General features: G+C 42.0%; 3 protein-coding genes and 1 pseudogene across 6 annotated transcripts; all 4 read right to left on the bottom strand.

Annotated features, from left to right (window-relative positions):
• Positions 1 to 1,550: 1,550 nt before the first annotated feature.
• Gtf2b (general transcription factor IIB) lies at positions 1,551 to 20,846 on the bottom strand. The gene is made up of 7 exons (XM_051194689.1): positions 20,686 to 20,846; positions 15,269 to 15,375; positions 8,363 to 8,496; positions 5,742 to 5,888; positions 5,476 to 5,605; positions 2,639 to 2,920; positions 1,551 to 1,923 (listed from the first exon to the last, which is right to left on the bottom strand). The coding sequence occupies exons 1-7, from the start codon at positions 20,700 to 20,702 to the stop codon at positions 1,790 to 1,792; spliced, it is 951 nt and encodes a 316-aa protein (XP_051050646.1). The 5' UTR covers positions 20,703 to 20,846; the 3' UTR covers positions 1,551 to 1,789.
• An 18,772-nt stretch (positions 20,847 to 39,618) lies between these two features.
• Positions 39,619 to 81,558, bottom strand: Kyat3 (kynurenine aminotransferase 3). Of its 4 annotated transcripts, none has more exons than XM_051194670.1 (13): positions 81,503 to 81,558; positions 65,591 to 65,649; positions 64,684 to 64,828; positions 60,847 to 60,996; positions 58,209 to 58,295; positions 57,661 to 57,786; positions 57,455 to 57,575; positions 53,753 to 53,829; positions 52,258 to 52,347; positions 48,933 to 49,119; positions 45,074 to 45,147; positions 44,586 to 44,672; positions 39,619 to 39,758 (listed from the first exon to the last, which is right to left on the bottom strand). In XM_051194670.1, exons 2-13 carry the CDS (start codon positions 65,644 to 65,646, stop codon positions 39,696 to 39,698), a joined length of 1,263 nt encoding a protein of 420 aa, XP_051050627.1. In that variant the 5' UTR covers positions 65,647 to 65,649; positions 81,503 to 81,558; the 3' UTR covers positions 39,619 to 39,695. The 4 variants fall into 4 exon arrangements, with proteins under 4 accessions (XP_051050627.1, XP_051050621.1, XP_051050614.1 ...); XM_051194664.1 differs by lacking the exon at positions 81,503 to 81,558 and adding an exon at positions 78,176 to 78,281; XM_051194657.1 differs by lacking the exon at positions 81,503 to 81,558 and adding an exon at positions 78,180 to 78,278.
• A 5,386-nt stretch (positions 81,559 to 86,944) lies between these two features.
• Positions 86,945 to 90,572, bottom strand: LOC127229622 (guanylate-binding protein 1-like; annotated as a pseudogene).
• Positions 90,573 to 97,733: 7,161 nt separating this feature from the next.
• LOC127229562 (guanylate-binding protein 1-like) lies at positions 97,734 to 107,834 on the bottom strand. Its single transcript, XM_051194646.1, has 10 exons — positions 107,645 to 107,834; positions 104,862 to 104,989; positions 104,025 to 104,134; positions 103,556 to 103,752; positions 102,990 to 103,238; positions 101,636 to 101,916; positions 100,818 to 101,030; positions 100,046 to 100,148; positions 99,627 to 99,820; positions 97,734 to 97,844 (listed from the first exon to the last, which is right to left on the bottom strand). Exons 1-10 carry the CDS (start codon positions 107,832 to 107,834, stop codon positions 97,734 to 97,736), a joined length of 1,776 nt encoding a protein of 591 aa, XP_051050603.1.
• Between the last annotated feature and the right edge of the window lie 9,712 nt (positions 107,835 to 117,546).

Here is a 117,546-nt window from a genome sequence, read left to right as displayed (position 1 = left end):
CTTAGCTACTAAGTGAATGTGGGTAGATCTTTTCATTTTGAGAGCTCTGTCAGAAGTTGGGGAGGACCAGTGTGACAAGACAGTGCAGAGGTTCTTCTATCTTGTATTTTTGCTGAGACTGATTCAGATTTAACTAGAATTTGATTTCCTTAATGGAGACTCCCATGACAAATTATTGAACTATTTTAGGCACTATTCTAGGTCCTTGCTAACTTGTGTAAACAGCCTGTTTGTGCAGAACCCTTAGCTTCTGTCAAACTTGCTTACTCTAATCCACCACCGCCCGACTACTGGTGCTGATCGAGATGCCAGGACATGGTTTCTGCCTTCAAAACCTCACTTGAGGGTATACCTGGGTATAGTCTCAGCCTGGTGGAATAAAGACTTTCAGTTGGTTATAAACTGTGTCGGAGTGGAGGATTCCCTGGAACACCAGTACTGAAAGAATCTATGAAACTGAAAACCAAGCATTTGAATTCAGTAATAACAGTCATGAACCAAGGTAGCTTCCAGTGAGTTGTAAGGTATTCTGTGCTACCATGCACAGAATGGATTTGCTTTACCTGCATAGAAAGTGGCCTGTGCTAAACTCACTAATTACTAACTTGCAAAACCACTTAAGGAAACAAAGTGACCTAAATCTACACAATTTACAGGGGTTCTATTTTCCAGCTTTCCTGAGGATTGACCTATATTAATTGCCAACACCACACCTAGTTGTGGTGGCAGATGCCCAGGGAACACATACAGGTATTGTTGCTCTCATTCTGGGCATCAAGAATGGCACTCATGAGGGAAACATGGGAGACTCCTTGAGTCTTACGCTGGGGCAGGTGAAGGCCTTGACCTACTCACCAGATGTTCAGTACTGTACTTGGTCTGCAGACTCAAGCATCTGTCTCTCCCTAACATTTTACCTGAGGAAGAAATAATGGTCATGTTCCCATTCCCATCCTCATTCTATGGGCAGCAGAATGACAGGTAAAAGTGCTCTATGGACCAAGATCTGAATCCACCTCTCCGAGCTAGTGACCAGCAGTCTAGTTTAGTGACATCTAACAGAGGTAAGTTACCTGTTCAAACTAAATAAATGGCAAAATTTTGTTTTCCAGTGCCTAAGTAGGAAACCTTCAACACTGACATGCAAAATACTATTAATATTATGAGTGGTATTTGTCAACACTACCAGGGTCCAGTAATGGCCATACAAAATACACTACCCTTGGCATATCCCAATAAACACAACACAGAACCTGGTTCTGTGAAATTTCAGTTTAAATCTGTTGGTCTGCTGTTAATGCCATCATCCTATCTTCATACTAGGTCAGTCACTGCCTCACTTCTCACATACATGTGCCTGTGGTTTGCATAGTCATGCTACAAAACAGTGTTAACGATGGTTCTCAAGCCTTTGCTATTTCTGTGACTTTAGTAAAGTCTATTAAATTGAAGAACCCAAATATAAAAATGATGGGAAACAGGCTCAGCTCTACCACCTGAAATAATGTACATGATTTATAAATTACTATAAGAAAAGCTTTAGTTTTGAAAAATGTTTTATTTGAGAATTACATATTTCAATATCTTCCAAAATACTGTTTCCTAATCACTAAAAAAGAAAGCAGATTCAGTACGAAATTTAAATCATTAAATATGTTGCACTAATATATACATACAGAATGCTAAGTAATAATATTTAGCTCTGGAATGCGTACCATCTCATTAAAGGCTCAACCAGCTATGTATAAAGTTCCATGTACATGAGAGTGTGACACTTAGTTGCCTCAGCTTAGAGCTGGGGTAATTTGTCCACTGGGGTGTCAAACTTGAAGTCTGAAGGGAAGAGATCTGGAGCCCGAGGGTAGATCAATCTGTAGGACTGTCTGATTGTAACATCAGCAACACCAGCAATATCTCCAATTTCTAAAGGACAAAAAAAGACATTCCGTTGAAATCAAATTCTTACTACCAATGGGGAAAACAAAACAAAAAATAACCCCTCAATTTCACTTTTTAAAACTGATAACAAAAATATATTCTACCGGAGTCAAAGTAAATACAAATAGTGGTATTAGCAGGCCCTTAAGGTGTCTTAGTAATACTAAGAGACGTAAAGCATACAAAACAACCTAGGGTGTGGTACCGAATGACAGGTTCCTTTTGTTCCTTTTGCCAGGTAATATTGCAGGGCTGAGACAATACACCTATCATGTGCAAAACTGGGTTTATCCCCAGCATGGCATAAAGATCATCCTCAGCTACAAGAGACCTTGTCTCAAAAGCATTAAAAAAAAGGTGAAGGAAGGGCCATAAAGTACCACTCCTCCCTGAGGTGTCAGCATCAATAATGGCTGGGGGAAGAGGCCTATTACTTCAATAACCACTAGTGAGCTGCCCATGTTCCAGTAAATAAACCTTCCCTAAAAGATATAGCTTTAAATAATTCTAAATAATCACTTAAAAGCAATCTACTGTATTTTCTTCAGGTTTTTTTGTTTTGTTTTTGAGGTGCTGGGCCAGGCCCTCCGGCACACTCAGCAGATGCTCTTGGTGAATACGGCTATATCTTCCCCCACTTCCTCTTCATCAACTCCCAGCCTTGCCATGTCTCGGGCACACTTCCTAATAAAGATCCTACCTTTTTGTGTCCGCTTCTCAGCTGATGCCTGGGATGCCATGTAAATAGCTGCCGCTGCCACAGAGATAGGGCTCCTGCCAGGAACCAAGTCCAGCTCCACAGCCTTGCGGGCTATGTGTGTAGCTGCCATCTGCACTTGCTTGGGGAGGCAAAGGTTGGAGCAGAACCTGGACATGAAGTCCCCAGTTGTGATCAGATCCACACTGGTTTCCAAAGCTTTCAAAATCAATTTAAAGCAGCGGCCAATTTCTTTCTTAGAAATTCGAGATACAGCACATATTTCTAAAAGAAACAAAAAAAAAAAAAAAAAAATTGAAGAAAATCAGAAGCCAGAGTTCATTTTCTAATTTGTCATTTTTTTTAATTACCAAAAAAAAAAAAAAAAAGTCTAGCTGTAGATAATCAATCATAGCTTAAAGATGAGACCCTAATCCTTTCAACAGTTTTCCTATGGAGTTTATTATTTTAAATTTCTTGGTTTATATTTTCACCATACTTTAAATGCCAAGTGCACATGCACTCTTTACATGCTATCTCTAAATAGCTAAAATATTAGTCACTGCTTGAGTTGTTACAGTAGAAAAGATGTGTGATAAGTCTTCACTCTTCACTTTGACACAGGAAAATGTGAAAGATACTCATTGGATATATGGTGAATGTAGTGTCTAGCCTACACTTAGGCAGTGACAGTCAGTGTGCATATCATAACATTGGGAGTAGGCTGTCATGTGTTCCTGAATAAACACAAGCTTGACACAAAACCCAGCAATGATCTCAAAACTACTATTAGACCTCAAAAAAGGGAGGGGAAGGAAGGAAGGAAGGAGAAAGAGAAAAGAAATTACACTGAGACCTTCCTTCCAAGACTTGACTCCACATACTAGACTAGCCAGTTGCAGGTAGTCATGGTGCTGGCTATAACTTGATCAGAAGGCAACAGGAAATGGACACTGGGTGTGACTTGAGCACATATGAGACCTCAAAGCCTGCCTCCACAGTGACACACACACTTCCTCCAACAAACCCACACCTTAATAGTGCCATTCCCTCTGGGATCATTTTCTTTCAAAATACCACATTCTACTCCCTGACCCCCAAAAGCTTCTAGTCATATCATAATACAAAAATGTATTCAGTCCAATTTCAAAAGTCCCCATAGTCTCAACAATGTTCAAAGTGTCTTCTGAGAGTCATGGGATATCTTAACTGTAATCCCCTGTAAAATTTAAATAAAAAAGCAGACCACATACTTCCAGCATGGATGGTACAGGATATACATTACCATTCCAAAATATAGGGACAGGAGAATAGTGAGGAAAGATTGGACCAAGGCAAGACAGAAAACTAGCTGGGTAAACTCGAAATTCTGCATCTTCACATCTGCTGCCAAAGCTCTCCAAATACCCAACTCTGTTCAGTTTTGTTGACTGAAACACACTTCTCTTTGTTCTCTTGAGCTGGTCCTACTCCCTGTTAGCAGCCTCCTTGGCAGGTAGCGCACAGCTCTGGCATGTCCAACATCGTGGGTTCTCCAAGGCAATCAGGTTGCAGTTTCACAGGCTTCCATTTAGGGACACGCCTGACACATGCTTGGCCTCAGTGGCTTTCTTTAGCTCTAGAGGCAAATTCACTCCTTTTTTCTATCCTTGACTCTAAAGCAATAACCATGTGGCCGAGTGGGCAAGGCTGCCAAGTTCTGCTAGACCATGGCTCCCTCTCATTTATGCCTTCACCAGCATTCTGGTTTTGATGGCTGCCCTGGAACTAGCACAGTAGACCAGGTTGGCTTCAGACTCAAGAGATCCACCAGCCTCTGCCTTCTGGAATTAAAGGTGTGCACCACCACACCTGGCTGTAAGCTTTTATTCCCTTTCCACAGGTTGGAAACTTGACCTCAGGGCAGACCCCACCCAGTTATCACTCCCATTTTCCCATTTCTTAATCTGTCATTTCCTGGAACACAGGACTTGGCTCCATTCCACTTCCTGGTGCTCCTGTCTCCTCAGATGGTTTTCCTTGCTCAGCTCGCTCCTTTCACTTATATATCCTCGTAAGAGTTAACACTTAGTAACCACATATTAGGCTATATTAGGCTGTTTTGAGATTTCCTCTGCCAAAGAAATTAATCTAAAACTCTTTAGTGTCAGGCAGACTCTTCTGACTACAGCAAAAATCAGCCACATTCTTCAACAAAATATCACAAGAACAATCTCTAGGCCACAGACTAACCTTCTTCCTCTCTGAAACCTCTTGAGCCAGACCCCAAAAGCTGAAATCAACTCAGTGCCAGTCTTCCATGCTCCTACTAGGATAGCCCATTAAACAACACCTAAAGCATTCAAATGCTTTTCTAATCTATAATCCCAAAGTCTATGTTTCTGAAACAGGCCTTTCACAGCAATATCCCACTCTCTGGTACCAACTTCTCTTAGGATTTCTATTGTTGTAAAGAGACACCATGACCATGCAACTCTTACAAAGAAAAGCATTTAATTGGGATGGCAGATTACAGTTTCAGAAGTTTAATCCATTATCATCATGGTACATTATGGTGGCACTGTGATGGCTACATCTCGATTAGAAGGCAACAGGAAGTGAACTGAGATACTGGGTGTATCTTGAGCATATGAGACCTCAAAGCCTGCCTCCAGAACGACACACTTCCTCCAACAAGGCTGCAAACACTCCAACAAACACACACTTCCTAACACTGCCACTTCCTTTGGTGACAATTTCCTTTCAAAACACCACAGTTGTGAACATGGATTACTACAAGCTATGCTAAAGACAAGCACTATCTGTTAAATGCACTCTAGATGGTTCATTTGAAGACTTACCTTTAAATGTCCTCGGAACGCCTTCTTGTCTACAGGCAATATACAGACAAGCAGAAGCTATTGCATCATTAGCTCTTCCCTTCAGGCTCTTCTGCTCATACACTTGCTTGAATAAATTATTTGTTCGATCCTTCAAAGCAGAGAAACTATGTTTAATTAAATATAGGCCGTTTAATTACTTACAATATCAAAATTCAATTCATGTGTTCATTAAATTATGCAAAGTAAATGTCAGAATGGTTTAAAGCAGATGGACAAGAACTTACAACTATATTTCGAGGAAGGTTGATTCTGTCTGCCATGGTTGTGATTTCCTTGAAGGCATTCATCATTGCTCTATCGGAACTACTCATTGTTCTCCGATTCTGATACTTGGAATTGCCAAACTCATCAAAACTTGCAGCTCCTGTACCCTGTAAGATTTAACCTTGCTAAACATTCTTGGAAACGCTAAGCAGACAATTTCTATGAAATTACAACTTACACAATCTGATTATGTATGTCCAGTGGAGCCTGTACCTCAAACAGAAACTTCCAGGTGAAGAAACTTTAAAGAAGTCTGTTTCACAGACACAAGTAAATCTAAAGAACTGTTGCAGAACACAAAAAATGGAAATCGAAAGCCCAGTTCAATTTATAGATGAGACAAAATATAAATGTCAGAAAACAGAATGCAAAAGCATATTTACTATAGATACAAGATCCAGTGAAAACCAATCAAATACATGACAGACACCTATTAGAGAATGCAATAGTTAATATGAAATGTCATAGTTACGAGTCTAATAAAAATCACATGATCTCTAAATGTAGCATAAGTGAACAAAGGACTCAACTCATATTAGACATGGGCACTTCTGTGAGTATAAAAACCATTCTTGCAGGCCTAAAGCAAGCATTCTGGTTAGTGGGAAAGGCTTCAACTGCACTCAGTAAAATGCTTGTTAATTGATGGTAAAGGTCAAACTCATGACAGGGATACATACTAAAGGCACCATGCTGTAACATGGCATTTCAAAAGCCAGAAAAGAAGTTTAACTGAAGCACTGTGAAGGAGACCACCAGCTATTTGGGGGCACTATGTCTGAGTCCAAAGTTCCCAACAAAAACATTTTAAAAAATGTTACTGCTATTAACACCAAGAGAATATGTTACAGCAAAAGCACTGATGAGATCTGAAGCCTCATACATACAATTCCTCTACCCCAGTGACTATAGGAATAGAACTATATGTATGTAAATTCCTGCATTTAGTTTCTCAAAAGAAGCTTGAGGTAGAGAATATGCTGGTGCATGTTTTTAATCCCAGTACTCAGGAGGTAGACACAAGCCAGATCTCTGAGTTCAAGACTGACCTGGTGAGTTCCAGGACAGCCAGGGATACCCAGGAAAACCATGTCTTGAAAAACAACTAAAATAGACTTAAGACTGATATCTTCCTGTCTACTCAGCCTGTGTATTTCCCATGTAGTCAACTTGTATAGCCTAAACTAATGCATAGCTGTGATCTTAAATTATGACTCTTCCGCCAGACAGTGGTGGCACAACACCTTTAATCCCAGCAGTCAGGAGGCAGAGGCAGGTGGATCTCTTTGAGTTCCAGGACAGCATGCTCTACAAATCCAGTTCTAGGACAGCCAGGGCTACATAGAGAAACCCTGAATCAAAACAAATAAAACGAAACAAACAAAAAATTATGACCCTTCATGCCCCTTACTCAGATTACAATGTATGTCTGTTTGTATGTGTGTTATGACAATAATTTGCTGAAAACAGCAGATCCAGGTTGAAAGCAGTGGTACAAAAGTAGAATCTGTAAGTGATAAGCAACAGCAGACAGATATACTTGATTAGAGGGCATCAGATTCCCCTGGAATTGGTTACGATGGTTGTAAACCACCACTTGGGAACTAGGAACCGAAACCAAGTCCTCCACAAGAGCACCAATTGCCCCTAATTTCTGATCTATCTCTCCAGCCCCAATAATTTTTTAATAATTTTTTATTAGAATGACCTTTTTAAAGTCATTATGCAGAGCATGTAGGCACATGCCTCTAAATACTAGCATTTGGGAGGCAGCAGTAGGTGAATATGTTAATTCAAAGCTAGCCTAGTCTACATAACCAGTTATAGGCTAACCAGAGCCTCAATAACCCTGCCTCAATAAACAGATTGTGCAGTAGTAAAGTTTTAAAGTAGCTAACACTTCCTTGATTAGCCTTTTGGGGACAGTCATGAGCAGTGACCAGCAGTGTAGCCTAGGGGAGACTTTCCATGCTGGCCTGCTGCCTGCAGGTGGTGTGAAAAGTGCAAGGATGCAGTTGTGTGAGCTGGTGCCTATGGTGGGATGTGACCTTTGGTAGACTCATTACTTAGGTCTATCACTGGTTGCAAATCTGGGGGAAACAGATGGTATTGCATCTCCCCAGGAAAAAAAAAAAAGGTTTACAAAACAACTATAAAGAATATAATTTTGTTTTTGTAACTGTATGTATATGGATGTGTGCCTATTAACCAGTGCATGACTGTTGCCAGTAGAAGCCAGAAGGATCCCTGGAACTGGAGTTACAGTTTGTGAGCCACATTGGATGGTGGGAATTAAACCTAAGTAAGTCTTCCAGAAGAGAAGCCAATGCTCTTAATCCCAGCCCAAGATTATTATATTGATTCCATGTTCTTCCCTCCATGATGGAAAACAAAAAACAAAAAACAAAACAAAAAAAAAAAAAAAAAAAAACCCAAATTGGTAGACTTCCACAATGGTAACACTGGTAAATCTTATTCCCAAGAGTCTTCTTTGGGTTAGTGACTGACAATTGAAAAAATCCTAACTTTCTAGGTCTTTATCTCATCTCCCTTGGCATTTCCTGCTAAGTGGATTAATTACCTTGCCAATCATGGTGGACAAATCTCCATCACTCAGAAGAGGATTCTGAGAATCTCCAACTCGAGATGGGTCTTTTGTCGCTTTATCATTGCTGAAAGTTCTCCACTCAGATCCCACATCGATAACCCGGTCCCCTAAGAAGGTAAACACAGTTATCACTTAACCAGGAACAGGACTGACCTCCCCATGCTGGCTAATATTTAGTATCTGGGCTTCAGCTTAGATAGCGTGCCTTACATGTCTGCTCTGAAGCATTTTCCAGTAATGAACTGTAAATAGTATGCTATCATTATTAATATCCCAACTCTTACAAGAAAATATTGGTTAAAAATAACAAAAAGACACACGGAGGCAGGCAGGCGAATCTCTGTGAGGTCGAGGCCGGCCTGATCTACAGAGTGAGTTCCAGGATAGGCTCCAAAGCAATAAAGAGAAACCCTGTCTAGGAAGCAAACATACAAACCCAAAAGAAAAGGTTGGTGTGGTAGTATGTCACTCTAATCCTAGCATTTGGGATGCAAAGGCATAAAAGAGAAATCAAGGCTATACTGACTACATATACATAGCAAGACCTTGCCTCAAAGATCAAAGCAAAATAATAAAACTATGCTTATGTGATACAAAGAAAAACAATGAAGCCAGATGTGGTGAAGCAAGCCTCTTAGCACACACATGCAAACACACACACAAACAGAGAGAGAGAAAGAGGGGAATGAGAGAGAGAGAGATTCATATTAAAATTTTCAAAGGCAGACTGGCATACTCTTCAAGTACAGAGGCTGTAGCTAGGAATGTGATATCAGAACACCTGATCTGAATAGACTGGCCATTGCTTTAGTGGGTCAAGCTCAATGTCTGGAAATATCTTCGAAGCAGACAGAGATAGCATTCAATACTGAAACACACAGTGAACAGTGAGCCCACTGTATATGTTATCATTTAATCCCCAGAACTATATAAACACAGGTACCACTTTCACTCACAAATGATATTAATTGGCCAAAGATCACACAGCTACAAGGGAAATGTGTATCAGCTTCCAACCTACTCCACTAAACTCTTTCAACAAATTGAGTCACAGGGCAGTAAAGGCCACCATGTTTATCTTTGCTAGGCAACTACAATGAGTTTCAGTCTGGAGAATTAAAGAATACAATGGTTACAATATGAGATCAACCTGCTGCTTAGCTTTGGAAAAATTTTTTAATTAAGAACATTTACATGGAGGGCTGAGGAGATAGTTCAATAATTAAGAGCACATGCCATTTCCCCAGAGGATCCGAATTTGGTTATCAACCAACCCACATCAGATGGTTCACAACCACCTGAAGCCTGTCTCCATGGGAACTCTACTCCCATGGACACATCCACACATAGACACAGACATCTACAAATAATTTATAATTCAAAATAAAAATCTTCATTTTTAATCACATTTACTTATTCTGTGTGTTGGGGGTGCATGCACAATACATGTGTAGAGATCAGAGGACAATTCTCTTCTTGGGCCATGAAGGGTCAGTATGTCAGGCCTGGTGGGAAGCACTCTTATTCTGAGCCATCTTGATGGCCCCAATCATTTCACTGTAAATGTCCATGTATAATGCATGTAAAGTTCTTTAAAAGCACCTATAAGTCCTCAATGTCTATTTACTGCTATGAAAACTAAAACACTGGCAGATGTTCTCTGTCTCTCCATTTCCAGTGGGTGTGATAAGAGAGGCGTTCATCTGACCATTAGACTTTAAAGGACCTCAGGGTTCTGCTATTTAGTGACAAATCATGCTTTCAATGCAGATCATAGCAAATCTTTTATAGAACACATTAGTTAGAATGCATATATACAAAAGAACAATTATAATCTAAACCTAGTGATGTACTTTGAGAAAGTAGCTAAATGTATAGCAGAATGACTTGTTAATGAAGGCTTCTGATGAATTCAGTTTTCTTTTGAACTTCCAGAGAACCTGAGAGTAGCCAGGGTATTGCCTAGACAACCATACCTGGGTGAAAGAAGACCACCATGAGAGGGTGTGTCCTCACCTGCCATTTCCCTCACTGAGAACAAGCAAAGACCCCAGTAAGAAGGCATTTTCACATGCCAGCCTGACTGGCTTCCAGGGAGGATAAGGTTAAGTGAAAGTGATACCTGTGCTTTCAGAAACAATAAGGCCAACTTTCCTAGTCAGCAAGATAAAAACAAAAATAGGCACAAACATGAATCAATGTGGCCTTCAAACCAGAGTTACCAAATTTGAAAGGTTAAAAAGGTCAAATGCCATTAACTTACATAGAGTTGTATATACACAAAGCACACATAATTGTTTTCAAGTGTTCTCTGAATTACACTATCAGCCCTATCTCAGCTTTTACTTTGAGGTAGGGTCTCAGGAAATTGTGCAGGCCAGTCTGGGACTTATTCTAGCCCAGACAGGTGTTTAACTTTAATCCCGTCTCAACTTCCCTAGTAGCTGGAATTATAGTTCCGTGCCTTTAGGCCCAGCTGTTATATTTTCAAGGGACAAAAAGAATATATCAGGAGGATAGTACAGGTGAAAAGGCATGCAGGTGTGCCCACGTGCTGTAACTCTACCTGCACATTGGGAGCTAAAGCACCAGCGAGCTGAAACACTTCATTTCATAACATTTTCCCTTTGGCATCCAAGTACCTTTTACAGATTGCTTTATACTGCTTTTAAAAACACAAAATGCACTTTAAAAAAATAACAATTATAAGGTGGCATAGTATAAACAGAAAACCCAGCAATGGGCAATGAAGTAAGTTTTTCCAAGTATGTGGCATGATCTAAACATCTCACTCACTCTTATGCTAAGCCATTCCCTTTTAGACATGACTGCTCAAAATAGCATTTATAAGAATCAAATATCCAAGGCAACTCAAAGAGCATGATATGGAAGTATAACCAGTTCAAAAGTCACAAGCATGAGTAATAACAAAAGGACTATTCAGAAAAATTCTGAATAAATAAAGGATTCTCACTTAAACTCAATTGAGGCAGTATTCTAAGTTTCCCGGGAAGAAAACTGCAATTCAGAATCATTTCAAGGGGAGGATGATATAAGGTAGCCCTAATGTTCAAATACTACAATCCCTGACAAATAGGAAGCCTGTGTGTAATCAACCTAAGACAGCAAGAAGCCTACCAGTTAGCAAGAGCATGCGCACGCACGCACGCACACACACACACACACACACACACACACACTCTCACTCACTCACTCACTCACTCAAGGATTCCAGAAACAAAAACATGCCAATTTTTCTCCTCTTAAACTACACATTGATCTTGTGAAGTTAAACCAATGGGAGTTCTTTGTGAAGGCTGTGTCAGCAGCACTGACACAGACATAAACATCACTGCAACCAGCTCCATCTCTGGGGCAAGACCTTTATTCAAGATCCACATAAAAAGGAAGTCCCACCCAGCACCTGTCACTGCACTGAAGTGTATAAGCCTTAACAAAGCAAAGCATCTAAAGAGCATTTCACCATACCCTAAAGAGATACAAATTTCATCTCTCTATTTTTTGAGATACAAATGAGAATTGCCAAAATCATTCTCACTAGTTCAAAGGAGTCATCACTTTAGCACCTACCTTTTGACTTATCAATGACTGAATTTTAGAAGGTCAAAATGACTTATTTCTTTTTCAAATGTATTTTCCTTATCTTGCTTTTAATTTAAATATAAATGGCAAACATAACATGATGTTAACTGGAAGTGGAACTAATCGTTTTAAGCAATGCTAATATGAAATCTTAATTCGTAAGGCATGACATTAATTCCCTTCTCTCAGCAGTGTTGATAGTTAATGTTTAGTTAAACAGGACAGGCATTCAGGTAGGCCCTCTAGCCCCAATTTTATTGTATAATAGCTACTGTGTCACAACTGTGACTACAAGCCTAATATTTTGCTGAATAAAAAAACACACAAGCAATGCAGTAAGTCAAATTTATAAACACAGCGATGCCCTAAATGTTGTTGTACTGCAGTCTATTGTTGAAATTCTACGGTGACACTATCACATTAGAATCTAGTTGGAGGCAGGACTTACTACACAATCGTTTGACTGAACTGTTTCATGGAAGGAAGTTCTGCTTCGTTGACTTGCTTAGTCACAAAACATCTTCAGAGACACCAAAGGCTCAGATGTGCCGAAGTACTCCTCTAATCCCAATAAGGGGACTGAGCAGGCAGATCTCCAAATGGCAGGCCAGAGAGGGCTACAAGAGGATGGCTCAGGGGATCAAAGGGCTTGAAGCATAAATATGAGAACCCAAGTTCAGATTATGAGCACCCATTTAAAAACTTCAGCACAGGCATACATTTGTAAAGCAGGAACAAGGGGTGTGGGTAGAGACAAAGCAATCTGGGGCTTGTCAGCAAGTCTCGATGAATAGCAGCAAGTTCTGGACTGTCTTAATCGAGTAAGGCAGAAAATGATAAGGACATCCTCCGACCTCTGCCAGTTGACAAACACATGTATACATGTGCACACCACAACACACACAAATCAGCAATAAGACAGCAAATGCAAATCATAGCACTTCAATGTATTCTATAGTTCAAAAGAACTATATGCACTATTATGCACTGAACAGTTATGTGACTGGTTCTCATGCCAAAGTGAAATGGATTTCCGCAATCTATCTGAGTGGGTCGAAGACTTTACTCACCAATCCCAGAGCACTCTGGTCTAGACATAGCCTTTGGCCTCCTTCAAAAAATACCTGCATTCCTGATAGTCTCTTTTTAAATCAAGTATCATGTAGAAAACATGACTACTTTACAGTAGACTGCATATCTAGTTTATTGTTTTTATTAAGAAATTCTGGTGTGATTAAATAGCCCGTGTTAATTTTTTCTGACCGCTGTCTTCCTGAGTGTATTCTGAAGAGTGCTTACTATGGGCATTCAACAGTTGCAGCATCTCTACATAACAAACAATGGATGGCACTGCGACCTAATCAACAAGCTAATTACTGCACTCCACCTTAAGAGGGTGACAGGTTTGTTTTGATATGAGTACACAATAGTGATAAAATAAACACTATAAAGTGTTGCAATGTGGCAACTTGCATGCTGCTTACAGTTCTACTGAGTTCCAACTCCACAACTAAAGTTAACAGTACAACTGAGTGACAGAGCCAAGTGGTAAAAGCAAGCCTGTGGTTTCTATTGCAATTACTAAGTGGTTAAGGAGATATGAAACAAGTGAATATGGGCGTGTTCCAATAAAACTTTAAGCATTACAAAACTTACATGTGGTGGTATTCTCTTGTGTCTAAAATAGTATTATTTCAATTGTTCTCAACCACTTAAAAGTATACAAGCCACTTTTAGCATGGAAGCCATGTTAAGAGCATGTGTTAGCAGGTGCTGACATGAGAAGCAATGCATCTCAATCTCTATTATTAACTCTACATGCTTTAAAACTCTCACTGTACGCTAATCACCGGAAAAAGTCTGAGCTTCTCAAAGTGGGAACAACAAACAAAACGTCCCCAGGGTAGGTCTGAAGTAAGCAGCCTTCTTGGTTGAATGATGTTAAATAAGACAATTCTACAGCACATGCTACCACCATTTGTCACAGTTCTCCAAGCTAATAGCAATTCCATTCCTAAGTGACTCAAACTGCTCAAGGGCTGGGAATGCAGGTCAGTGACAGAGTGCTTCCTAACATGTAAGGCCCTGTGCTACACTGGCAGTACTTTAAGACAAAACAAAGTAACCAAGTAACCAATCCCTCAGTATTCCTTCCTTCTCTGCTACTGCTGAGACTCCAAGTCCCTTCTATGTATCCAGATTAATGAGCACACAGGCATAAAACTAAAATCCTATTTATTATTCTTTTTGTAGTAGTAGGAATTGAACAAAGGGGCTCTCCCAGCACTAGGCAAGCATGTTACCTCTAGCTATATTCTAAGGCCTAAAATTAAAATTTTAAGACATGGCATATTCAAATAATAACAATTTAAACTAGGATATCCTATATCTTGACATCATATGTAAGTATTAACAAATCTTTTTATTTTCCTACAAGGCATTGTATAGAGCTCAATATTATTACTTTGAAATTTAGCTTATTTATTTTAGAAAGCATACAAGTGGCACAAAAGTTGGATATTTATTAGTTATTTGAGTATCAATCCATCTCCTCTCACACATATCTTCTATTAACTATTTAAAACTAAGGATGCAAGTATTGTTGGCCTTTTCATTTTTTGTTGTTGTTATTGTTTTGTATTTCAAAGCAGGGTTTCTCTGTGTATTTCAAAGCAGGCTGTCCTGGAACTCACTCTGTAGCTCAGGTTGGCGTCGAATGCAGAGATCTGCCTGCCTCTGACTCCTGATATTTTTTTAATTATTATTTAATTTAGAAAACAATGTTTGTTATTTTATATTTCAATTCCAGTTCCCTCTCCCTCCCATCCTCCCATTCCCCCACCACCACCTCCTACCCACTCCCCAGGGATGGTGAGGCCTTCCATGGGAGATCATCAAAGTTTGTCACATCATTTGGGGGAGGGCCTAGGTGTATCTAGGCTGAAAGAGTATCCCTCCATAGGGAATGGGCTCCCAAGGACCATTTGTGCACTAGGGATAAATCTGAGTGCTGGTATTAAAGGCATGAGCCACCACAGCCCAGGGAGCCTTTTTCTTCCTTTTTGGTAAATTTCCTCCACATCCCAGCATGCAGTGGTTGCATGCACCCAATGGCGCATGGCTGGGGGCTCTTTCTATCTCTCTTCTTTTTACGTTACTGTAACTTGCTTCTGTGGGATGGGAGCTGTCAAAAGGAATTCATTAAAACTCTGGAAACTGTACAAAAGCAAAGCACTGTGGGTTATGATTTAAATTAAAACCTTAGTAGCTACTTACCTACAACTAGGCCACATTCAGGACAGATCATATCACCGGCTCTGTAGTCCTCAACTAAAATTGCATCTGGATGATTTGGACATGTGACTCTTGGGAGAGCATCCAAACTACAAGAAAAAAAAATTAATATTTTCTAACTAATATGAAACAAGTCTGAGTGTTATTGTTTTCTAGTAATAGGCAAGCTACTAAGATTTTTGAAATCCTTGATTAGTATAACAGCTTATAATCATAATAGCCAGCAGCATTTACATATAATGATCTGCTTTGTGCTCCTATTTCTCTTGTTAGAAAATAATGTTGTTTTCTACTTGTTAGCTACCTTAATGACAGATTTAGCATAGCACTCTAAAGCCAACACACATCTGAATGAAAAACAGTCAGATGTAGTCATGCAGACCTTAAGATCCGACTATTTCAGTCAGTCCAGAACTGAGGATTTTAGCTTTTACAAATTAAAATTAGTTTTGCTGGGCATGCTAGGCAGCTATAGTCCCAGCACTTGAGGCTGAAGTAGGACCCTTGAATCTGGAATTCCAAGATCAGCTCAAACAAAAGACACAAGTATCTTCACAAGTTAAAAAAACAAAATGAAAAACCTGGATAACCATACAGAAGGAAACTAGATTCCTATCTCTAATCCTACACAAACATCAAAATGGATCAGGCCTTTATGTAAGATCTGAGCTTTGGGGCTCAGTTTCCAGGTTGAGCGCTGCTTACTGCTTTTTCAATAGACCTGAGTTCAGTTCCCAGCACCCACATGGTGGTTCACAACCACCCATAAATCCAGCTCTAGGGAGTCTGATACCTTCTCCTGGCCTCTGAGGTCACTAGGCACACACTCATACACAAAAACAAACAAACAAACAAACAAAAAATCTGACACTTTGAAAGTGCTAGGAGAAACAGGTAAAAACACTTCAAGATGTGAGTATAGCAAGGACTCCCTTAAAATGTAATCCCAAGAACTGAAAAGAGTGACTGCATGAAAAAATTAAGACAGCACCTACAATGCAAAAAAAATCAGCAGAGTCAACACAGTGTACAGAATAGGAAAAAAACTCTGACCGTGACACAGGAAACAGAATTAACATCAAGAATTATATGAATGCCAAAATGCAATCAACAAATGGACTAATGAAAGACCACTCTCTAAAAATGGAAACACAAATGGCCAATAAATATTTGGCAATGTATTCAGTATCTTTAACCATTGGGGAAATGAAATCAAAACTGCCGTTTCAAAAAATCTCATTCCAGCCAGAATGGCAATTACCTGAAAAACAAATGACAGAAAACAGTATGGCAAATGTGGAAAAGAAGACTTATCACACACTGCTGATGGGAAGATAAACTGTTATAGCTGCCATGGAAATTAGAATGGGTTTTTTCTCAAAAGATAACACCATAGAGCTGGTAAGGTAGCCCAGTGTGTAAAAATGCCTGTTGCCAGGCCTGATGACTTGAGCTCAGCCAGTGAGATTCACATGGTAGAGGGAGAAAACCAACTTCCGTAGGCTGTCCTCTGACATGCTTAGGAGAAAACACAATCCCACAGGTTGTCCTGACTCACACCTTGATACTTACTCTTCCCTCCCCAAAATAAATAAATATACTAATATAATTTTTAAAGATAGAAGTATATAATAGACTATACAACTCCTGGGCAGATACCTGAAAGTTCTAAGTAAACACACCACACAGACACTTGAACACCCATATCCATCTGTAATAATGTTATGAAGTACAATCAGCTACAGTGTAAAGAAAATGTAGTATTAATAACAGCCTTAAAGAATGAAGTCATAGGAAATGAATGCAACTGGAAAGCACTAAACTGAGCAAATAAACCCAAATCAGAAAAACAAGGACAGCATGGTTCTCTCGTGTGTGGAATTTGTATTCAAGTTTACATGTGTATATACACATATGCACACATGTTACTTATGTAGGTAGTGCCTGAAAGAAAAAAAAGGAACTATAAGCAGGGAGGAAGTGACCTTAGGAAGGGAGGAAGGAGGAAGAGAGAGGGGCAGAAGGGGACACGGTCTGGGAGAAGTGAAGGAGCAAGATGGTGGAGGTTAGGGCTGACTAATAATAATGTGTTATGACACTAACAGAAGACATGAATAATGCAATCCATTACATTGCATGATAATCTAAGAAACTAATTTGACATGAAAACAATATGGCTACAAAGCTAACATATTTACTTAAGAGTTTTCCTTTGATATTTTTAAAAGACGGGTGTTGCTCTATAGTCTCGTTGGACTCAAACTCACTATACAGCCCTGGCTGGCAATCAAACTAGGAGCAATCCTCTTGCCTCAGCCCCCTGAACAGAGATCATAGGGATGTACCTCAAAGCCCAGCTCATGACCTTAACGATTTTATAATTTATTTTATCCTGAACAATAAAACAGTTTGGGGAAATCCATTAACCTTCAATGACTTGATAAAACAAGCTTTCAAAGCAACAAAGATTCTTAGTAAAAACATAAGTATTATTTCTGGAAGGTGTGAGCCCTTTTCCAAAACTCACTTGACATGTGAACAGCAAATGATTTTCTTATCATAATCATGTCATCATAAGCAACACAACAAAATTAACTGTTCTTACAATATGTAAATAGGCATTTGTGCCTTAGGATCAAGTTTCTCATGGTAGCTGGTATAATGCAGAATGTTTTAACTACTAACATTGTTTTTTGTTCATTTATTTTTAAAGATACATACATACATACGTGTGTGTGTGTGTGTGTGTGTGTGTGTGTTGTTTTATGCATGGATGTATGTGCACTGCATACATGTCTAGTGCCCAGAGATCAGAAAAGTCATCAGATCCCCTGGAAGAGTGCAGTTACCATTTGGATGCCAGGTTCTCTCCAACAGCAACAAGTGCTCTTAACACTGAGCCAGCTCTCTAGCTCCCTATTTACCAACTTTGAAATCACATGAAAAATTGATTTAAAAAAAAAATCACATAATAATCACCAACTTTACTTAATTAAAACAGATCTTGCTTGGACTTTTCTAATTGGGAAAATGGGAGAGGGCAGAAATTGCTTTATACTTGTACTTATTCTGGAAATTTTTAGAAAAAATAAGTTATAAAAAATAAAAGTAGTATGTAAAAACTGAAAGGCTGCTGAAATAAAGGAAAATTTTAGTAAAACAAAGGTAGTTATCAGTAAACAAGCAGGAAGTTAATGTAGCAGTATGTTAGGGATTAACACTGTTTAATACTATTAACAAGTAGACCAAGCCAGCTGTGATGGAGCATGCCTATAACCCCAGTATTCAGGAAGCAGAGCTAGATTTGCCACTAATTCAAGGCCATCCTAATAATAAAGAGTGTTCCAGGGTAGCTCAGACTATAGTCTCAAAAAGCAAAAATAAAAAATAAAAAACACCAACAACCAGTAAATGTTGGTAAAGAGCTGGGATTGTAGCTTAGTGGGAGAGTACTTGCCTAGTATAAACAAGGTCCTAGGGTCAATCCCTAGCACTTAAAAAAGGGAAACAGAAAGGTTTGCAGTGTATTTAAATGATAATGGAGTTATTTAAGCGTTCTGCTTTCATGTTTGTCTGTGAAGCATGTGTATGGCCTGGGATGGGCAGAGATAGGAAGAGGGCAACACAGTCCCTGGAACCCGAGTAAGAAGAGTTTGTGAGCTGCCATGTGGGTGCTGGAAACTGAACCCAGGTCCTCTGGAGCAGCAACCAGTGCTCTCAACCCTGGAGCCATCTCTCCAGTCCCTTCTATATCTTCAATGATCAATTTGCACAACATTCTGCAAAATAGGCACTCTGCATCTCACAGACCATGATCAGGAAATTATCTACCTGAATGAGAATAAGTTACCGGCTTCAATCTAAACACGTATTATCTCTGAAAACACCAACTAGTTTCAAGGCTAAGTGACTATACACGATCCCCAAGGACAAACACTGAGACAGAAATCTGACACTGACTTTCCTTTATTCCCACTGATAGAAAAATCTGAGAGCAGTAACAGGAATGACACAAATTTAAAAGCTGGATGATGGGCTGGGCATAGCTGTAATTCCACCATTTTCCAGCTGGTGATGGAATTCTAGGCCAGGAACTCAAAATGAAAACTGACTACAGTCCAGGAAAAAATAAATTCCAAGGAATTTTTCGAATGACAAAAACAGTTGAAAAATTGTAACTAGCAACTTTACTATGTGTAGTATTTAACAACTAGTGTTTCGAGAATACAGAAGTTCCTATTCCATTTGATGATAAGCTGTACCTACATATGACCATAGACAGCTTCCACATCGACAGCCCTGGGAAAATTTCAGTATTGGATAAATTGGGGAAGCTGTTTCCATGTCCCTACAAGGAAGCCTTACCTGACAAAACCACACCCAGATGGAATTATTAAATCATAATTAAATCAAATTTAAAAATAAATTAGAATTAGTGTGCAAGAGTAACAATGGCTTTACTTCCACACAAACAGTTGAAGCTGCTCCCCATACCCACCTCTTGCTTTTTATAATAAAAGTCTTTGGGGTTACCAGGAAGGGCCTGCGCTTCTGTGAATAATGACTTCCAGTGGTGACGTTTATCAATTCCACACATAGTAACCCACCCACAGGGGGGGAAAATGTGCCAGATTGCAGAACTTAATTTGATACTTTTAATATACTCTGTACTAACCAGAGGCAAATGGAATGACCGTCAGAAACAGGTACCCTAGGCACTCGAAAGGTCAACACACTGGCATGACTCAGTTTACACATATGCTAGGATACTAATACCTACCTCACAGTGGTTACTAGAGATATAATTAGGGTCTGCAAAGCACTTTGCAGGTCACAAGATTAAAGGCTGTCTCTGAGGACACACAACATGCATTTCCTGTGGATATTAAACACGCTACGTTTAAAAGAAAAAAAAATACACTAAAAATGACTTCCAGCATATGTAATTAGTTTCCTGCAGACAACACGCCCTTCGCAGTACGCAGTGACACTTTCGGGGGTGGGGGGCTCCGGGAGAGAGTGATCCCGGCGTCCGTGTGTGCCTCCCCCTCCACCCCGGGGGCCCCAGGGCTGGAGACCCGCTTCCACCAGGCTAACCAACGCTGACGCCTCCCAACTCTCTAGCTGTCAGATCGGCAGGGGCGGAGGACGTCCCCGGCTCTCGGGCAGCAGGCGATGCCACAGACCCTCACACGGGGCGGGGGAGACACAGAAAACACAACCACGACACAAAGACGGTTGCGGGGTCGGGGCAGGGGCGGAGGCCGGGGCGGCGCAGACCCGCGGGATCGCCCCGGACGGCGGCGACTCGGGCGAGCAGGGGCCGCCAGCGGCAGGCGCCTGGAGGAGCCTCGGCCCCGCCGCCCCGGCTCCGCTGGCTCCGAGGCCGCCGCACTCACCGGCTGGTCGACGCCATCTTCGCGGCTCCGCCAACAGCTCCGTCCGAAGCAGGAAGCGACACTGGCGGCCGGACGCCCCGAGCCGGGCTTTTATGCGCGAGGCGCCCGCGCGCACTCTGCGCGGCTACGGGTCGGCAGGACGGCCAAAAAGCATGCAACTCCTCGGTGACGCCGGCGGAACGCTTCCTGGTTTCGGCTGAGTGACTGTCAGCCGCAGTTCAGAGCGACCGCCGGCTGAAGCCGGCGCGGTAGCAGCGTACAGCACGGCGTAAATCCCAGCACGCAGGGGGCAGAGGCTGCAGGATCTCTGTGAGTTTGGGGGCAGCCTGGGCTACAGAGCGAGCTCCAGGACAGCCAGGACGAGAGAGAGAGGCTGTGTCACAAACTAAACAACTGACCCAGGAAGAGTCTGGGAGAATTGAGCAACTGAGAGTCAGTTCTCAAACAGACCGAATTAAAATATGAAGGATTTGCCTTGTGGGCACTCTCCTGCAGTCCCGGTGATAAGACGATCAGAGTTAGACCCAGTCTCAAATATGTATGTATGTATGTATATATATATATATGTATGTATATATAAATATATATATTCAATCCACAAAGGAAACCAAGCTGATTGAAAGCCCTCACCTCAAACCACTCCTTTACTTTCAAGTCAATTCTCCCCCCCCACCCCCCCACCCCGTCTGAATGAATTCTCATTTGCCCCGAGTAAAGAATTTGGAATAAAAAGAAATTACCTTTGGTCTTAAGGACTAATTCAAGTTCTGTCATCTATCTATAAGCTTCGAATTCCTACAGGCCCTTTACCTCAACAGTGTAGGGATAGAGTGTATTTGCCTCGAAAACACGTCTGTAATTGACAAGAGATGAGATGGAGCCCGGTGACAGCAGTATTTGTTGTGAAGGAAGCAGAGTCTGGCCCTGTCATGATCCATGTAGCCTGTCTTTCCCCCATCATCCTCAGACATGGGACTGAAAGCTAAAAATAGAAAACGTAGTAGAACAGCTAAAGACTGTACAAGGGCCTAGATTTATTAACCAGTTAAACTAGAAAATAATAAGGCAGGTCTTGTGGTTCATCCTTGTAATCCTAGCACTTAGGAGGCAGAGGCTGGAGGCACAGAGGTCGAGACCATCATGGGCTGCTGAGAGAGAGCCTGCCGCAGTTTCTGCCCCCTTGTCTTAACAAAGGAAATAATGCTGCTTTCTTGTGAATGAACCATCCTCACAAAAGTCGGAATTAAAGTAACGTAAGAGAAGCATCTTCCACTGGGATGAAAACTGAGATACTGGTATTAGTAAACACTTCATTTGTTGATGGGAATCAAATGTCACTGAGCAGTCACTGTTTCCTTGAACAGGACAGAAGCTACTTGCTGGGAATGTAGATCAGTTGGCAGCCTGCTCGGCAGAGTGCATGAAGGCATGGGTTCAATTCCCAGCACTGAAGAAAAGAACAGGTGTGAGGGTACAAATCTGAAATGTCACCACTTGGAAGATGGAGACAAGGAGTTCAAGGTCATCCTTGGATACATAATGGGTTTGAGGCTAGCCTGGGTCACAGGAAAGCCTGTCTGTTGAAAGCACTCTGTACCGGGAGTACTTTGTTCCAGGAGACTCTGTTTTAAGCACAGCCTTTGACTCCATTTTGAGGGCGGATTATGACTACAGCACCTGATTTATTTCCACACTGTGAGAATGGATTGAATAACAATACATTAGCAAGGCTCAGTGAGTTCAATGGTGGCGGTCTGTCATATAAGCCACCTGGTTTAGAAATCTGGCTGAGCCAAGGCAGGTTCTCCGATTCCAACCCTAATTGCTGATGTTAGCTCTCCCGTGACACAGCACGTGCTACTTGCGCCTTTGTATCTAGATGCACTTATGAGGAGGCTTCCAGAATAACACAAGTTAAAGTTGCCGCAACAGAGCTCCAAGGGCATTGGAAGCCGTTTGAGAGAGGATGTGTTGTTGATGACAAAACAGACCAGTCACCTCAAGAGGCAGAAGCTGGTGATGCTGGAGTCAGAGTTTAGGTGTGAAGCCAGAGAGTTCCAGATGTAAGGTGAAGGCTGAACTGGGGTTTGAGACTGGGAGATGGAGGGTCTGGGTCCAGAGAGGTGAAAGATTAAGAAGCTGGCAGCCCAGCAGAGGCCAGACAGCGAGCTGAGCTGAGACAGGGTGTCAGGAAGTCCTCTGCTTGTTGGTCCTCGAGCAAGTATTAGGCTGTAGGCGTCTGTCTCTTTATAGGGTCCAGGTGAGGGAGTTCCACCCTTTCCTGGGGCTAGTGTGTCTGTAAGTTCTTGGGCCTCGTTTCCATATATGATTTTAATACACCCATGTGCCCCTACAGTCTCAATTATGCCCATACTTTATACAGTAGCTCCTTTTATATTCCCAGGGGTAAGTCATTTACCATTTTGTGCTGCATGGGTAGTTTGCAGATCCACCCAAGGGCTGTAGTCATTATCCTCTGTCAAAGTGAAGTCTAAAGCTGTTTGTAAAATGGATCTCCTAGGGCAAGGCACAGCCTTGGAAAACACTGTTTTACACTATGTGGGGAAATTCTGGACAGGCCATATACACTATGGCAAAACCCTAAATGAATTAATTAATTTAAGAAAGAAGTATGAACCACACCTAAGGGCGGCTCCCCACCCACACCCATACCAGTAGACGTTAACAAAAACAAAAACAACCCAAAGGCAGTTTTAGAAGAAAGAAATATAGTGTCTCATATTGGTTGCTTTGGGCTTCTTTGTTTTTAACCTTACTGGTCTTTTGCTTGTATATTATGGTCTCCAGTTTGAGTTTTCATGTGTGTGTCGGGGGTGAGGGGAGGGGTTTCTTATAATCTTTCTTTAGTTTCTCCCCCCCCTCTTTTTTTGTTTGTTTTGTTTTATCCTTGTTTGTCATTTTTTTATTTGCCTATTTCTTCCTTGTCTTTTTGAGACATGGTCTCTCTATTATGTCCCTCCGGCTGTCCTGGAACTTACTATGTAGACTAAGCTGGCCTCAAACTCACAGAGATTCACCAGTCTCTTATATCCCAAATGCTGGGATCACAGGTGTGACCACCACACCACCAGGCTGTTTCTTTTCTTTTCTTTCTTTCTTTTTTTATTTTTTCTTTGTTGTTGTTTTGTTTTTTGAGACAGGGTTTCTCTGTGGCTTTGGAGGCTGTCCTGGAAGTAGCTCTTGTAGACCAGGCTGGTCTTGAACTCACAGAGATGCCTGCCTCTGCCTCACGAGTGCTGGGATTAAAGGTGTGCGCCACCAATGCCCAGCGATGCCATTTCTTTTCTTAAGAGAGAGAGAAGGCTTGGGATTGGAAGGCTGTCGAGGCTCTGGTAGATGAATGAGGAGAGACTGTGATCAGAGTACAGTGTAAGAATATAACTTTTGTGTAAGAGACAGGAGCATAGAAACTAAAATCTTAGTGGGGGTGGGAGGGAGCATGACTACCCCCACCTCAGTCTGTCATTGTTTAGTTCCAGATGGAAAACTTGAATATGCTCCTGTGGGATGTTTTTTTCCCCTTAAGAACTGAGAGAGCTGGCCAGGCAGTCATTCCAAGCGACTTTAATCCCAGCACTCCGGGGCAGATGTTGGCAGGTCTCTGTGAGTTTGAGGCCAGCCTGGACTATAGGATGAGTTCTAGCATAGCCAGAGCTGTTACACAGAGAAACCCTGTCTTGGAGGGGGAGGGGGGTTATGTCACAGTTTAGTGTGACGAGTGCCCCAGGGAACGGGCACCACCAGTCTGGAGACCCACAATCAGTAGTCTTTTCACGGAGAGCACCTCAGGTGGTGAATGCAAATGAAAGGCACCTGGGAGGACTTTGAGGGTTACAAGGACCCAGTGGATGCACAGTAGATAGTTACCAATGTTTGTCGAGGGAAGAAACCATTAAGGAAACTGAAACCCTAAACGGGGAAGGCAGAGCAACCTGCGATGCTTCTCTGTCCACCTTCTAGGTCTTTTATTTTATCACAACCTTGCAGGGGTTTCTTTGTTAGTGTGGCTCAAGCAATTTGTAAGGTCTTCTCATCAACATCTTCATGTTCAGATTTTATTTCTGATCTTGAGTTTAAGACCACACACACACACACACACACACATACACATACACTTGCGTTTTATCACCTAAGGATCAGTGACTTAGACCAGCTTTGACTACAGTTTCTCGTGAGAAGTAATATTTTTGTAAATTAATATGTAAGAAATCGTATTAACTTTAAAACTTTCTTGATGTTTATTCTTAATTTATTTATTTATTTATTTATTTTATTTATTTATTTTTGAGACAGGGCTTCTCTGTGTAGCTCTGTCTGTCCTGGACCTTGCTATGAAGACCAGGCTGGCCTCAAACTCACAGAGATCCTCCTGCCTCTGTGTCTCAAGTGCTAGAATTAAAGATATGCACCATTGCACCCTGTCTTATTATTTTATTGTTGAGTGAAGGTCTTATTATGTAACCCAAGATGAACCCAGTCCACAGCCCAGACTTCCCTGAGAACGATGGAGATGCTCTCGCCTCTGCCTCTTTAGTGTGGGGTTACAGTCATAAACCCACCCAGCTCTGGCATACTGTTCTCAAGGTTCATGATATGTTTCTCATACCCTCACTTTCAAAAAATGCTGATACAGAAATGTCTGTTTTGCAAGTGCTGGGATGATGGTACTGGCTAAGATGGCAACCTCACTTTAATAAGGATTGGCCAGCATTCATTACCGAATTCTGAGGCATCCTCTTTTGGATGAGGAAGAACAGACAGACAGCCACACTTCTGCCTCACGACTTCTTCTATTTGGCTTCAAGTTACTGTACCTTGGGAAATGCAGGTGGTATATTTATAGAAACTGTCTATTGGCGTTTTTCTTAATTATGAAGTGTTATTTTAGTTTAGGGAGGCAGAGGAGGAACAAAAAAAACAAAAACAAAAACAAAAAACAGAAATCACAGTAGTAACAGTAGTAGCACAAAATCATGACAGAACTTACTGCGTGCCAGGAACTATAAGCATGGAAACATTACCTCCTTAAACCTTGTCAACAGCTCTATGAACTGTTCCCTTTTATAGATGCAGCATTTGAAGTATAAAATTGTTAAGTAACTAGCCTGAAGCTGTGCCGCTTGTGATGGCAGAGCTTGGATTAGAATCCCCACAAATTGGCTTCAGAATCCATGCAGTGTGCCTCCTAATACAGATTTCAGACCAAAATTTAGATCCATAGAGTTGGAAATCATTGGGTGGGCTTAATAAAAGGATGTCCACTGCAATCTTGTGGCCTCATTCCAAAGTACATTTACCAGTTGTCCACACAAGGGCACTTGAGTTGGTCAGATCAAGTGCTCGCTTATCTGAAATGTTCCTGACTCACATCTCACTGCTAAGTGTTCTTGTATATGTAATATTGATTTGTTTGAGACCTTACTTATGGCTCCTTCTCCATTTGGGGATAAACCCAGGTTTTTATTAGAGACTGCCACAAGGGAGACCCTTACTGAGATTAGGTTCCCAGGTCCCCTGAAGACAGACTTCCCTTTTTGTTTTTTATTTCTTTTTTAATCACAGAGTCTCACTCATGCACGATGACCTCCTCCCAGACTTGAAATTCTCCTGCCTCTGGCTTCTGTGTGCTGGCATTGCAGGCATCAATCACCACTGTTGGCCTGTTTATTTAAGACTGAATTTAAAAAAAAAAAAGCAGGCAACAAAAACATTTGTTTTATTTAGATTATGAGTACCTGTGTATGGTGAGTTCAAGTACCCTTGGAGGCCAGAAGAGGTTGTTGGGTCCTTTGGACTGGAAGTTAGAGGTGATAGCGAGCTGCTTTAACATGGGTGCTGGGACCCAAACTCTGGTCCTCTGCAAGAGCAGCAAGTGAGCCTTACTGCTGAGCCATCTCTCCACCTGGAGGCTGCATTTTAATATTAGAGTTTATTGTTGCCATAAAACCACACACTAAGAGCTTTATTCTGCGTGACTACATTGTTTCATATACACTCGTTTATTAGGAACTTAAAATGCCAAAAGTGTGGAAGTATGACCATGGGGTGTGACTATAATACCTTTCCTTTCAATCCTGCCATGCACTGCTCACAGTATTCTAAACTGACCTGGAAAGACTCCAAAAAAAAAGCTTTATCTGCTAAAGCCCCTCGAGCCAGTAATCCTTCGTCTGAGACCCGGCGTGAGGGAATGGGAACAGGAGATACTGTACTCAAGAAGAGGCCCCATGCAATGTTCTCTTCAGATTCACACAAAACTACCAACAAGACAAATGCTCCGAGTAGGAAGCCTGCAGCTTTAGCCATCATGTTCTAAATCAGGAAGCAGCCTTTATGATTGGATTAGGGAACAGTATGCATCCTCTTGCAGTTTAGTGATTAAAGCCAAACCATGTCCCAGGCCGTTTTCTAAGCAAGGCTAATTCTGTTCCTTCAGCTGTTTGAAAGTAAATGCAGTAATCCCGGGAATGTTGGTGAATCTTTGTACCTTTGTGACGAATCCATCTGCATATAGTGGACACCCAATACATATTGGTTCATTTGTTACTTACAAAGTGAAAATGCCACTACCTGTAGAGCTTAGAAGAGCCAGCTGTGTAAGCATGAGGACCAGAGTTTGGATCCCAAGGCTCTGAAGAGCCCAGCTTAGGCAAGTGTCTCTACCCTACAGGCAGGGGAAGAAAGACAAGGGATCCAGGAAGCTGGCTGACCGGCCAGTCTAGCCAAGTGGTGAGTGCTGCATTCAGTGACAGACCCTGTCTCAAAAGGTAAGGTGAGCAACAAAGACCTATGCATGAGCACATATGTGCACACGCATTCTTCTTCTGCATGTGTACACATGCATTTTAAAACTACCACCTATGTTGTTCTGTGTAGCAATGAAGAAAAGTCAATGTGGATTTACTAGTGTTCTCCATTCCAGCTAGCTGGCTGTGCCTAGTGTTTTCTTAGTCCACCCCCTGCACGCAATTATGCCTAAACACCTTTGGATTCGTCTGGTCTACTTCAGTCTCCTCGCAACACAATTTAATTTTGAAGTGCTCCGATAAACAATCCCAACATGCCTATTCCTCCCTCAGGTTATGCTAACCCCAGCTACAGTCTTTCAATTTCTCAGGACACTTTGCCAGAGTCATGCGATCCAAGCTACACTTCGGCTCAATGAGAATTTAGCTTGGGCTTGCTTTAAAACAACTCAACTGCAATGTGACAGATAACACCTTCAAGCACTTTTTATTGGGAACTGGAAAAAACAAACAAGCAGAAAAAGCTGGATTTAGAGCTGGATCCAAACCCTCAGTCTCAACACTCGAGGGAACTGCTGCAGGGGAATCAGATTCAAGGTTGAGGCCAGCCTAGGCTATACAGCAAAACCCTTTCTTAATTTCTTTGAGTTGATTAACGTGGAGATGCAGATTAAGCTTACATACTCTGAATATCTGAGTACTGACGTGTTACAAAACCCAAATGATTGTAAGTCCTTTTAATATAGTGATTCCCTACCTGTGGATTGCCAACTCTTTAGGGTCACGGAACACATAGCCTGCAAATAAGATTATTTACATTAAAATTCACAACAGTAGCAAAATTACTTATGAAGTAACAATGAAAATAATTTTAATGTTGGAGGTCACCACAACATCAGGAACTGTATTAAAGGGTTGCAGCATTAGGAAGGTTGAGAACTACTGTATTAATATATCACCATTATAAATTTCCATATGTTAGACTTTGTTATATCATGAATATAATTACATAAAACATTATATAAAATCACCTTCAGGCTATGTGTATAAAGTGTATATGAAACTAAAGAATGTATTTAAAATTTGGATCCCATCCTAAGGTTCCTCATTATATATATATTCCAAAATCTTTTTAAAAATCCAAAGCAGGTAAATTCCCAAACATTTTAGATGAGGGGCAGTCAACTATGCTTCTCTGTTTAATGATCAGATAAAGGACAGTTACGTAACTTCTTAAGATGATTCATAAAGCATTGTAGACAGCTGCTCTCATTTCCTGAAAATTTAAAACTCTAATCGAAAGGAAGACTGTATTAATATTTATACATGACCTCATGTCTAGTTTTCACAATTTGAAGTCATGTAAAATGCACCCATGTTATACTATAACCTACTTTATTGTGCTGCATTTCATCTGCTCATGTTTTATTCACACACAGATCTCATTCGCTTACTCAGTTTTGTTTTTCAAGCAACAAAGTTGAGCCTAATTCTCCCGTCAATAATGGACAAAAAGCAATTCCTTCTAGTTCTTATTGATCAAAACCAATGCCATCAGGAACATCTTTGACAATATTTAAGTCAAACATGGATATACACCATCCTCATACATTTCATTCACTGTTGTAAAAATGATCCCTAGAAACGGATCCTTTTCCTCTGATAGTATTCCAGAAGGTGCACTTCCCCAGGTTTAGGCACAGCAGTTGAGACATCCTGTTAGTACCATTTTAAATAAAAAAGCAGACTCTGACTAGAAATATCAGATTACCAGGCAAAAGAAAAAGATGGCTGTATCACTCTGGCTTTCAGGCACTAGCTTTTCTGTTTTGTACTCTATTTATTCCTACTAGCAAGAATGCAAAATGAACCCGGCACTGGTGACACGCCTTTAGTCCCAGCACTTGGGAGGCAGAGGCAGGCTGATCTTGTGAGTTCCAGGACAGCCAGGGCTGTTACACAGAGAAACCCTGTCTTGAAAACAAAACAAAACAAACAAACAAAAAAAGAATGCAAAACCATTGTTAAAATGCCTTTTGGAGTCTGGCCCGTCAGTTTCTACCTTCCCTATTCTGTTTTTCTCCTTAGCACTTATCAACTATTATATCTTTAACCTGCCTGTTGCCCTCTTCCCATCTTTGGAGTGTGAGTCGTAGATGGTATTAATTTTGTCTTGTTTGCTTGCTACAGTATTCCCGGCAACTATGGCTCATACATAGCAAGAGTTGTTTTATTGGTCAATTGATCAAGATATTGATTGATTTTCAAATGGGGTCTCACCATCTTGCCTAGATCAGTCTCAGTTACGCCTTTTTTCAACTCCAACCACTGAAGTAGCTGAAAGGAAGGGCACAGGCCACCACATTCAGCTGGGAGTTCCAGCTTTAGGTAGAAGGTCAGGCCCTCTCCTGAGGGAAGAAAGCCATTCCAGGAAAGGGAATCACCAGTGAAAAACTGCAGCTTGCCTATTCTCCAGGGAAGGGCAAGGAGGCCAGAATGGCCGCCCGCATCAACGGCAGGGAAGAGGAGATGAGGCTAGAGAAATACAGGGTTGTGTCATATTTTGGTTGCATTCTGATGCTCGCAAGACTGACAGTAAAGAGTGCTTTACGTCAGAGTCAGAGCTAGCTATTGGCTGACTAAGATTAACCATAGAGGTTTTGGAGGACTGAGGACAGACAGACACAGATAGACAAAGGGTGGGACTGAGAGAGGGTCTTGATCCTTTTGGATGGAGGAGCAGAACAGATAGGAGGTTACGGGTCTCTTTTCTGCTGTTTCTCTGATGATTCAGGTTCTTGCCCTAATACCTGACTCCCGAGTTTTTATTGATAAAGAATAATTAGATAAATGAATTATCTGGCATCCAATTTGGGGCATGAAATCACAGTAACCGCTGGCCTCTGCCTTGCAGCTGTTGGAGCCCCTACCGCGGCTGGGTTTTCCTCCCTCGCCCCAAGTCCTCTGGGATTTTCCTGTTCCAGTCTCCCTACAACGGCCCCCAGCTACCACCCATCCCTGGCCCTAAACTCTACAGGCAGCTGGGCTTATAGGAGTTAGCCACCCACAGCTAGTCGACTGTGCCATCAGTCAGCCCTGTCCCTCACTTCCTATATGCATGCTTCTGAACATTCCCCTGTCTACTTTTCAGGCAGCAGGCTCCCTCTCTGTGGGGTGCAGGCTTCCCCTGGTGCTGCCACACCAAATCAGCTGCCTTGCCACACACACTTGGACTTCAGCTGTATAGGGCCAGATGGACAGAGAAAAATTAAATGCAAATGGGGACATGATTTGATACAGCAATGGAAAACAGATTAATATCCCTTCAGTCCCACAAACAAACCACAAATGAATGTTCCTGAGAAAAATATTAAAAAGTATTATCAAGAACAATCACCAACCATTCAGAGAACAATGGCTGCTGATCTTTCAAAGGTGCCAACCTCCCTACCTTTAAAATAGATAACTAACAAACCTGTCTGGGTAGAACAATGGCCTTTGACATCAGAAATGTTACAGACATTAGAACAGCTGGTACAGGAGCAGCCAAATGCTCAACATATTGAACAATCAACCAGTCTTCGGAATTCTATATTTGTCATTCAAAAGAAATCTCGAAAATGTAGGGTGGTAACATATCTAAGCTATAATACGGTGATTCAGCCAATGAGCTCTTTACAGCCTGGAGTTCCCTTACCTTTCTATTACCTAAAGGATGGTCTATTATAGTGACTAACTCAAAAGACTGCTTTTTCTGTACATTTACAAGAACAGGATAGAGAAAAATTTGCCTCGACATGCCTACTTAAAATAATTGCCATCCTGTTAAAAGATAAAAAGTGGAAGATTCTTCCACAAAGGATGTTAAACAGCCCTACCTTGTGTCAATATTGTCTGTAAAACCATTGGAAATAATTCATAATCCGTTTCCTCAGTCTATAATTTACCATTATAGAATGATGTCTTACCAGCTGATTCAGGTGCAGATTCCTTAGAGAAAATGTTTGAAGAAATAAAGGAAATTTTACCTTGTTGGGAATTACAAATTGTTCCTTAAAAAATATAAAGAGGATATTCTATTAATTATCTAGGATATAAGATATGTTTACAAAAAAAAAAATCAACCACGGAAAGTACAAATCAAAAAACATCAATTGTGAACTCTTAATGATTTTCAAAAATTGCTGGGAGAGATTTACTGGCCATATAGCCCACAATTGAATTGACAACTCAAGAACTAAATATTATTTCAAATCTCCTAAGGTGACAAGGATTTAAATGGTCCAAGGGAATTATCACCTGAAGCTGAGGAAGAATTGGCTTGGTAGAAAAGAAATTACAGGAAGCAAATGTGGAGTGTTTGTGTCCAGAGCTTGATTGCTTTTTTTGTTTGTTTGTTTGTTTGGTTGGTTGGTTGGTTTTGTTTTTTCCTTCTATGTATTTTCTTACAGAAATTCTTATTCAGAGAGAAGATAATGTCCCTAATAAACATGGATATTTTTACCACATAAACAGCGTAAAAACTTAAAGACATGTAAACAAAAAGGTTTCTGTAAAATTAAGAGTTTTTTAATTAACAGAAATTGGATCCGGCAGCAATTGTGATACCTTTCACTAATGCTGAAATTTTCTCATTATGGACAGAAGATAAATATTGATAAATGCTGGGGTCCAGCCTTGGCTGGGGTTCAGGTCCTCAGATGGGGAAGGGACATGGGCACAAGGAAGAAAACCTGACCACTAGTGGGTTACACGCGAGTGTTCTTGAATAACCGGAGCCATTTTTATTTATACTTTAGCAGAGTTTTTCTTGCCAGAGCTATATGAACAGCTTTATTATTGGCTCCTCGTTTTTAATCTTAAGAAATATGCCATATTGTAAGAAGTACATCACAGTCATGAAGGTTCCCCCCATTGTTTCCCTTTATGCTTTCTCACCCCCTGTATAATGTTACTCTAGACATAGAGCTCAGCATTTTTCAGGCTTTAATGTGGAGCCAGACACATCCTGCTCTTGAAGCACTTACATCAGCTGGCAGCCACTTGCAATTACAAAGTTACAAAGTAATAGGTGTGGATGAAATGCTTTAAGGACAACAGTATTCAAACCCAGACAATTCTTTCATGTCTGCGAGGTATGTTTTTTTATGCAGTTCCCCTATCTACAAGAGGGTCCCCCCCCCCATGTCTCAATCTCTCTGTGAAAGGCAGACTTTGATAAGGCACTCTTTTCCCATCTCTCTTCACCATATACCTTCCAGCAGTGTATACTCCTGTGTATGGGAAAAGGTGGATCTTTCCATCCCATATTTTCCATCCTCATTGGATCATACTAGATTCTATCGTTGATTGCATGTGCTTGGTGTCTAGGGAACTTACTCCCAACAGTTGTCACTATGTGTATTCCTGAGGTGTCTCCCCTATTCTGTGTATGCATGCCTTACTGTCCTTTCCAGAACTGTGAGACACGGTTAATGTTCCCAGTGTTGTTTTCTCAGATGTACCTAACTGTCCCTATTGAGAACTAGAGACAATTAGAAAAATTCCCAGGATTTGGAGTTGTAGTTCAGAATTCCAGAAAAGAGATTTGAGAAGCCTTATCCTTCTGTTGAAACCTAGGGGAAAATATTTGAGAAAGAGAATTTCCAGGGAAAATTACAGCTAATGCATGTTACTGGCAAAGTAAATCTAAAAAATCACCTAAAGAATAATCACTAATATAATGAGAAAGAAAAGAGCCTGCAAGCTGCATGAATTTTGCAAATTCCTATGCTGTCTCATAGACTGTTGGCCCTTGCCAAGTGAGGGCAACCCATTGGACAAGACTTGGCTGCATGGCTCTCCACACCTAATAAACAACCATAGTAATGAACACTTAAATGTATACAGCACAGAGAGTATCCCAACAGTCAGGTTTTGTTTTGTTTTTTAATGCTATTGAGAAAGGAAGGACAGCTGCATAAACATTGGATAATAGAAAAAAAAATCCCTGAATTAAATCAGCCTGTATACTTTAAAGATATGTTGACCTCCAAATGGAAACCACGATTTGTGTGTGTTATGTTAGGGAAGTGGTTTTGTTTTTGTTTCCACAGAAGAAAAGCTATGGATACCATCAAAACGGATAAAGATTAGAACAGGAGAGACTTCTTATTTAGAAGATGCAATAGTTCATCAAACAGTGTGGCCATTCAATCCAAATTAACTTATAAGACTTTAATTTGATCAGATAAAACCTGTCAAAAAGGAAACTTCCCAAAGCTAGGGCTGGGGAAGGGTTTTGTTTTTGTTTTCCTAGGAGAATGAAAGAATCCAACTAAGGAATGTGATTGTGATGACCACTGGACAAATGACACATCTGAAGGAAAATGATGACTCATCCAGAGAAAATGTCCCAAGAAAAAAAAAACAAATTGGCCTAATGATATAGCACATTTCCAACAGGATAAGATTTCATAAATCTTCCCAAATGTTTGTTTCTGCTGTTCTCTAAAGACATATAAGGCAAATGGTCTTTTTGTAGTCCCAGCCCAATGAAAAATCAAAACTGGCTTTGGCATTAAAGCATGGCTCTCCTCCTGGCAGCACCAACCTATTTCAGAGAAGATGATGGGCATTTGGAGTTTTGTGGCAAAAGTTAGCCACTGGGAAAGAAATTGCCCTTTCCTGGACTGCTCGCAGTATTGGACAAGCAGGACTCAAAAGAGGGTCACTGCTGAACTTTGCTGAAACAAGGTAGGACAGTCCTTCAGAATTCCTGTCTGTCAGATGTTCTAGGCCTGTATGAAGAAGATGAATGCCCCAACATTGCAAAGGAACCTTGGATGAACATCCAGGGAGCCAGATGTTTCTGACATTTCTATCGTTTTAGAAGTTGTTCTACATTTCCTATGTACTCAGGCAATATTATATCTTTCAGGGATTTCTGATGGAGCTGAAGACCACTTAATTATATTTAGTTTTCTTTGTTACCAAATCCAGAAAAGAAACAGCGGTATAAAGTATATAAGGTTGGGAGACATGAGGATAGTTTCAGGTTGATAGTACTAGTTAGGATAGAAAGTGAATTAGGTACAAAGCTGGACTCACCAAGACAGACTAGATAATGGAGCATTTTCTCTGCCTTTGACACATGCAAATGGACTGGACATTATGAACGTAATTATGACCTGATTATTGTTCTTATAGTAATTAGTTTTTCTGTATCAGAATTAAAACTTTCCCCTTTTATTTAGACAGAATTGGGGAAATGTGTGATATTTTGATTGCATTCTGATTGTCCCAAAACTGACAATAAAGTTTGTTTTGAATCAGAAGAGAGTTAGCTACTACCTGACCAAAATTAACTGATGGGAGATGTCATTCTGTAAATATGTTTCTCATACTGGTTAATGAATAAAGCACTGTTGGCCAATAGGAAAGCAAGATAGGTGGGACTAGGAGTCAAGGAGGATTCGAGGAAGTAGTAAGGAGGAGTCAAGATGGAGAGTCTGGAGAAAGCAGGACGCCAGCCGGCTCTCCAGTAAGATGAGACCACATGGAAATACATAGATTAACAGAAATGGGTGAATACTTAAGACAGAGCTAGCTGATAAGAAACAAGTAACTGGCCAACAGCATTATATCAAATACAGAGTCTCAGTGTGTTAATTGGGGTTGGCGGGTCGGCAGGACAAGACTGGCAGCAGGCAGAAAAACTACACCTTACTCCTTACAATTAACCATTGAGGTTTTGGAGGACTGAGGACAGACAGACACACATAAACATAGGGTGGGACTGAGAGAGGGTCTTGGCTCTTTTAGATGGAGGGATGAAAGAGATACTTCACTGGTAACTTCTTTGTAGCTTCTCTGATCATTCAGGTTCTTACCCCAATATCTGATTCCTGAGTTTTTACTGTTAATAACTAGATGAATGCATCAGCCACAGGAACAAAATTGGCTTCTATAATGACTGAGACAATAAATGTAAATGTTTTTTAAGATTTATTTTTATGTGTGCCTCCGTGTGTGTGTGTGTGTGTGTGTGTGTGTGTGTGTGTGTGTGTGAGAGAGAGAGAGAGAGAGAGAGAGAGTGCCCACAGAGGCCAGTGACAGCATTAGATTTCCTGGAGGGAGTTACAGGATTGTGAGCTGCCCAATGTGTGTCCTGGGAACTGAGCACAGGTCCTGTGGAAAAGCAGCAGGTGATCTTAATTAACTGTGGAGCTGTCTCTCCAACTTCTCAAAGTAAGGTCCTTAGCCCTTCAAAATAATTACATCCAAGGGTGGGGTGTGATGCCAGTGTTTTGCCAAAGGAACAACATTTCTGAGGGAAGAAGATTAGAAAATGGGAGCTTTTGTGAGACTTTTACCTCTTTATGCACTTGTTGCTTAACAGAATGTATTAAAATTCATAAAAGTAGAATTATAGTGACTTAACCTGGGAATCTCTGCAGAAAGGAAACTATGTGTTAGAACCTGTGGCTCTGAGGTTTCTGCCAAAGTGGAGTATTTATTGACTTAATAGACAACTGAGACTACAAAAATAATACTTCTAATCTTAATTATGTAATATTTCTTTCACAAGTAGCTGACTGTACATATAAGGAAAGTAGCTTCTGTATAATATGGTGGTTAATATTGATTAGAAAATCCAGTTATCACTACAATTTACTTTTGATAGATCCCAAGATGGCTGTTTGTCAGCAGGGAAATGTGATTAATTGTCAAGGTGGAGTAATTTGCTGTTAATTCAATACAGGTTGAAGCCTCAAGTTTCAAAAATGTGGTTGAGGTTTCTGTTTTGTTTTGTCTACCTTGGGGTTTATCCCCTTGGGGATTCCCATTTTACTTGGGAATACTTTTTTTTTTTTTATTTAAAATGTTTGGAAATTGTGTGGTTGCATAGTTGCTTTCATTGTTATGATGGGGAAAATTCCTGAGTTTAACAAGATTTGCTGTAACTTGTTCCCCTTTCCTGCCTCCTCCTCAGACCCCTCTTTTCCCTGGGGTCTGATGAGTGAGGGGCTACTTTCCCTTTGCTCTTGATCAATGGATCTTCTGGGAGGTTGACCTGCAAGCTCTGTCATTTATATCAGATAGCAATGCATCCATCCGCAGAAAACAGAAAGCACTACAACTGGTTAAACAAATAAAGGTTTATTTATTTTGTGCATGATACAATCTATTGGTAGGTAGAGTGGCTTCCTTTGCCTCCAAGGGTTGGCCCCAACTTCCTTCCATCTTTCAGCCCTTTGTACTCCTTTAGTATGCAGATGCACTAAATTCCAGGGAAAAGAAGCTAGAGGTCCAGAGGACAAAAACATCCTACTCCCCCCGCCCCAAGTATTACCTTCTGAGACACTAGGGACCCTGGCTTTTTATCTTAGATAGTAGAAATAACCAAAGGGAAAGTTGGACACTTTTTTAACAGCCAAACTGTAGTTTCATTTTATTTCCTCTGGAGTACAAGAAGTCTTCATAAGTTCCTTATTATCGTGGACTGCCTGTGTGCTTAGTTGGTGACAGAATGACATCGAAGAATGACTTATCTAACGGGAGATCTGTAGGTGACTGACTTGTCTCTGTGGCTGACCTGTTCATATCAGTCATGGTTCTCTGGAGAAAGAAAACAGCAGTATGTGTAGACATATGTAAAAATGCTTATTTTAAAGCTTTGGTTTATGTGACTGGGGGGGGGGGCTGCAGGTACAGAATCTTGTGTGTTTGTTACAGAATCTTGTGTGTTTGTGCTGCCTTTTGTTCTATCCAGAACTTCAGTTCATCACACGACGCTTGTTCATGTTGTAGAGGTTACCTGTTTGGTTCAGAGCCCACTATTTTCAGGGCTAGATGTGCTGCTGAATGGTGGAGTGTACACTCTGATCCTTATCACAAAAACAAACAAAATCCTCACATACAAGCAATAGTAGCAACAACAACCCACAAAATTCACAAATAAACAAAAGCCACCCATTTTAATGGCAATCTCATCTAAAATTACTCTGAGAGACACATCCTAAAGAATGTTTGCTCTCGTATCATCAGAGCACAGAGGTGTGAGAGGAGCCTTGAACAAATCCAAGGCTGCAAAGGGCAGGCTCAAGGCCAGGTGAAAAGCTTCCCAAGTTCTCAGCCAGGCTGACAGGCAAAACTTTCCAGGGAAGTTAGTATGCTGTGTGACAGCTGTCTCCAGGGGCTCTAAGCCTTACTTTTTTTTTTTTTTTTTTTTTGGTCTGGGACTCAAACATAGGGGTCTCATATGTGTTAGGTGATCACTGTACCATTGAGCTACATTCCCAACTTTAAGCTTTCCTTTGGCGAGCTGGACCCAATTTGTAATCAACAACCTTCCCTACTCCATCACTGCCCCCAACTTGTGTGGCCAGAACAGGTTTAGGGATGACCTTTTTTACTATGTGGGCAGCATTTTCTGTTATGAATACAGTGTGCAGAGGAGGTGGGGGGCAGGCGGCGACAACAGACAGATACCTTGGAACAGTTCCATGTCCGGTGAGTGAGACAGAACTCACAATGGAAAGGGAGTTTTATTGGGGAAGGAAGGGGAATGAGGGAAGGGAGAGAGAGAGAGAGAGAGAGAGAGAGAGAGAGAGAGAGAGAGAGAGAGAGAGAGAGAGAGAGGAGACAGAGAGACAAACAGACCTGTCTGCTTCCTCAAAGAAATGGAAGAAAGAGAGAGGTGGAGTAGACAGAGCCCATTTCTTAAAGGGGCCTCCTGTGCTTGCAGAGAGGCAAGGCACTGCTTGGGTGTACAGATGGGTGACACACTGAGCCAGGTTCCCAGCGGGTGGGGCCAGGTTTGCATCCGCCTGGATGCTAACAGTTTCTATCTGTCTTTTGGGTTTTCCCACAAGCAGGTGACTCTGCTGTGACTCAGTTTTGCTGGTGGTGGGCTGTGATATTTTGTTTGTCACAGAGAATATTAGCTAATGTGGTGACAGGCAGAGAAAACTCACTGGGGGATCACAGAGTGATATCTATCAAAGGCTAAGGATGTGAACTTGCACCTGCTAGTGCACGCCTGCTTGTGTTAGCAGCCCTGGTGCATGCGGAGAACTTTAGCCCCAGCGTGGAATTCTTATTTTGGGCCAGCTAGGCAGGTTCAAACAGCATGGCAATAAGTCAAAAGTGTCCTGGCCGGAGTGACAGAACAATGAAAGCTAGGGTGGGTAAGGAAGTGAGTGTAGCTGTGAGGCCTAATAGGAATCACACTGAAGGACCTGTGGACTACAACAAACTGCAACCTGTGTAATAAACCACCCCAGAGCGGTCAGATCCTAAGATTATTAGTTCTCACGGCAAGGTGCTGAGTCTATCTTAAAAAGGCTCTGAGCTGATGCTGATGTAAAAGGGCTATGGACCGTTTTCTGAGCAACATTGGGTTTGTAACTGTAGTACATTTAGGGAGGGACAGAGAGAGGAAGAAGAAGGGAAAGGAAGAAGGGGAGAGCCAGAGAGACGACCCAGCCATGACACCGTGAGCTAGAGGACAGGTGGTTATAGTGAGATGATGACTTGACATCTAAAAGGTGAAATAGTTTCAAGGTGTGGCCAAGGGAGTGGGTGGCTGCATTGGAGTAGAGGTGAACATCAGCAGAGGCAACAAGGTCAAGGGATGAAAAGCCTAGCTGCCCTTGCGGACCTACCTTGAAGCTACCTCCAAGGCACAGCAGAGCTTGGAACAGAGAAGCAAAGCCAAGAGCAAAGTTCAGGGCCCTTGGGAGGGAGCTATAGGCACCTATACAGCCACTCGGCTCCTGGACTATGGAGAAGTGAAACTAGCTGACATCGTGTGAGCGTCTGTAGCTTACCATGCTCTCTACAGACCGAGCCAGTAATCCTCCCAGACAGGCGTCACATGAAGCATGTGCCGTTTCTGTTTGTTTCTTTCACTTATCGAGAGCCTCATGCAGCCCAGGATGCCGTCCAGCCTCCACCTCCCAAGTGCTGGTATTGCAAGCACATGCCAGCACACCTGGCACAGCAAATGTCAACGTGATTTCTGTTTCCATGTGTGAGAAAATGCAACACAGAGAAACGGCCCCTCACAAAATTACAGTATGGGGTGTTTTAACATAGTCCAACTGAATAGAACCAGAATGTACTGGATATTGTTGGGAATGGGGTTGGTTTTAGAAAGACAATGAAAATGTTTCAGATGCTCTCCTTTTATTGCCCATGAGGTTGCAGCACCCAGTAGTAAGCCCTTGCAAGAGGCTGGGGAAGGCACATCTCTTCACATCAAGGCTTCTGGCTGCTCCACGCCTTGATGATTTCTTCAGCAGCATCCAGTGTGCTGTCTTTCTGCAGATTCATAAAAGAACTGTTGTTACATACCAATGTAGCAATGTTTAAACACTGAAGATATAACCACGTGGCGGTGGTGGTGACGGTGGCCCAGGTCTTTAATCCTAGCACTTGGGGGAATAGAGGCAGGGAATCTCTTGAGTTTGAGGACAGCCTGAGCTGCATAAAGAAATCCGGTCCCAAAACAAAACAAAACCCATAGAAGACATAAGAAAACATCTAGTTTTACATGGAGAAACCATTGCAAAGTAAAAACAGGCAAAAACTAAAATGTGAGGGGTGGGAAGATGGCTCAGTGGTTAAGGGTATGTACTGTCTTTGCAGAGGACTTATGTGGGGTGGGTGGCTCACAAAACTGCCTAAAACTCCAACTCAGGGGCTAGGCTGACCTCTTTTGCCCTACATGAACACACACACACACACACACACACATTTTTAAAAGAAAACAAAAATTAAAAAACTGAAAGCAGCTATTCAATTACTTATTGAGACAGAAGCCAATGAGTTCAGAGGTGACTATGTTGGAAAATAACAGGCCACTTCTCCCCACTTTCCAAGACAATCTTTCATGGCAGTTGTTAGGTTTAGTTTTAATGGCTGCCATTAAAACCCAATCATATGCTCAGGTTTCTATTCCCTTATCTGTGAACATTGTATTATTCACTGTATTTTGCCTTCAATAAGGAAAATAGTTCATTCTAATCAATACTCTGGGGAAAACTGCTATGATTATTGAAAACCAATCCTCTTAGCTTTTGAATAGGCAATAAATGTTTTGTTTACATTCTATTAGCTAAGAGTGCTCTGTTTGCATGTATGCCTGAATTCCAGAAAACGGCATTAGATCTCACTATAGATAGTTGTGAGTCACCATGGGTTTGCTGGGAATTGAACTTAGGACCTTTGGAAGAGCTTTAAACTGATGACCCATCTCTCCGGCCCAGCAATGCATGTTCATGATATAAAAGTAAATGGAAGAGCTAATCGTAGAAATCTAGTCTTATGTTTTTCTCTTCTCCTTTTCCCCTCTCCCCCCCTTCTACCAAAATGGTTAGGCAGGAACGCCAGCTTCTGGGGATGAGAGAAGAGGGTACCACATTTGGAGGCTGGGAGCCCAAGCAGGGCAGCCATTGTGCATGCCAAAGGTGCTGGCACCAGCAGAGGTAGTTCTGACCTGACACAGGGGTCCAAGTTGGTGAGGCGTCTGTGTGGCAGGGCGGCCCATGCAGGGTACTGACGCTGAACAGAATAGGGAGGCCCCTACCATGAGAGCAGAGCGTGCCTAGTGTGGGGTATAGAGGCTTCGAGGACGGTGAGGGAAAATGGTAGAACAGGGTCTGGGGTCAAAGTGTGTTGGTACGGTCATCCACTGAGAGGTTGTGTGTGTGTGTGTGTGTGTGTGTGTGTGTGTGTGTGTGCGCGCGTGTGTGTGTGCATGCACACTCGAAAACATGCATGTGTGACTGGCCAGAGATCAATCACACACAGAGGCAATAAGTAATTAAATGATGGGAACCAGGCTTCACTCTTGAAGAAGGATACAAACACAGAAATGGAAAAATTACAATTAACCCTATGATAGTTTTCAATAAATTTGGATACAAATAAATACAGATGTGAGAATATATGCAATCAGCTCTGTCTGCCCAAGGGCTCTGGTTCTCAACCAACTGAAGCTGTGACAAACATGTGACAAACATGTGAGAGAAGAAACTACACCTGCACCAAGCGTACACATGTTTCTTTTTCTTGTTATGATTCACAAACAATACACTATAACACCTATTTGCATGGCGTTACATTGTATTAGATTGTAGATGACTGGAAGTATACAGAAGGATGTACATACATTATAGACAAATAATGTGCCATTTATGTAAGTCAGTTGAATATCCTGGTAAACACAGACGGGTGGGAGTATGAAACTAATCACCCTTTGTCACAGAAGTATGACTGGCATATATAAATGTGCATGCATACGGATGTATTTATATATTCTCTGCCTCTGCCTACTGGGAGGGCTGAGGAACAACAATGCAGAACAGCAGTGAACACTCTCGCTATCTAACTCTTGATCTAAAGGAAAAACTCCACGCTAGGGCTGGAGAGCCAGCCCAGAAATTAAGAGCACTTGTTGCTCTCAGTGGGGACCTGGCATCGGTCATTTTCACAATGCTCTGAAGGTTGCTTTGTGCGTGTCTTTCCTTTTTATTATGATGCCCTTTGAAGATGGGTATCTCGTGTCTTGGTGATTACTGACGGTTTTCTGACTGAATGCCCAGGGTGAGCCCCTGCTGATCTGAGGAGCGAATGTGCTGCTGTGTGACCTAAAGATGCATTTGTAGAGTTTTAAATTTTTATTTACGTAATTTCATGTGCACTGGTGTATTGCCTGCATGTATGTCTGTATGAGGGTGTCAGATCCTCTGGAACTGGAGGTACAGACAGTTGTGAGCTGCTGTATGGGTGCTGAGAGTTGAACCTGGGTCCTCTAGAAGGACAGCAGTGCTCTTAAGGGCCGAGGCATCGCTCCAGCCCCATGGATTTGCAGATGTTTAGCAAGGAGGGACTGGGCAGTGCTACAAGGCAACAGAGATTCTCTCTTGTTCATCGGTGAGTTTAATACAACTCTAATGTAGAGACGAAGAGGTCAGCCAACTGAATTACATGGCCTAACTGAAGACCTTTCCTCCATATTGCCTCAACCCAACTTTTGGCAACACTTGCCAGATACATGAGGACATCCGCAGCCCAGGGAGAGTTCCCTTCCACATAGCCTCACGGTGTTTAAACGACACGACTGCGGACTTGTGTCCTGCGTCTCTCTCTGTGGGAAAGTCCGCAGCTCCTTCTGTTCTCAGCATTTGCTGTCCACTGGCTTCATCTATTATTTGAGACACAGATCCTTTCTAGGCATTGTGTCCTTCTACCATTGCTTTTATGACACTTGGCAATCCTTCCCTACATGCTGGCTAATCTGCAAAATCATTTTATAACTCTCCTGAGTTATGTCCAAGAAGAGAAAAGGGTAGGGCCGTGTTTACTGGTTTAAAACTGAAGTTGGTTTGTGTTTTTGTTTTTCAAGTCCGGGCTTTTCTGTGTAGCCCTGGCTGCCCTGGAACTCAAACTCACTATGTAGATCAGGATAGCCTTGAACTCAGAGATTTTCCTGCTTCTGCCTCCCGAGTGCTGGGATTAAAGACGTAGACTCCCACTCCCAGCTAAAACTGAAGTCCTAAGGTGACGTTTTCTCCTTCTGTTGATTATGTTTGTATTTTCAAATAATGTGTTTATAAAGGTGGCCTCTGTCTTGTGTGGCTCTGTTGGCTAATTTTTGGTTTGATGATGACAGACAGTCACAACCATGCTCTGAACTTTGGTATTTGGGGGAGGCTGATGATATATTGTAAGATACTCTCCTAATGCTAGGCTGTATGTAGCAAGTAGCCTCAGATCTGAAAGGAAAATGGCTGTGACCCCAGCTGCGCTGCATTGCTAAGATATGCTGTTCGGCCTTGAGGTTGTGGTAAATTCATTTTCAACATGAACTATTTTTAACAAGACTTATCTGGATATGTCTCCATTGTAAGTGGAGACACACTAGGACTTACTTTAGGCCAACCATTATGATATGCTTTATTAACCTTACTTTTTCTTTTTTATTTTAGTCAATCAGGTAATCACATTGTTCTATTGTAAATACTTATATTCTATTTATGGTAAGTCTGCCATATTGTATGGACAGGTTATCCCCAAAAGTATAAAATAGTATTTACCATTGGGTGGTGGCAGCACACTCCTTTAATCCCAGCCCTCAGGAGACAGAGGCAGGTGGATCTCTTTGAGTTCCAGGACAGCCAAGGCTACATGAAGAAACTCTGTCAAATAACAAAAACAGAACAAAACAAAAAAGTTTTTATGTTATGCTAGACAGACTATAGATGAATGAGTTGAATTAGTACAGAGGCTGCCTCAGAGTGTTTTGAGTAGTCATAACATGCATGTTGTGTGTGTGTGTGTGGTACTTGCATGTGTATGGGTATAAGTGTGTATGCATACCTGTGGAGGCCTGAAACAGGACATTGATGCCATGTTTATATATTAAAGCAGGGTCTCTCACTGAATTCAGAGCTCGCCAACCCGGGGCTAGTGTAGCCAGTGTAGCTTAGCCTGGGGATTACAGGCCCCTGCCCATGTCTTGCTTTTATGTGGGTTCTGGGGATCTGAACTTCGGTGCTTTCAAGTGCTTTCTCCACTGAGCCACTCTGAAGCCCAGTAATAATATCTTAAAAACAGCACATCTTCTAGGATGGTCAAACGGTGATGAGTGCTCTCAGCTAGCCATAGGGACATCTTTCATTTTCATTTTAAAAAATTCATTCATTCATTCTTCTTTTTTTTACAGCCATGTGTCTGTGTGAGCACATGCCACATGCAAGGAAACCAATGTGTGCATATCCTTCCACATAGGCCAGAGGAGGGTGTGGGATTATATTGGTTTCCTCTCAAAATGACTTAAGGATGGCAGCTCCCAACACTTGAAGAGTGAGGCAGAGGACTGTCATGAGTCTAGGGGCAGCCTGGGCTACAGAGTGAGGATCCCCCCTCCTCCCCCCCACCTCAAGAAACCACAAATCAATAAACAACAACAACAACAGCAGCAACAAAACAGCAAACAGAGGCTGAATACTGCTTTACAGTTAACCTCGTGGCACCAAGTCAAATTCAACAAATGTCACTTCATATGCATCACTTTTAGAAACAGGAAAGAAGCGCTCTATAAATTGGAATAAAAGACACATTTGTGAGACTACAGAGACTTACTTTAATGAAGCAAAACCGCACCAACTTCTCAAACTGTGGCTTAGACTTGGAGTCACAGAATGCTGAAATGGGGATGGCTGACAGTTTCTGGAAAATGAGGGAGAAGATGGATGCACTAGGAAGCTACACACATTAAAAATGCATACCTTTGGTGGCCATAATTCTTAAAAGGAAAAACATTTTAAAATCCCTCAATGAGTCCGAAGTGGACTATCTGGATAAGAGCAGGATGCTGGCTCACATAGTTTACCTGTCACTGGGGAAGCAGAGGCAGGCAGATCTGTAAGAGTTTAAGGCTAGCCTGGTCTACACGGCAAGTTGTAGGCATGGTGAGGCTACATGGTGGGATCCTGACTCAAAAAAAGACTGAGCTAAACTAAACTAAAATTTTTAAAATAAAGAAAAGGGGAGGAAACAAAGCTAGAATTAAGGGTCATTCAAAGCACATCCAACTCTAAAACAGCACAGCAAAGGTCAGTAAACTTTACCTTATTTTTCGTCATCCACTTCACAAACTTATAGTCATAAGGCTCATCGCTCTTCATGTCAGAGAGGTCAGCATCTGCAACCACAGGGAAAGGTGGGTGGAGGAAGAATTATATTTGAGACAAGGGTTTCACTTAAGCCTGCAAGATCCAAATTTTCTCCTGACTCACACAGGTTTGACCTAGAACATTCTAGAAGTTACTGAGAGACTGCACTGGAGTCTTCACCTGACATGAGCATGACTGGTTACTGAGGCAGCAGTCACAGTCAGTGGGCCATGCCTGTCCATGTAGCTGCCAGCACAGGGAGAGAAGGGCAGGGCGCAATGGGGGCAGAGAGCTGTTGCTCCATGAGAAAGAAGACCCCATGAAGCTAATCTTTGTCAACTCTCAGTGAGTATGAGACAGCTCCAGTGTCATACGGCTGTCCTGAGAATGTGCTATTTACAGAGTTCTGAATACAAGACCTGCCATTTCATATATTTTCAATAACTGTTAAGCAGTCAGCCATTGCTCTTCATTGTAAGGTGTAATGGTAATTGTGGTTTATATTTACTCTCTCTCCCTGTCATTTTTGAGATAGCACTTCCCACTGTAGTCCAGGCTGGACTGGAGCTAAGGCCTTGAACACACAGCACATGTCCTGCCTTAGTTTCTTGAGTGCTGGGATTACTGATGCATACACCGTGCCTGGTTATTTTCTTTTTAATTTTGATTTTTAATTGTGTGCATGTGCATGTGCATGTGTGTGGTATCCAAGAAAGAAGAAGAGGGCATGTGATCCCTGGAGCTGGAGTTACAGGCTGTTGTGGGCTGCTTTACTTGGGTGTCCGGAATTGAACTCTGGTCACTTGCAAAGATCAATATGTGCTCTTATCTACAGAGCCATCTCTCCTTTCCAAGCCCCCTGGCTACCTTCAATCTTCGGCTACCATCAGAAGAAATTCTAGTGTTTTATTTTTAGAAAAAGGGGAGAACTAAATTCTGGTATAGGAAACAATTCACACACACAGTAAATTAAATTTTGTTCGTGTGAGGAGAGCTTGAGATGTTAATATTTCCCCCCTAGGCATCGTGTCATAAAGAAGGGACCGCCTCCCATCTCCATGACATCAGAAAGGGTTTTCCCCCATCCAAATGCTCCCGGCTTCTACCTAACCACACTGTATCCAGAACTACGACCCAAGCAGGACGGACCGGCTCTGGCAATGTGGAAAGGCCGCTTAGTACAATACTGGGATAATAACTCTTCCGCAGAGTCCATTGTCTGGGGGGAAACCGGACACAGCGAGAACCCTGAGTGTCATTCCCTAGGCGCCCTTGACCTATTTTCTCAATAAATACATCTGGGTGGAAAAATCTTGGAGATTTCAGATCGAAAGGATCCTGGTGTAGAGAATTGGACGCAGGTCAGATGAGAGCCACAGGGTGTCTCAGTCTAAACAAGCTTCCTGTAAGGGAGGGGGGGGGCTCTTCACCAAAGGAGGGTATGTTCTACAAAGGCTCACAGCAAAACCTGTGAAGGGCCCGCTCCCCTGCAGCCCAAGGTGGGGCCAGAGCTTGGGATCAGTCCCTGGAAAGGGACTTCGAGCCTCAGCCACAAGAAACTCTAGTATCTCGGTGCTGTGAAACCTGTGATAATGAAGAAAAAAAAAAAAAAAAACTACTAATGTCTAATGCTTGTGTATTATAAAATGTTTCCCATGTGAACAGAGACAAGGGAGACCATCCTACTTCCGAGTTTCCTCCACTTCCTCTTAAAGAATTGATGTGCATGCTGCCGCACACACAAAAAGCTAACACACAATCATTTATTCGTCACCTAAAATTGAATCTTCTGTTATTCCCTCCGGTTTCTATACTTTAGCGTAAATGAGAAACTTCTGTTTTTCAAGTTCAGTGGCATATAATGTTACTACAGTGTAATATATTGAAAACTATATTAGAGCGATCACAATCAGTAAAGGATACCCAAAAGTCTGTTATGAATAATATTTTTAAATATTACAGAAACACAAGTTTTATGTAAAAGATGTGGGAACATGACCAAAGGGCTGGTGCCTGGTGACCCTGGGTAGCTGTGAGGGGCTCCAGGAAGAGGCAGAGGGCCTTTCACCTCAAGTGCATTGTGTTCGCTCGATTGTTCCTGGATGTGACTGCACGCCTCCTGTGACAAACTTTTATATATTCAGTTCATAAGGCATGTTTATTCCCGCTGGATGTGATGACACAGCAATGGAACCCGATCTGGTGACAGGGTGAGTTGAGTGCTGTCCTCAGAGTCCCCCGAATCTGGATGTGTCCTTCTGCCTTGCTTTCCTGTCAGACATAATCTACACCACGTGCCAGGCAACTGTGCTTACACTGGCCTGTACTGAGACAGTTCTGGGAAAGGGCTGTTAATATTTAGTTCTGTTAATATTTAGTATTGCCTCTGGGTTTTTTATTTACATGTTTTTCTGAACTCAAACAACCTTCTTTAGCTTTGGACCATGGCTTTGTTATATCCATGTATAAAAGTACTCTGAAACTGAAGTAAGGATGTCTATAGCATTAGACTGTAGTCCAACCCATTCTCTAAGGTCCTCAAATGCTAGGTTTTATAGACGGATCTGCATAAATTGGCGAAGGTCAACAAAGATCCATATGAAACATTGTTATACTTCCAACTTAAAGATTTGCTGGTGGCAGAGCCAAATTCCTGGAATCCAGTTGCCTGGAGAAGTGATAAAATGGGGTCAAGACCAGGCTACAGAAACCCACAGAGACAGCTGACCTGAACAAGGAGGAGCTCATGGATCCCCAGACAGATAGCTGGGAAACCAGCATTGGACTGACTCAGATTCCCTTATGGAATCAGGATGTATCCCTGGTGCACAAAAGGACTTTGGGAGCACATTTCCCATGGAGGGATACTCCCTTAACCTAGAGGCAGGAAGGAGGGCCTAGTCCCTACTTCAAATGACTTGACAAATTTTGATAATCCCTCCTGGAAGGCATCACCTTCCCTGTGGAGTGTGTGTGGGGGGATGGGATGGGAGGGAGGATGGGGGGGCATGGGCAGGAGGGAGAGGGAACTGGAATCGATATGTAAAATAAGAAAAATTATATATATATATATATATATATATATATGATTATCAATGTCAGATAACAGAGAGCTATGCATGGGTCAGCAAAATGGCTCAGCCAGTAAAGGCAAGTCTGATGACCTGCACTCAAGGCCCAGAACCTTCATGGTGGAAGGAGAGAAGTAATCCCCAAAGCTGTCCTCTGACCTCCACACATGAGCCTTGGCTTGCGCCCCACACCCCAGCGTAAGATGAATAACTAATCCCATGCTTTCTGGAAACAGTACTGTAAAGATTCCAGATGCATGATGCTGGGAAGTTATTTACAGCTGTCTAAGTCTTCCTGCCTACAGTGACGGAGCTAGCAGTACTTTCGGGAAGAGAGTATCTGAGTGCTTCGTACGCAGTGGGCTCTCACTGAAGGTCAGCCATCCCCCTTGTTTACAGCATTCATTTCGGCACCTTTGAAAATATCAGGTATTTCCTTATGGCTTCACAACTTCTAGAAACTTTAGCTTTCCTACCAAATGGCATTTAGAAAACAAACAAAAGAAAACTTTCAAGTGAACTATTTCAAGCATACTGCTTCTCGCTCAGGATTTCCAGCTACACATTGGAGCAACGTAAACATTTCTGAAAGGAAAGTAAGTTGTTGGAAGTGTTGGTGTTGTATGCACATTCTCTTCTAGAGACAAAATGCCATTCTGGCTTTGACACCTTCCCCCATACTTCTCTGCTTTCCTTTCCAATGTAAGTGTCTGTAGATGCGAAAGAGCAAAGCCTTTACAAACCTAATGAGGACACATCGGCGATGATGAAGTAACCCCCGTCAGGGATGATGGGTTTCAGGCCAACACTGTTAAGTAAACGGACCATACGATCTCTTTTTACTTCTAATTCCTTTGGCAGAGAATTAAAGTAACATTCTGGGTCATCCATGCGCTTGATATCAATCCAAAGGGCCTGGGCCAAGGCTGCCTGTATGTTAAGATAAAAAAAAAAAAAAAACAAGGAAAGGAAGCATGGTAATGTCAATTATGGCTCCATTTTCTGGAAGAATAAGTAAAGGTCATCCAATTAAGATTTGTGGCAAGGAAGGCACTCAGGAAGTCACAGCCAGATTCCTGTGAACTGTCCAGCTCCGTAGGTTAATCTAATGTGACAAACAGAGGAAGTCATGGAAATCCCAACCAAAAAAAAAAAAAAAAAAAGAAAAGAGTCATAAAGATGGTGTACTTGGGAACAAAGACACATGAATCATTTTCTGCTGAGGAAAGCTATGGTCCAGCTTGTTAAGTCTCTGTCTAAAGACTAGCCAGCGGGGAGAAGAGGGAGTAATGTTTCCTGTTACCTGTGCAGGAGGAAATTAAGGCCAGCCTGCTGTGTAGACAAGCAAACATGAGGTCCTCGTTCTTCAGAGGAAATGCTAAAATCATTCTGATCCCAGCAAGGCGGTGTAAGTGACATGGGGACTAGAAACAGATAAACGTGTGGGCAACTCCTCTAGCAGTGGTGAGTCAGAGACATGGGTCCGGAATAACCCAGTCTTATAAAGAGCAAAGGACTTAGTGTTGTGCACCCCTCCCCCACCCCCATGTGGTGAATTGTTGGTCTCCAAGGTCTGGGCATTAGGAGACATGACCTTCAGGGATGACTTGCACAGAAGACCAGAGGCCCCAGGAATGGTACGAGGGCCATTTCCATCATGGGAGAACACTTCCATCATGGGAGAACACACTGAAATAGTGTCACCAGTGGGGCAGCAGGTCCTTATCCGCTGTGATCTCCCTGGCTTTATAAGCTACACAGTCTCTAGTTCTTTGTTCCAGCAACCTTCACAGACTAAGCCGGTAAGGACCATGCTGGTGACTCAGAAACATGTCAGGTCAGGACAATAAAAACAAGTCACACAGTACAAAGACCTGCCAAGCAGGGGGCCAGAGGGCTGACAGGCAAAGTGAGCTTTTTCTGTAAGAGCCGGGGACAGAGCGATTAACAACATAGGCCTGGCCTTGGCTTTTATAAAACCTCCAATTCCTGCATATTGAAGCGGGGAGTGCAGAGGTGAGGTGGAAAGGGCAGGGGGGAAAATCTGTTCTGCGTGACAGAACTGTAGCAAAAGACAGAGCATGATGAGGTGGGGGAGGGGGCACATCACAGAGAAGGCTGTGGCAGGAGAATTTAGCAATTAAACGGAATTCGTGATTCTTCAACACCAGGAAATCAGCATCCAGTTTCTAAACTGAGTGATTTCCCCAAAGTATAGAATAAGACACTTCAGGAAATGTTCATCGTATATACCTTTGTGAGCAATTTGTTGATCCGCTGTAGAAGTCTTTGCCCCAGAAAACTCAAAGCACAGAGACACAAACGTCTGTGCTGAGTATACCTGGATGCCGGTTCCTCCCACAACTGGTTATGCTGCCCAGTGGCAAACACCACTGACAGCTACATACATCCAGGGTCCTCACCTCAGTTCAATCTACTGATGTTTCTCTCGTGGAAGTCGTCTCTTTCCTTCTCCCTCAGCCAAGCACCAGACTCCTTTTGATAACACACAATCAAAAGTGCTATCTATGGCTTCCCAGTCCCTCAGTCCTAACAGCGATGTGCATGGCCCAGCATGATGTGAGAGGCCAGCTATCACTCAGATCTGAGACTCTCTTTCTCTTCCTCCCTGGTCTCCTCATCCCAGGAGCCCTGTGATGGGAGATTTCGTGCTGTAAATATGTTTCTCGTTGGTTAATGAATAAAGCCCTGTTGGGCAATAGGAAAGCAAGATAGGCGGGACTAGGAGACAAAGAGGATTCGGGGAGAGGTAGGAGGAGATTCAACATGTAGAGACTTGAGGGAGAAGAAGGTCCAGACCCTCTCAGTATGATAAGACAACCTGGAAACGCTTAGATTAATAGAAATGGGTTAATATTTAAGACAGAGCTAGCCAATAAGAAACTCTAGTAACAGGCCACAGCTTTATATCTAATGCAGTGTCTTTGTGTGTTATTTGGGGCTGGCGGGAAAACTGCTCATAATAGCCATGCTACCGATGGGCCTTTGCCCTTCCTATTCTCAGTCCACAGGGCTCTTCTCTAGGTTAAACAGCACTCATGCGCTGTTTTTTCCATGAGGCCTACCCAGTATGACATCATACACTCGCCAACCTGGATCCCTAAAGCCAATGGAATTATTTCTGTTGGGTGTCCAGACACCTTTGATGAGAAAGGATCAATCAAGTTCAGTGGAGCCAATACTTTTACTCTCTTGTGAGTTAACTCCTTGTAGAAGTAGAACACCTTTGTAGTATTTGGGGGTATTCATAGGAGAATGACAAATAGATGTTTCTAGAAATGTGTACAGAAATAGCAACAGTCTAATAAAGGATACACATTAAGGGTCAGCTATGATGGTACCTGCCTGCTATCCCATGCTTGGGAGGTTAAGGCATGGCAGTCACTGTTCTTGAGAAAAGACTGACCTGGTAGATAGAGTCTACCATGTGTCCCCGGGGACTCTGCACATACAGTTAGCATTTTGCCAGTTTCTCATGGACCATGTAAGAGCTCTTTTTAGGAAACACAGGAGTTTCTCCCCTTTCTTACAAAATATATTAGCATAAATACACACTGCCATGTGTCTTGCCTTTAAAAATACAAACAACAGTAACAACCAAACAAACAAATGACTTCACATTATGTTCTGGAACTCCTCCTTTATCGGTTATACCATTTGTTCTCTGCATGCTACCCACCCCCCACAGGGTCTTCCTGTATTGTCCAGCCAGACTTTGAAGTCTCTGTGTGGTCAGGACCAGCCTGGAACGCATGACTCTCCTGACTGAAGCCTCAAGTGCTAACATGACAGGCACGCGCCACCACACCCAGGACATTTTCTTTCCTTTAAATCGAGTATGAAGAATGACCAAAGTCGTCTGTCCCTTAATATGCGTTATCCTGTGTTACCAGAGGAGCTTTGTAGATGTGACATAAATTACGGATCTTGAAATTAGGCTTTATCCAATGACTATGTGTCTGCTTCCAAATTCCCAAACTGTGCTAGAGAAGGGCTTGTTCATGAAGAAGCTATCTCGTTCCTGCACGCACAAGGGCCAACACATACCTGTAAAGGAGTTGCACAAGTGTAAAAAGTGTTTTGTTGAACAGTCTGTAAGTGTTTTACCAGGTGTTTAGGACCAATGCTCCAGCCAAGCTGGGAAGGGAAAAGATAAAAGCAGATTTCAAAACAGAATCTAAGAATATACATCATATCTAACAGAGTAATTAGTGTAAATGACAAACATAAGCATTGGCGATTCAGAAATGTCTCCGGAGGAAAGAAGGGCAATGCTTGTATTTTGTGAAGTTCCCAGCTCTGTCTTCACTATTCTGCCTACCTTCTGAAGGTAAACAAAACCTGTGGGTGAGTGAGCCCTTCCCCTCTGCGATGTGCCACTTCTGGTGCTCATGAGAAATAACAGTGAGCAGTTGCACTTGCCTTAAGTACAGGCACAAGTAATTCTGCACTACAGCTCAGAGGATTCCCCTACAATCAGAACACACGGATTTCTAATTCTCCTGGTTTTCCAGCAGTCCCTTAGCCCTGTCTAGTGTCTGTAAGGCTCAAGGAGAACTGAATTTCAATTGGGGACTCTTTTGTTTTGTGAGACAGTATCTCCTATAGCCCAGGCTAGCCTTGAACTCACAAAAAAGAATGTTGGCTTCCTGATTTTCTCGCCTCCACTCCCTGTGGCTCAGGATTACAGATCCTGATGCACACACTGTCATGATCAACAGTACCATGGTTGGTGCATGGACTCTGAAGGTGGGCTGCCTTTCCTGGCTTGAGTGTATTGGCAATGTAATCTCATGCAAAACAGTAAAAGTTACTGTGACTTAGTTTTGTAATCTGTAAAACAGGGATGAAAACCTTGCCTACATAACACTGTGCTTATGAGAATGAAAAGAATTAGCATGCTTAAAAACACCGAGTCTTTGGGCCACAGTTAAAGCCAGGGTATTAGCCAGTGTTGCTTTCCTCTTTTAATAGGCGAACATTCTTTGTAAAGAAAAAAGTAACATTGGTTGATCACTCATAAAATTTTAAATTAATTGATTTTCCTTTCTTTTAAGGAAATTACTTGGCCTTAAAAAGGATGAAACATGGGCCAGGGATATGGTTCAGAGGGTAAGAACTTGCTTGCTGCTAAGCTTGAGGACGCAGGTTCAATCTCTGGGATCCACATGTTGGAAAGAACCGACTCTTATGCATTGCCCTCTGCCCTCCACACATGCACCACAGCACACATCCCCCAGTCCCCAAGTAAATACATGTAATTAAAAATAAAAGGTTGAAGCTTGACATGAAAGCCAAACAAATCAGCAGATATGGAAAAGTATAAAATCCCACATATATTTTGTATGCATATAAAATGCAAAATTGTCTACAGAAAATAAAGTATGGGTTTATTTTCTATTTCCAAGACAGGGTTTCTCTGTGTAACGGCCTCCTCTTTCTGGAGAGTAATGGGGACTGAACCCAGAGTCTTTCCCAGGCAAAGGATGTGCTCTGCCACTGAGCCACACCCCCCCAGTCCGGCAGCACCCTCCCCCCTCACCTTCCAGCCGGTCACACTGAAAGTCTTGCCAGCACTTCCTATTGTTATTGTTCTCTCCCACATACCAGGAAACGTGGCTGAAAAAGAAAAACAAATAGGTAATTAATTGACTAACATGTTTCCTTTTCAACTACGTTTCATCTAGTGTAATCTAAAAACAATGCAGACAACAGGAACCCAGTGGAAGCAGAGATACTAAATAGTATCAGTGTAGTTATTTCAGTCTTTATTTTAGGTAATGTAAATTTAAGCTAAAAATGTTATAGTGCCTGAAAGGATTGCAGTGTTGGACCAAAACAATATGAAGATAGATATGACACCTCTATTACATTTATTTATGCACTTATTTCTCCATCTGTCTGTCTGTCTGTCTTAGGGTATCTATGGCTGTGAAGAGACACCATGACCATGGATGGCATCTCAGCTAAGTGTGTGCTCTACCACTGAGCCACCGTGCAGCACCGTGACCCTATGGGCTGGTTTTGGTTCCTAGGTCTGTTTCTCCACACCCCCTGGAGCAATGGTTCTCAGGTGTGCAGCTTCATTGGGAACATTGACGGAAGGCAAAGCAGGTCTACTGATGCCTTGCACTCTGTCTGTGTCTGTTTTGCTTACAACGCCATTGAGATAAAAATGCCATACCGTATAGCCCAGCCCACTGCACAGTCATGACTTCCTTTAATTTCAGGAGATTCTTTCCAACCAAAGGCAGTGAGCCACCAGGCCATTCTTGACTGATATCTTTCAATGTCATTCATTCACATTTGTCCATCGAATCTGTCTTAGTAACTAAGATTGACAAAGGACCCAAAGAGGGATATGTACCTCCTGCCTCTAAAGAGCTTGAGGTCTAGCACAGGAGGTACACCAAGGTGGCAGCAGTGATGTGTGCTAGGGGGGTGAAGTAGGGGCAGGCAGGGCTGTTAGCCAGTGACAGAAGAGGAACGGAGGTCTCCTGGGTCAGGGGTGATTTGGCTAAAATTTGGAACACCGCGTCAGCTTAGGCAGGCAGCTGTGCAATTACAATCTTGAACTACAAATCCTTTGCGCTGCCTCTGTGTATATGCTGAACGACATTAGTTCTCTTCCATGGATCTAGCTGCCAGCAAAATTTGGGTGACTTCAAAAAACACTCCTTCATAATCTGAGCCTAATCATTCAGCCGGCAATTCCACTTACTCTAGATGGGGTCTCCCCAGAGTCCTGGGAACACACTTAGCAAAAGCGTAAACACATACTGTATCTAGGTAAGTCTTAGTGCTGCTTGGTAACCTGGGCTGGAGTCAAGACAGGAATCTGAGTGTTTCCTTCTCACTTAAGCTGGAGAGCTCGTGCTTCATAGTTCTAGTTTATCTAGCCCAGGCTGGCCTTGAACCTGAGATCCTCCTGCTTCAGCCTCAGGAGTGGTATGGTTTACAGGTGTGTGTCACCATGATTAGCTGGAGTTTTCATTTCTTCACAGCCCCTATGCATCACCCAGGCTGGTAGACACATGACCTGGAGCTTATTAATCTACTTTGTAATTCAGTCACAGAGCCAATTCCTTTTGCTGTAGTTCTCCAAGTATAATTATGGCCATACTGGGGACTCAAGTTAATGTGCAGAAATTTGAAAAGTCACCTTAGGGTTTCATCCACAAGATTTTCTTAAGCCTTTGACAGTTGCTGTTACTTACCTGATCTTAAAAGTTACAGCTCTTGAGAGTTAACAAGAGGATTTAGTAAATGAATATCAATGATCAAGTCCAAAAACTCAAATGCATTTGCTGCAAGAGCTCTGTTATAGACCTATGCACATAACTGGGACTTGAAAAGTATTATTTTATGCATATGATGCTTTGCTCACATGTATGTCTGTGTACTAAAGTAATGCCCACAGAGGCAAGGGGAGGATGTCAGATCCCCTGGAACTAGAATTACAGAGGATTGTGAACTACCACGTGGATGTTGGGAATGGAACCTGGGCCATCTGGAAGAGCAGCCAGTGCTCTTAACCTCTGGACCGTCTTTCCATCCCCCAAACTGGATTAAAACAACAACAGCAATGTATTCTTATGTTCAGTTTTCGGTCAGGCAGAATCACTTCTAGTTCCATTATGCCCCTGTTCTACAATGCAGGGCACTGAGGTTTCAAGGGCCTCAGAGCTTTTTTGCCTTCTCCAAGAGTTTTACCCCTTCTCCAAGGCTTCTGATGTGGTGGAATAACTGTGAAGATGTGTCACTCGAATTGGTTTAATAAAAAGCAGAACAGCCAATAGTTAGGCTGGATTTGGAGGCCAGAGGGAATGCTGGGAAGAATGCCGAGAGATGGAGGACAAGCAAGACATGCAGGAGAAGAGACAACAGTGACGAGCCACGTGGCAGCACACAGATTAATAGGAATGGGTTAATTAAATTGTAAGAGCTAGTTAGAAACAAGCTCTCGGCTGAGCTTTCATAACAGATAATAAGTCTGCATGCTGTGATGTGGGAGAGGCTGGTGGGACAGAGAGACTTGTTACATTCTAACCCCCTCAAGCACTTCCTTTCTCCTTCCATCTACCGGAACAATTATAGCACACGTGACTTCTGTTTATACACACATGTGCATCTTTACCTCCTCCTTTCCATGTCTCCTACTCATCTTATCCAGCAAAGACATTTGATTGCCTGATGTTCTAACTTGCTTTCTGCTCTCGCGAAAGGGTTTATTTGGCTTATACTTTCCCATCGCAGTGCAACACCAAAGAAGTCAGGGCTGGGACTCATTCCCAGCTCAGGGAGCACAGGACAAACCACGCAGGTATGCTGCTCGCATGGGGACCAGGGCCACTGGCCTAAGATGGCACTGCCCACAGTAGGCTGCATTCTTATGTCAGGCAGTCCTTCGTGGAAGTGATCAGGTGCCTATGCAATGCAGGAAATTCTTCCCTTGAGGTTACCTCTATCGACTCTGGGCTGGGTCAAGTCCTACCATGTGTGGGACCCTAACCTGGAAAATGGCAATTTAGAAGAGACCAACGCAAATAACAATCTTATAGTTCTTGTAATTTAGAAGCGAAGCGCATAGATTCTGTTAAAGATAGAGAGGGAAAAACAAAATAAAAGTGAAGGAAGTGAATGCTGGACGTGAGGGAGTGTGACATGGGGACAAAGACCTGAGGGAGTCATGTGGACATCAGGGGGATAGTGTCTCTATCAAAGGAAAGACAGGTGCAACATCCCAAGCTTACCCCACCCCCACGGCTGCGAGCGGCAGCCACGCCAGATGATACTGTAGTTATTTGGGCGAGATAGGCTAGTGGCGACTGCAAAATCCAACCGAGGACAGCCTAACAGTAGCTTGCCATTCTATGATTCCTTGCTGTTATTTAAGCAACTCGTGCAGCACTGTCATGAACCTCTTCATGGAAACTTCTATCCCAGTGTCTTACACAGCACGGAGCAGCAGGGTTCCCGGTAAGAAGTCAGAGACAGGCACAAGAACTGTTCTACTCACTTCCCATATCCACATTGTGATCTCAAGTCCCTTCCCCCATTTGAACATCTGTTCATCAAGCTGGACGGTAATCCCTCAAGCACCATCCTTCTAAATACTTGCTGTAAGTGCTCACGTAGACACCCGTCACAGACACTATTTTAAAACTGGCCTGGGACCCTTTCCAATCAGTTGTTCCGCGATATGCCCAAACCCTTGCAGCCCTGAGACTGCCGGAATCAGTACCTATTTTTATATGCTTATGTCCAGTATAGACCAGCCATTCATAAACCTCATCACTGATGCACAGGGTGTCATACTTGATGCAAAGGTCAGCAATGATTTGCAGCTCTTCTCTGGTATACACCTACACATATTAAAGGAAATTCCGGTTATTCCACACATGAGAAAACAGTGACTCCCAGCCCATGTCAGCAAAGAGGCTCACTTACCTTGCCAATGGGGTTATGTGGAGTATTTAATATAATGGCTTTAGTTTTGGAACTAAATTTACTTTCCAGTTCTTGGGGGCTGAATGTCCAGTCAGAGCTAGACCATGTCATCCCATCAGTGGGTTTCTAAGCATGAAGAAGAAGAAGAAGAAGGATGTGATTTGAACAAATTAAGATGTGAGTTGGACAAATTAATTCATGTTCACTGTCTTACAAACAACCTAGCAAAGAAAAAAGACGATTAAAGACAGACCTGGCAAAGGCAACTGAATATATGGCTAAGGAAGAACACAAACACAAATAATTGGGCTCCAATCCAACCTCAAGAACCCAGAGGATTCGAATCTTATGTACACACTGTCAGCACAACAGCTGTTGTTCCTTCCCAGAAACAGGCTCTATCCATGGGCAACATGTGACACCGTAAGTCTGTGAGTCCCCTTAGCTACTGTATTCATTGCTTTCGAAAGACTTAGCTACATCTCCAGTGACAAAGACATTGGCATTTTAAAACATTCTGCAAGCCTGTGGACGGACTGGGGACTTACAGATCTCAGGGGAATAAACACAGGCGTTGCTCCGGCCATTCTCACCATGGGCTCGTAACAGTCGTAAAAAGGCACCATTATGATCACCTACGAGAAAAGCAAAGAACAACCCAGGGTTCAGCCAGCAACTCACTGCGTGAATGCAGCAGGCACCTGGTATGTGGGAGGCGCTGTGCTAAGAGATGAGATGCAGCAATGGAAAAGACAGGCCAGGCCTTTGTGGAGAGAATGTCTGAGTGCAAAAAGAGCCTGGGTAAAGACGTCCAGGGAGTCAAGCCCGGAGTTCAGGCTCTCGGGAGATCTAAGGATAGACTTAGAGTAGGGACATCCTAAATTGTCAATTATTATAGGTGCACACCCAGACTTATCTCGGGCCTGGACTGGTCACCATATTTCAAAGGGATGTTCTAAGCAAAACCAGTAAGGATGGTTTCTGTATTTCAAGTTAGAAAACACAATATAGGAGAAACTTGATAGGAGCAGGGTGTCAGGAAATGACATTGCAATTATATCTGAATGGGGTGCTAAGTTTAGCCAGTATCTTGAGAGTAAACTTGTGAGTGAATTATGGATGTTGTTCTTGGTGATGCCCACAGCACCCCCCCCCCCCGCCCACATGTGTTATTTGGAACCTTTTTTTTTTTTTTATAACCCCCAGTTTTTGGGTCAGATTTCTCACCTCTCAGACTCTTCTCCAACCACCCTTCCTACAGTTTCAGGTTGAGCAGCTGATCTGGTCTGCTGCTATCACCCCAGCCCGTAGACCCAATTTAGGGCCTTTCTGCCATTCCATTATCTCTGGTGGTTTGAGTGAGGACGGCTCCACGGGCTCATGTTTGAATGCTTGGCTCCAAGTTTGTGGAACTGTCTGGAAAGGACTAGGAGGTGTGGCCTTGTTGGAGGAAGTGTGTCAGCGGGCTTCCAAATGGCTGCTCTCTCCCACTCTGCTCTCTCTGTGCTTCATGGTTGTTGTTCTAATGTAAAAGCTCTCACCGAGGCTCCAGCATTGTGACTGTGTGTCTGCCTGTCGTCATGCTCTGCACTGTGATGGTCATGGTCTCCTCACCCTCTGAAACTAACAGGCTCCCAGTAAGACTCTTTTGTAAGTTGCCTTCGTTATGGCATTTTGTCACAGAAACAGAAAGGTAACTAAAGCAACCTTCTTCCTTCCTTTCTTTCTTCCAGGGAAGTAAGATCTTATCTAGCCTGGCCAATCTCCAGCTCACCGTGGAGCTGAGATGGGCCCTTACCTCCTGGTTTCACCTCTCAAGTTTTGGGATTGCAGGCACACGCCACTACATTTGCCTAGCTTTTTGCTTTTACACAGTTTTTGATTACATTGATTTGTTTATTTGTTGTGTACATGCTCTTGTGTACCATGGGGCACTTGTGGTAGTCAGTAGCTGGAAGCTTTTCTGTGTCCCACCTGGTCCTGCAGCCCCAAAAAATAATCATTCAAAGGCTTAGTATTAATTATAATTGTCCGGCTGATGGCTCAGGGTTATCACTAACTAGCTCTTACATTTAAGTGCCACATGGTTTGTGGCTTATTACCTCATTTTTGGCAGGTCTTGCTTCCTCAGCAGCTGGTGTCTGCTTCAACTCCGCCTTCTTTCTCACTGTATCTCTACTTGGATTTCCTGCCTTGTTCTATTCTGCCTGGCTATTGGTCAACTCCACTTCTTCATTCATCAGTGGTAAGAATACAGAAAGACATCCCTCTTCAGGACTCAGAGGACAACTTGCCAGTGTTGGTTTTCTCATTCTGTCATGTGGGTTCTGGAGATTCAAGTCAGAAAATGGCCCTATCCAGGGAGAAGTGGCTCCCTTGCCAGCCCAGGGAGCCACTTCCCCAGCCCATGCTTACATATCCTTTAAGACCTAGCCCAATGTCATGAGAATGCCATATAATTCTAATTTCTGCTCTTACATTAACGCCTGCGTGAGAGTTCGCTGAATATAGAAATTGTTTTCTCATCTTTTGCGTGTATAAACAACAGTGTATGTATGCTCAGTTGAATAAATTCACATGACTGCTACTCTAGATGAAAGAATATAAGCATTTTTACAAGCACGCACACACACACACACACACACAGTCTAATGTTTTCATTGAATCTGCATGTATGTATGTGTGTGTGAGGGGTGCATGCCAGCCACATACATAGTTAGGTCAGCCTGGGCTAGAGGAGACCTGTCTCAAAAACAAACAAGAAAAATAACTAACCAACCAACTAATAACTAACGAAGAATGCTACAAAGTGAACAAATCTCAAAGACATAATAATGGATGAAAAGAAAAAAAAAATTCAATAGCCTGTACCATATGATTCCAACTTCTATCCAGCAAAAGAGCCACAAGAATGAACCAAGGTGCAGATTACAGTATAATGGTTAACCCTGGGAGACATACACCAGGAAATGACTCAGAGTGTCTGGACCCAGGCACTTTATGTGCACTATACTTATATGGCAATTTATCCCAGTCTATTACATTCAAGGCTTGTCCACTTCATTGTACCACCATTGGACTTCAACATGGATTGAAAGTGGAAGAGAAAGGAACAAAATGAGGAGAAGGCTCTAACTCGGGACAGAAGTATTGAAGCAGATTATATAGCAGTGCTCATGTACTTACTTCATCTCCCGGGTCAACCAGTCCTTGAATGGCATTAAAGAGAGCTCCATATCCTCCGACTGTCACAATAATTTCTTCATTTGGATCAATTCGATTTTGATAAATTTTTTCATATAAAGAGGACAGAGCTTTCACAAGTGATGGATGACCCTATTGGATTAAAGATGAAGACAAAACAAAAACCCACCTTGAAATTGGTTATGAAAGCTACTTCTTTGAGGTAATGTAACTCTAAAATGTAACAGTTTTTAAAGTCGGGTTTAATGTCTAACATTATCCCTATCTTTGTATTTTTAGAGATTGATTTTGTATGTATGGGTATTTTGTCTATGTGTGTGCATGTGCACATGAGTGTAGTGGAGGTCAGAAAAAGGTGCTGGCCCCTTTGGACCTGGAGTTACAGGCAGGTGTGACAGATTGTGCAGTTAAGCTACCATGTGAGTGCTGGGAATTGAACCCAAGCCCTCCGCAATAGCAGTAAGTGCTTTTAACTGAGTCATCATCCATCCAGCCTCCGAATCTGAATTTCCAAAATAGCAATAAACTTTAAAAGCCTTTGCACTTTGAATGTCTCTATGAATGGTTATGAAAACTTGGTGCTGATTGAAAAGTATCCACAAAAGAAAGATTTGGAATACAATATATCAAAGCATTTGTTTTGAATAGAAATGAATTCCCTCCCAGTATATTTATAATAGCACAAAATTAAATGCATGTAGAAATGAATGTAAAAACCGTGCATTTGCCATTTGCCAGAATCTGCTTTATTCAATTGCCAGGAGGTTCTATCTGCCATAGACTAAGAGAAGGAAAACCAAATTCACCAAAGACATACATGCTACTGTTGCTGATGACAAATGCTACCAGGAAGCAGAGTACTATCCATTTATGAGAAAAGAATAGTTACTAAGGACAGTGATTCCCAGAAGATGAGAAAGAGAATGACAAATGCACAGAATGTGAGATATGTAGTAATTATCATACTAAAACTTTCTCTTTAGGGGCTGGGGCATAGCTCAGTACTAAAGCACTTGTCTAGTAGGTATAGGGCTTTGGGTTCAACCCATACACAGAAGTAAGTAATTTTTATTTTAGCTAACATGCAATAATTGCACATATTTAAGGGGCAATGTGATACCTAATATATGACCACAGTATATAGATAAAACCAGTAATTAGCACTTTCCTCCAGCATTTCTTTGAAACCTTCAAGCTCTCTTCTATTATAGTTCTTCAAATATATAACAAGTTATTGTGAATTGTAAACCCTGTCTGTGCTGCAGAAGACTAGAAAGTTTTCTTTTCATCTCACTAGGTCTCAGCATCTGTTATTTAATCTCCCTTTCCCTCCATCCGCTTCCTCTTCCTAGCCTCTACAGACTACCCTTCAACTCTCATCTACTTCCAGATCTACATAGTTTACTTTCCATACAATACAAAATAGCCAGTGTTTGGTTACTCTGTGTCTGCCTCATTATTGCAGTTAACTTGATGTTTGCTGGTTCTGTTTTGCTGCAGTTGTCTGGTTTTCACTCTGCCTGTGGCAGAATAATAGTCTACTGGGGAGGCTAGCATATTTTTGTCTATTCTGCCGATGGCCACCTAGACAGATTCAGTATCTTAGCTGCAATGAACACCACTTCAGCACACATGGGTGTGGTGTCTCTGAGATGCTGACTTCATTTCCTGTGGACATAAATCCAGACATTTTTATGTCCATTGTTTTGCTCCTTTTAATTGTTTTAATTTTTTCATTGTAACAAATCTCTGTCCTGCCAGCTCCCAAACAGTGACATGGAGACGTATCAATTGGAAAAGCTCAGCCTATAGTTTAGGCTTGTTTCTAACCAACTCTTGCAACCAAAATTAACTGCCACCTGACTCATGGCTGCCACCTCTCCTCCTGCACATCCTGCTTGCTCTGCATCTTCCTGTGGCTAGATTATCTGCTCCTACCTTCCCTGTCTGTCCAGAAGTCCCGCCGACACCTCCTGCCTAGCTATTGGCCATTCAGCTCTTTATTAAACCAGGCCCAACAATACATTTTCACAGTATGCAAATATCCCACCATTTATTGTGTGTCTTGGGGGAAGGTATCCATGCTGCATTGCATGTGGAGGCTAGAGAATTACTGGGAAGTTGGTTCTCTCCCATCATCATGTGCGTGCAAGGATCAGACTTAGGTTGTCAGCCTTAATAAATGCCTTCACCCACTGGGCAAGCTTGCCAACTCTACTCATGCTGTCTTTTGTGACATTAGCACCAATTTACAGTGATATCAAGGGTGCAGAAGAGATTTCTTTCTCCCTCTTCTTCATTTGGTATGTTTTGATTTTTAGATAGCCATTCTGCCTGTGCCGAGATGATTTCTCATGACTTGTTTGCATTTTCTTGATTAGTGATGGTAAGGGCTTCTCTATACACTTGCTAGCCTTTTTTGTTATATAGCCTTCCCACTCTTCACTCATTCTAGACATTCATCCTTTGTCTGGTGAGTACCTTTCTCCCATTCTATAGGTTGTCTCTATTCTGTTATGCTTCTTTGAAATACACAAATTGCTTAGTTTCATAAGATCACATTTATCTATTTTTGCTATTGTTATCTGTACTTTGGGAGTTTATTAAAAAAATCATAGCCTATACCAATACTTGACCTATTTCCCTTATATTTTCTTCTACAACTTTCATCGTTTCAGGTCTGATATGGGGGCTTATAGCTGATTGGTTAGTGAGTGGGCTGGCTAGTTTTCTGTTAATTTGACATAAGTTTGAGTCATTAGGGAAGAAGGAAACTCAAGTGAGAAAATACCTGCTTCCTAGATTGGCTTATGAACAAGCCTATGGAACAATTTTTTTGATTGACAATTGATGTGGGAGGGCTCAGCTCACTGTGGGCAATATTACCCTTGATCTGTTGGTCTGGGATGCTATAAGAAAGCAGGCTGGGCAAGCCATCAGGAGCAAGCTAGTAAGCGTGGCCTTTGCATAGTTCCTGTCCCCAGATTCCTGCTTTTAGTTCTTTTCCTGATTTCCCTGCATGATAAACTAGAAGTTCTAAGACGAGAAAGCCCTTCCCCAGTTGCTTTTGACCATGGTATTTTACCATAACAACAAACATCCTAATGAAGACAGGGAGGCCAGCAGTGAGACCATGAGAGCCCTGTGACCATCTTGATCAGGTCTTGCTTTTTCCCCCTGTGCTCTTATCCCCAAAGCAAAACCCTGTGTGGGCTGTTTGGACTTTCACAGACAGACTCACAATGACAAAAATGTAAAGACTTCTTTCCATATCCTGTTTCTCCCCCATCTTCACACTCTCAGGGGAAAGGAAAAGAAGATGCTTGGTCATATGACAATCACATGGCTCTCAGGCATGGCAGACAAATGTCTATAGTTCAAAGTCAATCTAATCGAAAAAGTCTGGATGCCTGGGTATTTCAGCACAGATGATGGATAAGGGGTTAGAGAGGCGAGGGAGGAAGCAAGCGTCTAGTCAGAAATAGTTTTTTTCGTTTTTGTTTTTAAGAAGCCAATGCTAAGAATACAGGAGTGTTAAAGAAATAGCAAAGTTAATGAGAGGGTATTTCCCCTTCCCTTTATGTCCTGAGCTCTCATTTCAGAATAGCAGTCAATGAAGGGCCAAACAGATCTGTGAAAGGGCTGGAAGTTGGGGAAGGCACATCCTAAGAGGTAAGAGTAAGGGGCTTCTGAGTTTCTAGGTTGGGACAGTGGTCCTAGAAAGAGGGACACACACACACACACACACACACACACACACACACACACACACCAGTTTGAGTTATCAGTATATGCCCCACAAGGCCCTGATAGACTCACAAAGCCCCTTGTGTACTGATTCAGGTTGTCAGCCAATGCAGCCTTTGATAATTCTTCCTTTACATAGGAAGGAGGGGATATGTCTGGAAGGCCTTGTCCAAGATTCACAACAGAAGGGTCTGCAGCCAACTTAGTGAATTCAACCCTGATTAAAAAAGAAAACAACTAAAATTAGAAAATACTATAATTACAGAGTTAACTTCAATATTGTATGTTTTCAGGCAGTGGTGACCCATGCTTTTAATCCTAGCATTTGGGAGACAGAGGCAGGTGGATCTCTGAGTTTGATGCCAGCCTGGTCTACAGAGTTCCATGACGGCTTAGGCTACACAGAAAAATACTGTTTTGAAAAACAAAAATCACATGTTCTAATTATAGAAAAAAAAATAGGACTTAGTCTTAAAGATGAAAAACAATGAGTTTCCAACCAAATGTTACTACCCACAAGATGAATTTATCTAGCAAATAATGGTTGAACAAATGACCCTATCTTTCTTAGAGACCTTAATTTAATAACATTAATATTTGAGTCATACACACACACACACACATATATTATACATGTGCCTGTAAATGTCTGTAATCCCAGCACTGGGGAGGCTGGGGCAAGAGGATCAAGAATTTAAGGCCAGTCTGGGCTTTATACATAGCAAGGCCCTACTTCAAGAAAAAAAGAAAAAAGAAAAGGAAGCGATTGTAAATTTCATGAACTCATCAGTCAAACTTAGTTTCGATGTTCTCTGCCATGTATCCAGTGCTAGTCCAGAGACTGGCTTTCCCACATTTAATTGTGAGTAATGGGAGGAATCAAATGAACAGCCTCATTATTGGACTATGGCTGAAGCCAAATCCAATTTAAGGGACCACAGGAAACTTCACCGCATGATCATTCATATGAGACACTCACCACACATTGCTGTCCAGGCCTTCAATTCGTTTGGCATTTTTGAATTTCAAAGCCATTTTCTGAAAGATATTATTGAAAGTTTCTTTTAATTAGTCAGAATTCAAAGAGGTCAGTAAACATTGGGCCATTCTTCCTTTTTTTCTCCTGTTATCTTGTAAATGGTACCACGGTAAGAAGTTCTAAGGGATTGTCAACTCTTCCCCACTGTCCTGCAGAATGCTTTTTCTTGTGGCCCTCATTTCTTTACAGTCTCACCCAAGAACAAAAATACCACCCCAGCAGGAAGAGCTAACCCATTTAAGGGCTTGAAACACATACAAGAGCTCAATAATAGTAATATCAATGCAAAAGAGAATCTTGAGCCAAGCTATGAAATTTGCATAACCATAATTCTATAAGGAAGTTAAAAACTCAAATGTTTTCAAATTCTTAATAATGGGTTAGAGATAATGCTAGCTAACATTATGAAGCAATTTGTGTGAACCAGGCACCATTCTGTGTGTGTTACATGACTAAAATTTTAACATCCACATCAACCCTATGTAGCATTATAAGGTACCATGAAGATGGAGATGAAAAAAACTTTTCCATCTGCCAGAGTTCATAAAACCATCTCAAACAGGCTCAGCCCAAGATCTGAGCTCATGACCTTCTTCTACAGCCCATACTTACACTATCTTCTACTATCTCTCACATACTAAGACCTTTTAGAAAGCACGCCTGGAACTTGCTGCTTGAAATATAGTAGTCATCCTCATTAGTCACTTAACACCAAGCAAGCTAAGACTGTAGTAGGGAAATATCAGAAGTTATAATTATCATACCATACACAATATCTCAGTTCTTTCAATTCAAAAGCTACATTTTTGACTATTTCTCAAAACTATTGAATTAGTGTTGAGTTCGTTGTTAGCAAGCTGGTGGAAATAAAAATGATTGACAGCATTTTTGCAAGGAATTTTGTAATAGAATATTAAAGCAATTTTAATTCTATCTGGGAGAGAGATAATGATAATGGTTATTACAGAGAACATTGTTCTCTCAGTCTATTTTGAACAATAATACCAAAGAAATAGCTCTCTCAGCCTCTTATTTGTAATCTTTGAAACGCCAGGGAAGAGAATCATAAGCAAATTCTCTAGAGGCTACCACGCTTCTAGAACAGCATTTTGATGAAGTCCCACCTGAACAGAGTGCTACTCTAGAGAATACAACTATAAAACTCAAAAGACCCAGCAGGACAGAAAAGACTACTTTCTTATAAAGGCCTTCCCCTCTTTCCAAAATTGAGTTGAGAACGTAATGGTTCATTCAGCATGTGACCAGAAAGAAACGCAAAGTAGATTCAGATGAATGAGAGGGTTGGGGAAATGGCTTAGTGGGCAAATCACTTTCTGTGTAAGCATGAGGAGCTGAGTTCCTGTCCCAAGCACCATGTAGTAGTCAGGCTCTGACATGCTTGTAACTACAAGACTGTGGGACAGATACAGGGCGATTCCAGGGGCTCCCAGTTCAGCCAGAACATCTCAAACAGTGAACTCCAGACCAAGCAATGAGAGAGAGACCCTGCCTCAAAAATAAGATGGAGAACAACTGAGAAAGAGACCGGCATTGACCTTAGGCCTCCAAATTCCCGTGAGCACGTGCACCCTTCCCATAGGCACTGTTCCCCTGCAAACTAAAACAAAGAAATACAACGTGGGCACAAAGTAAGACTAGCTAGTTAGTTGAGATAAAAAGGCATGTCACTGTCCCTGAGCCACGGTCACCTCTGCCAAGAACACAACCTCCCTATAATACACACACGTTGCTTCTTTTTTTTACATTTTTGGTCAAGGTGATTTCATGGTTGAGCCATAGAGCTAGGTTATATAGCTGACCAGCAGAAGAAGCAGTTAGCGCCTTGTGGAAATGATTAAACAAAGCTTTGGGAGTTCAGGTCCCCCATAAGAGGTGGAGCTGGTGAGGGGGAAGAGGAGACTGACACAGTCTGAGGTTGAATTGGGATGGCTGCCACTTCACTGAGGAAAAAAAGAAAAGAAAAAGAAAGGCTACACCTTTTGTACTCTGTAATTGTACAGAAGACTAAGCAGGAGGAAGGAGCATGTGAGCTGGAGTGCGGCTTGTGATCAGGGATTGAGGAAGCTGGCATTGACCTTCTCAAGTTAATAGGCATCATCAGTCATATGTCAATGGAGGGTCACAAGTTCCGTTTGCCAGACATAAAAATTACTCCCTTTTTAGCAAGCAGGAACTTTTTTCAACCCTTCCCCCCACAGGGAATGGAAGCTTTTGTCTAAGTGCCTGATGTGGGAAAACGACTATATTATGGAATATGGCACATGGTCCTCCCTTATGGTTTCTTGTTTACCACCCGGAAGTTGCTTTGTATGGCTTATTGTATCCAAATCGTTAAAGCTTAAGACGAGCAAAGTGAGGCCAGACAAATGTTACTGTGAATATGAATAGACCTTCGGGGTCTATAAACCTAGTTTATCAATTTTTTGGGAAGCTCTATCCAGATCTGCTGCCCCTCACTCCAAACCCTCCCCAGTCTCCGAAAGTCTGCCATCAGCAGCTTCTCCCCCTGAGATGCTCAAGATGACCCTATAGGCTATTTAAGGCCTGGTCCCTTGATCAGCCACATGTTTCTTCCTCAAGTTTCTACCACTGGGAGTTGCTTTGCTCATTAAACTTGGACTTTTATTCCTTAATTCAGCTTGGTTTGATAGGCTATGTTGGTGGAGACTTAAAGGGATACAGAAACCTTTCACCAAATATACCTTATTTATCAAGCATATGTTACTCACATAAATTTTTGCAGCAGCTTGGTGTTAACTTGTGTGGGAATAGGTAGAGTTATCATGATATATATATATATATATATATATAGTTCCATAGTTGTGGGGATTTTTTTTCCCCAAAGAATTACCTTGTTTAAAGAGGTGGCCATTTTATACATTTTCATCTTTCAAATACCGAACAAAATTTCCCAAAGGAAAAGGCATAAAGGGACACTCATAAGAACAGTGAGAATCAGAGATTCAAGATGGAGGACAGAGAGAACAGAACACCGGCCTCTCTCTCCAGTAAGATGAGACCACGTGGAAATACTTAGAATACAAATGGGTGAATATTTAAGCAGAGCTAGCCAATAAGAAACTACTAACTGGCTAACAGCTTTATATCTAATACAGCGGCTCTGTGTATTATTTGGGGCTGGTGTGGCTCTGGGACCAGGCCGGCAGGGAAAACCTGCTCCTAACATAATGATGCCTTCAACGTAGCTAATAAGAACTTCCACTTAAAAGCTGACAAAAGCTTAAAAAGGGGTTTTAGAAACAAAAGAACAGAGACAAGAAAGGCTTCTTGGTAACAGCATTTTTCTCAGTTGGACTTCGTTTTGCTAGAGATAAGTAGAAATTTTCGAGGCTCCTTTAAGGGAGGTTTCCCGACTCAGCATAAGTGGCAAAGCAAAGCAAAACAAAACAAAACAAAAAATGCAAGGCTTTTAAAGAGCTCTGCTAGCAACTGAATGATGTGTATGAGAGCTGGCAATGGCAGAGACCACATCACCAAGCAGGCAGCATACACAGCTCTCAGTTCTGGTGGTAAAAGTACCCACCGCCATCTTGTATAGACCGCAGCTAATACAGTTGTGGCTTTCATTTTAGCAATGTTGTTTACCAACCAGAAGAAGATAAAGATTTACAGTAAAGACAGATTCAGATTAAGAAAAACCTCTAAAGGTTTACAGTGTGTTTTAAAATATACATATTGAAAGAGAAAAAAAAAACAGGATAAAATGGTTTAAAAAAGAATAATAAAAAGAGAGTATCTGGGTGTGGTGGCACATGCCTTTAATTCCAGCACTTGGGAGACATAGGCAAGCAGATCTCTGTGATTTCAAAATAAACCTGGTACACAGAGTTAATTCCAGGACAGATAAGAGTTACACAGAGAAACCCTGTCTCAAAAAATGAAAACCTAAAAATAAAAGAAATTGAGTAATTAAAAAAGCCATGTAAAGATGGAGAGAATCTGGATACTGTACAGTATTATATTGTCTTTGTATCATTTGACTGCTGAGGAAATAACAACTGTTAAAACAAATGGTGCTGGATCAATCCAATTTATATATTTTAAAAATGCTTTGACTTCAAAATTTAGGTCTAAGGACAAGTTACTGGGGAAAAGGATTTCTATTTTTGTTTCCACAGAAAATGAAAAGCTGTGGATTCCTTCCAGACTAACATGGTTTGATCAGGCCAGACCCCCTGAAACAGCATCTCAGGTGATCCAACATTCAAAACAGCTGGGACAAGGCAGCCATGCAGACTACAGCCAAGATTTCTGTCTTTTTAGGATCCCCATGACAGCGCCCCTACCAGCAGGAAGCAGTTTGGAAAGAATGAACCCAAATTCCTAAATATTGTCTATAAATATTTGTTTTCATTTAAATGGACTTGGTTATAAATGGTTAATGATCACAACCAATCTCTTTTTAAGGTAAAAAGGGGATTATTGTATAAATATGAATACTTTGTTTTGGAATGGATTTTCATTTAGTGATACAAATTTAAGGTCAATTTTGTGATATGTATATTTCTCCTCTTTTTAGGTATTGTGTTTATATAGCTTATTTAAAAATGTAATGTAGAATTTAGTACAGATTATAATTACCTATGATAGTCAAAACTTATAGAGTTAAGTTAGTTAGGTTTTCAAGATATACAGTGAAATATAGGAGATAGATAGGCATTCTTCAAACCTTTCAAAGACCTACAGAATATGGCATTTAAAATGGTTTAGGGTTTTTCTTGACAGTGAGACATAACTGCTCCTGGCAACACCACCTATGTCATAAAAGAAGGTGGACATTGAAGAAACACATTATGGAGTTTGCCTCCAATATTGCAAGACTAGCCATTTGGGCAAGATACTGCTCTTGTCTAGACTGTTTGACTTTATGCTGTATAAACTGGACATGCAGGACCCACAGAAAAGTGACTGCTGATTCAAGATGGACATTGCTACAGGGTTCCTGCTTCATGAAAGAGTCTGCCAGACAGTCTGCTGGACACAAGGAAAAGTGGCTGAAAAACTGCCAACACAGGTGGACAGTTTAAAGTTTCCTGCTTTGTTGAAGAGTCTGTCAGCCTATGGGCTGAAGATGGAACATTACAGAAGAACTTCGGGTGACTGACTAGGGTAGTTGTCTCTGTCATTTTTAGAGTTTATATATTATCCTTCTGTGGTCTTTGATGGAATTGAAGACAGATAGTTATGGTTACAGTTTTCCTTATTTAGGATTAAAGATAAGTTACATATAAGACTTTAGATTCACAAAGATAGGATAGATGGTGGAATATTTCTTTATATTTTGCTAAATGTTATTAGACTAAATATTGCTAACTGTGGTTCTTATTTGATAACTGTTTTGTTATATATTTTGCTATATTAAGGTTAAAACCCTTTTTATTTTAGACAGAAAAGAGGAGATGATGGGAGATGTCATTCTGTAAATATGTTTCTCTTATTGGTTAATGAATAAAGCACTGTTGGTCAATAGGAAAGCAAGATAGACGGGACTAGGAGACAAGGAGGATTCTGGAAGTAGTAGGGAGGAGATTCAAGATGGAGGACGGAGAGAGCAGGACACTGGCACCTCTCTCCGGTGGACCACATGGAAATACTTAGATTAATAGAAATGGGTTAATATTTAAGACAGAGCTAGCTGATAAGAAACTAGTAACTGGCTAACAGAATTATTAAAAAAAAGAATAGTGAGAGTTATGAAAAATGAGAGAAAAAGGTGCTGGAGAATTGTGATCTGCAAAGTCAAAATGCCAGAACTTTGTCAAGCAGCAATGGTTGCCATTCAGTTCACTCCATAAAGTCAAGATCAGACAAGTCACATTGTTATGGGTTGAGTTTGGTTCCTCTCAATTACATATGCTGAGGTCCTAACTCTCAGTACTCAGAATGTGGCCATAGAAATAGGGTTATTGGTGTCTGATTGGCTGAGGAGCTAAGAGCGCTGACTGCGCTTCCAAAGGATCCAGGTTTGATTCCCAACACCCACATGGTGGGTCAAAACTGTCTGTAATCCAGTCCCGGGAGGTCCTACACCCTCTTCTGGACAGTATTGCTGCACATAGTGCTTAGACATACATGCGGACAAAACACTCATACACAAAATAAATTAAAAATTTGACTTGTTAAAAAAGAAAGAAGAAAGAAACAAAGAAAGAAAGAAAAAGGTCGGGTGGTGATGGAGGAAGCAGAGGAGAAGCATGCCTTTAGTCTGAGCACTTGGGAGGCAGAGGCAGGTAGATCTACAGAGTAAGTACCAGGACAGACTCTGAACTACACAGAGAAAACCTGTCTCAAAAAAATAAAACAAAACAAAACACTGGGTCATCATTTAAGGGGACCTCTGGACACAGAGAGAACCTTGTATGAAGGGCATGGCGAAGGATGCCAAAATCCCCAGGAAATCACTGAAAGTCAAGGAAGATGTTTCCTTCCCTCCTGAGGAAGAAATATCTCTGCTTACAGTGGTCTCAGCCTTTTCAGCCTCCAAAAGCAGAGAAAGAAACAAAACAACACTTGTGTCTTAAGCATTTGCTTTGTTAAAACAAACAGAGGAAATCAGTTGACTAGCTGTATTAATCAGGATTCTCTGGAGTTACAGATTTCCTATATATATACACACACATATGGGAAATTATTGGGATGACTTACAGGTTGAGTCCAACAGTGGAAGGCTAAGTCCAAGAATCCAGTAGTTGCTCAGTCCCACTAGGCTGGGTGTCTCAGCTGGTTCCTGTTTATGCTGGGATCTCAAGGGAGGCTCCAATGCCCGGGAAGGAATAGGTGTGAGAAGGCAAGCAAGTAAAGAAAGACTGACCGGCCCTTTCCTCTTCCTTACATAGGCTTCCAGCAGAAGGTGTGGCCCAGATTAAAGGTGTGCCTTCCTGCCTCAAGACCTGGATTAAAGGTACGTGCCATCTCAACTCAAGGTCTGGATCAGCCTTAAGGTCGGGATCGACGGCATGTTGTCTGGGATGGAAGGCATGTTGCCTCAAGATGTGGACCATATGTCTGCCCTCCATTTCTGGATTTTAGTTCATTCCAGATACAGTCAAGGTGACAATCAAGAGTCGTCACACTATGAAAGGTAAGAAGCCACTGAAAATGCAGAGAGGTTGGTTAGCTGATTAGAACTACAATGAGCAGGAGAGGTTGGAATGTTGCAGGTTCAGAGCCTAATTACAATTTATCTCAGGTTGTCTTCAGCCCTCTTAGGAGACTCAGTATCTGCCTTAGCTTCTTTGTGACTAACTGATGAAACCCTTTGAACTGTATTTACCTAACAGATCACTAGCTTTGCTAAGCAGATGGCTGAGTGTCTGCCATAGGTAATACCTGAGGCCCATAGAAGAGACTCCTGCCCCCCCCCCCCACACACAATACATTGCTTTATCATCCCTACCTAATGTCTTGACCGATGTATATTAAAAGTGTCTTCATTTAGGATTAACTTTGTCCATTACCATACAAGATTAACCAGTGGGCAGTGGTGGCACATGCCTTTAATTCCAGCACTTGGGGGGCAGAGACAGAAAGCTCTCTGTGCATTTGAGGCCAGATTGGCCTACAGGTCGAGTTTCAAGACAGCCAGGCCTGTTAAGCAGAGAAACCCTGCCTCCCTCATTCCCCCCAAATTCATCAGACTATAATCACACTGGAACACAATTTTGGGTACCCTGAATCAGTATTCCATGGTTATCCATATTTGGCTCCTGAATAAGCTATCTCTTATCACCTTTGAGGTGAAGTTTGTTTCTTTACAGTGACAAAGGTCATAGGACACTCCTCACAGTAGGGACAACCAGATTCAGCTGCTGGTGCGAAAGGCGGTTGTGAGACAGAGGCAGGCAGGTCTCTGAGTTCAAGGCCAGCCTGGTCTGCAGAGCAAGTTCCAGGGCAGCCAGGACTGTTACACAGAGAAACCGAGTCTTGAAATACACATACACACAAAACTATTTTCTGGGGCAGACCCAGGACCAGGACGTTAGAATGAAGCTCTAGATACATAAGAGAACATCTATAGGTCTAGTGTGACCTTTGGATGCAGCTATTTTCATCAGTTGCATTTCAGGTACGGCACATACATGAACTGGCTGTAGTACACAAAGTTACCATTATAACCACAAACTACCTAATATTCCGTCAGCTTGAAGGGAAAGGCTGCTACTCCACAGCCTCACCACAAGGTGGCAAGGATGGCCAAGGTAAGGAAAAGCTTCAGCAAAACTAGGTCCGAAAATGAAAAGAATTACAACCTCAGTGTCCGCTATCAAATTTCAACTGCATACATTTTAAGGACTTAACCCATAAGACCTAATTCAAGTAGGTGGGATGAGACGGGAGGGAGGGGCTGAAGCGGAGGAAATCGAGGTTGTCAAATCTATTCAGTAGGAGTCTTAATCAAATCTTTACCCAGAGGAGCCAAGAAAGGCCAAACACAGAAAGAGCAAAGCTGTATAAGGTGTTTGAGCACACACACACACACACACACACACGTAAGTGCATATACATTTTGCTGCATCTTTATTTTACTTGCTTTTTATATTTTGATGTTTCAACGCCCACAGGGATGACCCTTCCTTCCTTCCTTTGCTAGTATTATTACTACCTCTTAAATGTCTTTTTTGTTTGTTTGTTTAAAACACACTGGAAATGCTATATTAAAACCCAATAGCATCCCTCCAACCTAAGCTGTGGTTTCTTTTGTGAAGTACACAGCCGTTACTCGGGCTTCTGTGAAATTTAGAACTCTCAGGATGGCAGGGGACATTATCAAGGACATAGGCTTTTCCCCCTCCTCCCCCCGCACATCAGATACCACTGACAATCCTAGCTATCAGACCTTAGTCACACGGGACACAAACTAAATCCGCATCTCCCTTGACATGAAAGAGAACCGTAAGGATGCTCACAGCCTCAGAGAAAGGGAAAGGAAAGTTGTTACCTCCAACTCATAGGTAACAGGCAGGACCTTGAACCTTACAGCATTTTGCTTCATCTCTGTTTCCATCACACGAGAATAAATACAGCCACACTTCCCAAATTCACTATCAGAAGGACTGAAAGTTGGAGCACTCGAAATTGTCTCTAAAGCACCTTAGGCCTCACGATCATCAGGGAAATGAGAATTAATCACAATGCAGCAATTAAGATGCTTGCAGGTACTCAGTGTTGCTAACAAAGACACAGGGCAACTGGGATACTGGTGGGAAGACAAAGGGGTCCAGACAGTTTGAGAAATGTTTCGGCAGTGACCTAAAAATTGAACTTACTTTAAGTGCAATTAAATATGATTAAAAATAAATCATACATCTCACTGTAACATGTTTACAAGATAATGAAAAACTATGTCTAATACATCAATGTACAGAGATACTTTACAAGTTTAGGCATAGAAACCCAAACCCAGAGACAACCAAAAGGCCTGTCAAAGGGGAAAAAGAAAAGCCAGCAGGTGCATCTCCATACTGAACTAGTGCTCAACTTCGAGGGAGGACTCTCCAGCATGTTACATTTAAAATCATTGTATGTATGAAAGAAACACACACACAAGCAATGGTCTATATGAAGTGTTCTTTGTTCGTTTTCGATTTTTGAGACAGAGTTTCTCAGGAGCTATGGAGCCAGTCCTGGAACTCGCTCTGTAGACCAGGCTGGCATCGAACTCACAGAGATCTGCTTGCCTCTGCCTCCCAAGCACTGGGATTAAAGGTGTGTATCACTACAATCCCCTCATATTTTTTATTTATATAAAGTACCAAAATTGAACTAATCCTTAGTGACAACGTGCAAATCAAAGGACCGGGATTCTATCTCAGCAGGGGAACATTTGCTTAATGTGTGCAAGGCTCTGGGTTCAATTCCCAGCACCACAGTGATGGGAGATGTCATTCTGTAAATATGTTTCTCATACTGGTTAATGAATAAAGCACTGTTGGCCAATAGGAAAGCAAGACAGGTGGGACTAGGACACAAGGAGAATTCCAGAAGTAGTAGGGGTAAGTCAACATGTAGAGACTTGAGAGAACAGAAGTCCAGGGCCCTCTCTCTGGTAAGATAAGACCACGTGGAAATACTTAGATGAATAGAAATGGGTTAATATTTAAGATAGAGCTAGCCAATAAGAAATGCTACTAACAGGCCACAGCTTTATATCTAATACAGTGTCTCTTGTGTGTTATTTGGGTCTGGTGCAGCAGAGGAACCAGACCGGTAGGAAAACTAGCTCGTAACACCACAGGGTGAGGCATGAGCTACAGAGGGGCATAGAGGACGTTTTAGGGGTGATGGAGATGCTGTGTGGTTGCTTGTGGCAGGGATTTCATGGTACATCCCTCCCTCAGCAAATAATTGATCTTTGAATTGTCATCCTAAAGCTGTAGTTTGTAGTGTCTAGACAGAGCTGATTTGAAAATGTTGTCAGGGTGTTCTAAAATAATGCTTCCTTTCTCTTTCTGTTAAAAAAAATGTTCCTCAAGCAAGCACTAACAAAATTATGTCACATATTTGAGATCCTCAAGTATTAGTTACAAATTCAGAAAACCAGATGGATTACTTTATTTTCCCACTAGATGGCAGCACAAACACAAAATGCTCCTACAATAACGGAAAAACTTAAATGTAAAATTCAGTGAGTGGGCGACTAAATTTAAGATGTAAGAATGAGGCAATTATATCCCATGCAAAGGTGTGTGTATTTAACTGAAACTTTTAAGGAACACATACTTAACTGCTCTATTTTATATGAAATTATTTCTAAACTGGGTTTTGGTGGCTCATTCCTGAAACCCTACAGTGCTGGAGGCTGAAGATGAATAATCAACTCTAATTTGATGTTATCCTGACCTGTCTACCATGTTTCAGACCAGCCTGGGCTACATAGTGAGGCCATGTCTCTATCAACATATAAGTTGACAGACAGGCATGGTGATGTATACCTCTAATCCAAGAACTTAAGAGCTGGAGGCAGGAGGGTCAGTTCAGGGCTGGCCCCAGCTATCTAGTAGGTTCTCTGCCAGCCTAGGGTATACAAAACCCTGTCTGAAAACCAAATAAAACAAAACCAGCCTGCCAATAAATAAGACGTGTTCAACATCTGTTGACTGAACAAGTGAGTGATGAGGAAGGACTCTTGACTCTGTCTGAGAGATGGTACCAGAGGAAAATCTTAGGCCTCGGTGGGAAGCTAGGCATTGGTCACAACACACTTCACAGGATGATCCTAGGAGGGCAGGGAGTATGAGCTATTTTAGACATCCCTAAATTGAAGGCAAACAGATAGCAAAGTCTGCTTCTGGAATTTTGACTGACTTCAACCTGAAGAAAAAGCAGGCTGCCTTTATTTGGATCAGTTCATTTACTTCATGTAAATTTGTGCTAATTGGCCTCTTTGAACTCATCATAGCTGAGGATACAGCTAAGCAGTGGGGGGGGGGGGATTCCCAGCAAGTATGAGGACCCAGCTCCAATTGTGAGTGGTCTGATCTGGGATCTAAATTCTTAGTCCTCTGCAACAGCAGCAAATGCTCTTAAGGCTGAAGTCCTCTCCAGACCCTCCAACAACCTTGCTGTGAGTTTTAATGAAAAGCCTCTGATAAACTGTGGGAATGTTTTGTAACAGGGTCAATCCTTAAAATGACAGTTGTTAAAAATTAAGCCTAGAGTCAACATGTAGTTCAGTTATTCCATTCCTTGGGGGAGGTAGTGGTGAAGTGTATGTCATACAGCGGGTTGAATAACACACTGGTGGTGAGTCTTGTCTTAGAAGTAGATGAGATGACTTAGACATGTAGTTTTCCAGACCAAGGATCAGCGTTTCTTAGAGTGTGAGTCAAATATGTGATCTAATATATTCCACCAATGATAACCACACACACACACACACACACACACACACACACACCTTTCTTGTTTGTTTTTTGAGGCAGGGTCTCTCTAAGTAGCTCTCTCTATATATCCTGGAACATTCTATATAGACCAGGTTGGCCTTGAACTCACAGAGACCCACCCATCTCTGCCTCCCAAGAGCCAATGCCATGATTCCCCGAACCGTTTTCTTTTCTTCTCATTACCACTGAGTGATTTCAAAATAAATCCTGGACCTTACCTCATTATACTTGTAGCCAGAGAGATAGCCTATGCTAAACACAAAGAACTCGTACTTGAGCATGGGAGAACTGAGCATAGTGAGAATTCACTATAGTCAGGATTCCACTTTCTCATTTGTAGCTCGCAAAAACCCACATTCGAGTTGAACATTTTTGTGAACATACAGTAAGAATGCCCAACATAAAGAGCCACAGGCAAGCAAGGTCAAAGAACCAAGGTTCTTGTCACTGATGAGACAGACTCCTTCAGCCCACATAACTGACTTCCTCAAATTCCACTAAATTAGTGGACTTACTAAAAGGCCCTGGGAAATTGCATCTTTTTAAAAGCGAACGTGAGAAAATACATATAATAAAGTTTTCTGTCTGTGATAAGCAATACCTACGGCAGAAGTGGAGAATCCAAGGGCGTTCGAAGAATAAATTTTCTTTAGAAGCTTCTCTTGGCTGCCAAGGGAGCAGAGTCTCCTCTGGACCAAAAACATGCTAGAAAAGAGAAACAGTGTGTCAGTTACATCACCAGCAATCACGGAGGGAGTCACCTGTGTCAGTTACATCACCACTAGCCTGAAGCAACACAAGCTTACGTAAATATGAATATAGTAAAAGTGTTAAAGTGTTATTTATTTATTGTGAGTTGTAGGAGTGCATGCACAAGACTGCATGCATGGGGGCATGCATGCGAGTGTGGGGGTCACAGGACACCTTGTGGGGAGAACTCAGCTCTCTCTCCTTTAGACATGTAAGTTCTAGATATCCAACTCAGGCTGTCAGGCTTGGCAGCAAGCATATTTACCCACTGAGCCATCTCACCTGCCTGGAACACATTTTTGACAACTAAAGAAACTTCCTTCCCTCCCTTTTGGATTCTCATTCTGTTCTATATCATTAACTTCTGGAATCATCCTAATGCTACTCTTCTTAATCTTATAAACATAGACACTGTGAAGGAAATATACAAGTGATTAGAATCAAAATGGAGTCACCTGTGCCAACCAGAACAAAACAAAGCAGGGAGGTTATAAAGCTACAGTTGTTACAGCTCTGTGCCTATAACAATTAGCACAGAAGACTATCACAGAATTTCATATTCATTATGAAAGTTTTGCCGATAGCTTAGGCTTGCTTCTAACCAGCTCTAAGAACTTAACCCATTTCTTTTAATCTACACTCTTTTACGTGGCTTGGTTACCTTTACTTTGCAATGCCAATGCTGCTTGCTCTGTGTCCTGCTTCCCCACCCTTCTCCTTCCCAGCGTCCTCTGTGCCTGGAAATCCTGCCTAGCTATTGGCTGTTCAGCTTTGTATTAAACCAGTCACAGTGACATATCTTCACACAGGATTAGAGGGCTTCAAAGCAATTTATGTAACCCCCTAGTTGTGTCATTTTAAACTTTCCCTTGTGTGCTGAGCATGGCTGTATATACCTGTAATTCCAGAACTCATTAGAATCAGGCAAGAGAATCATATGTTTGTGGCTAGCCTGTGCTATGAAGCAAGACTGTTTCAAAATACGGAGGGACTGGGATACAGCTCAGTGATAGAGTGCTTGCCTAGTACCGACAAGGTCCCGTGTTTAATACTGGCTCTTAAAACAAAACAAGACCCCTAAATCCACTTGGGTTCCCCATGAATATGCCCATACTTTTCTACAGCACTACCTTCTCCTTGTGTCCTGCTATTCCCAAATAAAGGCTAGTATTTTTGGTAAGTTTTCTCAGACCCATTGATGTCTTATTGAAATTGACAACACTTGCCATTTAAACCTGGATATCTGTAAAGATATTCTAAATTAAATATGTAGTTTTTAGGGCAGGTATGATGGCACACCCCTTTAGTTCCTGTTCATTTATTTCTTTTGAGATAAGGTCTCGTGTAGCCCAGGGTGTCCTTGATCTCTAGCTGTGGATGACCTTAAACTCCCTAGCTGTGGATGACCTTGAACTCGACCCTCTGGATTTCACCTCTCATGGGATTACAGGTCTGTACCATGACCTCTGGATGGCTTTTGCTTTTTAAATACATGTGTTTTTTGCTCCAGTGCAATTAACACTGTATATTGATATTTACTAATAGACTCAATAAATAGATACACTCAGATGTCATGAAGCTGGAAGGGACAAGATAGCCAGCTTTTGATATTTCTCTAAGCACAAAGGTTTGTGAAGAAAGCTAGGAAAATGTGAATCAGAGTGACCCAGCCTGTCTAATCACTGCACACGTCATATAAAACCCAATACATATGGTCAACAGAGAAATCAAACTGCCAGTCTATTTCTCTAAGCACAAAGGTTTGTGAAGAAAGCTAGGAAAATGTGAATCAGAGTGACCCAGCCTGTCTAATCACTGCACACGTCATATAAAACCCAATACATATGGTCAACAGAGAAATCAAACTGCCAGTCTATCCTCTCGTGAGTGGACTGATTCAGAAGAAGACTGTGAGCAGCCTAGAGATTCAAGTATGGTGAAGGCAAAATGCAAACCTCAATGGTAGGCAAAGCATTTAAAACTCAGTTTTAAAACGTGTAACGTTCAGTGCTCTGAACTTACATCCTACCCATCGAGTTACAAACCTGAGGTACACGCACGTAAAGAATAGAGTTTAGTGAGTTTGACAAAGTCAGGATCTTCAGTTTAGCTGCAGACTCAGGCCACCTCTGAAAGGGCTAGTGCTAACAAGCAGGTACCTGTTTGCTTTCACCACACGCCGCACCTGCTAGTCCACTTCCACGATATTTATAAAGTTCACTAATTGCAACATAAGTGCAAAGAGGCATTCAAGGCTATAAGAAGAGAGGAAGCATGGGAAAATTCAAAGTTCATCAGCAGGAGTGAAGAGGCACCATTCAGAAAAGGCTTGAATGCTGTGGCGAAGTGGGATTCGTGTAATCCTAAATTTCGTGTATGGCTGCTTGATGTTGGAATTGGGACACAGCCCACTGGCAAAACTTTTTAACAGATTTACAGCCTGGGCAAGCTTCCCCCAGTGTCACCTGCCCATCAGGTGGTGCTGAGGAGCCCCCAGCTGGAACGTGGAACGGAGCTTGGACCAAACAGTGGCTGGCAGCTCAGATCTGCAGTAATGCTTGGCCCTCAGATACTGCTGATGAAACTGCTTTTGTCTTTTGGAACACTTGGAAAAGATAGACTCACTCTTCGGGTTTAACCGCCCTAGTTTCCTTTTTCAACCTTGAACTGTACGTTACCCGGATGGGGGAGGTAGCTCAAGCCTGTCCTGGGCAAAGCCCTAGCTTCCAACCCAGGCACCAAATAAAACAGAGGTAGTGGTGCACATCTGTAATTCTATCACTGGGGAGATGGAGACAGGAGGATAAAAAACGCAAGATCTCCCTCTGCTACATGATTACTTCGAGAACCAGAGACTGCCTCCAAAAACCAAAAGTCTATCACGGATGAGCTGGAGTCAGCGTTATCCTCTCAAGAATGCATTCTAAATACCTCAAATTACACAATCAAGAGTAAAAGAGACAAGAGAGGACTGGGATCCAGTTATCTCGGAGCCCCCCCTTTTTTTTTCTCCAAAGAAGACAATGTCAACCGCAAGGTTGACCCTGCTGTGGAGGTCCCAAGGAAGTCTTTTAGGGGAGCTTCTCCAGCCCGCCAAATACCCCCTCTGGCTCCTGACTTTGCAAACTCCGCAGGCCCCGGGCCGCGTCACCGCACACCATGTTCCGCGCTGGCTCACCTCACTGTCCAGGTTCGAATGCGCCCCTGGCCTCAGTCTGGAGGTCCCGAGGTGTTGAGGGGCGGGGCGGGGGGGGAGGTCCTAGGAAATATCCACTTTGGGCTCCGGCAGCCCAAAGTGGAGGGTGGAGGGGCGGGGTGGGGGCGGCGTCTGGCTCTGGCCAGGGGATTGGCCCCGGCATCCGGGCTAAGGTTACGGATTGGCAGCGCGTTCTCCAATCCCGCAGCGCACAGTGAGAGTGTGGAGGAAGCAGCCAGCCTGGGAGGACGGGGCGTGGACTCTGATGAGCACCCGGGCCAAAATGGGTGTGTGCGACCGGTTGGGGCGCGACTGATTTGGTTGGGTGGGTAAATCTCGCCTGCGGGTGGATTCGCAGCGGTTCCGGTGAGAGACAGTGGAAGGCACTCGCTCGGTCAGTGTACAAAAGGGTTTGCAGGCTTGTAGGTGTCTGTTTGTCCCATTTGATGGGGCGAGAGGAGGGAGACCGAATCCTTCCTTTGGAAGTGTAAAGTGATGGGCGGAGGCGAGACGGAAGCGGGCAGACACCTAGTAACTGTTAAGAGTCCAGCTTAGAGTTTAGATTTTTTATTCTTGCTTTCAAAGAAGCCGAGGTGTGGAGGGCATAAGAGTGGCCGAACATGGGGATCATGGCTGGAGGACAGAGCAAAAGCAGGCTTTGGTAGGACGCCCTGTCCTTGGCACAAGGAGCCTCTTCCATGTTTTGGCATGATCGTTAATTGAGCTCATGGTAAGCAAGGGCTCAGTGAAGCCCCCGAATTGATGGATCCATTAGTGGGAAGGGAATTTTCATTATAGGTATGAGAGAAATAGCCAGAGGCCTTTGGGAAAGCCAGAGCGGTCAAGGCTACCTCTCAGGGCAGACTGGCAAGGGGTGTGTGTCTCGAGAGCAGAGGGAAGAGCAGGGACAGGGACAACCTAGTGGGTTATAAAGATAACCGGTAGCTGCAGGTGTGTGTGTGTGTGTGTGTGTGTGTGTGTGTGTGTGTGTGTGTGTGTGTGTGACACCCTGTGAATTGGAACAAACTAGAAGTTTAGGGTAGAGGGAGAGGGGGTTTGAGGACCCTGTGGCTTTGGTATGCACCGTAGGTCTCAATAGGTGAGTGCCTCTTCCTAGCAGACAGAAACTTTCACAGCCTCTGGGGACTTCTGAGAGTGAGCTTTGTCTCTCTGCCAGCAATCCTAGTCCAGCTTGAGCTGAGCCAAGGCCTCGTTTTTTGACCAAGTCAGTGGGTCGGTCTATCCATTGTGGTGGGTTCTTGGAGTGTTTCCCTTTGAGGCCAAATCTGTAGTTGGTGTTTCTAGACATTACTATGGTTGGATTGGGAAACACCAGAGTTTATTCTGAAGACTTTAAAGGTTAAGTGGCTGTTCTGTTGCTTTTCTCTTTCTGTTTCTCATATAAAACGATTACAGTAAGCTGCCAGCTTGTTATTTGAAAGCATGGACTGTGCATGAGTACTGTTCTGAGTTTCTGAAGAGTGATGAAATGCTGTGTTCCTTCTTTCTTTGATTTGAGGTTTCCCTGTCAGTCTGAACATCATCTGGCAGCACTCTTGGAGACAACATGGAACCTACAAGTCGAAGTCTTTTGTCTTGTTCTGTTTCTGAGCCAGGATCTCACCTCAAAATCCTTCTGCTTCAGCCTCCTGAGTGCCAAGGCACACAGGCATGCAACACAATGCCCATCGTGCAAGTTCTAAATCATCATTTCCCATCTAGGCTGCGATGATGATATCGGCATTAGATTAAACGTTTCAAAAACTTTAACAGACACCATGCATTTACCCACAGAAAGGTTGCTAATGGTAACTGAATATATCTCTGTGGATGTATATTTTCTCTGGATTGAATGATGTTTAGCTATTAGCATTTAAACTAATCAGTCATCTTTGGACTGTTTTTTTCTTATTTGCGAGTTTTGACTTTACATAGTAGTATGGTAGGAAAAGTGATTGAAAATGAGGTGTATATGTAAACTAGAATGATCAAAACTGTACTTGGGGAAAGCTCAATATAGCCTTCCTGACAAGGATTCATTGCACAGCATCACACAATGTGAACACATGCAAGCATCTGCTGGGTTAGGGTTAGGTGGGAATTGGTCTTTGATGAGGAGTCTGGTTACCTTCTCTCTGTGACTAACTCCTGGTCCACATCCATGAAGGGGCATGTAACCTTTCAATGGATGCTCTCCAACAGGCTGTAGGCTCTCAGCCCTGCACACTGTCCATGAAGGCTCCCATCTTGCCTCCTCTGTCGTGCTGTGCGAAGTCCTTCTGGCATCACCACTGCTTAAAATCACTGTTTCAGGCTCCCTGCCCATTTGGACCTCCAGGTAGTTGACTTACGACAACTCAGGTTCTCTTGTTCTTAAGGATTGGATGGTGATGAATCGCTTTGTGTAAAGGAAAGCAGGGACAAGAATATGAATCTATGATTAGGTGCCAGGGCAGAGGGGCTGAGCTCAGGCAGGCAGTAGGTGGAGGGAGCGCAGGGGTGGGGAGGGAAGGGGGGGCACACTCTCCCGGACAGTGCACAGCAGCAGCCTCCCACTCCAGCCTTCCCTCAGGCCACATTGCTTCCAGCTGCCTTGACCTACTGGAAGCCCCCATCTTTGCAGCTCTTAGGTAGGAGACATAGCCGTACGAGTCGCGAGTGCAGGATCGCTCTGGCCAAGAGGCGATGAGTGTGGGGGGCTTGGGGCAGGGGCAACCTCGGGCATTAAAAAAAAAAAAAGAACATAATCATACATCAAACTCCTGAATATTCTTGTGTTGTATAGTAATCCCGTAGCAAACATTGAAGGAGAAGCATTAGAAGCGGAGTCAGGGTGATATAACACTACTAGATGATGCTGACATAGCATTTACTATGTTTCAACTACCCCATTAGGTTCTAATGGTGCTATGGTGAGCAATAACAACAACAAAATTAAAAAAGACCCAGCCAGCGGGGTCTAGGGAGTAATGAAAGCAACAGCCATTAGATGGCGCACTTTGCTGTTGAATTTCACACTTCTGGTAATGTTGAGTGCAAGATACATCACTAAAAGTGTTTGGATGGATTTGGTAGGTTTTCACACTTCCCACCTCTTGCCTCCAATTTTGGATTCTCTCTTTTTTTTTTTTTGTTTCTTTTTCTCTTCTGCTGGTCCAGCCAGGAAATATATTTAAGACATACTACAGAGATGTAACAGCATATTGTACAGTCAAGTAAGAAGTTTATTCTTAATCAGAAAGAGCCTCCCCTCTTTAGGGCAACTAGTTTCCTGTGAATATTTGTTTAATATCTTTATTCATGGTTAGGCTGTTAGTTATTTCCAGTTCTTTTAAATTAATTAAATAGCTCATTAATTTTATGTATAAAAGTGTATGTATGCATATCACGTATGCATATGCCTGGGCCCATAGAGGTCTGAAGAAGGCACCAGACTCCCTGGAACTATAGGCAGAGTTTTCCTGACCTGACTGCTGGCTCTCAAATAAACATACTGAGTGTTAATAGTAATTATAAGTGCTCGAGCAATAGCCCAGGGGTGTTACTAGCTAGCTCCTACATTTTAAATTAACCCATTTTCATTAATCTATATGCTGCCCGAGGCTTGTTTATCTCATCTATGAACTTCTTGTTGCTTCTTCATGGCTCTTGATTCCTCTGACTCCATCTCTCTTTCTTCCCAGCCTCTTTTGCGTCCTGCTCTCCTACCTATACTTCTTGTCTAGCTACTGGCTTTTGTTATGAGCATGTTTTCATGCTGGCCTGGTCCCACATCCATGTCAGCCCCAAATAACACACAGAGTTGCCATATTAGATATAAAGCTATTGGCCTGGTGCTAGCATTTCTTATTGGCTATCTCTGTCTTAAATATTAACCCATTTCTATTAATCTAAGTATTTCCACATGGTCTATCTTACTGGAGACAGGACCCGGACCTCTGTTCTGTCAAGTCCTGCATGTTGTATCTCCTCCTACCTCTCTCTGAATTCTCCTTGTCTCTTAGTCCCACCTATCTTGCTTTCCTATTGGCCAACAGAGATTTATTCATTAAATATATTTACAGAATGACATCTGTAATAAAAACATTACAGTAATGTTTTTATTAATTTAATCTCAGTAACAAGTCTTTGCAGTGTACAAAAGGATTATTCCACTGACCACATAGATTTTTGGAATCAAACCTAGGTCTCCTGAAAGAGCAGCTCATACTCCTAACTACCAAGCCTCTACTTCCCAGTTCAAGGCAGAATACATCGTTGTTGATCAACCAAGAGTTCTTAGTAAATAATCCCTCTAGCTTACGTAATTATGGTTGTCTGTGTGATCTTACCTAACTTTCCAGAGAGTCTATTTCTGGATAACTTGCTTCCTAACTTTGTATCACCATTTAAGAAATATCCCAGAGGTTAAAGAGAACTGACTTCTCTTCCAGAGACCCTGGGTTCAAAAAGAGAACTGACTGCTTTTCCAGAGACCCTGGGTTCAAATCCCAGCCGCACATGGCAGCTCACAACTGTCTGTAACTCCAAAATCTGACACCCTCACATGGACATATATGCAAGCAAAACACTGATACACATAACACCACACTATTCCAACAGCAGGGCTAGGATACTGGTAACACTTTAATCTACGCTTTCAAATGTGTACTCATTGCTCACCATATTCTGTATTCCGGCACAGAAACGAATCTGAGGCAGGGAAAGCAAATTGAAGGGAAAAGTAGAAAACAAATAATTTATTCTCAGAAAAAAACCAGAAAACAGAAAATGTTTAACTCAATTTATTAAATCATATATTAAGCACTTATTCCTAGGAATAGCTAGCTAGAAGAAACAGAAACTTCAGGTGTAAAAAAAGTGTACATAGAAAAATTTGAATTCTGTTTCTTTCTTTCTTTCTTTCTTTCTTTCTTTTTTTTTTTTTTTGGTTAATCTTTTAAGCCATTGTAGGTTTCTTACCCTGTATAAGCTTCAGGGAATTCTCTAGATATTCATCTGTGGAGATGGGTTTCTCATCTAATTTCAGCTCCAGAGAGAAGTCCCTCAAAGCCCACACGAAGTCAGGGAAGAAGCTCACAAACTGTTCTGAGTCCTCCATCTCATCCTGGTCAGGCGAGGACCTTGATCTGATTCTGTCTGTCAGCTCTGTTACATAACTGAGCAGCTAATAAGGAAAGCCCTGGAAACAACCATAGCATCAATCAAAGTTTCAATGTACCCATCCTGTGTTAGTTGAACTTCATCTCAATCCCTAGTCCAAAAATTTCATTTCTCTGGTTCTTAACCTCACTGTGAACAATGTAGTTACACATATATGAGTTATTTTGTTTGTTTGTTTTATGTGGCATTCATCAAAGGTCACAGTCATGGATCTGGTTCGTGAGGGTAGGTCACCCCCCTCGCTCTGTGCTGTTCAGAACCTCAGAAAGGATACTGCAGCTGGTCCATGGCCTGCTGGTTGATGGCTCCCATGCTGTTGTACACAAAGGTGCTGCTTAGAAGTACAGCCAGGGCAAAGATCCAGCAGTCATTCTGGTCGTCACCCTGGAAGTCAGAGCACACATGGGTCGGGGATATGTTTTATTCTTATGTCATTTTCCACAGAAGGGCTAAAACTAAAAAACCAAAAAAAGCTTGCAAGATACAAAACAAAGCAAAGCAAAGCAAAATAAAACAAAAGGAACACCAATAACCCTGATGATGCCATCCACAACACTGCAGGGTGAACATTCTTTGGTTTTCGTTTTTATTTGTGAAGAGTCATACTAGTGCTGCTTAGTCTGTTGCTAGTGTTTCAACCTTGCAGACTACCACCCTGCTGTTCTATGACCCAGTCCTGTGACTAGTTTCCTCATTTTTTGTTGGCCAAATGTTGCACATGCTGCATGATAAATATGAAAAGGATAAAGTTCAAACTCTTATTTTAAAATGGCAGTTTCAGTGAGAAGACTTCGTTGGTTAAAAAGGCTACTGCCCAGCCTTGGAGCCTGAGTTCAATCCCTAGAAGCCACATTGTGGAAAAGAGAACTGAATCCACGTGTTGTCTTCCAACCTCCACATCAGCATTGTGGCACATGCATCAGGGAACATACAGCACATGCACCGGCATACACTCACACACACTAATAAATAAATAAATAAATAAATACAGTTTTAAAGCAGCATAGAGAACAGTATAAAATATTCAGAAATGAGGGGATGAATTGCAGACTGTGGCCCTGTTTCTTACTTTTTCTACATCTCCCAGGCCCTCAGTGTCCAGAAGAAATAGGGTGTGGCTTGCCTAGTTCTAGGATGAGGCACACACCACACCCAGATGCCCTTGGAGTGAGACTGCACCGTGCAGCCCAGAGAGAAACCTGCAAAGCAGAGAGGAAAGGAGGGATCAGATGTGTAGGAACAAGGTCTTCCTGATCATAAAATTAGCATACTCAGACTGGAAAGATGGCTCAGTGGTTAACTGTGCTTAGTGCTCTTGCAGAGGGCCAGAGTTCAGTTCGCAGCATCTACACAGCAACTCACACCTGTCTATAACTCCACTTTCAGGGAATCTTATGTCCCCTTCTAACATCTGTGAATGCTAGGCATGCACATGGCACACAGGCAAAATACTTATACGCATGCATACTCATACAACTAAAAGTAAAAAAAAAAATTTGAAAAATCAGCACAACCAAGTCAGGAGAATTAATAGAAACCAAAGTTTGTACTGGTCTCACAATCAGAGACATAACAGATATTCAGTTTTCAGATATGCAGAATGCAAGTCACAAGACCTCCAGGCTTGCACCAACGTTCCATAGAAAGTGTGTAGCAGGTCAGTCTCTCAAGTGCAGCTCGTGGCCTGTATGTAGCACATGGAGCTACAGGGTTTGGTGTTTGCCCTTCTGGGTTGAGTCTTTCTATGATGAGATCTGTCCTTCCTATCCTCCTGAACATTGGAAGTGTGGATATTTCTTCTGTGCTGTTGTATGTTGCAGGTTGTTCTGTGTCTCAGATGAGACGGTGGACTTTCATAAACTGTTAGAACTATAAGACTATGGGGAATTTTGAAGTTGGTCCAATTGCATTTTGTGATCAGGGCAGAGTATTATGGTTTAAAGGTAAATGTTTATCACAAATGTCGTGATATATTATTTCTGATTTATTATAACTTGCCTGAGAGTACAGCAAGCTAAGGTAGCCCTAAGCCACAGAGCCAGGCAGTGGTGATGCACAGCTTTAACCCCATGAGCTGTACTAGCAAGCCATAGAGCCAGATGATGGTGATGCAGCACTCAGGAGACAGGGGTAGATGGATCTCTGTTAGTTCAAGGCCACACTGAGCTACACGAAGTTGATCCAGTCTAAAATGAAACAGCTTACACAAAGGTGATCTCAGCACTTGGGATCACATGCCTTTAAACACAGCATGAGGAAGGTATGTGAGACAGGAGCAAGGTCTCAGAGCTGGCATTCAGTCTGAGAATTTGTCTCCAGTCACATTGAGGAGAGCATAGCAGTCTGGGATTGTAGTCTGAGGTTTGATGAAGGGCATGGTACACTGACGATTCCTGGAGACAGAACAGCCCTTTCAGCCTGAGGCAGAGGTAAGAGCTAGTGGCCAGCCTATTTGCTTCTCTGATCTTCAGCTAACCTTGAACCCCAATGTCTGTCTCGGGCTTTTAGTACTTCGTGTTAACAGGCTCATGTTTGGAACACTTGCCCCCACCCCACGGTTTGTGGCACTGTGTTGTGAGACGTGGAAGCATTAGGAGGTCATTAGGACCTGACTGGTAGAGAACAGGCCTTTGAAGGCTGTAATTTTGACCGTGCTCATGGCCCTCTGCTCTTCGCTTCCTTGTCAGTCATAAACAAGCCACAAGCTCCTTCCACTACACATGTAGCCGTGAAGTCCTGTCTCCCCATCACAGTGGACTGATACCCCTGAACGCTGAGGAAAGTAAATTCTTCTTCCTTCCATTGCTGCTGTCAGGCATCTGATCGGTGATGGGAGTAATACAACCTAGAAAACCTGAAAGCCTGCACTCAGACAGATGTCTGTCTTCATGTGAGTATCATTCAGAGAACTCAGCTGTCTTGTCTGCAGGTGAATGGGTAAGGCGGTGTTAGACACACTTTATCACTGGATGTCAAAAAGAAAGAAATTTTTGAAATACTTTTCTCACAGCTACAAACCTTGAAGTTATCGTGTTAAACGAAAGAGCCAGTCACAAACCCCCAAATTTGTGTGAGTCTACTCATTCACGTGACATCCCTGGGACAGCTAAATTCATAGATGCAGCATGTAGAATAGTGGTATAGGATAGGTGATGAGCTACTTCTGGAGATAGATGGGGGAGACAGACGGATGCATAAATTTATTTAATATCCCAGAACTGGATACTTAAAGAGTTATAAAGATAAATCTTTTGCGATTTATATTAAAAGTCAATGCATATAATATAGACTCTTTTTAACCTTAAAGACAAGTAGAAACTTGCTGTCATTACATGACTGTTTTAGCAATACCTTAGAGTTTATTAATATATCAACTGTGCTCCTAGGAAAGGAACTGGTTGTGCTTTTAGATAGTAAACTAGGAGTTAGATGTGGTGGTGTAGTCCTGTAATAAGCTCTCAGGAGGCCAAGGCAAGAAGGTCATGAGTTCAGGGTCAACCTGGACTAATGCTGAGCTACAGGCCTGCTTGTGCTCTACAGCGTGACTTTGTCTCAAAAATAAAAGCTAACAAAGTAACAACAAAAAGAATCCCAACATCTAACTGTGAGTAGAAGTTAAGTTCTTCCCTCTCTCAAGCAGGAAGCAGACAGTGTGAGTGCACGCTTGGGACCCAGCACAGCTGTGTTGTTGGTACTCACCTGTTTTCTTCTCAGACAGCTTGTTCATCAGGTAGGATGTGCCTGTGCAGTAGAGGCCCACGATGGCCAACACCACCACAGGCTGTGTGATGTCAGACAGGATCCCTAGAGCCTCCTGGCTGGTTATCAGTTACCCTTACACATTCTCGATGAGGCACATGGGGCCTGGCATGTGGACCTCTGTGGCCATTGTTCAGCCTTATCCCCTGTCTCTAGAGGGACCGATGAGATTAGCTGGAATTTTATTCTTTCTCTCAGAAGGTAGAGTTAGGAAACTCTCAAAAAGCACAACAGCGTTGTGTGCATCAAAGACATAATTGAAGGAAAACCTGTATAACTTTAGAATCCTATAAGATACTACTGAAGAGTTTCATATATAATGTGACAGTGACCACATTCTACTGCTCACACAACACAAATATCCTGTTTAATTTTGCACTGAAAATTTTAGTTATTAAAGATTTTGTACTAGACGCCAAATGGAAAATAAAATCAGATTTAGAGATATTATCTTACATTGCAGGCAACTTACATAAATACTTAAATATTCATTTATTCACTAGTTTACCTTGGTAATGAATAAAGACCCATGGAGATAATGCTTCATTGTTTGATGCATGCCCTTACAATGATTTCTAGATAATATAAAATATATTCATTTAATGTATTCGAGTAGTTACACACATGTTGTCGCCAGAATTTCTAGACATTAAAAATGTATTCGCCCTATCTATCCTAGTAGTTATTCTCATGTGACAAGTAGTCTCTATCCACAGAATTAATCACATTGCCATTCCAGCAAGAGAGCCAACATAGGGTGCTTTTTGCAAACCTTGTGGCAGTATGTGACAGTATCTCTTCCAAAGAAAGGGCTCCACAAGAGCAGTGCCTTAAAATTTAAGCTTTATTAACCGCGAGTGAACAATGAATAAACACTGGGTTTAGTGTCACAGCAAATTGTAGTGAGATATTCACTTTGTGTGCACCTGTGGCATAGACCACACCCACTGGGGGGTAGGGACAGGGGCGGATGTTACCTGGGGGAACTAAGTCTGAGGAAGGGGCTCTGGGAGCTCTCTTGCTTGCAGCACGGGGACAGGAGAGCATCCGGAGGCATCTTGGGACCAGGAACCTGCTGGTGTTCATCTGTGTGTGTTGTAAGTTATTTCTCCCTGAATAAACATCTATTTGGCCTATTTGTTTCTCCTGATCCTTATTAAATCTCAGTAGCAAATGAGTTGGTAGACATTACAAAAAGCAACTGTGATATAAATAGCAAGAAGTCAGGGAGCTGGTGGTTCAAAGAATTACTTCCTGACAATCTCCTTGGGTTTTGTGTTTAGTTTTCATTTGGTAGCGAGGGGAGAAATGCAAAGAGGAATCAGGCTGGGAGCTGATGAGGAGAACAAAGCTATCAAGGAAGAATACAATGAGTGAGAAAGATGCCTGGACTGGAGTTCTGATTTCCAGAAGACAGGAACATTTGCCTGAGGGCCTGGAGTTTGGGACAAGGTAAGCAGACTTTGTATTAAGACTTGTATTCACAGGAATCTTCTAGAGAAAGCCCTTCACTACAGTATAGGGGCTGATCTTGCAGGGGAGGACTACAAAGTAAGTGGACATGAGGAATGAGCCAACCTTCCAACCGAAGGAAGAAATTCACTTGGCAGCCAAGGCCAGATGTGTGATGGCCACTGTCTTGTCCTTCATCTTTCACTCTGGGTTTCAGCTGTGACAAGAGCTTCCCAGAAAAGATCCACAGCTGTGCCAGTGAACCCTCAAGGCTGGCTGACTGATTAGAATTCGTGTGAATGTGGAGATATGATTGCTGTAAATCTGGAGCCAGATTTTCCTGGGTTCTCTTTAGCTGCACCCATGGCCCTGTATTGCCCACCACTGTGCTTGACTTACCCTCGTGACTTTTAATTAAAACCCATTTTTTGGAATATGCAGAGACCCCTAGGCTCACCACTCAGATAGCTTCAGAAGGCCTGTAGCAAGCTCCCCCATTTTGCTGTATCTTCCTGACCCACATGGCCACCTATGTATTTTAAGTGTACCTTGATCTATGACTTTACTCTGTTGCTAAAGAAATTTGAACTAACTTGAAGTGTTGGAACATGGTATGTGTGCTTAGCTGATCTTGTGGTCCTGGGCCATCAAGCAGTCATGGTCAGTTTCAGAACAGACCATATCTCTTATTCACTTTGTGTTCTTACATCAACACAGCACTTCCTCTTTTTGTCCTTTGCCGAGGTGGCGGCTCTTCATCCTGTATCTCTTTCTGTTTCCCTCTTGAAAATCAGTCACAGTCAGCCCTGTCAGGAGTAGTGCTGCTCCATCCTGACCATAGCCATTTAACTGTGTCCCCGTCAGCAGAAAAGAGGTGGACACCGAGAAAGATAATCCCAATGTGTATCCTGCTCTGTTTCAGCCACATGTCTCCTGGTCCATAACTCAAATTGAGTTTGTGGCGGCCCTTAGAGACTGGTACCCTGATAATAGCACCCAGGGGTTTATCTGCTGCTGGGCCCCTGCCCATGCCCAGGAGCAGACTTTTGTAGTCACATAATTTTAAACAAAATGAATTAACCCTGAAAATGCCACCTCATTCCTGCCCAGGCTGATGGCCCCATGTCTCTGATGAGAACTCTCCAGACCTAGAAAGAGCAAGTGCCCCTTCTTACCTGTTCTTGCTGCTCAGCACAGGTGAATGGGCTTTGCCTTTTTTTGTTTTGTTTTCTTTCTTTCTTTTTTTTTTTTTTTATTTTGTTTTTTTGAGACAGGGTTTCTCTGTGGCTTTGGACCCTGTTCTGGAACTCACTCTGTAGATCATGCTGGTCTCGAAATCACAGAGATCTACCTGCCTCTGCTTCCCAAGTGCTGGGATTAAAGGTGTATGCCACCACACTTGGCAGGCTTTGCCTTTTTTTTTTTTTTTCTCTTCATGTAATCCTGTGAGGCTTTCTGGATTTGCCCCCAAGAGAGCAAATGGCGAAAAATCCCTCTAACTTTTGTAGTAGAGTGGAGTTCTGAGAAAGTGAAACCCTCTGGTCACAGCAGTGAATCAACAATGGTGTAAAAGTTCAGTGAGTGGTGTTAGGGGGAGGGTTTGTCAGAGCTTTCCAATCAGAATCTTCAATACTTGGTTCAAAGAGAGCTTGAGGCCATTTGTTATTTAAAATCGTGCCACAAGAGGGAGCCCAAGCCTGACACTATCTGCATGGCTAGGAACCAGTGCAGAGGCTGGATAGCCCAGAAATCCAAGATAGAACCAAACAAGAAAAAAAAAAAAAAAAAAAAAAAAAAAAAAAAAAGGCAAGCAAGCAATCAAACAAACAAACTAATAAACAAACAAAAACCAACTAAAACACACCCAAAGCATTTCCTTTGTCGATCACCTGTGGGCAGGTCCCTGCAAAGGTCTGATGGGAGATGTCATTATCGCATTGGTTAATGAATGAAGCACTGTTGGCCCATAGGAAAGCAAGATAGGTGGGACTAGGAGACAATGAGGATTCCAGAAGGAGTAGGGAGGAGATTCAAGATGGAGGACCTACAGGGTAGTATGCAGGGCTTCCTCTCGGATAAGACCACGTGGAAGTACTTAGATTAATAGAAATGGGTTAATATTTAAGACAGAGCTAGCCAATAAGAAACTAGTAACTGACCTACAGCTTTATATCAAATACAGCATCTCTGTGTGTTATTTGAAGCTGGCACTGCAGTGGGACCAGACTGGCAGGAAAAACCTACTCATAACAGAGGTCAGAAGAGGGTGTGGGATCTCCTGGAGCCAGAGTTACAGACAGCTGTGAACTGCTCTGCATGGTTGCTGAGTGTGTGTGTGTGTGTGTGTGTGTGTGTGTGTGTGTGGGCGGGGGTAGGATGGGAGTGTGATGGGGGAGAGCATGGGAGGGAGGGAGAGGGAACTGGGATCGATACTTAAAATAAGAATAAATAAACACATAAATAAAAACTTTATGTCAACAATGAAATTAATAAAATCAAAATCATCACTCAAAAAAATAAAAAATAAAAAAACAGACTCTGGTCTTTGTAAGAACAGAAAGCCCTACTCTTAGCCACCAAACCATTCCTCGGGCCCTTAATGTGCTTTTAATAGTTTATCAGACCATGATGTCTACACGGCTGCCCCATGTGGGTTTTGGAAAGCAGAAAAGTGGGTTTTGTTTAGCCGGGTTCTGTATAGATTCAAGTTGGGTCTCTGTACCACTGTGTCATACCAACACCATCAGAAACGTTCTTCCCTTGTATGCCCGTCCCTTCCGCCTTTCTGAATTTGAAGTCTACACAGTCTCCAAACAATGGATAAGGAAAGCCTCAGGCTTCCTCCAATTCTTCTGAAAGAAAAGATTTGCTGGTGTATGCAGGACAAACTGCATTCTTTTTTATTTCAGGCAGGAGTGAAAGCAGACAGGTTTCGTTTCTTGGAAACCAACTAGATGTTAAGAAACCAGAGGCTTTTCTTCCTGAATGGGTTGGAGCTTGTTTGTGCAGTTTGTTGTACAGTCTGTTGGAAGTTTTTTTTCCAAGTCCTGAGATTATTAACATCAGGTACAACAAAATATATTTATGCTAAACTGCAGATTACATACATGAACTCCATAGCAAGCTCCACTGCACAGTAACAAGGATCACAGAGTTCACACAGAACAGGGGCAGGACCTTCACATGAGGAAAATGATGGACACAATGAATGTGTGTGTTTACTGACCCAAGTACTGCGCACACAGCACTGTGTGGATATACAGGGAAGATGAGGACTCGTCAGACCCAGTCACTGCCCTAACAGGGTTACTGCAGTGGGTAAACTGGACTCCTCAGAGGGTTGTAGAGCAGAGGGAAGCAAGAACTCCACATACTAGATAACGGAATAGCCCAAGATTGCCAAGGGGAGCACTAGGAAACTTCACAATGAGGAATTTGTTTTAATGGTTATACGTGAAATAGATTCATATCATTGAAGCATGGTCTTGCAGTATTTTTTTTTACTCTAATTATTTCCTGATATGTGTTCTATTATTTTAATAAACTCTGGTATTAGTTACATACATTTTAAAAAAGATAATTCTCACTATGACTACCTTCAAACTGATAGATCTCTGCCTTAGCTCCTCAAGTCTTGTGACTTGAAGTGTGTGGGACCACACCAGCCCCTACACACGTTATTAGAGATCTCACGGTGTCTTTTCAGAGCTCTGCTTTGACCCCTGTGAGCAACATAATTCTCTCATCAATATTAGGATCGTTTTGTGAAGTTTCAGAAGAATTGTGTTTGTATTTAACATAGTGTTTAAATACACACTGATTTATAAATATTAGTTTTTAGCAAATTCCTCTCATTTTGAAGCTTGAATTGTATTCCACTTATTTTTAAGTCATTTTAAATCTCATGTAATTATTTGGCACATTTCTTCATTTCCATTCTAAAAAGTTGTCTTTGTTGGGTTTTTTGTTGCAACAATCAGGGAAGTAACGAATGTGGTAAGGTTTAGTGTGTGCTTTATTGAGAAATTATTTGATTTATCTGACTTGCCAATGTTATTCACATGGAGTTGTCATAATTCTTATTTTAAAATGTTCTTTGTTAGTCACAGCTTGTTTTCTAAATCATATTCATTACATATATTTATTATCCATGTTGCTGTGTCATACAAGGATATTTTCATATAAGCATATCTTGTATGTTTAGCACACCCCTGTGCCTTTTCCTTCTCTTCATGTCTTCCCCTGCTGCTAGTCCCTATTGTTTCCTAAGCAGTTACATTTTGACTTTTATGTCATATATATATACATATACAATTTTATATACCTATATGCAGTCTAAGAGTTATATATTAAAGAAAACATACATTTGTTTTTCTGAGACTGATTTAACTTGCTTAATGAGATTTTCTCTGGTCCCATTCACTTCCAGCAAACAGCATAACAGTTCTCAACTACTTCCCACCTTATTTTTTTAGACAGGGTCTCTCAGAGAACCCAGAGCTGATCTGTTGACTAGGCTGGCTAGTAAACCCCAGGGATCCTCCTGTCTGCACCTGCTCCAACCTCAGTGCTAGGCTTATAGGTGTGCACCATCATGTCTGGTTTGCTTTGTGGGTGCTGGGATCTGAATGTAGGTCCTCGTGTTTGCACATCAAGCACTTTACCCACGGAGTCATGCGCTGCCCGCCCCCCCCCCACCCAAATTCTCCATCCCTTTAAAAGATGTTAACCATTTACTGTTAGAGGAATTTTATCTTCTGCTCAATAGTCAGTTGTAAAGAGCGCCTTGGCCCAAAGGGCGGAACTTTCATTAGAGGGCGCATAACTCAAATACCCGAATAAAAAAAATACCAGGGCAGGGCAAAAGATGCTCTCTTGGGTGTAGGCGAACCATGGGAGCACACGTAGCTGTTGACTCCGTTCTCATGCTCCTTGAGAACAAATTGAGAACAAAACGGTTGCGACAGAAATGGCGATGGTGTACCGTTTGGACTCACAGCAGCAGCAGCTTCATTTTGTTTTGTGAGTGTAGTACTTTGATCTACTAAACTGAGCATGACCCCATTTGGCTTTCTTCCTTAACTTATATTTTTGGCAGTTGAGGTGTAGTTCATCTATACTCCATAGTACTAAGAGCTGGTCAATACATGGAAAATAATTTTTATTATGCTTGGGGAAAATCAACAGGATTTCAAGTACAGCTGCTAATAGGAAAAAAGATTAGTGCAAGTTTATGGTTACAGATAAATTATGAAAGCACCTTTGATAACTACAGATTACCCATCATCATTCAACACCCATCTTTAAAGTTACTGCTTCTCATGCTTAAGTATCATGTTTCGATGTTTGGAAATGTGCCATTGCAGTTTCAATCATAATGGTGTGTTGATAGGATTTTCCAACACCATTGCTCACAAGTCATGCCATTGCTGAAAGGTTGAGCACTTTTGACATACTGCAGAACTTCATGTTGTCTCCAGTAAGGAATGAGGCTGGCTGTCCCTGTCCTTCAGAGTCATCACATCCCTGGACATTGGTTCCTAATTATGTGCCACGATATAAGAATATGCTCAGTGTCCATTTGCTTCCTGGAGATCATCTGGGAGAGTGACTTTATTCTAGGCAGTGCTCTTGATACCGCTCCTGTAGTAGAGATGCCAATGACATCCTTGGTGCAGTGGAGAATAAATGATTTCAATGATCACACTACACATCTTTGTAGATTTTTAGGTTTCTGATGCAGGACCCAATTATTATAAACCAAAGCGACTCTTGTTCCCAATTCTACACTCTATTCATCTCTGTTTTGATTGGCAGGACAGACCTATTATTTAGGCCTTTAACTAATGACACATGTGCGTGAGGCTTGCTTTTCATTGAGATGCCTTATCTCATTTTGAAGTTCTTTTCGATCCAATTGGAATTTCTCATTTAGTTGTTGAGCTTGTTCCTAGAATGGGACAAGTGGAGACAATAAATGGTTGTGTTGAGCCGATCCCTAAATTCTGTGCATTTTCCTTGTAATTAATTTTTATTATGCAATTCCTTAAATTTTTCTACCTTGAATTTTTATTATGTTCTTTAAATTGTTTTTAGTCATGAGTAAATTTTAATATTCAGAAGTTTCCTATTTTTTTCCTTTTTGGATTTTTTTAACCCCCTCTCTCAATTATGCTTTTCTTTCGGCAGCTGTGGTCACTTCTCTTGGGGGTTCCCTTTACTAAAAACAGTTCCACCAATAAAGCTTAATTATCAGTATAAGTTTTGTCCTCAGTGGTTGCCTATGATCTATGTAGGTAATCTTAGTCATGTGTTTGATTTCAAATTTTAGCATTATAGACTTTAGTACACCCATCTACTCATATCTTATGTAAATATGCACCATAAGAATGACTAAGGCTCTGAATCTTAGTCTAAGAAAGTCAGTCAGGGGTAGGGGATGGCTGAGCCAGGAATGTGACTGATGTATAAGCATGAGAACCTGAGTTAGAATCTCAAGCACTCATGTAAAAGTTAGATGCAGCACTGTGTGTAACACCAGGCTGAGAAGGCCGACATGTAAATCCCCAAAAATTCATTAGCTAGACAAGAAAGCCCCATTATTGGGTTCAATGTTTAGTGAGAGACACTGTCTCAAAAAAATATGGTGGCGAGCAATGGAGGAATATCTAAACTAATTTTAAGCCTTCACATCCATGTGTATACATGAACAAGCACAAATATACACAGGCAGAGAGGGGGGAGGGAAATGAGGAAGAAGAAAAGAAGAAGAAGGAGAAGAAGGAGAAGAAGGAGAAGAAAATAATTTAGTGTAAACTCCATAATGTCATAGCAGGGTAAGAGACAATAGAAAAGAGAATCAGATTTCCAAACTGAAGCTAATGAATTTTGTTATAGAACTCCCAACTGAACACAGACTGGGAGCATAGGAAAGATGAGGGACAGACAGACTGTTACATAGTTGTGAGGATTAAATAGTTCCTCTCACTGTAAACACTCTCTTAGGAATAAACTCATACCAGTGAGACAGAAAAACACTTTTCCATCATATGTATCTTATAAATAGTGTTTGTTTATTTGTTTGTTTGTTTTTTTGAGACAGAGGCTCTTCTCCTTTGAATTCCCTATATAGCAGATGATGTCTTTGACCTTTTAATCCTCCTGCCTCAATTTCCCCAAAGTATTAAGATTGCATATATTTTTTAATCTATGTGAACCTGTGTTACTTTCTTCCATTTTAATGGGGGATATAGTTCATGGTTCATACAGTCTTAAGAAAGAAGTAAAGATAAAACATAAAGAGAATAACTTCCATAAATAAACAGAAATATTACTAAAGGACTTAGTGTGACACCATTACACATTGAAAACTTAACCATCAGATATGAGCAACTGACTGTTAAGCATGTATTTAGGAATAAACAGCACATGGGAGCAGACTTGGTCAGAGTTTAGGTCTCATTACATTTCATGATTAACATAAATGGAGAGAACAGGAGGCTATATAGATGGCTCAGGAGAAAACGGTGTGTTACAGACTGGAATTCAATTCCAAGCATCCCAGTCAGGGAATCTGACTCCTTCTTTCAACCTCTACAGTTACACATGTACAAATAAACACACACACACACACACACACACACACACACACACACACACACACACTCTCACACACACACTCACACTTCAATTTTTTTATGGAGAAAACATAGAGGTGGTGCAATTAACATACCCGAAGTTTGTGTTCCATGACCTTCTGCTGCTCTTCCCTCATCTGGGCTTGCTCCTTCTCCATCTTCTCAGCCAACTCTTTCATGCGATCCTCGTAGCTCCTCGCTTGCTCCTTCATCAGCTGGTCATTCTTCTTTTGCATTTCCTGCATCATTTTTGAGGCAGCTTCTGCAGCTTCAGCTTTTGCACGCTGCACTGGGAAGAAAAGCAAGAAGGAAGGTGTAACTGCATCACGTGACAACTTTCTTCCTCCTCACTTCGTTGTTACTGCTGATGTCATAGTACTACCATGTCGGATGCCACCCGTAAAACACAGCTTTGGGTCCCAAATTTACAAGCAATTTAAACATTCTACACTAAAAATTGAACACTAAACCGTTAAACACTTCGAGGACACTTAACCCCTTAACTCGTAATTACCTTCAATCTCCCTTTCCTTTTCTGTCAGAGTCTGGTCCATCTGTAGAATTGCATCAATCATATCCTCCTTGGACTGTAAAAATTTCTGCAGAGCTTCCTCAGCCTTCGAGTTCAGAGAACATGAGGTTAACAGCAGGAATGACTGAATGCTTTTGTGCCTGTCTCCCTACCCCCTTTGGTCTAGTGATGCCTTTTAGTGCTAAGAATAGCAGCCACAGAAAGAGGTGCACAGTCTAGGCTGGACCACTGTAAAGAATATCTTTTATTAGAGGCCTGTTTTGGAAAACAGAGACTTTCCTTTTAGACTGAGGGATCTAATTTTGGAGTTAATGGTGCTCTGGTCATAGATGGGGAAAGTTTGCTTCAGCCCTTATACAGAACAAAAAGATCTGATGGAAGGAGAAATAGAGGGAAGTATGGGTCTGGGGAAGAGTGGTGGACAGAGAGATAGTTAGACACAGTTTTAAAGCTTGTTTGAAGGCCACACTGATGAATGATAAGTTTTGTTTAAAAGGCCATCATTGGATCCTTTGTAACACAGGGTGACAGTCATACTGGTGGTTAATGTGACTGTGCATTGTCAACTCAATTATCAAATGTGTACACTGTCTTATGAGTAAGCAGGACAATATGATAATGTTTACATATGTGATGTTTAAGAAGCATATGCCTAGAATGCAAACAGTAAGACCTTTTCATAGTGATGCTTGGGATCACTCTTCAGTCTGAAGGAGGTGAGCAGCTTCCAGAACACACATATAACCTTGGTTACCTGCAACCCTTTCCTGGGTTCTTCATAGTACTTTTTCTTCAGTTTCTGTATCTTCTTGTTAAAAAGACAATAACCTCCCTGCTTGTAGTAAACTCCCTGCTTCACATCTTCTTCTAATGGACCGAAAATATCCCGAAGCAGGGCTGAGCAGCGATCTGAGGATGCCTGTAGGTTTTTCTTATAGAATTCCCCTTGCTTTGTTTCTAACTTACTCTTTAATGTAAAAATAATTTTTAAAAAGGGAAGGAAAAGAAACATAAGTTTAGAATTTGTGGGAACTTTTCTCTAAAGAAAAACAAACACAAAATCAAAATAAACAAAAATGTATAAACACTGACTATAAGGGCATCCCTTTCCCTGGTCCAGCTTTTTAAGGACATTATCCTTGCTCCTTGGCAGTGAAGTTCAATACAGGGTTTTACAGCTTTAAAGGTAAACTACTTTTTCAGACTGGTGACAGATGGAATACAGAATAAACATGGCTCAATGAAAATTTGCTTCAGATAGCTAAGGCTAAAATTTTCTTTACTGTTGGCTTAAATATTGGATCAGTCTGCTGGTACTGGTTATTTAATTTGACCACACATGGTAATTACTTCTCTGTATTTAACTCAGTGAGAGGGTACATTACTAACTTACTCGTGAAAGGAGACATGTTTTAAAATTTTGAGTCTATGATAATCTATTTTTACTATTTATTGGCATTATTACTACTAAAAACAATCTAGGAACATTTGCCTCCCTCAAACATTTATCTCATTTCTTCAAGGCACTTTGCCTTCTAATTCTGTATCCCAGAAGTATGAGAGAAAGATTACCGCTAATTCCGTTAGAAATACTTGATTAACGTCTTTGAAGGAATTTTCCATGAAGATCTTGATGGCTTCTTTCTCACTGGTCCTGTGCATGTCCATCAGTTCCTGGAGTGTTTCCGTTGGTAACTGCAACTTTTTAGTCATCTGCTGGTCATAGTGGGCCATGGCCTTTCGTACTGCAGCTGCATTCTCTATGTGGGACAAAGCCAGGACAGCATTCTCCATGCATGGCAGACTCCCACTGTTGATGGTGTTCACATAGGTTACCACCAAACTCTTTAGTCCTACAAACAGATGACAGTATTTGCTACTGATGGATGATGACAACACTATCAGATGCAATTCTGGATATGTCAGTCATTGGTGCCTTAACGAACCAGTGTCCTTAGCATCATTTGGAAGAATGACAGACAGAAACACCTCAGCCTCTACCTCACATTGATGGGATTAGACCTTCCTCTGTGCAAAGATCCTCTAATGAGGTGCAAGACCCCAAAGGCTAAGAATGCTGGATGGAGACTACATGGGCTTGTGTCTATGGAATGTTTTTGTCCATTTTAAGGCAAGCACCATGACAACAGGCGCCATACCACTTTTATGTCTGTGTATGTCATCAGTCCTGTCCAGAGTAAGCATCTCATTCCAATTCAGAAGCAAAATGTGCTTCCCCAGTCAAAAATTCTCCATCTAGATTTTTTAATTTCAAGATCTTTTAATTTCAAGAGCCAAATTTGCTGGTCTACAGAGCAAATTCCAGGACAACCTAGGTTATTATACAGAGAAACCTTGTCTCTGAAAATCCAAAAAGAAAAACAAGAAAAAAAAAAAAAAAGAGCCAAATTTGCTTAGTTGATACTGTGTTGACGAACACAGAACCAGCTGGGTATTTATGTTTATGTGGGTGTCTGTTGGGAGCACATTCCCTATGGAGGGATAGATACTCCCTTAACCTAGAGGCAGGAGGGAGGGCCTAGTCCCTACTCCAAATGACTTGACAGACTTTGTTGATCCCTCCTGGAAGGCACCACCCTCTCTGTGGAGTTGGGGTGAGTGGGATAGGAGGGTGGTAGGGGGCATGGGAGGGAGGGAAACAATAAGGGAGGGAGAAGGAACTGGGATCGATATGTAAAATACGATAAATATATCTTATTTATAAAGTAAAATACATAAAATAAAATAAGATATTTTCTTTTGCTCCCCCCCTTTTTTTTTTATTCAACAAGGAAATCTGATAGACAAAATCTATTATAAATGCTGGTACCATCTACAGTCTAGCACTACAGAGCTGAAGTTGGTCATCACTAACTCATGACACTCTTTCCTAACCAGTGAGCAGGAGGGCTGGGAAGGCACTCACGTGGTCCATTGACCTTGATGCCTCCTAAAATCGTTTTAACCTGGGAACAGTTGAACACATAGGAACAGAACTCTGCCACTTGTTCCACGAAGTCAGAGTCCAGGTCTTGATCCTGCAGCGATTCCAGCTGGCCAAGCTTCTTCCCATGTGCTGGCCGCTCAAAGACAAAGCATTTCTTCTTTGGGAAGAACTTACGGATACAGAGCCGAGGCAGGTTCAACTTTTCTTCTTTTTCTTTTTGACCAGTACCTAGATGAAGTGAAAAATGGGACTTTTAGCCAGGACCTGGAAAGTGAGTATACTTTGTGTTTCAGAATAAAAACAAGTTTGAAGCAGGGAGGTCAAATTAATCACTGTAAAGGAAAGGGTGAACTACAAATAAATTTGTTTCTAGAACAAAAGAGAAAAATGTTTAATTCTATCTATTTAATCATATGTTAAGCACTAATTCCCAGGAGTAGTCAGCTAGAAATAGGAACACCAGGTATAAGAACATTATAGACAGAAAACTCTGAATCCTCAGAGGTTTAATTGATATGCTCATTTAGCTCTTGTAGGTCTCTTACCCTGTATAAGCTTCAGGGAATTCTCTAGATATTCATCTGCAGAGACGGGTTTCCCATCTAATTTCAGCTCCAGAGAGAAGTCCCTCAGAGCCCACACGAAGTCCGGGAAGAAGCTCACAAACTGTTCTGAGTCCTCCATCTCAGCCTGGTCAGGCGAGGACCTTGATCTGATTCTGTCTGTCAGCTCTGTTACATAACTGAGCAGCTATTAAGGAAAATTAAGGAAAGCCCTGGAAACAACCATATCATCAATCAAAGCTCCGGAGTCATCATCTTGGATTACTTTTACATCTTCCTGAACCCTAGTCCCAAGCCTCAATTTTCCTTGTTCCTAACCTTGGTGTGAACATTGCAGCTACATACACGTGAGTTATTTTATGTTTTATGCTGCATTGACCTAGATGCAGCTGGTTCGTGAGGGTAGGTCACCCCCCTCGCTCTGTGCTGTTCAGAACCTCAGAAAGGATACTGCAGCTGGTCCATGGCCTGCTGGTTGATGGCTCCCATGCTGTTGTACACAAAGGTGCTGCTTAGAAGTACAGCCAGGGCAAAGATCCAGCAGTCATTCTGATTGTCGCCCTGGAAGTCAGAACACACTTGGGTCAGGAGTAGGTTTGGTTCATATGTCACTTTCAGATCAGCAGTGGTAAAATATGCTGATTTCATTTGAGGGCACATTTGCCTAAGAAAATAAGAGGAACCTTTTTATCCTATGCAATGTACAAAACCAAACAAAAGAAATAGCAATAAACCTAGAGATAGCATTCACAGGAGTTCCAGGCAAATGTTCTGTTGGGTTGTGGTTTTATTTGTGATCATTCTCACTGATGCTGTTTAGTCTGTTGTTAGTGTTTCAGTGCTGTAGTCTACCGCCCTGCTGTTCTATGATCCAGTACTGTGACTAGTTTCCTCATCATTATTGGCTAAATATGACGACATGTCATGTATGTAAAAATGAAAGGGATGCCATGGTGAAGTTCAAACTCTTATTGGAAAACTGTATTTCCAGTGAGAAGACTTGGTGGAGAAAAAATGCTTTCAGCCAAGTTCCAGGCCGAGTTCAATCCTCACACTCCTCAGAACCCATATGGTGGAAAAGAGAGCAAGCAGACTCTCTCTCTCTCTCTCTCTCTCTCTCTCTCTCTCTCTCTCTCTCTTTCTCTCTTTCTCTCTGTCTCTTTGTCTTTCACACACACACACACAAATGATTGAATATAAAATTTTTTCAATAGTACACAGAATTGTGTAACAGTGTAGAATATTTAGAGATGAGGGATGAATTGTAGGCTATGCCCTCAGCCCTTACTTTCTCAACATCTCCCAGGCCCTCAGTGTCAAGCAGAACTAGGGTGTGTCCTGGCTTCTGCGGATGAGGGACACACCACATCCAGATCCCCTTGGTGTGAGACTGCACCGTGCAGCCCAAAGAGAACCCTGGAAAGCACAGAGGAAAGGAAGGATTAGATGTGTAGGCACAAGGTCTTCCTGAGAGTGATAATAAAATTAGCACAATCTAACCGGAAAGATTGCTCAGTTATTAAGTGTCCCTGCTGCTCTTGCAGAGGACCAGAGCTCATTTCTCAGCATCTGTGTAGCAGCTCACACCTGTCTATAACCCCTTTTTCAGGGAATCTTATGCCCCTTTCTAGCATCTGTGAGTGCCAGGCATGTACACAATACACAGGCAAATAACTCATGGAACTAAAATTAAATAAATCTCTTGTGAAAAATCAGCACAATCCAGTCAGAAGGATTAACTGAAACCAAAGTTCATACTGATCTCACAGTCAGAGACAAAAGGAATTCAGATTTCAGATATGCAGTCACAAGATCTCCAAACTTGCACCAAGGTATAGCATGAATTCTAATTGGTCTTCATAAATAAAACTCAGAGTCAGTTATCAGGGGTGGAAGCTGAAGGACCAGAGAAGCAGAGGAATCAACCACTAGAGAGTTCTTTCCTCTACCAATGCTCAGACTAACAGGGCAATTCTGTCCTCAACTGCCTCCTCACACTGAATCCTCTGACTGCATCTGTGCTCCCGTCTCCTCCCGCCTTATAGTCCTCTCTCTGCCCAGCCACATCACTCCTGCCTCCACCTCCATAGTGCTGGGATTAAAGGTGTGGGATCCCACGTGCTGGGATCAATGCTGTGAGCTCTGTTTCTCCTTTAGACCGATTCACTCTCCTGTAGCCCATGGTGGCCTTGGACTCATAGAGATCCTCCTGCTTCTGTCTCCTGGGTACTGGGATTAAAGCTGACTGGCTTGTGTGGCTAACTAGTGGCTTATCTCTTAACCAGGTGTGTGACTAACTCTGCACGCTGATCTTCAGGAAATATTTATTAGAGCATAAACAAAATACACCAAGGTTCCATAGAAAATGTGTAGCATGGTCAGCCTCTTATGTGCAACTCCTGAGCTTGCTGTGTGAGGGACAATGGAGGTCCCAGGAAGTTAGAGATGCCAAGACTAGGATGTCCACTGAGGAAAGCTGGAGTCAATGTGTAGGCCTGGCCCTCGAACCCTTGTGTTCTATAAGCAGCAGGACTCTAGAGTCAGGGTCTGTAGATTAATGTTGTCTAGAGACAGCCAAAACATGCCCTATATGTTACACACGGAGCTACAGGGTTTGGTGTTTGCCCTTCTGGGTTGAGTCTTGCTAGGGTGTGTCCTCACCTTCCTATCCCTCTGAACACTGTAAATGGGAATGCTTATACTGTGCCATTATATATTAGAGGTTGTCTTGAGTCTCAGATGAGATGGTGAACTTTTATACAACATTAGAACTCCAAGACTGTAGGGACTTTTGAAGATGCAGCCATAGAATTTTGGAGCCAGGAGCAGACTGTTGTGGTCTGAAGATAAATGTTCATCATAGGTGCAAGTATTTGAACACTTGTTCCCCAGTTAGTGGCTCTGTTTTGGAAGATGTGGAAGCATTAGGAGGTAGGACCTGGCTGGCAGAAGGCAGACCTTTGGAGGTTAGTACTGGCCTTGCTTGTGGCTTTCTGCTCTTTGCTTCCTGGTCAGTCATGAACAAGCCACAAGCTCCTTCAACTACGCAAATAGTCACAAAGTCCCATGTCCCTGCCAAAGTGGACTGATATCCCCTGAACTGTGAGGAAAGTAAATCTCTGTCCTTACATCGCTGCGGTCAGTCACTCCATCAGTCATGAGACTGACACAACCTAGAAAACCTGAAAGCCTGGACTCAGATGGACCCTGTAACTATCTTCATGTGAGCATCATTCAGAATACTCAGCGGCCTTGTCTACACGTGAATGTCTACACGTCATCACTTTATCAAGTGATGTTAGGCACACTTTATCACTGAACCTCAAAAAGGAAGAATATTTTGACACACATTCTCACAGTGACAAACCTTGAGCTATCATACCAAATGAAAGAACCGGTCACACACACACACACACATACACACGCACAAGCACATGTACACGCACACACACGCACACACACACACTATATGTGAGTTCACTTATATGACATTCCTACAACAGTCATATTCACAGTTATAGCACGTGGGGTAGTGGTATAGAATGGACTATGAGCTATTTCTAGAGATGGACTGGGGAGACATATACATAAATTTGTTATCCGTAGAACTAGATACTTAACAAGAAAATTATAAAGACGAACTTATAATGTATTATTTATAATAATAAAAAGTCATCATATATAATGCAGATAGAGTTTTTAAGCATTGGAGTCCCACAGATTCTCCTTGACCATTTTATCAATGCCTTAAAGCTAACTAACATGCAAATTAAATTAAATTATCTTTATTCCTTCCTTTCTACATTTGTTTTAGATGGTAAACTAGGAGTTAGATAAGATGGTGCAGACCTGGAACCAGAGCTCAGGAGGCCAAGGTAAGAAGATCACGAGTTCAGGGCCAGCCTGGACTGTATGCGGAGCTCAAGGCCTATTTGAGCTGTATAGCATGACCTTGCCTCCAAAATGAATGCAAGCAGACAAAGAAACAATGAGAAAAGGAACCCGACATCCAACTGTGACAGGAAGGACCACACCCTTGGGACCCAGGACAGCTGTGATGGCGGCACTAACCTGTTTGTTTCCCTGCCAGCTTGTTCATCAAGTAGGATTTGCCTGTTCGGTAAAAGCCCACGATGGCCACCACTACCACTGGCTGCTTGATGTCAGACAGGATCCTCAGAGCTTCTTGGTTGCCTATCAGTTGCCCTTTCACATTCTCGATGAGGCACACAGGGCCTGGCATGTGGCCCTCTGAGGTCATTGTGGGTCTTGTCCCCTGTCTATAGAGGGAGAGATTACATTAACTACAATCATTTTTTTTTTTTTACTCAGAAGGTAGATGTGTCAAATTTAAAAAAAAAAAAAACACAACAGTGCTATGTGCATAAGAGAATCTGTATAATTTTAGAATATTATAAAATATTATTAAAGGATTTTTTTATCATGTAACAGTGACAACATTCTACTGCTTTCACAATACAGATATTTCATCTAGTTTAACACTGAAAACTCCCCTTATTAAAGATTTTTACCCTAGACACCAAATTTGAAAAGAGTATCAGATTCAGAGACATTATTTTATATTGTAACTGTATATAATTAATTAAATATTCATTTACTCATTTCTCTTTAAAATTAAGTTAATTTATTGATTTTACATCCTGACCAACGTTTCCCTCCCTCCTCTCCTTCAATTTTCCCGCTCTGGGATTCACTCTTCCTCTGTTTCTGTTCAGAAGGGGCAGGCTTCCCGTGGGTATCAACAAAACATGGCATATCAAGTTGTGGTATGATTAAGCACTTCCCCTTATCTTTAGGCTGGACAAGGCAATCCAGTATGAGGAATAGGTTCCCAAAATCTAACCAAGGCATTAGGGACATCCCATGCTCCCATTATTAGGAGTCCCACAAGTAGACAAAGCTATACAGCTGCTACAAATACGCAGAGGGCCTAAATTGGTCCCTGGTTGTTGATTCAGCCTCTGTGAGCCCTTATGAGCCCTGCTTAGTTGATTCTGTGGGTTTTCTTGTGATGTCCTTGACTTCTCTGGCTCCTACAATCCTTTCTCCCTCACTTTAGCAGTATTTTCCCTGGGGTCAGCCTAATGTTTGACCGTGGGTCTCTGCATCCATTTCCATCAGTTACTGAATGAAGGCTCTCTAATGACAATTGAGGTAGTCACCAGTCTTACCACAGGAGTTGGCCAGTTCAGGCTACATATCAATTGCTAGGAGTCTTAGCTGGGGTCATCTGTCACACCAAATCCAGTAGATTCTGTGTGTCAAGTTCCACAGACTGAGGAGATAACTTCAAAAGAAGGGCCTCCTGGAATCAGTTGTGAAACTCTTGGCTGAAGAAAAATATTGGGCTATGATTCTTGTGGCAATTTCTGTTTGTTCTTCTATTCCTTTTTCATACTAAAGAAATGTTTCTGAAAGCCTACACTGATATTTCAAGAGAGAGATACAGATAAGAAACTATCCCCTGAGATGGGCTCACTAGCCATGACCTCATCTCCAGAAAAACCAGCGTTTTCCAAATCATTCACATCATTCATATAAGTACAAATAGTAAAAACTTTCCCAACAATAAAATTTCAAGGGGCTGTACATGTGTCATCAAGAGTGGGTTTAAGTATTTGGTAAAGAAAGATTTTAATAAGAAAGAGTTAAAATAGGTCAAATATTTCAAATATTTGAAAATATTTCAAAATATTTCAAAAACTCACAATAACTAGGTAATAGATTTTAAATAATAACTGACCATAAAAGTTGATTAATTAGATTTAGGAAATATGCAGTTAGCCTTGGGTGATTCTATGTTTAACCCTGGATGATCTTATGTTTTGGATTTCTGTGTTACTGTGCCAAGTAACAATAATGGCATCTGTTTCGGTTTGCTTCACAAAATCATCCCCTGAGAAAATATCTGTATAAAATCCCTTGCTTGAGAACTGCAAAATACACTCAGATTCAAACTGCCCCTGTGTTTGTTTCTGTTGGTCACCACTGAATCCTTACCCATCTAGTCTTCAAGGACCCTAAGTCCCAGGGACTTCCATATCAGGCTGGGGTAGTCCATGGCAGCCATCCTTGTAGATTCCTGGGGCTTTCCCTTGCATCAGGTTTCTACCTAATTCTGAAATGACCCTCCCCTTCCCTTCCCTTCTATTCATCTCTTTCAGTTTTCCCGCTCCATCCACTCCCAACCTGATCCTTCATGTTCCCATCCCTAACCACCTCTAGGACACCTCTTCGGTTTCCTCTTCCAAGGGAACTCCATGTGTCCTGCCTTGAGCCTTGGGTCTGTGGATTGTAACATGCAGCTTGCCTCTATTTATTTGTTTATTTTATTATTACTTTAAAACTAATTCCCACTTATAAGTAAGTATATACCATGTTTGCCTTTGTCATCCTGGGTTACCTCACTCAGGATGTATTTTTCTAGTCCCATCAATTTGTCTTCAAATTTCCTGATGTCACTGTTTTTAACAGCTAAGTAATAAATACTCCATTGTGTAAATGCACCACACTTTCTTTATCCATTCTTCCATTGAGGGGCATCTAGGTTTTTTCTGGGTTCTGGCTGTTACCAATAAAGCTTCTATGAACATAATTGTCATTCTGGTATACTTGAACTTCCTTTGGGAATATGCCCAGGAGTGGTATAGATGGAACTTGAGGAAGATTGATTCCCTCTTTTCTCAGAAACCACCATATTGATTTCCAAAGTTGCTATGCAACTTTGCACTCCACCAGCAATGGAGGAGTATTGCCCTTACTCCACATAACTCCTTACTCCTGCATAAGCTGTCATTTGTGTGTTTGATTTTAGCCATTCTGACAGGTGTAATATGCAATCTCATTTTGATTTGCATTTCCCCCATGATTAAAGATGTTGAGAACTTCTTTCTGTGTTTCTTTACCATTTCAGATCCTTCTGTTGAGAATTGTCTGTTTAGCTCTATACCCCAGTTTTAAAATTGGATTATTTGGTTTTCTGATGTCTAGTTTTCTGAGTTATTTATATATTTTGGATACCAGGTTGGTGAAGATCTTTTCCCATTCTGTAGGCTGCTGTTTTATATTGACAGTGTTATTTGCCTTTCAGAGCTCTCCAGTTTCACAAGGTTCCATTTATTAATTATCTATCTTTGTGAATGTGGTTCTGGTGTTCTATTCAAGAAATTTTCTCCTGTGCCAATGCATTCAAGGTCATTTCCCACTTTCTCTTCTATTGGGTTGAGTATAACTGGACTTAAGCACTCATGTCTTATAATTATAATGAATAAAGACTCCCTAGGAATTAAGGCTTTATTGTTTGATGCATGCCTTTGTGATAATTCTTAGAGATTATAAAATATATTCATTATACCTATCTGAGTATTTACACTCATATTATCGGTAAGAATCTCTATCCACAGAATTAATTTCATTGCCTTGCCTTGCCATTCCAGAAAAATCACCAACATAAAGCTTTTTTTTTAATTGCAAAATTTACAAAATTATGTAACAGTGACCCTTACAAGGACATGGTTTCACAGTAGCAGTATACTGAAACTAAAACAGCTAAGCAGCAAATGATCCAGAACTGAGGGAGGATATTGAATGTACCAATGTAAATCCTATATATTTATGAAAGTAACCATGATGTAAACATCAAGAAATAAGGAAGCTTGTCAAGACCACTAGAGAGGAAGTGGCTCATTTTGTTTCTTGTGTAGATTCATGTGGTAGAGAAAGAAGAAACACAAAGAGAAGGAAGAGAAACACTGGGAATCAGAGGCTAATAGCTGGTCAGGTAGAATGAAGCGACTGAGCAAGAATGTGATGAGTAGTCAGTGGAAGGTCAGTGCTTCAGGCCCAGAGCAACATCAAGGGAGCCATGAGCTCCAGACCTGGGAGCCATGTCAGAGGGCGGTCCCCGCCTCAGGCACAGGAAAGAGGAGTGATCACAGAGTGAAAAGACAGCAGTGGTTTCCAGCAGTAGCTTCCGGAAACTATCACAAAATGTTCCTCTGGGAAAAAGCACCTGTGTCCCAGTGAGCATCCACTGCCACATTGAGATTGGAGATACCCTGCTAATATATCAACCACTGGACCCTCATCCACATCTACACCTTCACAGGAAGAGTGTTCATCTGAGCTGGTTCCACCTGCACCTCAGGAGTGAGTGACCATCTGAGCATTGGGCACACTTCTACCGGGAGCAGCATTAACCAGAATCTCTGTTCTATTTCTGCCTGAAGAAGTGGTCAACGGGGACACAGTGCCCAACTATACCAATTGGAGAAAGATAGAACCCCTGAAGCACAAGCTCCACCTATACCGATTAGAAGAAGAGAAGCATAGACAACAAGGTAAGAATACACTTAACAATATAGAGAGCAGTACGGCACCACTAGAAATTAGTGGTGCTACAACTGCAAGACCTGAACATCCCAACACAGATGAAGCAGAAGAAAATGCCTAAAATAACTTTATGAGGATGATTGAGGCCCTTAAAGAGGAAATGAAAAATTCTCATAAAGAAATGGAGGAAAAGAAAAACAAAACTTTGGAAGTTATTGACAAATCTTTTAAAGAAAACCAAGAAAAAGCAATCAAACAAGTAAAGGAATCGATTCAAGACATGCAATCTGAAATAGAGGCAATAAAGTAAAGAAAAACCAAGGGAATTCTGGGAATGGAAAATCTGGGTAAATAGGGGTAAATTATCAGGAACCACAAATACAAGCATAAACAACAGCATATAAGAGATGGAAGAGAGAATTTCAGGCACTGAAGATAATTTGGAGGAAATAGAGTCATTGGTCAAAGAAAAAATTGAATCCAACAAACCCTTAACACAAATCATGCAGGAAATCTGAGACACCATGAAAAGACCAAATCTAAGAATAATAGTGACAGAAGAAAGAGAAATCCAACTCAAAGGTACAGAAAATCTATTCAACAAAATCGTAGAAGAAAACTTCCCCAACTTAAAGAAGAACATGCTTATGAAAATACAAGAGGCTTACAGAACACTAAAAAAACTGGACCAAAAATAAGGTCCCCTTACCACATAATAATCAAAACAATAAACATACAGAATAAAGAAAGAATATTGACGCTGCAAAGGAAAAAGGCCAGGTAACATATAAAGGCAGACGTTTCAGAATTACACCTGACTTCTCAGTGGAAACAATGAAAGAGAGAAGGTACTGGTCAGATGTTATACAGACACTAAGGGATCACTAATGCCAGCCCAGAGTGCTTTACCCATCAAAGCTTTCAATAACCATAGATGGAGTAGACAAGATATTCCATGATGAAACCAAATTTAATCAATACCTATCTATAAGCCCAGCCCTACAGAAAGTACTAGAAGGAAAATGCCAATCTAAGAAAATCACCTATGTCCACAAGAATGCAGGAAATAGGTGAGTTTACAGCAGCAAACCTCAAAGAAGGGAATTGAACACACAATGCTGTCACCAACAACAAAAACAAAAGTAACAGGAACTAGCAATCACTGGTAATTAATATCCATTAATGTAAATGGTCTCAATTCACTTATAAGAAGACACAGGCTAACAGAGTGGATATGAAAACAGAATCCATCCTTTTGCTGCACACACACACACACACACACACACACACACACACACACACAAACACACACACCTAAAGAACAAGAACAAGAAAACACCTCAAACTCACAGACAGACATTACCTTAGAGTAAAGGGTTCGAAAAAACATTCCAATCAAATGGACCTAAGAAACAAGCTGGTGGAGCTATCCTAATATCTAACAAAATAGACTTCAAACTAAAATCAATCAAGAAAAAGATAAAGAAGGGCATTTCATATTCATCACAGGAAAAAAAAAACAAGAGGAAACCTCAGTTCTGAACATCTATGCCCCAAAGACAAGGGCTCCTGCTTTTGTAAAAGAAACATTACTAAAGCTTAAATCATAAATCAATCCCCACACACAATAGTGGGAGACTTCAACAAGATGCCCATCAGCATAGACAGTGTGAATACAGAGAAAGATGATCCCAATGTATTTCTCACCCTTGGGTAAACTGCACATCTGCTGGTCCATAACTAGTAGTTACCCTTAGAGACTGGCTGCCTGATAAAACCACCCAGTGATTCATCTGTTGCTGTAGCCCAGCTATGACAAGAAGCAGCCATTTCTACTCACAGTAGTTCTAAAAAAATTAATTAACCCTCAAAAAATGCCATCTCATTCCTTCCCTGGCTGATAGCCCCATGTTCCTGATCAGAACTCCCAGACCTAGTAAGAGCAAGTGCCCTTCTTACCTGTTCTTGCTCAGCAAAGGTGGATGGGCTCTACCACTGTCTCGTATTTCTTCCTCCAACCCACTAAGGCGTTTCATATTCTCCCTAGTAAGAAAATGCTGAAAATTTCTGTAATTTTTACAGCAGGTTGAAGTACTGAGAAACTGAAAGAATTTTTTTTTTTTTTTTTTTTTGCCATGAAAGTAAACAGACCTAATCTTGCAATGGAGTCAGTGAGCTGTGTCATTGGTGGGGTTTGTCAAGGTTTCCCAACCAGAATCTGCAGTGTTTGGTTCAAAGAGATCTCCTGAACCCACTTGTTTAAAATTACACACACACACACACACACACACACACACACACACACACACACACGGAAGTAATATATATGCATACATATATGTATGCATATATATATAATCTATGGAGTGTATATATATATATATATATATAATCTATGGAATAATTTTCATCTTTGAGTGAGTTGCAAAAGCATAGAGGGTGAGGAAGAGTACAATCTTTTACAAGTCTAATTTCTGAAATTAATGTAACTGGCCCCTAGACTTTACCACAACTGACTTCATGGTGGAAGTTTTATCCATGCTATACAACTCAGCATGTAGGCGGCAGTGCCAGTCAAAATGAAAACAAAAACCTAGGTCTTCAAAGTCCATAGCTCTAGGAAAGCCTCTAAATGTAATGTTGCTTTCTGGCTTCTGTAGTTCTGCTTCTTGTTATTGTTATTTGTTATTGTTAATTGAAGTATGTCTACCCACAACATGGATGTTTTGCTCAAAAGCTCATGCTCAGGAAGGCTTGAACTACTCTGGGATCCAGAATACCCAGTGTACTAAAGACTTCTTATTGGCTTTAAATGATGTCCAAGCAGTCTTCTCTGATATATATCACAGAATTTCTTGAGGTTCCACCAAGATCCCCAGAATCCAGACCTCAAGACACTGAGTGTCTCAGAGCCCCTCAAAACAGGGAAGAGTGCAGTAGTCAAGGAATTCCTCAGGGGCTTCCCAACCTAGAATGTTCCAGGTCCCCAAGACTCCCTTTGGTAAACTACTACCTAAGGTTCATGAGGATTCTAACACCTCCATCCCAAAAGGCAACAATTAGAAAGCCACCAGGCCTGTCACCTCTGGAGTGTCTGGTTAAGGTGCCTTCTGTTTTTACCCACAGGAGAGGTTGAAGAGAGTTGTTACTCATCCAGTGTCCAAGAAAGGTGTGCGACATCACCAGGGTCCCCTGTCTGTCAGTTCTGTCTCTCAGTATTGACCAATGGCTTTCTAGGGTATGGTAACCTCATCCAGGTTTAAGACCTGTAGGGGGCCAAATCCTTTTGGTTTTGTCAGATCACCCAGAGGAGCAAACAAACCAGCAAAACCCTACCAGCCCCACTCTGGAGCTCGTGCTTGCTTCACTGCTTCATCCCTGCTCAGGGTCCCCAGGTGTCCTGGTCCCTTGTGGAGTCAGGGTGGGGCTGAGCCTCTCATCCAGGGCACCCTGATAATCTGAGCAGAATACACACAAGGAGGAAGAAATAGTTCCCCAAGCTCACTGCCTGCTCTAAGCCGCCCCATGGGAGAAAACAAAAGCAAGTTTTACACCTTGTTGTTGGGTATTTTTGTGGCATTTTTAAACACTAAGCCCTATAATTGGAAAATTCAAAACTCACCATTCTCTTACAATAAAGTTAACCAAACAAACAACCGTAAACGAACTCCTGACAACGTAGCCTGGACAGAACAGATTTTTCCCTTCTGTCCAACACTGAGCAAAGGAGACTTTTAACACTTTTCACTAGGCCCTTTTTAGAAGGACTAAAGACAGCTGCTAAAAAGATTTCCTTTGTCACCCGGTCAGAACCTGATAATAGAGAAGAAAGTTATAAAAGCTAGAAAATTGTAAAGACTTATCTATATTCCGTTGCTGGATATTTAACAATAGATGGTGATGATATGTAGGAACAATGCATATTGTTCCCACCCTAATGCCCTGCATGGAAAAAGGGGAAATGCAGTTTGTATTTCCTGGCTCGGAGAGACGGGCATCCTGGTGCCTTACCAGTCACTGTGGCACATTCCTTCCCTGCCTGTGCGGAAACCTGGGACCTCTGATTCTTATGAGTCTGATTCCTCCAGAGAGGCAGGTGAACCCTGCCTTAGACCTGAAAGATGCATTTTCCAGCCTCCCATTGGCAGAGGTGAGTCAACACATCTTTAATTTTAAATGGATAGATCCAGAGTTAGGTTACAGCGGGCAACTTACATGGACCAGATTTCCCCAAGGATTTAAAAATTTCTCCAACCTCGTTTGGTAAGACTCCAAATGCTGACCTCCTGCCCTTCTGTCGGAGGATTCCCAGGAAATAAGATTATAAAAGGGCTACTGAGGGACTGCTGCAAATGTAAACTTAGGCTACAGTTTGTCAGCTTTATATGTCAGAGGCTACCTCTCTTGGCTACAGCTGAGAGGAGACAAAGAACATGTCTCAGAGTAGGATTGCTGCCTTCTTTCAGATCCCAAGTTTGAGACATTCTAGGTACAGCTAGGTATTGTTGCCTTTGGATACCGGAGTTTGCAGGATTAGCAAGCCCTCTCAAAACACAAATACAAGGGAGAGATCTGAACTGAGACTAAAAAGACACTTCAGGCTTTTAAAACAGTTCTGACTTTGGCTCCAGATGTCTCCAAACTCTTTCATCTGTTAGTCCATGAAACAAAAATATCATAAAGGCAGTTTTAACTCAAGCTTTGGGGCCATGGGAATGCCCTTCGACATACCTATCTAAATAATTGGCCCCTGTAGCCACAGGATGGTCTACTTTTGTGAGTTCTGTGGCAGCTGCTGCTAGTCTGATAAAGAGGACAAAAAAAAAAAAAAAAAAAGAAGAATGACAGAAAGAAGAAAAGAAAGAAAAAGGAAGAAGGAAGGAAAGAATGAAGAAAAGAAAGGAAGAAAAAAGAACTAAAAAAACAAAACAACAAATAAACAAGTTAACCCTGGATCAGAATCAATCCTCACATCATCCCTCTGCCCACTTGCCTGACTTGCAGGTGCTCATGTATGACAGTCACAAGATGAAAGATGAAACCAGGTTTGTATGAGCTGCAGTAGTCAATTTAACCAACATGATTTGGGCCCAAGCCAGGTTCCTCAGCCCTGAGGGCAGAACTAACTGATTTATCTTATCTAGGCTCTCAGATAAGTCAACCATAGTTCATCCCACACAGCTTTTGCTGCAGGAATTCCTATAATATGTTTGATAGCCTCTCTGAGGCTATTCAGCTTCCTCTAAAAAACTACCCTCCTCCACTGCCAAAGACATCAGAAAGAGACTCTCCTGAGGCAAGAGGTAACTGATCTGCTGACCTGGCTGCCTGGCAAATGGCCCTAAGGCCATTTGATATTATGAGAGGGATACCCTGACCTGGTCTTGCCTGAGAGAGACTCCATGGTACAACCAAGAAGAAATAGAGAATGCAGAAATTAAAAATAGATAGCTTAAATCCATAGGTTCTAGAGAGAAAAAGATCATTCTCAGAAACAATTGTCAGGACTTCTGGGATGGGTTTCCACCAGGCTACTCATCTGGGGGTCCACAGATACTCTGAATTGCTCAGACCAAGGTTTGTTATATCTAGACTGAACAGTCTGGCTCAGGATGGCGCAG

This window comes from Phodopus roborovskii, unplaced genomic scaffold, assembly GCF_943737965.1.
Source record: "Phodopus roborovskii unplaced genomic scaffold, PHOROB, whole genome shotgun sequence".
Taxonomy (NCBI): Eukaryota; Metazoa; Chordata; class Mammalia; order Rodentia; family Cricetidae; genus Phodopus; species Phodopus roborovskii.
This window is presented reverse-complemented; position numbering and strand designations above follow the sequence as displayed.

Coding starts and splice junctions, on each gene's coding strand:
- Gtf2b (XM_051194689.1), bottom strand. Junction 2,921..5,475: donor CGTTCCGAGGACATTTAAAG/GTAAGTCTTCAA, acceptor TGTTTCTTTTAG/AAATATGTGCTGTATCTCGA. Junction 1,924..2,638: donor TGAGAAGCGGACACAAAAAG/GTAGGATCTTTA, acceptor TTTGTCCTTTAG/AAATTGGAGATATTGCTGGT.
- Kyat3 (XM_051194657.1), bottom strand. CDS start 78,278: ATGTTTTTGGTCCAGAGGAGACTCTGCTCCCTTGGCAGCCAAGAGAAG. Junction 65,650..78,179: donor TTGGATTCTCCACTTCTGCC/GTAGGTATTGCT, acceptor AATATCTTTCAG/AAAATGGCTTTGAAATTCAA. Junction 53,830..57,454: donor ACATAAGCATATAAAAATAG/GTACTGATTCCG, acceptor TTTCTTTTTCAG/CCACGTTTCCTGGTATGTGG.
- LOC127229562 (XM_051194646.1), bottom strand. CDS start 107,834: ATGACCTCAGAGGGCCACATGCCAGGCCCTGTGTGCCTCATCGAGAAT. Junction 101,031..101,635: donor TATTTCTAACGGAATTAGCG/GTAATCTTTCTC, acceptor TTTACATTAAAG/AGTAAGTTAGAAACAAAGCA. Junction 99,821..100,045: donor AAAGGAAAGGGAGATTGAAG/GTAATTACGAGT, acceptor TTTTCTTCCCAG/TGCAGCGTGCAAAAGCTGAA.